At 41.9% G+C, this 123,188-nt stretch overlaps 2 protein-coding genes across 3 annotated transcripts; one reads left to right on the forward strand and one right to left on the reverse strand.

The window, feature by feature from the left end:
• Positions 1 to 21,754: 21,754 nt before the first annotated feature.
• On the reverse strand, positions 21,755 to 37,778 carry FDX1 (ferredoxin 1). The gene is made up of 4 exons (XM_082498039.1): positions 37,536 to 37,778; positions 31,615 to 31,739; positions 28,727 to 28,856; positions 21,755 to 24,284 (listed from the first exon to the last, which is right to left on the reverse strand). The coding sequence occupies exons 1-4, from the start codon at positions 37,700 to 37,702 to the stop codon at positions 24,170 to 24,172; spliced, it is 537 nt and encodes a 178-aa protein (XP_082354165.1). The 5' UTR covers positions 37,703 to 37,778; the 3' UTR covers positions 21,755 to 24,169.
• Positions 37,779 to 58,993: 21,215 nt separating this feature from the next.
• Positions 58,994 to 102,984, forward strand: RDX (radixin). Of its 2 annotated transcripts, XM_082480619.1 has the most exons (15): positions 58,994 to 59,134; positions 67,503 to 67,574; positions 78,578 to 78,661; positions 83,710 to 83,805; positions 85,985 to 86,259; positions 90,151 to 90,234; positions 90,714 to 90,860; positions 93,502 to 93,598; positions 94,246 to 94,409; positions 95,068 to 95,198; positions 97,332 to 97,492; positions 98,464 to 98,556; positions 99,382 to 99,624; positions 100,607 to 100,767; positions 102,751 to 102,983. In XM_082480619.1, the coding sequence occupies exons 2-15, from the start codon at positions 67,563 to 67,565 to the stop codon at positions 102,764 to 102,766; spliced, it is 1,764 nt and encodes a 587-aa protein (XP_082336745.1). In that variant the 5' UTR covers positions 58,994 to 59,134; positions 67,503 to 67,562; the 3' UTR covers positions 102,767 to 102,983. The 2 variants fall into 2 exon arrangements, with proteins under 2 accessions (XP_082336745.1, XP_082336746.1); XM_082480620.1 differs by having other exon boundaries at positions 100,607 to 102,984.
• Positions 102,985 to 123,188: the final 20,204 nt, after the last annotated feature.

Below are 123,188 nucleotides of genomic sequence, written 5' to 3' on the forward strand. Positions count from 1 at the left end.
ACGAGACCTAGAGGTTTTGGGCACCACTTTTGTTTTACAAATGTGTACAGTGCACTCTGTAAATGATTCTTCCTTGACGCTAGGTTTGCTCCAGGCCTTATTTTGTCTGGGCTTCATAGTGGCTTCACCACAAATGTCAGCACTTCCTCGAGGACAAGTACTCCGGTAGCTGTTTCCAGTTGCATTAAGTTCAATATTTCAGAATTTGGCCATTCAGTGACCCTACACAGGAGAGGTGTTTTCAATACAGAAATTATTTCTCTGCACTTGATTGTCTTGTCACAAACTATTTCTGTCAACCTGCTACAAAACTGCTCTCAGACGCAGCTGTAGTTGTGATGTGACCATTTAAGGCAAGGCTGTCCTCCTTCTCTTCCTCCTCTCCCACCTCCTCCTCCCAGGCAGGGACAGTTTCTGCAGGGTTCCCTGCTGCCCTGGGGGCCAGGACGGGCAGGGGGTGGCGGGTGGTCTGCAAGCTGGGTAGGGACAGGACAGGACCTGCTGCCCACATGCACAGCTGGGGCTGTACAGTCCCGGCTAAGGGTTCGGACAATGGGCCCCCTTGGTAAGGGCTGATGAAGCAGGAGCGACCTGTGGAGGGCACCTGCTGGTGGTTAAAGCCTGGCTGTGGGAACACGAGGACCCCTCAGGTATCAGAGGGCAATGCTGGGTGCAGGACCCGAGGAACCCACCTGTGCCAGGGGAGCTCCATCCTGCTCCCTGGGACCGTGGGAGGAGAGCAGTCAGCTCGTGGCTCCTGGGTGAACCCCACCGAGGTGACAGTGAGGCCACCCCCTTCCCAGGCTCACCAGGGTCAGCACCTGCCGGGGACAGGGACTCACGGGGGGCAAAGCATTTGGGGATGTTGGACAACTTCTTATGAGGTGTTTTAAGGGGGTTATGAGATGTTTAGGGGAAGGATCAAAGGCAGGGAAAGGGAGGGATCCAGGCGGACTGGGGACGAACCAATGTGAGAGAACAGAGGGAAAAGGGGATAAAAGGGGCTGGTTCTGGGTAACAGCTGGTGGGTCAGTACGTTCATCGGACTGAGCTCTGCACCTGATCACCACAGCCGGCCCTACAGTCTTACTAAATATTTTACAGCTCAATAAGACTAATTGTTTATTACTAATAATAATAGCAATTACTCTTATATGCTTTCCATCCTCTGTCTGTGTGGGCACACCCTCTATTCTGAGCCCGTATGAGAGACCACCAGCGACCTCCAAGCCAGACTGGTGGGCAGCAGCACGAGAGCCGAGCGCGGCACCGGGAGTGGGACCACAAACCTCAGGGGCCGGAGGGCACCGGTGCCAGTGCCTGGGGAAACCGGGGGCTGAGGCCGCTCTGGGGCAGACTGAGTAGCTGAACTCAGCTACTCGAGAGACCCATTTTCCATCTGTGAGTACATATTTCACTAGTGGACATCAATCTCGATCAGCCAGAGAGGAGCAGTACCTGCCGCCTGTGCTGTTCACGCGTGTGTGAGCGCTGTGTGTGCGTGTAGCTACCTTACAACATAGTCAGCAAACAGTTTTGAACAAGAAAGGTTTTCTTAAATGTCAAGTGCCCCATGGAGAGTTTGCAGAAAAGATGTGGTGTAAAATGTATCGAAAGCACTTAGGGCAGGAGAGGGATGATTCCCCCCAGATCCAGCTGGAGCCACCAAGGGGTCAGTTACCATTTGCTATGAGGATCAGCTCCTGTGGACCCCTGACCTCACAGCCGGCAATAGCAGCTTTGTTAATGCAAGCAGCCTAGTTAAAATGTTTTACCCGAACAAACCGTTTTTGTCTGAAACACCACTGAAAGCACCAAGATGACCTGTTCCCCTAGCAGATCTAGGGGCATGGCTTGATGTTGATGGTAGGAAGGAGGCAGGGCTGCGCTCAGGTGCTGCGTTGGCCCATCTGCTTGGGAAAAGGGATGTCTGACACCGCCGTCACACCTCCACAAGTGCCTTTGACTCAAGGAACCTGTGGTGACCAGGCAGCCAAGGAAGTCTATGCACCAAAGTCACCTTTTTGAGCAGGACTTGGTCTCCAGGGATGGTTGGCATTGAAAGATACTCTTTGTTGCTCGGGTCCATCTGAATACTCCCATGGCATTGCTACCCCTCTACTAAATATCCCAATACATGCAGAAATGGGCAGCATCTGAATGACGTCATACTTTTAATGCAGAGATAGTATGAGGAACCTGGAAGGTAAACTTCAGAAGAGTGATTGGGTTTGGGTTTCCCTTAAATGCGTAAATAGAACCAGAAAAGTCCAATAAGATTGTTTATGTGCTTAAATTCCTTACTGGGCTGGAACCCATGTGCCTATTTTCTAAATAAATTAGAAACCATACCAGATGTTTCTTCATTGCTGGAAAAATTGCTCCCTATCAAGTTTCTGTTTACAATTTTAATTTCTATTACAGAGATCTATCTATTATTTTATAAAGTAGAGACTTTTCGAAAATATTTTTTCATTGTGTAAGAACTAAGAAAAAATATTCAGTACTTACGTGTCCTGTCTAGATTGAAAAAAAAAAAAAAAAAGAGAAGAATTTGTCCAATAAATGTTTGGCAAAGCCAAAGTCTGAATTTTTTGCATTTTTTTACCTTGGGATATGAATTTACAATATACTTGTCTGAGGTGTGTAAATTCAACAGTGTAGTAATTGGTTTATTGCACAGAAACTGGAGGCTTTAACTTTGCCAAGAATTTTTACTGTGTAAATTCTTCACTTTTCTCACCTTCGTAAAGGCCATAAAAGCCACAACGCTGCAAACGGGTCTGTGTGAACAAAATCCCAGTCCTGCCTCACGGTCAGGAGACCCACACAACGTGGGTCCCATTGTAAAGTGGGTTGTTAGTCGAGGCCCATCTCTTCGAAGTATTTATAGCCTTAATACCGGCCCCATATGAATTTACTGAGCTTTCTGTTAGGAATGCGTAAGCTCATCTCATAAAGGGATAATTGCTCTCAAACCTGATTTTCTTCTTTGTCTGGTGCAGAATCAGGTCCTGAAACCTATTTTTTTCAAAATAAATTTATTTTATTGAGGTTTATTGCAATGGAGCTCCCAAACGCAGTGGATGACACCTCTCTGCTCTTCAGGCCTGGGTCCCCAGCTGGACTGTGAAAGACCTCCCAAGGAGGGACAGGGAAAGGACAGATCTCCGGAGCAGAACAAGGACACCCAAAGCCTGGATCCACATCCGGAACAAACATTGACCTGCTTCTCCATCCTTGAAGCATCCCAGAAGCCCATTCGCTGCTTGTTTGCAACAGAGAAACAGTTCAAAACCACCTTCTTCTGAATTGTTTTCTTAAAAAAAAGGAAATAATGTCACTGCAAGTGACAATTACTCCAGGACAGAGCATCAGACCAGGAGTCAGTACAGCGTTAGGCTGTATTCATGCCTCTGTCTGACCCTGTCTCAAGACCGGAGGTGCTCAATCCCCTTCCCTGGGGCTGTTTCCTGGCTGTACTTTAGATGTACAGTCCATGTAGGACATAAAGAGGAACTGGTCTATTCAGGATGTAAGGGGGAGACGGTCTACCCTACCCTGGTCTATCATCTCCACTTATCTTTAGACGCCTCAATTCAGCAGACATGGGCTCTCTCCAAGGAGCTTTAAGACCACTTTCTTCTCTCCATGCCTACAGAGGGAACACAAGCACTAGCTGTGGGAGGAATGATTCATTAGTCTCCCAAAATCATGAATAAAGAATATGCCCCATCCATGGGAGGGACCAGATCCCACCCTTGGAGGGAGAACCAGTCTCGTAGCATGTGGATCATCTACCTCATAGAAGAGAGTGTCCATCACACCTGGAGCCATCAGTTATTAGTGTCGTGAGCCACCAGTCCCTGATACTTCTTGTATTTCCAGTGACAAAATGGCTCTGATACCACGCTTGCCACTTTTGTTGGAAGAGCTCACAGCCCTTTTGTTGCTGGAAGCACCCTGCAGTTTTTGTTTCTACCAGTCTCTCGTTCTTTGATCTTCTACCCAGGTGACACCGGAATAAGCCAACTCCACAACACGTCTGAGACTGCCAGACCCAGTGAGTCGGGGTTTGGTTCCAGCAGTCGAGTCCATGGGGAGAAGGGCAGCCATTTTACCATGAATTACCATAGATCTGCAAGTCAAAGCAAAAATTAAAATTCTCACATCCTACAGGGATGTAATGAAAAGGGACTTTAGGAATGAAGCGCATTTAGGAGGCTCATTCCCAGGATGTAGAAACCCAACTCTTGCCATCTCCCGAGCATCACGTCCCTGCTGGACCCCAGCCAAGGTGTCTGAGTGCTTTCCTCACTCGGCGCTCGGAGGGCATTTGGGTGAACACCCGGCGAACCCAAAGTAACGGTTTGAGGCAGAGGCTGGATTACTTTGATTTATTTTCCTCTCAGAAAATGTGATTACAAACTAGGTCAGCCCAAATGTTATGGATTCAGCCTGTTCCCTTGCTGATGTTTGATTTCAGCTTTTTTTTAACGTGGGTGTTATTGATTACAAGGAACTGACAAAAACATGCACCGAAGATTTCTTCTTCTATCAGCTTAGCTGTTTCCAAAGAAAAAAAATTGCATAGAACGATCTTTTTAAACAGAAAAACAAGCCTTTCTTACAACAGTGACCTTATTCTTTGAAAGAAATAAATGGACGAAGCAACAGCAAAAAACAGCAAGCAAAAGTTTTGTGTTACAAGCTTGGAAACTCATGATTTTCAAGAATGCATTCATTTACCATGAGACTTAAACTAGAGATTTAGTGACATACTGCCATGTACCCAGTGTTTCGGCTGTTGGCCGGGGAATTTCCATCTTCAGCCCAGCCCCAACATCCCCTGTGGGGAGCCGTCCTTGAGAGTGGCCACCAGATCTGGGTGGTTCATTGCTCATGAACACACAGAAATACATAAAATACTGAAAAAAAATCATGCTTTTGACAAAATCGCTCGGAACAGGAACTCTTTCTGGGGGTGAGAAGGTAAGACCAAGGCTATCCTGCACACCCACTTGGTGATGGGACCATCCATGGAGGAAACCTTGGGGCTGGAGCTGGCAGCAGCTCTGCCTCCCTCCTCCCTCCTTGAGGGCAGCCAGTGGGGACCAGAGGAGAGGAGGACCAGCTGTGGTGGCCTTTACCTCCTTGCCCAGGTGACACCTACGCATTTCCATGTAGGTGAATTATTCAAAAAGCTTTTTGGGCCCACATCAGCTTTTGGCATCTTGAACCTGCTGGCAGCAGCGAGTTCACCGCCGAGCTTTGCCACATGACAAGGCCATTCTGGGGCAAACCTGCCACCCACGCTGAAGTGCTGACGAAGGGCTGGCTGACATCGCAACCATACTGCGCCAGGCCCAGGGCATCCGAAAAGCCCTGGGATCCAGATGTGGACAGGTCTGAACCTACGTACTGTAGGTCTTGGTCCTCCTCAAGAGGCCGGGTCACACACAGCCTGCTGCTTTTCCTGAAGCAATGGGGTTGACACTCGCTTCGAGCAATTGAATCTTCATGCTTTTCAATACAGCGTTTCTTCTTGGTTAGGGGTGTGGGGGAGAGGTTTTTATTTGCCTGAATATCAGCAAATGGACGCGTTTTGATGGTTACATTAAGCCTTATACCAAAATCAGTCCCAAAGGCCGCCATTTGTATCCCTTATTTATAGACTTACCATGTGCAATTGGTCTTAACGGGAGTCTGGGCACTCTGTGAAGACTGGTATGTGTATGAAAAGCTACATATACATATGCATATGTGAGCATTCATCTATGCGCACAGACGAGGAACATGCTCAGCATTGCTTATTGCTTTGTCTGCCGTTCAAAGGTTCGCTCAGACCCTCAGCAAGACCCGGAGGCTGCCGCCCTCCTCCCGCCGCCCCCGACACGTGCACACGCGCTCTCACAATTAGCAAACGGCACAACGAGCTGTGCGCTGTGGGGCGGTTGCCCAAATTGTTGCAGAGACACTGCTGGCTATGGAAAGGGGCATCAAAGAAAGCAGGCTGGGCTCTCAGACAGCACAAAAAAAAAAAAAAAAAAAAAAAAAAAGGACCGTATTCTTCAGATAATTTATTTGCAATGAATAATTCAGCTAGCTTTTGCTGTGAAGCTGAATTAAATACAGAGCATTAAGCGCACTGAGATCCCCAAATAAAGGGCACTATTCACTCCTAGCACAAAGGAATATTATTTACGATCGTTAATTAACGTCCACACAAAGCCACAGCCATTTCTTTAGGTTCTGAGACAGAGTAAGAGGAGGACGTGAGCACAGAACTGCTATAATTCCCCTTGGCTTTTCTCGCTGCCCGCAGACACGCACTGGCTGCAGGCTGAGCTCGGTTCAACGCAGTGTTTTTGGTAACACCGTCCCCGCGCAGGAGCGCAGGCAGGTCCCTCGCTCCAGCGGGGAGGGATGCACCAGGGCACCCACCGCCCTCTCGTCCCCTGTGGCCAGGCTGTGCCGGGGGTCCGGCCCCACGCCGGGCTCAGATGGTGACGGCCACAGGGCAGCGCCCAGACCTCCCAGTGCTGATGCCAAAACTGGTAGATGGTATAAACTGGCATTCCCTGAGCGTACGCAGCTCAAAGGATTCTGATTGCTCTGAATAAAACCTAAGGAGGCAGAGATGCATTTGCCTTTGGGAAATGGCCTGAATGCTCCATCTACCCAGGCAGCAAGAGCATTTTTTAGCATTTAATGAGCCTGTGCGCTAATTAGTTCTCTGAAGTCCCTCATTTGAAATACCAAGCTTTAGGAAAAACAGAAATGCAAATTCTTGGCAATATTGGCAATTATGATTACTGCTGCAGCAGTGACTAGAGAGCATCTCTTTGCAATCAAAAAGGGAGATAGGAGGTGTGTGTCGGGTGGTTACGGAGCTTTCTTCAGCAGTTAACCGTGCTCTTTGCAGGTGATGTTGTAGATCATGAACAAAACCAGAGGGACATTTTCGGCGAAAATATTTTCCTGTTGGAAGGCAAGGGTTTAAGTTATATTGAAACATTTCATAAATACACATCAATGTTTCTTAATTGTATCTAAAAAGTGCTGAAGCCCTGTTCCCTTTATCCATGAAAGTCCACATTTTCTTCTGACATTTTAGATAAAAAAAACAAAACGAAATTCTACATCAGATCTTGCTTCAATTTATGACATACTTTTAGAAAAGTCAAGAAAAAAGTCAGAAATGAAAGATCTCAAAAAAAAGTCAGAAATTAAAGATCTCAGGTTGAATTAAATGTTTCACTTAATTCCAAGTGATTTCCTTCAACTTCTCTGCTTGTTTAGAAAGCTCCAAGGCTTTGCAGCCTGAGTCCTCTGCCGAGGGGAGGATGTAGGGTGGCTCAGTGGGGAACAGAACCATCAGTGGTCACACAGTGCCAGTCCATCCTCAATCCAGAGAAACACCCCGACAAAGGCAGGACAGGGAGATGTGCCACTTTTAATTGAAGAAATACCTGGCCAGGATATAGTTCGAGAAAAAGGTCTGTCTCTCTGCCCCGAGTCCAAGATTGTCAGCTAGTCCTCCTGTGCCATGATCCAGCCCTGGATGTCCAACAGCCTCTCGTGGCTGAACGTCATCTTCCAGATGCCTCGTTATTACTCCCGTGTCATCAGGTCATCTTGAACTTAGATTTTCTTGTTGGTATTCACTTCAAGTTTTAGACCCCTAATTTCAGGTGTCTGCACATGCATCAGGCTTCCCAGCTCCCACTGCAGTCAGTACGGTCAGTAGAGCGTAGACAGCAACTTGGTCAATGACTAATGGCACAGAGAGTGGTTTGGCAGGTGAGATACGTTGCCCAAACATGGGCACTTGCTGCTATTCAAAATGTCCTAGGACAGTAAATGCAGCTGCACAGGGCCAGCAGATGCCACAGAGGAGGTGTAGCATCACTGAACCACTGGGACAGCATCTGGAGACCAGGCAGTGTCTGCTGTCTCCAACATGGCACTAGACACCTGCCCTTTGGCAGCCAGATCCTTCCCTGGTGCTTGCTTTAGGGGACGGGAGTTGCTTGCTGGCTTCCACTGATCATATTGACTGGTTCCCCAGCAGCTACTGTGGGACCTCAGGACTTAGCTCACATGTGGACACCTATGTATACGCCCCTAAACCCTGGTGGGCACCCAAAGAGCCCACATCTAGCCTGAATCACAGCCTGCCATCCCTTTTATCTCAGCATTGCCTGCAAAAGCATCTTCTCAGCTCCAACATCCAAACGGTCTGGAGATGCAGAGGTGAGCGGGGAAGGACAGACCCCCATGAAGCCCCTTCCAGTGCAGACAGCTAAGGGGTGTCTCATCTGCTGGTGACCACTCTCCAAACGCAGCTGTTTGTCCATGCCATGTTTCCCCTGCGTGCAGTAAGCATGCCGTGCTGCCTGGCATCAGGAGTCAGGATACAGGGTACCCATTGCCTCCTCCACCTCCTTTTATCCAGGTGACTCTCAGAGTAAGAAACTGAGAATAAGACATAAAAGCCAGACAAGAAGCCTTTTTTACGATAGATTTTTCTGAATTAAATCATACTGGTTTTCAAATTTCTATCTATGTTTGAATTGGGCAAAGTTTGAGCAGGGGAGGGAAAGGGTCCCAGCCAGGAGTGTGCACACAGGGCAGGAGAGCTCAGGGGAGCTTGATCAAGGAGACCTGCTCTGCTCCCACAACCATCATTCCTCTCCCTTTCAAGGATGTTACAGAGAACTTTTCACCACAACAGTGGCTTGGGCTTTATTAATTAATCCTGTCTAGTCAAATGAACTCTTCCTTCTTAATTAGGCCATTGAGGAAATGCTTCAACAATGACCATCTGTGCCCTCAGCAGCCAGTGACGCACCGAACAGCATCTAACGGGACAAGAAGAGTGAGCATCGCTGCATCAGAGAAATTAGCTCAGACAAGGTGAGGGAAGCAAGCTGATCTCGCAATGTTCTAAAGCACACAGGTCAGAGCTCTCCATTCAGCAGCTTCCTTTAGGAATAATTATGGCAGGAGTCATTCTCATTAACCATCAGGCACAGATAACCACAGCCCAGCTGGGGATGGGGAAAGAACTCTTCTCACACCGAGCACACCCATGTGCTGCACTCGTGGTTATCTCCTGAGGGGTTTTCAAGCCCCTCCATCGTTCCTGTGACGGCGTGGGCTCCCAGTAGGTTCCTGCTCCAGAGCAAGCAGTGTGCTGAGCACCGGGTCCCACCTCGACCCAGCGTGCTGGGCTGGGGGCACAGGGCACCCGTCTCAGCCACCCCAGACGTCCTGCAGACCTGTAGGACATCTCAGGAATGATGCCCCACACACCGATTTGTCAGCCGGCTCCAGGAAAAGCCGCCTTGCAGCTGAAGGAGCTGAACGACTGGATCCAGCCCACGTTTTTCTCTAAAGCTGTATTTACTTTAAAACAGTTCATTACACAGCTTTGGACTCCAGCATGACATGACAAAAGAACACTTCACCGTGCTGCGAGGGCTGTGCTCAGACATCAGTGAGGGGGAACTGGTGCTAACATGTGGCAGCAATAGGGACGTTTCCTCTTAGTGGTCCTTCTTGAGATGGTGCATGATTCTTCATTTCTATTTCAGAACTCCTTTGCTTAGATGTTGTTGAAGGGTGTCGGGAAAGACATTTCCATTACGAGCTGTACTCAACAGCTCCCCACCCAGGATTATGTGCTGTTTGGGGAAGGGGAAGGGGAGGAAGAGCTGGCACCATAGCTGGCGTGGTATGGCTGTGCCAGAGGAAACAGTCAGCAGCGAAGGTACAGCTGCTTAGTCCTCTGCCTGCTGGTCTTTGTAACCACCAAAAGCCTCGTTTTCTAAAAGAGGGTAATTCCAGGGAAAGTGTCAAACACTCCTATAACACACCCTTAACTAACTGCAGTGATCAAATTTATTTATGTTTCTCAAATCCTTTCCTCCAGAAAAAAAAAAAAAAAAACAAACGTGCTGGCTTCTGGCTGGAGAGAGCACCTCTGGCTTTGTCTCTCTCTGCCATAGTCTAATGAAAAATTTAACTGCCACTGTCTCAGCCCATCCCCTCATTAGGCCAAGAGCCCGTTTCACCCTCTCGGGGTTGCCGCGGGGACTCTATAACCCAAATTCTTTCTGTGCTGATTAACGCCTGGGGAAGCAGCTCAGAGGATCAGGGGCAGCAAGTGAGGAGAGTGGGCACCCCTTTCCCAGCTCTGCCGATTTTACGGGTGCCAGACTTTCTTAACCCCTCTCAATTTAAACTCGGGCTGATGCCAGTCAGCCACCATGTGTAGGACAGAGGTGATCTTCACCCATCTTCACCAGGTCTTTCCTAACATGACCCATTATCTGTGGGCACAGGACATTTCCAAAGGGGAAGAGACCTCACTGAGGGTGCTCGTGTGCAGGACAAGAGAATAGACCAGGGAGTAACGGCAGGAGCATCCATGCCTCAGTACAAGATGTGTGCGATAATTGGGAGGATACAAACTGCAACAGAAATGAGCCAAAGTTGCTGAAGGTACCTAGTTGGTGACCTAATGGGGACTGTGAGATAACGTGTGCATCTGTAATTTCCACATTTTTCAGACCATCTGGTCACGGAGAGGTCAGTTTCTTCCCAGCCACTCTGCACTCTTTTTACTGAAAATCCTGCCTAAGGAAGAGCTGCAGAGCAGGGGACTGCCGTCCACCACAGCCTCAGGGTCCTGGGGAAGAGATAGGACGTTCATGACTACCCAGGAACTGACCTTAATGACACAGGAGACTGCCAGTCCTCAGTGATTACTCACAACTCCATAATGATTACTCATTTTGTTGGGGACAATCACACAGGCAGTCCCAAAGAAGACCTAGTTATGGCCTTAATGTTTAAGCAGTAAACATGGAAAAATGCATCCATCAGAGAAAAAAAAAAAAAAAACAACAAACAAACAGGCTCATTGCAGGGAGTTTCCAAACCCAGCTGTTGCTTTCTTCTCACTGCAGAACCAGGTCATTTACATGCAGATTGGGTATCTACCTTATGCCTATTTGTGTATGAATTTTAGGCTACTAACTGAAGAAGGGGATGACCTACTGTCCTAAAGCCCAGGTGAAATTTCAGCCATCTGAAAATGACTGTGAGATTGTGCTCGGTTCTTCTACAGCTGAAGGATCATTCAGAGGTGTCTCCTCCCACCTCAAGCCGTTCTTGGTGAAACAAGTGCCTCCTCCTCCACTTCCCCAAAAAAAAGGAGCCTTGGCCACCGATTTAGTCCCACCACCTTGCTGTCTGAAAAGCAAATTGGTTACCCAGTGTGCAAGAGACCAATTCTCACACACTCAGGAGAGACATTGATTATTTACTCCAGAGCTGTGCGAGGCTGGGTGCTTGGTGGCTTTCCTCAAATCAAGCAGACCAAAAATCATCACCACGATACCTTTTATACACACAAATTACATAATCATACACTCCCAGTTGCAATGATTGGTTAGCGATTAGCATATAACTATGATATCTGATTAGCCATTTCTCGCACTATTGCACCTGCGCAGAGGAAGGGTCCTCACCTGGAAGAGGGTCTTCCTGACCTATGGGCAGGTATTTTGGTATTATAATTAAGGTAGTTCAGCTAGGGACATCTAAACTACTGCTTTCTTTGCCAAGTTGGCCATATACCTAAGAAAACTTAATTAAGTCTGTATGTCTTTGCTCTGGACCCTGATCCAGAAACACTTAAGATCAGTTTCTTTGATTTTCATCTTTTGGCTTTTAACTTAGCAACTGTTTATTGTTTTCCAAACTAGCTGAGCTTGCAAAAGCCATGGTTAATTTTAACTCAGCAATAAGTACCCAATAACTGATAGCAACCTGACTGCCAGGTGGATGGAGGTACATCAGAAGGTACCTCCAAGTACAACCAAGTGGTACCATGACACCAAGGCTCCCACACAGTCAGTGAGGGCTCCATTTCCAGAGTCTAATCCAGGCCACATGAAGTTAAGCCTCTACTGCTCTCTCTTCACCATACACTGAGTTCAGCTGCCTTCAGAGAGCAATTGAGACAAGCTACATTAGGTGCTACCCCTTCTAGATCATTGTGCAGGCAACCAACAGCAAAACACCTCCTTGGGATTCACTTCTACTCCTTAAGGAAAGTAGCTGACTTCTGTTAAAAAGGCGAGAGGCTTTTTCAGAGTTACAGGCAACCCCCTGGACTACAGTAAGCTTAGGTGAGAGAGAACCACCTCCTTTCCCCGGAGCAGAGCATCCCAGCGTTCACCCACTACCAACTTTAGGCACGAGGAAACTGAAGTTCAAGCAGGGAGACATCTCCTGAAGTAGGTCTTGTCACTTAGGACTAAAGAGGAGGCTAAGTGGTTCTCTAGGATTTAGGGAGAAATTAGGTGCCTTTAGGTGGAATTTAAATTAAATCCCATTTTAGCTGGGATTTAGAAGGACCAGCTCTAGCCATAGTTACTTCTGGTTTACTGTCTGAAGTGCACTGAAGGGTAGTCACTACCCCTCTAGATGTCTCCTAGGTGTAGTGGGGCAAAGTAGAAGGGTTTTTGAGCATTGCACATCCCAGAGGCTGCCTAAAGCCAGAGGCCCCTTTGGCAGAAGCACTGCAGCCCACCCCTTGGCAGCAACAGCCACCACCGACCGTGTAAAACCTGCTTTGAACTATCGAGATGGCTACTGCCTGTGTAGGTGCCTTTTAAACCCCTCGAGCTGCCTAGGGGTGATCTTCTCTCGGTCCTGTAGACGTGTGAGTGGGTGGGGGGAATTTCTCAGGGAGAAACCTGGCACGGAGCAAGGTCCAGGGTCATGTTCTCTCATGTTCGTCCTTTCTGGCCCCATACAGGAGCTCCATCATCCCACTGAGTTTCTGAGACAGGGAACAAGCTGTGATTTTTAAGAGTAATTGCCTGCAGGAGCCATTAATTCTATTTTTATCTTTGCCTGTAACAAAAGCTTTCTAATAATGTCCTCACTACTCATCAGCATTACCCACTAAATAAAATTAAATAACACAATTACTGTATTGCCCTTTTTACTCCCTGGTTGCTGCTTGATGTTTGCCCCCACAAATAAACGCCCCTTTTCTATTACCAACTCCATTGTATTTATACAGCCTCAGGACACCTTCCAAAGATCATTTCCTAAGAGAGAAAGAGTCTCTGTTGCGAAGGTGACTGTCCTAACCTGGAAAATGAGAAAGCAGCACACGCACGCTCACCTCACTAATAAATTGAAAATGCACGCTGTACAAAACAAGAGATTATGGGCCAATTTAGGTGGATCTTCAAATTCCATTTGAATGACAAAGATTAAGCAGACAGGATGTATTAAGGCACCTGGTTGCATAGTCGCTGACAAAGCTGGGATTAGTAAACATTTTGAGCATCGAGATCCATCAAATATAAGATGTAAAACCACCCTAAACCACATCCAGGCACAGCAAACCCCCAGGGTGCAGAAAAATCTGCTGTGCAGTACTGGGATGGACCTAAGCTGGCTATTATCCTTCGCTAATGACCTTCCAAAAAATAAAGAAAAAAGAAAGGGCTTCCACCAGAGGTTACAGAAAAAGAAATGAACAGTAAAGAAATGACCAGTAAAGGCTCCTTAGATCACCCTTCATCCTGCACCACCATTGCAGACTTTGCCAGACAGAAGGTGTTGGAGGGACGTATGTACCATATTTTACGTAGGTGAGGGCTGGCGGTGAGCCCCCGTGGTCACAGGGCTGGTGGTGAGTCCTCGCACCGTCCCTGAGCTGCAGCCCCCCGGGCCGGGCCGGGCAAGGCCGGGCAGCGCAGGCAGGGAGGGGTTACGCAGCCCTGCGAACAGAGGTGCACAATATCAAACTCTCTACACGCAGACAAGTAAACCAGCCCAAGATCCACAAATGGAGAGATCAGGAGTCAACCCTTCAGTGGTGGCAAACAGACGTAGCTGCAGTGATGCGGCCACAGGTGTGGGGTTTGCAACCTCTGAGGTCCAGCAGAGAAGTTCCTTGCCCACGATAAAGATGAAACACAGAAAAAATCCTTGGATGCAGAGCCAGCAGTGATTAAAAATGTCTCTAATCCTCCCACTCTAATTTCCTTAATTTCCCAAGACAAATGATAGCATCTGAGTATTTACATATTTCATGCAGACTGACAGGAAAACAAAGAGACCCATCTTCCCACCCAAGATCATAAGTTTTCTTCTCCTTCTGGGTATATCTTGAAAAATTTTGGATAATTACAACCTAGCCGAAAGATCGTACCCTGAATTAACTTTTCTTAGAACTACCTTTTTACCCGCAACCTCTCTGGCCCTCCAGGCACCTCCCACCCATTCCAATCTCATCACCAGAAGCAAGATACCCCTTGTCCAACAAACGCCAAATGAAGGCAGCTCTTTCCAAAGCATGTAGGAAACCAGCCGATACAGCTCCACTGTGCGTCCTCATGATAGAAACACCAAAAGCCATGGGTGATATCACGCACAACCAAAATGTTTTCACGGAAATTGTTTGGGTGAAAAGTAAATGACCATTAGTCACCAAAACTGACTAAATGGGAGAGCTGATAAAGACCCAGAAGTATCCAGCTACCCACGAGAGACGTGCTTTCACAGCACTCCATTTCTGCCTTTTGGCTTCCGATATCGGAAGCTTCCATGAGTACGGTCATTTTTTCGACTGGGTGGTCCAAGTATTATTTCTCCTTCTCAGCCGTGATCTCTGAAAAGGTTTTTCAGATTTTTTTCTTTTGCTAGGACACAAGTTTTGCCTCCTAAAGCTACATGTCCTCATGGTGGCCACTCAGGGTCAGGACACAAGCCACGGGGTCAGAACACTCAGGCCACACAAGGTAGGACACATTGGGCTCACAGATGTCACACCAGAAGCTTTACACTAACAATAACCCTTGAACAAACCCTTCAACTGAATCCTTGCTCCAGGGAACTATATTAAAAAAAAAACAGCAACAAGACCACTTTCACAGCCCAAAATACTTCAAGTTTACCAACCAAAAGTACTGACTATAGTTTAGGGCAAATTTTGGATTTCTTGGCATTTCTTTTCATCCTTATGAAAAAATGCTGTTGAGAAGCCACTTCCAGTCTGTGAGTACCAAGAAGTCCCCACGGTGGCTCATGCACTCAAGGGTGCTGGAGACACCATCCAACGTGTTGTTAAATCTCTGTTACCCTACAGACCTAGGGTTGTCTAGTGGCTGCCATTGCCACCTCCCATGGACTCGCAACCACTCTGCCCCGGCTCTCCAGGGTTCTCCAACGAACCCTTGGCCAGGAAGATTGGACCCACACCTCTACTTTTTTTTTTTTTTTTTTTTTTCTATTTACTTGTTTTAACTGTTGTTTTTTAATGGAAAAAAATGTTTTTTTTTTTCCTATACATCAAAATGATAAAATGCCACATGCAGGCAATACCCCTGGTGTCTTATTTGAGTAAAAAAAAAAAAAAGTTAATGACAACTGGTTTATGTACCAGCAATTATTTAACAGATTAAAGCAAAACATCCTCTGATGTTTCTTAGCTCGCTTGGAGATTTAATTTGAAAAATTCCAAAAACTAAGGGGTAAAATATGTCTGGTGTCTGTGAAAACACACCACATTTCATTACAATAAGCTTCCTCAAAATCTCTGGACAAGTTCTGCAATAAACTTATCAGATACACTAGAAATTTTAGGCAATAACCTCATCAGATACAGAAAGTTTATGCAGTTTCCTAATCAAGGCGATATCTGAAGGTCCCTTCCAACCCAAACCTCTCCAACCACATATCCTGGGTTTATACCCCTTTGTCCATCATTTTGGAAAACAATATAATGATAGAAAAGACCTTTCAGAGCCTGCGCTATAGAGAGACTTAAAGACAATTTCAGTAATTATCAGATTTGGAAAATGTTATGAACAAGCTTACCAGAATTAAATGGTGTCATGTGCAAACCAACATAACTGATTTTCTGCACATGCCTATTAGATGGACAGCTTTCACTGTATGAAGAGCATTACAAAAAGGAAAATATTCAAATTTCACACTTTTTTTCAAGAAAAAAAAAAAAGAATTGTGTTATATAGCAGTTTAGTTCTCATTTTCCATGAGAAAAGCGATAACTCTGAAAATACTGTAGCCTGAAATTCAGTTTGGAAGTCAAAAAGTTCCCAGCCAGGACCTCAAGAAGTTATCAGCAACAGAGATTTTTTTCAAAAGCATGAATATCAAGGCTACCAACTTAGAAAAAGAACACATTGACGTTACAGATGGCGCCAGAGCCATGGATAACCTGGGAGAGAATGGAGAAGGCACGCTCCAGATTGCTCCTGCTCCATCTCTTCAGAAGTAATGATAATTTTCTTTTTTTTTTTTTTAAGGAGGCTATCAGAATTAACAGCAAGAGAAGAGGGCACCGCGCATGGCAGAGGCGATGCACGAAGGACGCAGCGTTGTTCAGACATGAGGTTTCTCGGTAGTCACCAATTAAATTGCCTCTTGCTGTACTCTCAGTTGTCCATCGTATCTTCAGTGCTCCGCAGGAGGCGCTTTGGCGAAAGTCACACAGCAGAAACGTGACGTTTTCCGGCATTGCGTGGCTCTGAGAACACCTGTGCTTTGCAAACGCATTTCGGCTGCTCCTCTACGGTGCCGTGCACCGAGCCGTAACCTCAGCGTTACTCAAGCTCTGAGTTCCCCCCACGGCTCCCGGGGGTTGGAGATAGTCCTGTGCTGAAACACAAGGATGCGGCTCTGGATCTGGGAGATGCTCCTGCGCCCTTTCCCTCATCCCTCTGCCGGCTGCAGGAGGGGTTTTTTTTATTTCTGCCCGCAGTTCACCCCGTTGGGATGCCAGGCACTGCGGTTCCTTGGAAAGTAAGAGAAAGCTGAAGAATTTCGTGGTTATTGAAACAAGCAGGGTTTGCTTTTAATGCAAATATTGACTTGGGCGGTAAAAAGGAAATTTTTGCAGGATACCCAATGTCTCTCTGACAAAGGAACACAACTAAAAGGACATAAACTGAGCAGGAAAAAAAAAAAAAAACCCAACCAAAAAAAAAGCAGATGTACCCACCGAGCGAGTGGAAGCCGTGGGCTCTGAGGGAGGAGTGACGGAGGCGATGGAGCAGGAGGGAAACAGCCGATAAATTGGGGGCTCTCCAGCAGGACCAGCACAGGAAGTAAAAGAGGAGAAGTTTGGGAGCTCAGAGCACGCACCAGCGGGGCCTGGATAGGTGGTTTATTTTTATATCGAAATATTCAGTGTGCTCTGGAAGGAATATTGCTGATTTCACTTCTGAACTAGTACTGTGACTTGTATCACGTGTAATTTGTTTCAACATTTTCGCTAAACCAAAACATACCGGTCTGTTTATTTTGGAGCGGCGGGGAGCAAGCGTCGGGGCTCGGCTAAAAGCTCTTTTTCTTCCCTCACTGGATTTGGGTAACGTGTTTACAGCTTCAGACCTGCTGTCAGAGCAGCATCCACCCAACTTTGCTGCCAGGAACAAACTCATTAAACTCCATGGGTCTCCTTGCAGGCTTCAAGGTGAACAGGAGTTTTCAGCAAGAGGACCATCCTGTGTATTTTTTGAATGTGCTCCCGCTTTGAAGGAGCGTAAAAAGCCCCATCGTCCTGGTAAATAGCATCTCATCGCAGAAACCGTGAGCTGCTGACTGCCTCTGCCTGGCGCGATGGGGCAGGCGCCGGCGCAGTTGTACTCGCACCGACCATACCACGGCTCGAGCTCACTGCGGGCTCGGAGCTGAGATACATATTTTTTTTTTTTCGCTCGCTAGCAAAAAGATTGGGGGAAATTGTTTTGCCAGAGAGTAAGAATTTCTGGCACCTGACCCTCAGAGGAAGGTTAACGTTACAAAATTCCCGGGATCCAGAGCCATTTACAGAGGCGCTTCAGCTGGAAGGAAGCAGAGATGGATTAAATGTATTATTTATGGTGAAGGCAGTGCTTTACGGTGGACCAGAGGCAGCCCGGCACTGGGAGTCGACAGCGCTGATTAACCAGTTACATAAGCAGTGAAATACCATAACAAATACCCTGCGGTTACTCTGTACTTTTATTCTAAGAATTAACTCCCATTGCCCAGTAATTGGTTTCCCCCCTTCATTTCTGTGCTGTTGTAAAGGTCTCTGATGTCTTGTGCCTCCTTTGGGCATTTTTACCTCTGAAAATAAGTACTATAACAGGCCAATCAGAAGGGAAACGTTTCCCAACCTTCTTATCAAGAGGCAAATAGTTAATAAAATGCAATAGTGGTAGATGATAAAGATGGGCAATGAGGTCTTTAATTAAGACAATTTTTAATGTGAAGCTCACATGCAACGCTCGAACACAGGCTGTTTGTGTTGGAAATACAACATTTGTGGCAAACATCACTCAGGGGAGGGAGATCCCAGTCTCCTGAGCATCCCTGACAGGACCACACTCGCCCTCGGGGCAGCTTGGTTCTGCTTCCCCAGACCTTTGCCTCAGAGGCTCCTGTGCCGCCCTTCTCCTTGAAGGACAGCCCCAAAAGAGCAGGAAACATCAAGGCAAGGGACATCAATTGTTTTTTCTTCTCCATGCTGGGCCAGAGTGTGTTTTTCCTAATTTCTGACAATAATCCGATGGCTGTGATGATCATAACAACCCAATTAGGCCAAAAGACACAAAAAAAAAAAAAAAGCAAGTGCTGAAATTTGAAACAGAAACTCTCCCTCTCCCGCCATCCCCTGCTGTGCTCCCTCCTGACAGTCATCAAGTCCCCTGGAACTCAACCACAGCCTGAACGCGCCTCCCTGTCACTCTGCGCTACCATATGCCTTGTCTCTATGACACCATTTGTTTTCTTTTGCAGCTATTTTCATCTGTTGTTAAACATTCCTCCGAGATGAGACCTTCCACCTTCATCCCCAGCCAAAACCCATCGCTGGCTCCCTGGGTGGTATACGTCTGCCTCTCTCCCAGATCCAAGAGGCTGCAGCTGCATCACTGCGATCTTGCATCAACTCTCGCTCTCTTTCCCTTTCTGCCCTCCAGTCAGGGTTTTCGAGGAAGGCAATGCTCCTCTTCTTCCAAACCATCACCAGTAAAGCCTGTGAGCGCTAACCAGATCAAAAGCGAGGGCTGGTTTACCTCTGCAAAGCGGGGCTGCTACTTGAGGAAGGGTAAAATGAGAACAAGCCACTAACCCACCTCTGAAACCTGCTCAGATGCCCTTGGATGGAGTAAGAACACCCAACTTACCTGGACATTCGTTCGATCCAAAACTCGATTAAGGAGAGCCATTTTTGATCAAATGCAGCCCAGAGGGGAAACACCATCTATGGCCTGGGATTTCCTTCAGTGAGATAAGACAGACTTCTCCAAACACAGAGATTGCACCACACCTGCCAGCGGGAAGAAAACCGACCCAAACCGTAGCTGCAACCCGGGCACAGCTGCCACAGGCACCCACAGACTTCTCTGGAGTATCTGAAACGGTCACTTACTCCCCACCAGTACCCCATGTCATCACCACTTCTCATGTGTAACACATCCTCCGGTGCCTGCTGCAGTGCTGGAGAAACCATGAGCACAAGTGTCCCCTCATTGAATAGCATTAGGTTACGTGATTGACAGCTCATCGCCATGAACACAAAGGAGCAGAGGCACCATGACAGGTAGGGGAACCCCCATAACCTCACCAGAGCCTGCTGATCCCCTGATGGGGCTGCTCCCAAGGCTGTCACGGGGAGCCAGCAGCCCCATGATCAATGGCAGAGGTCCCCCATGAGCCTGCAGGGGCTCAGGGCAGATGGATGGCCATGTTCTCTGTCTGCATTGATGGCCACAGCTCATACACGTGTCCATGCATCTGCTTGTCCATGAGACCCCATGTTGGGCCTCGCTGCTGGCTGGGCACTGGTACCTGGAGCAGCAGCAGCCTGGCCTGATCCAGCAATAGCTCTTTTCGCCTGGAACACTGAACCTATATTTCTTTCACAGCTATAGACACCCTGGATGGCTGCACAGTAACCAGCTCCATCCAAAGCTGGAGCCGAGCCAGGCTTACGTGCTTGGCTGCTTTAACCTGCTGCACTGTTCCCAAGCCTGAATTTTAATCCCTACTAGCGCTATGCTGCAGGGATTCACCACCTGGTAAACCTGCACCAGCTCAGAGAATTTCAGACCATATCCTGTCTTGTAGCACAGACACGCTCTTAAAAGAGCCAGAAATGAGAAGGTGAAAGCTCTGCTGTACCTGAGCGGACATAAGTTGGACATAAGACTTGGTTGTACCAAATCCTTTTAATCCTTTCTCACCTCTAGTAGATACAAGAGATGCACTCTCCTGCTTGTTGGGGGAAGAAGGCATTGTGCTGTGGAAGGGGTTAGGCACAAGGGCAGTTACGCTGGCTGGACTGAGAGGATACCACTCGTGAAAGCGCACAAGCAGCATTAGATGGCACTCAAAATAACATTTCTGCTGCTGGGCTGCAGTTAAGAGAGCTTCCAGACCCATAGAGGGGGACACCAGAGATAATCCTCCATGTACAACAGGGCCATGGCATCAGATGAGGAGTTTGCCCCAGCTGCAAATGCCGAATCACTGCTGTCCAGAAATTGCTTTTAACAAGACTTTTTTAATGTGGACCAGTTCACATAAAAACCAAACCCAAACATTTAGCTTCATAAAAAAGGAAGAGGTGGCCAGGAGATTGGAAAGTAAATCTCAGGACTGCTTTCTATGCCTGTTATTTGAGGTATGGACCACGCTTCTTGCTGCTCTCCTGGCAGCACAACATGAAGAGAAAGAGCACCAAGGCGCTACAGCCCACAGCTGAACATAGACCCACACGGCCACCTGCAAAGACAACAGCCCCCCTCCACAATGCAGGAAATCCCCATTCCCATCACATCATTTGAGGAGAAATCATTGAGTCTCCTACAACAGGAGCAACATCTTTCCAACATTTTCTACTACCCAGTACCTCAGTGATTCAGCCTGAGCATCTCTTTTCCCCTAAGATTTACTTCCTTTTCCTCCCAAGGAATAAGCTTTTTTTTTTTTTTGGTCTACCCTATCTTTATATACCATGTTGTCCTCTATGAGGGCAAAACAATGTCAGCTTCTATAGAAACTTCTCCATACCCAGACCAGCGAGCAGAGGAAGCACTGCCACTTTCACTCCAGCTTTTTTGGACATAGCCTTTTCACATCCCCATCCAAGCAAGCCTGCACATCTGCCTTAAATCTTTAAGGAGCCTTGCAGCCAAAAGCTGTGAACTCCAGATTTAGGAGTTTTTCTGGCAGAAGTAACAAACAGCCCGGAGACTGTGCCTTTTCCTCTCCCCAGTGACAGCCTGCACTCCAGATGATGGAAACTTCCCCCAGCAGGACGAGATGTAGCAACGTAGGGAGCACGAGGCACATCCTTCCTTCCCCTTCAGACATCACACCAAACACTAACAAGAACAGCACTGAAAGTCAATTCTGATTTTCACCTCATTTTTGAGGGGAGAGGCAGAAGAGATCCACTCACTATGTTCTGACAGAGAAAAGAAATGCCTTTAGAAAATAAGTTACCTAGAGATCATTTTTTGGACAAGGAAGTAAACAAATATTTACGTAACTAGCTTTGATGCTTTAATTGTGCGTCATTGTACATTAATTCATACTTACACTTGAATGTGCATCACTAACTTAAGTTCCATTTTACACCCAGAGATACCTTCCATGACTTGGAGAAAGAGGAAAGAAAATTCAATACAGACAAGGTGTGTCAGAAAGTGGTATAAAAGATGATTTATTTGCAAATCATTTTGACAATAAGAAGACAAGTATATCTGAGCTGTGCATTTTGGGGATTACATGTCAGTTCCTTCGCCTTCTGAGATTTCCATTTGCATGCAACATGGGGTACTTCTAGAACTCAAAATGAACTTTGAAGTGTACTTCTTTGCCTCACTGTGCTAAATAATTCCTTCCACAGGCACACTATGGGAGAGTCAAAGTCTTTGTAATAAGAAGCTGTCACAGGAAATGCACAAGAAAACAACCTTGGCTTAGAAAGAAAACTGTCACAGGAGAGCTGTTTCACATTTGTTTAACACAGTGTCAAGTGTTCCAAGATTCCCACAAGAAGTGCCTGGTGCTGTAAGTAAAAAACAAAACACCAAAATCCAACAAACACCAACATCTACCCCCAAACCCCACATATGTACTGAAATCTCAGACTTTTTTCCTATGTAAGAATGCACAGTACATCTGGTTATGACCTGAGTTCCCTCTCTTGGAAGCTAAAGAGCTGTGTCTCATGTGAAAAACAAAATTTAATAATAATTACTGTATCTAACTGAACTTGGGACAAAGGCAATACAAACTGAGAACTGCTTTACCTTAGAGCCCAATTATGGGAAAGTAATCCCTAAATTATGGTTAGAGTCACAGCAGCAGAAGAAGAAGACAGCAGTATCTTTAGAACATTTCTGCAATTTATTTCCACTCTTCTCCCCGAGCTCACCCTCTGTGTCTTTCAAAAAGCCAGGAAATTTCAAGTCTGAAGTGATATTTTGAATTAGATGAGATAGGAAGTGTATTTTGAAAACCCTTTATGATTAAATTATCTGAGCAGACCACATTAAGCATACCTTGTTCTAGTGGAAAGTCCAAAGCGAACACCATGAAATAAAGAAATAGTTACTCAGAGAGAAAAATCAAGGCATCTGAACTAGATCTATTTTCAATAGAGTTTTAGAAAATATTTCTTTTTATAACAAGGAGGGACTTTTTTTCCCCCCTTTCCTGAAGCTCAAAGTAATCCCAATATTTGACACTGGAAAAATAATATTTTTTTCCTCTCCTATAAATATAATAATGCAAAATGTCTAGATGTCATTGTCACCAGTTCAAATAAAGCATTAATGAATGCATTAAATCATTCAAGTGTAAATAAACAGGCTATATACATAAAAATAAGCCCCCCAAATTAAAATAACCTTATAGTGGTAATAACTATTGTGTTAGTGACAGCCATTTAATTACTTAGGCAACAAAAACTGGAGAGAATAATAGAGTCTTCGAGACGTTATTTTATTTTGGTCTACTTCAGAAAGGCTAAAAGATCCAACTGAAAGCTCTTCATCATCAGCCAAATGCTCTCCCGCCATGGGGTTATCTCTACCCGTTCTGGGGAACCTAGTGCATCTTTATGGATTAAATACACTTGGTCATTTCACATCAACCATTATTGAAATGATCCTGGGAGCAAGGCGCAGAATCCAGGATTCTCCTCAAGCTGAATGCCCTAGCTAAAATCAGACTGCCTCCTGAACAAGCTCAAAACTGAAAAAGTAAGAAATAAAGATTTCAGAACAAATCTAATGTTGACAAATGTTGGCCTCTTCAATCCCAACTCAGACATTTTCAGATAACGGCAAGAATTTACAGTTACCTCCAGTGCATACGTGCTCCTATTAGACAGCTCCAAGGCTTTACTCTTCTAAGCCACGTGTATCCCCGTATTTGTGGTGTCGTCAAACATAAATACAGTTAAACTGAGGTTTATTGACTTCTATTTGGGCAACAGAGATGCACTGCGGCAATTAAGCTGCAGGTGCCAACATTCTGTACCAGCCCCTAGATTTCACGGTTGTAACAGTATTTTTGCAAGACAAAATTTGCCACATCTCATTAAGATTCCAAAGTTTGGAAAATCCCTACCCTGAAAGTCCACTATTTTCTAAGGAAGTATCGTATTCACTGAGAAAGCAAATTAGCTCTGAGCACGCCACCTGTAATGACAACACTTTAAGAAGACCCCATGCAGTTTTAGAAGTATGTTAGTGAACAAAATCCAGGTCTGAAACCTAGAAATGCTCAGGGTTTTTTAGGAGAAGTCCTGTAAAAGTGATCCAGTTTTCAAATGTCATTAAAGGTTTTGGCAGAATAACGTTATATGAAATCTGTAATACACTTGCTAACGTTTATAATCCAATATCAGTTATAAGAAGTATTATTGCATTTTAAGCATAAAAATATAGGAGGTTCTATAAAGAAAATTAAAATAGCATTACTCTAATATTGACAGTCATATAAAATAACTCACAATTATGTAAGTTTCCATATTTAATTACACATTTAAAAATAAGTTATAAAAATAATTAAGCTTTTTTTAAAACCCCTAAGATACTTTCTTTTAGGAGTTTTTACTCATATCTACTGATTGTCTAGCATCAGCAACAGCTTCTGGTACTCGAACAGTCATATCATCCATTGATTTCTTCAAGCAGATTTGGCAGCCTAAACGTGATCTGTAGAGAAATAAAACTTCTCGTTAGTTCTAGACAATCATATCTAACAGCATTTACCCCCTTATGTCCCTAACATTCAGCCATCCCAAACACATCATGACCAAGAAACAGCCACCCTTCTGCATGGTCTTAATCAAGACCAGCAGTGAACTGCGTGCATCAAGATATAAGTGGCAATAATCATGATTTACATTAAGTAACAGGAGTTCAGTACATTGGAAAGTTGTACACTGAGTACTTCCTACTTGCTGAGACAACACAGGGTGACTCTTTTCCATTTTCAATGGTTCGCTAGTAGTTCAGTCAAGTGCAGGGAATGACACTTGATCTCCAAAGGGACATTTGGCATCCCTGAAGATATGAAGGTAATGAATCTGAATGAAAACCTCAGAGAAAGCACAGCCTAACCCATCCAGGGTCTGAAGACAGCCCAATGTTTTCAAACTAAACAACTCAAGATTGGGTCATTAAGCCAGAAAGGTAAGAGTGAAGAGACAAGAAACACAGGAAAGAGGATAAAATATTCATGGCACCTGAAGAGATGCAATCCTTCATTTTTCTACCTATCATTCAGCTTGAAAAAGTCTTTTGTATGCAAGGAATCAAAATCAAAAGATTTAATACCACCACAAAATTCAGCAGACACCACAAGCCACTTTTATTGCTGGGATATCTTTAATTCAGTGTCCATGCCTTGGTACTTAAGTATAGAATACTCAAACATCAGCAAGGACAGGCAGTGCTCTGTAGCACCAGCTGAATAACAACTTAATCGGTACAGGAATGTAGCCAGAGATATTTTAAAAAAATGGTACTATATTAATATCTATACAGAACTCTTTCAAGCATGTAGTGATCACCTGTTGTTAAAGCTCCCAATTCAGACCTACACACGAATGACTGTACACATCAACTTCAAATTACTGGGATGTATTTATAAATACATATATTACCAGAAGATTTAATCTCATGAATACGCATATTCATAAGAATGGCTTTACAAATGAAATATCTTAGACAGATGTGATTTCTGATATTTATATGTAGCATCGCCTGTAAGGCTCAATTTTACTGAAGTGTCTGTTTTTCACTAAACACTAATGGTACCTGCATATGTACTCTGCAAGGTGGCAATGGATTCACTTCATGTGAAAAAAACATTGCCCTTTGTTTTGAGCCTGCTACACAGCAGTACAAAAAACCCTAGGCAGCACTAAAAACACTGTGAGAGAAAAGCTACCTTTTCCTATTCAAATTCTTCCACAGCATTTACAATTTTATAGATATTTAGCCAGATACCCCTACCCCTTAAAACTGAAGAAGCTTGGACACCCCTCCTCCCCCTCCAAAAAAAAAAGATGATTTAGTTAGTCAATCTCTGCATGAAAACTATTCCCCCTTTAACCACCTCTATAACCCTTCCCTTTATTTCCTTTCATTCTACTGCTTCAAAAAAAAAAAAAAAAAAAAAAAAGAAAAAACCACCATGAAACCAGGAAGTTGAAGTTGCACAGGTATAAAGATAAAAAAAAAAAAAAAAAAAAACACACAACACACACCAAACCTCAAGCAGACATTCCTGGAAAGACACTAGCTAGCTGACAGCCTATTTCAAGTATGTGAAGTTACTACTGTTCTAACCACCCCTCCATGTGCATTTACCTGCACTTTTTAATACCAAATTTCATTTCCTGCCGCTCAACAGCACAAGATCCTCACGCATGTCTTCACTGACAGCTTTTGATTTTACCACACTAAGTAACATAACCAATTACTTATCTTTTACAATGCCTTTGCTCTTAACCCATGGCAACTCAAAACTTCATAGAGAATTTCTGCACCTAAGTAAACTATGTGAACTGTAAGATCTTTCTTCATGCTCAGTGACTCATTTGAGGAGCTCCTGGATCTGTTACTTCCCTCTACAAGAGCTCTGTTGAATTCTTTCCTTACCATCCCATAGACACATGACATCCCATAGACATCATTCCATACTGATTCCAGTATGGAATCAGACTCACTGTTCTCCAGTTCCAATGAACTCATTTTAAAAGTTGGGTTGCTACCTTCCATTCCTTTGATGTGGAAGCAGTTTTAAACCAACTAATTAAGCCTTACAGACAGTAATTCAGAAATGTCATACTGAATTCCTGTAGAACTCCTGGGTGAATGCTACCTAGTCATTACCATTTGTTACTACTCATTTGCTGTAGTACCAATTCTATGGACACATCAGTTAGAGAGATACTTCAGGAAGCCCTCTGCAAAGAAACCTTTCAGTGCACAGACATCCCGTAACGCATCTAGAGACAACAATGCAAAAGAAAAATATAAAAATATAACATAAAAGCAAAGTTAAGTGCACCTTCTGCATCACCCATTGGGTCTTCATGCAGACGAGTTTCCTGCTTCTGATAGGTTAGAAACAACTATTTTTCTACTTTTTAGGAAGCTGTTTCTTGGCTTATTTTTTTTTCCTTCAGTATTCTTTTTAAACATTTAATTTGCTAGGATTAGCATCCCCCCATCTTACTACTTTAAATAATCTCTACTGTTCTGCAGTTATTCAAAACAATGTTGTTTCAACCTTTCTAATTAGTCTCTCATTTTAAAAAATATTAGATTTCATGGTAGCTGCTAGCTGAAACTTTCCCAAATCCTGAGAGTCATTGACAAGTCTAAGCATAAAAGCTTTTTCTTATGATAGAGCATAGTAGAGCATCTCCATTACAGAAGTTTATATCAGCACAGGAGACCAGGTAACCTATAGCAAGGATCAGTCACTTAAAGCTCTGTCTTCCAGAAAAGTCATCCTCTCACACATACGAAAGATCCCTGGCTACAATAACATCACATGATGTTAGGAAATCCTGACAGAAGTAACAACCATCTGTCTTCAGAGGGTCTAAAACTTAACTTGGTGTGAAGAACTTAGACAGAAAATAATAGAAATATTTAAATGGAGAGCTCTGGCTTTCTACTGTTTTTCAGTTCTTCAGTAAAAACTCCTTGCTTTAAACCTTTAATTAAAGAGATACTCAAAGAAAAGTTTTTTATTAGATCATTGGCCTCCAGAGCTATTTAGGAATTGGTTTGGCCCAGAACCTAAAAGTTACTCTTAGAAGAATTATGGCAGATGGTAAAAGTTACGTAAATTCATGCCAAATAGGCTTTGCGATGTTTTCTGGGAGACAGGAAAAAGGATAAAACAAAAGAAGCTGAAACAAGTTCCTCGTAGCTTGACTTCTTTGCCTTCACAACCTCCCAGAAAAGTTAAGATTTGGCTGAAGTGAGAAAAAGTGTGCTCTCATGCAGAAATGGCTAGTACAGGATTCCTATTACTGGTATAAGGAGATAAACGAGTTAATTCAGAGTACTTCTTTGCAGAGACATAAAACCCCCTATGATGTACAGGCCAGGTATAAAGCCCTCTGACATCACTGGAAAGATTCTCAAAAAGCAGTTCCATTGAAGCATAAAGGAAAGGATTTACAAAACCCTCTAAGACATAGCTGCCTACTGTTCACATGGATATGTTCTATACCGGCTATACGTACACCAGCAAGCAGTGCAGCCCACTAAGAATAGGTCTGTGATGAGGATGTGACACCCTAATTACAAGGCGTGTGATGGTGGGGAAAACGTAGAACAGAGGGTACTTTAAACTACCACCAGTCTAATCCTATGTACTGAAGTGCCCCTTAGCAGTTAGAGCACACTTTGGGATTAATTTCACCCAAAAGGGAATATGGTTTATGTGCCCCAAGAGAACTCTGACACGAGTCAAAGCATGACAAGTGTGGGGACACTGCCATATGACACTGTTTACCCTAAAGAAGGCTTGGGGGAGGATCTTATCAATGTACATAAATACCAGAGAGGTTGTGGAGTCTCCATCCTTGGAGATATTCAAAAGCCATCCGGACATGGTCCTGGGCATCAGCTCTAGGTGGCCCTGCTCGAGCAGGGGGTTGGACCAGATGACCTCAAGAGGTCCCCTCCAACCTCAACCCTTCTGTGATTCTGTGAAAAGAAGATCTGGCCGAAACTAAAATACTAACATAAACAGAGTCACACAATACATTAACTAGCTACAGACTAATGGAGACAAAAAAAAGAAGGGAAGGGAAACAAGAACAAGAAAATTCACATGTGAAAGCAGTGGCAAGTTTTTTGTTGAAGGAACTGGGTTTTTGGTCAGTATCTGAAAGTTCTGCAGACACCTCTGAAGAGCAAGTACTGGCAACTACCACTCTTCAAAAACAGCACTGACATCTTTTTAATATGATTTCAGATAAACAATACTTAAACTCGGCAGTCCCGTTTGTGTAACAGAATCCATTAAAAGCTGATTAAGGCATTCTAGGAATACTGGACTGCACCATCTGCAAACCCTTCTTTTCATTCTTTGATGTAGTGAAGTGTTTGTTACGTTGCCTTACGTTTCTGTGAGGCCATATGCCAGGTCCAGCATGTCCATCTCTTCATCAGTAATTGCATCTAGTTTCTCAAATATGTGGTCTTCAAAGATTAAATGACAAGTTGAACAGGCTAGCGTTCCTTCACATGCACCTAAAGAAAAATAAAGGTAACAGAAAATCCAATTTTCAAAGTAGAGCAGTACTTCAGAAGAAACCCTTCATATATAAGTGTTTGTCTCATACAAGGAATATCTCTGATGAGTAAAATTAATGTTTCATATATTCTCATATTCACGTATCTATTCTGCATTCAACTGTCAATAGTATTTCTACAGTTCCTACAACATTAAGATTTACTTGAATGCTGTAGTGAAAATACTTAACTAATTCCCCTTCTACCATTTAAAGAGAAAAATTTTTCACTGTAAGAATGCAAAAGCAGACACTGTTGTCAATCAACACTAAATTCATAATTATTATAATTATAAGTTATAATAATAATAATTTATTTTATTCATTTATGATCCTTTTATCCTTCTCTTTCCCGTGGTTTTGAGGTTTCCTCAAGCAGTTTAGCAGGAGACACCTGACATTCCTCAGAAGTATAGGAAGGAGGTATTCTGTACTTGGCATTTCTTCTCACTCAATAAAACACTAATTTACAGCAAAGGTAGTCGGGCTACAGAGAGATGGTTTGCTCTGTGTTAGAGGCCTATGTCTATTACTAGGCAATTCAGCCCAAGCCAAGGACTTAATTTGCTAGGGTTGAACAGAACAAGCATCAGCTACATCTACCTGCTAGAGGAATTAGGTAATCACAGGACAGTAAAAGTTTGAACACTAACAAATTTATCTCTGTTACTGTATGGGGTTGGCACAGAGTTCTCCACTTTGTTGAAAAAGAAACATACAACTTCAAGAGGAGGAGAAAGCTGAACTCTTCATATTCATGTGGAAAATGGGGTTGGGGTACACAAACCCCTACCTTTGATTTAAATTGATGGGAGAAGCAGGTAAGACATTAGCCCAGTTCCATTTATTTACTCATTTCCAGGGAAAGCAGAACCAAGAGTATTGTGACCACATCACCTCTGTACTCACATGGAAACAAAGCTGCACATATAACCACTGCTATGAAAAGAAACAGTGGGATTCATCATCAGACCACAAGAACCATACAGAAAGCACCGTGCTGTTACATGTTGTAATGGTATCAAGAGCACATGCTCAAAGTGAGTGTGACATCTTCTAGTATATACAAACACATGTGAAAAAGTAGATTTCAAATAAATTGCCAAAGAATGTAAAACTCTAAGTGTTTTAATGTAGGGGGAGGTGACTGGAGAAGGGAAAAAAAAACAACCACAAAACACAAACAACGCAAAACCCACTGACCAGACTGTTTGAACAGCGAAAGGTGTCTCTGCAACTGTAAAACTAGCAGCCACAAACAGAGTGCAGCTGAATCATTCAACAGTTTTGTAAGTCTTTATACAAAGATATTTCTATTATTATTACTGCACATGGGATGCCCTCTAGTGACAGAAGTAGGTAAGAGCCACATTTTTCATTTTTTCCCCTCTTTCTGAACAGAGAACATATGTTTTTATATTATTTACACTGCATTATTTCTCTGCCCTAGTATGATGTTTCATTGGCAAATTATGTTGAAATAGGCTAGCATATATTATAATTAAAGATTGTTACAGTACCTCCAACTTTTAGTTTGGCTTCAGTTTACTGACAGCATTTTCTTTTCCCCTTTTACGACAATGCTTTAACATGGCTGACATTTACACAAGCCGAGACAATATTTACTGTAGAATACAACCAGACTAGCCATAAGCCTATATGACACATTTAATAATGTGATACATAAAGCTAGTTATCCCAATGCATTACAGATTTTTAAAAGGCAATTCTACTTCCCCAGGTGTATGCAACTCTAGACATCAGGGATGCCTCAGACGCAAGTCTGAGATTTCAAGTCTTACCAAAGATTGTATTACTAGCAGTGAAATTTATTTGCATTTAAATAAAACACACCTCAGATTTCAAACTGTGCTACACTAGTCTTTTTTTCCTCTCAAATTGCTCCATGCTATTCATTCACCCATGAAAACTGTACTTCTGCTTACTGCTTTAGTTTGTACTATTAATTCTTAAGTTCATGTAAATACCTCTCCTGAGGTATTTAATTTCCATTACCAAATACTACTGCTTTGCACAGGCAGAATACTACAACTTCAAATGGAACCAACTACGGAAAGTGCAAAAGTTTGAAGGAATAGGGAGGTGTTATAAGTTCCTCCTTTTTTGATTTTAAAATAGAATTTGTACAGAGTTAGAATTTCACTAGGGCATTGCTCTCCTTTAGTCCTTCAGTAATAAACTTTTTGCTCCTCCCTGCTAACTGCCATGGATTTGGTTCAAATACGACAGCAATTTGTGCTACAAAAATTATAGTAAATTGAGACATTATGGCAATAGAGAAGCAACTAGACACTGTTAAAAATACACCAGTTTTGTGTTGCCTCCAGAAACTTTCAGCTCAGAAGAGTCTGCAGGTGGCATCTTCAGACTCCACCTTGACACCACTCTGTCCACATTTCTCTCCTTGAACAATCAAGCAAGGCTCACCCCAAATACTTTTTTTAGAACTTCACCCAAAATACTCTATGCACCTGCAGGAAAAAAAAATGGGGAGAAAATCCAAATAAAGTACAGCTAGGTTCTAAAAATAAATTCATAAATAAATATTCATTTACGGTTAGACTCAATGATCTTAAGGGTCTTGTCCAACCTAAATGATTCAATAAATAATCATGCTAGTTATAAATAATAATTCTATTCAATGAGCTGGTAATAGAACATAGTTTATAGACACAGTATTCAGCAGATCTACTTACCAAAACCATCTATATCTAGATTATTATCAACAACAACATCCAGCAGTGAATCCCCAGGTTTTCCTTTGGCTGTTAGTTTGTCACCATCACGATTTATGAAATGAACAGTTATTTTATCTTCTGAGCTGAAAAAGAAAAGTATAAAATGGAATTAAAGAAGAATCCTAGAATGTTTTAATCTTTGAAATTGATTGAATACTCCTACACCAGTAACCACTATCACCTCTAAGAATGCAGAAGGCTAATTCACTGGCTTTTAAAAGCTGTTACAGCTACAGGCATTTACTGCTGTACATTGAAGAAAGAGACATGAAAAATAAGGCAACTTGTGTTTGTGTTTTGTCACTAGAAGCTATGTAGGATCCTGATATTTTGCCTTTCACCAAAGAGAGCCAGAGCTATTTTATTTTAGGCAAAATATTTGTATTTTTATCAAAAGAGCTTATTTTAAATACTCCTCTTTGCACCTTTCCACAGACTCTTGCTTTGGATTTATGAAATTTTAATTGTTCTTATCATTATCATTTAAGCAAAATTTAAAGTTTTCCCATTTCTGCTTAGCATTTAAGGCATTTCACTTATCAGTTCCAAAATTTCTCATGTCCTCCCAAAAATGGAAATGCTTCAAAAATATTCTGCCTTTTTTGACCACAAATTCTCTTAGGATTTCACCTTGCAAATAGTAATTCTAGAGAAGTTCAAAGTTTTGACATTGGTTTCAAGGAAAGGTGGTTTTGTATTTTTCTGCTTTGCTTTTCAAAATTATGTTTATTTAAGAAAAAATTGTCTTGCAGGCTGCATAAAAATTTCTTAAGACTACAGCTTTTAACATGGAAAAAATAGAGCGGTATTGTGTTCCATATTATGTCATTTCACATGCAAATTAAAGGAAAGCTTTTAATATACTAACAAATAAAGTACAGTCTGTTTATTTTTAAACAGACTATTTTCTTTCCTATAGTAAGTGAGCAAAACGAGAAAAAACTTGTTGGATGGACAGTGAAGAAACCTGCCAAGAGATGAGAGATACAAATAGAACAACTGAAGTCTAATGCAAAAATCTATCTTTCAATGTGAAATCCATGTGTAACAACAGCATGCTTAATATTACCTTTAATCTTTTTAGTAACTGTGGGCCTCGAGTGATTTATCATATGGAAAGCATACAAGCTTGAAAAATCAAGTCACCCCCTGGAAAACTCTAACATGTAGAGCTGAACATTAAAGCAAAAATTTGAAAGTGACCATACTGAAACATCAGTAAACAGATTATTTTTCAAACTGGCTGTAAAAGAAAGTGTTTTTTTTAGCAATCCAAGTCCTAGCTTGTTTTGAAAAACAACAAATGTTTGTTGCTCTAGACTTAATACACTTGCCACAACTGTAAGCTCAGTTGGAAGCAGTACATGCCATGATTCATTCTGATGTCATGTTCAATTCTTGTCATACCATCCCTCAGTCCATTCTCCAGAAGGCAGCTACAAGCTGTTATTAACTATAAACTGATTCCAAAATGATAACCGATACTGAAGGACTGACCTTACTGGTCTGCAGAAGGCAACTGAAGCATGCACCATAATAAAATTCAGCAATTTTAAAGATACGTCTTTACAAAATGTAATTAATTTTGCACAATCACCTGTGATATCAAAGGACCACCTCCACCAAACCATTCTGTGGGGGTTTAAGCTACCACTCCACTCTTCGCTCCTCTGCTGTGCTAACACCTCCCACAGTACAACCAAGGAAACAAGCACCCACTTCTTAAGATATACTAGTACAAAATTCACCACCTTCACTGGTAGTTTAAGAATGATGGGTTTAGATTGCAGGTATAGATTCACATTGTGACAGCCAAAGGAAACCACTGACAATTTTAAACTGCTTCAAAAAGCCCTTTCCAAAGCTCACCAAAATACACTGTCAATTACTGAAACGTTTCTGTCAACATGACAAACACAACCCTGATAGGAGACACAGTGCAAGATGTAGTTGCATTTATGGGCACCCTCTGCCCAAAGCATAGACATGACAAGTACTAAATATTCATTCAATATCCAAAATGTACCCTTTCCTCTATTACAGGATGAGGTGATCAAAAGTAACATGGACCAAACAGCAAGACGTCTGGCCACCCATTAGATCACTAGAACCCTTGTGAAAGACAAGTCTCCCTCCCAGTTTGCAACACACACCTGAAACCATCTTCACCTGCAATCACACTTTAATCTGCAACTTTATGATGCAATAACACAATCTAAGCTTTATGATCAGCTTAAACCAATCTTTTTCTAATATTAAAGTGTGGGTTTGGGTGATCCCCACTCTTGATCGCTCAAGAGGTTGCCCAGAGAGGTTGTTGAGGCCCCATCCCTGGAGGCATTCGAGGCCAGGCTGGACATGGCCTTGGGCAACCTGGTCTAGTGGGAGGTGTCCCTGCCTATGGCAGGGGGGTTGGAACTTGATGATCTTCAAGGTCCTTTCCAACCTAAACCATTCTATGATTCTATGATTGCCCTGCCATCATCCTTACACCAGTATTACCACAAGTTAATTAATTTTGCTAATCTGGCTGAAAATCAACCATAAAAAACCAAAGTAGTCCCAGCTGAATCAGCAGAATCAACAGAAGTGCCACTGCCCAGAACAGAAATGAGGAAACAGGAGTTAGATCCCCTTTTCAGTAGTAACAGTCTTACATTATCTTCAGCCAGTTGTGGAACTGCACTGTGGCTGTGCATGCCTAACTGGTGCAGCATGAAGCAAGGGGTCAAAACAAAGCACCACTGCTAAGTCACTGACTTTTGTTTAAAATAGCTACAGTAATTAATCTTTTATACAGGACCTAATCCACCCTGGTTGATAACTGAAACTAGAATGTACTTATTTGTAATAAAGTTAGAGATAATCCTTCTTAAGTCTTCCAGTAGGGTCTGTTTTTCTGATATTGCCATCTTTAACACTCTTCGCATAGCCAAAATGTTTAATTTAAAAAAAAAAAAAAAAAAAATCACTGAGGCTTTATTGTGCATGAGTGGTGAAAATACTTCTTCAGAAGCGCGTGTACATAATAATCAGACAAGTCAGAAATTCAAAACACACTGTGCAGATCTTTTCAATGATTGGGAGATACCACTAAAAAATAATAATAAAAAAAAAAAATCACACCTGCATGAAACAATATTTAGGCTTTATAAATTTCAAGTAACATGGCTTTTGTGTATCCAGACATTGTTTCCATGAGGAAAAGAAAAGAAACAGACACCACCATACTGTGAACTAGTCACAGGCAATTAACATGAAACATGCCAGGTCTATGCAAGTATATACAGCCTCAGGATTATCAGGAAGAACAAAACATTTTGTGTAAACTGCATAAAGCATAAATATCCCAATTCCTGCTCAGATGAACCCTTTTCACCAGATGTAAAATACAATTAATTTCTTCATATGGTTGCCACAGTACTATCAGCTTTGTTACCAAGCTTCCCTAGGGTACCCTAAATTAAGCAGACTACACACGCACAGAAGAGCGCCAGAGAAATGTAAATGCTGCTCATTGTCCCTCTCATGCAAAAAAAAAAAAAAAAAAGTTAAGTACTGCAAAAATCCTGACAGCTACCTCTTCCCCCTTAAAAGAATTATCCTTTTGAATCTTCAGCTATTACTTCCAAGTTCAGAATCACATCTCATATTCCTCCACACAAAACAAAGATGTTTTGTAGCTTGGTGTTGCACATGGCAAGACCAACTCTATTATTTCCAGTTCCTTTATTAAAAGGTAATTCTAACAGCCCTACCTAATTGCCTAAAGAGTTGCATCAATGAAACTACTATACAGGCCTCAAAATGCAGAAGTTATAAATCTGAACTAATCTTTAAATCACATAGTAATTATGCTGTGCACCAAAAATATTCCACAGGTACTTAAATGGGTTTAAAACAATTCTGAAATAACTACTGTCCACCAGTAGTTAATTAAAAAGTAGTAATTAAAAAGGAGGATAACTGATAAAAATGCAGCAAGAGAAACAATGAAATGGAAATGAAAACATAACGCCCGACGCTTCACTAAAACCCCTGGGAACCTCTACTCACAAGAATCACCTCATCTGATGATTTAGATAGCTAGGTCTTCATCTTCTAGACACAAATACAGCTGATTTTACATATACAAACAGTGATGTATCTTTTTACTAGAATAACACTATATAAAGTTTAGGAACTGGGTGTCAAGTAGTATTATGTCCAGAAATGGTATAACTAGAGAAAATAACCTGTACAAAAATGAATAAAACACTACTATATGAAAGAAACAAGGATTTTCTTTTTCTCCCAACTCAGCCAAATTATCACACATAAACAATACATATGAAGTACTTGCTTGCATGAGCTTTTTTGCTGGTATGCTTGCGCAATGAATGTGAATAAATTCCAATCTGTGTTCAGTCTGTTTGTGAAATACCTGAGTAATTACAGGTTTTACATTACTATTAGGTAAGGAAATGTTTTCCCTTTTCAGTATTGTTTTTCCTCTCATTTTTAACCTGTTCAATAATTTTAATAACTTTTAAAAATTTGACAATACTTTACAAAGAGCTTTTGATTTTTTCAAATTAAAAACTGCTAATCAGGGATCTCAAAATGGTCAGGGGATCCACTCAGTGGAGTTTTATTTTTAAGACACTCAGCAGGGTCACTCAGAGAAGCAATCTAAACTAGCAACTAACTTTTTAGTCTAGAACTCCCATATGAGGTAATTTAGTTTGTCTCTACACATTTAAAGTATCTGCTGGAACAAACTAAAAGAGCCCCTACAGGACAGTTTCAAAGGAAATTATTGAAACAGCTTTGATGACAAGGGCACTACCCAACCCTCTGGAAACAGGCTAGGCTACATCCCTTATGTTGGGCGGCTGATTGCAGGTCCCATTCCCAGGCAAAGAAACCTCTCTGGCAACCAAATTAGGCTTTTAAAACTTCTGTATTTTACATACTGAACATTAACTGTAGGCTCTGACCTACCTTCAAATATACAAGCTAGAAGGCCGTGCATAAACACAGTCTTTGACTACATGTACTGTTGCAGATCTGTAGTTGTGGGCTGTGGGATATTAAGTGTCTACAGACATAATACATTTTGAAACACCTACTCATGCATACCAGTGAAGACAGGAGGGGTTCTGCACACTTAGATGCACAAGTGCTCTTCAGTAAAGAAAAACTATACCAAAGGCAGAAGAGATCTTCAGTATTGGGCTCTCTGATACATGCTGTACTTCTACCACAAACCTAGGCAAACTTTCACAAAAAAAAAAAAAAGCCAGCACTACATTGTACGAAAAAGCAACATTGATAAGGTCACAACCTTTCAGAAAACTAGTTTCAACATCAGGAACCCTAGTTTAAATTTCTATAACATTATAAGCTCTTCCAATGGGGTTTCAGATGACACAGGCCCTGTGCCTTAACAATGCCGGCGGGTCGGTGCGGCGCCTAACCCGGGCCGCCCCCTAGGCGCCCTCAGCCAGCAGCCCCCGGCACAGGCCCGCGGGACACTGCCCGCCCCGCCGACATCCCGGGGGGAGGCGGGCGGAAGGTTCCCCCACAGAGCGCTTCGGTGCCACCGCCACGGCAGCCGCAGGCCGGACGGCGAGAGCCGGAGCGCAACGCGGCCCTGAGAGGCCGAGGAGGGGGACGGGAGCGGGCCGGGACAGCGGGGCACCGCGGCGCGGCGAGCGACCGGGGAAAGGTCACGCAAGGCCGGGCCGGCCCGTGCCACAGGCAGCCGGTGGCCCCGGGTGCCCTCAGCGCCGAGGCCCAGGCAGCGGCCCGGCCCGCCCCAGCGCTGCCGCAGTGGGAAGGCAGCAGCCGCCGCCGTGAGGAGCCCGTTCGGCGCCTCACGGCTCCGACCCTCTTACCTGAGCACCGCCCGGGCAGAGAGGCTGAACAACCGGGCTGCTCTCAGGGCACCGGCGGCGCTACCGCAGCCCGGCCTCGTCCCGGCTGCCGGCGAGGCGGAGAAGAGCCAGCGGCGGGAGGAAGCGGCGGCGGCCCGGAGGAGCCGGGCCGGCCCCGGGGCGGCCATGGCGGCGGCAGGACGGGAGCGCGGGGCCTCCGCGCCGGTACCGGGGAAGGGGCAGGGGCAAAGTCCCACCGCTTACGCCTCTGGCGCACGCGCACTACGGCAATTCTCGCAACCGTCTACGTAGCGCACCTCCCGCCCCCTTTTGACGGCGATGAGAGGTGACCGCGCGCGGGGTTACGCAAAGTGCGCAGCGATGCGCGGAGGGAAGGGGCCGGTCTGTACGGAAAGGGCGCAGGGTGCGGCACGCGCCGGGGGCTGTTGGCGTGTTCCCGTCAGGTTCCTTCTTGGTGCCTCAGACCACGGCGTAGGCAGGTGAAAGCTCTCTGGATCCCAAATCCAAGCCCTAGCCCCAGTCTTCCCGGGAAGGTGGAGCCTGACATGTCCTTCCCGGTTGGGTCTGTGGGGGAATTCCTGTCACGGCTCAAGCCAAGGCGAGGGCTCAGTGCTCCCTGGGCCCCTGTGGGGACCCTGACACATGCTGTGGCCCTGGCACCCGGGAGTCATCACTACATCCCAAATGCCCCTTTGGGAGGACTGGCCTGTGAGGGACCGTGGCCTTTGGCTCCAGGCAGGGCAAGAAACATGGAGGCCACCAGCATCCTGGCTCGTATCAGCGATAGTGTGGTAAGCAGGACTAAGGAAGTGATTGTCCCCCCGTACTCGGCACTGGTGAGGCTGCACCTTGAACACTGTGTTCAGTTTTGGGACCCTCACTACAAGAAAGACATTGAGGCACTGGAGAGGGTCCAGAGGAGGGTAACGAAGCTGGTGAGGGGTTGAGAGAACAAGTCCTATGAGGAGCAGCTGAGGTAACTGGGGCTGTTTAATCTGAAGAGAAGTACTCTCAGGGGAGACCTTATCACTCTCTACAACTACCTGAAAGGAAGTTGTAGCCAGATGGGGATCGATCTCTTCTCCCAAGTAACAAGCAATTAGGACAAGAGGATATGGCTTCAAGTTGTGCCAGGGGATGTTTAGATTGTGTATTAGGAAAAATTTGTTCACAGAAAGGGTTATCAAACATTGGAACAGGCTGCCCAGGGAAGTGGTTGGATCACCATCCCTGGAGGTATTTAAAAGACAGGTAGATGTAGTGCTTAGAGACATAGTTTAGTAGTGGTGTTGGCAGTGTTAGGTTGATGGTTGGACTAGATGATCTTCAAGGTCCCTTCCAACCTAAACAGTTTTATCATTCTATGATTCTATGGCCCCAGGGAAGTGGACCTGGCAGCTCAGGGGTCTCAGCTGTCTCCCAGGCTGGCCAGGCCAGCCCACTGAGAAATTCCCAGTTCCTCATTACTATTTCTTATGACAGAAGATCAGTTGCTAAAACCCAGGCATCAGCAAAAGGACAACAGCGCTATCAGAGGTCTTAACAGGAGGTGAGCACTCATGCTGAATGGCTTAAATATCAGTATGTGCAATAGGATATTTTGAGATTTTCTGAGCAATTAGATATTGAACACATAGACTTAGTTTGGCTCTCTGCAATGTAGACATTGCTCTACAAGTTTTGATTAGAAGGTTATGTAGATCCCCTTCACCTTACCACACCCAGGCTGGAGAGCACTGAGTGAATGAGGAGGAAATGGAGCATTTACTTTGAAATAATTCATTCAAACAGGAGTGGAAATAAATGGGGAAAAGGAGGAAATGTTGTTTACTTCTGATGCACTTGAGGCAACTAAGATTATTCCTCATGCCTTATGATTTTAGGAGTGTGGTTTTGTTGTGTCAGAGTAAGATCAAAGAGATAATATTATACTATATAACTTAAACTGGTGTATTTTTCGTAAGGAGAAGGGAAGGTTGTGGTGGAAATGTCAAGAGCCTCCAAACTGTCTATCCATAAACCAAGTGACTTGAATGTGCCATTTTTCTCTGCTTCGGGTATATAGCTCCTACTTTCTAAGTTAGACTCAATGTCATTAGAGGGATTCCCTTTACCCATTACAAATATGGTCAGATTTTACATAGTCTGAATCTTGTCGTTTAAGCTTTATTTCAATTATTGCTAGTCAAGGTAGCTTTAATAGCACCTATGCTGTATGAATCCTGTTATACCAAATCTATTTCACATCATTGTCCTTTATAATCCAGTATTCTTTCCATAAAAACAAACTTACTGCTGTCCCCATCCAGATTTAGCATTGGATTTTGAAAGTGTTGCAATTACCTAGATGAACAGTGTATCTCTACGTTTCAGCTGACATGAGGTTGAGCATTTTTTCTAGGCAATTTCCTTAAAAACTGTACCTGTCACAGAGGCTGCAGTAACTTTACACAGGTTGCACTGTGTAATACAGGCAGAATAGCTTTCAGTTGTTCATTGATTACTAGCAAAATAATTGCATTTGTTCAAATATACTGTTTGTAAATATTTTTTAAATATAACTGAAATAAACGCACTCAATATGTTAATTACATAATATATTAATATAAATGCAGTTAATATATGTGAAAAATCATAGAGCAGTCACTGAAATAAATACTGAAATACGGCCAGATCCTCATCTAGTGTACTGGTATCCCCTCACCCAAGCTGAGATTTTTCATTAGGTTTTACTCTTGCAACACAAGAGAATGTGGCCACAAATAATACAGCAGTATTGTCGCTACAGCATAGGGTCATATATGCATACTCGTAAGGCAGTATATAGCTAAATGCATACAGCTTTACGTGGACTTATAATATTGTAAAGCCAAAAGAGCACATCAGATGATCTAGTCTGATTTTAACCAGAAGGCTGCTTGTCATAAATTAATGGTTAATGCAGGAAATAAGGCCCTCTGGACCTTCTAATGTAAACCTTTGCTGTCACATGCAACTCAAGTAAATAAATATAGAAGTATTTATCCGTTTCTTAAAGTGTTCTTGCTTGTATTAACTGCACTGAACAACAGTCCCAAAATTTCACTTTTTGGAAGGGTAGAAGGCCTAATTATTTATTAGTTTTAAAATAATTTATTGCATTAGTTTAATTCTCAGTATAGGATTATTTATACCAATTTGTCCTTGGCCAGTGCTGCCCATGAGTTTAAATCTATTTTGTTCTTTGTGATGTTCACCCATTATTTGTTGTACCCCCTCCAGTCCTTTTATTTTAGCCTCTGTTGTTACTAGTCTCCTTTCATAAAACAAGAAACTTACTATTTTCTTGATTATCCCACTGAGCCATTTGTGCATGTGTTAGTTTGAATTCACCCTTGTTAAACTAGGAGACTAGTTAGTACATTCACTTCAGGTCTTGTACAGTGTCTCTAATAGAAATGTGTGGCCCTAGTGCATCCTAGGCTTGTATTTGATTTTTTTTTTCATGTACACATTAAATTAGTAGCCTCAAATCTTTTTATGATCAGTTAATAACCCAGATGTCCCTTGTTGCTTCTCATTAATGAAGCTGTTGTCAACAGCAAGGGTTCTTGGTTCCCCCAAACTGAACACAGCTCTTTGAACTTTGCTTTGATCTACTTTCATATAGGATATTCATTCATACACCATTTTAATGAATCAGGCTATTTCCATTAACCAACTTTACCCCCGTGTTGGATGTGTTCCATAGCTCTGTTCCAGCCCTCAGACTGCCATGACACTCAGCACATTACCCCCTTACAGAAGTTCGGTTGGCAGAGTCCAAGGTCAGCTTCTTCACTGATAAGAGCAGTTGTGAAAAAAGCTAGTAGTGAGGGCCTGCGCTTCCTTTCCCTTGAGAGCCACTTTTAAGCTGACTCTTTGTGCTGGCCCTTGTCTGTGTCACAGTGTAGCGGTGCAGTAGCTCTGTTTGCACCGTGTCACGTCTCCTCCGCAAGTCTGTCCCTGACCTGGACTCGCTGACTTGGCATCCTGGCTTGGCCTCAGACCTGCCTTGTCACTGAAGCCCTGCTGGGTGACCACTGGACTGTGTCTGATCCTGACCACTGTCTCCCAACCAGTCTGGACCCTGGCTTGCCGCCGTGCATCCTTGCTTCTTGTTGGTGAGGTGACTGCTTTCACCTGCCTTGGAATTGCACTTAGCTCCTGGCACACCTTCCATTGCAGAACAGCCAACTCTTGCTGCTGCCTGACACCCCCCATCCCCAAACACAGAACCCTCCCAGTTCACTCATATTTTCTGTGCTTTTGGGTGGGTAAGTTTGAAGAAAATGGTGGAGCAAATTAGGTCAGGACACCTCAATGAAATAGGAGTAGCACAGTGAAATAAAAGAGAGTAAACTTACATGCAGTGTGTACCTAACATGTCTCTGAATCTCACCTTGGTTGTGTGCAAGTTTTTGTTGCTTGTCTCTATGACATGTTCATTCTAATGGTAAACACTTTGCGAGAGGCAAAGTACAAATGCATCTTTCTGATCTATTTGTATAGGTTCTTGAATGTTGGGGAACAGATGTAATGCAAACTTTTTTTTTGTAATTATGTCGTCCAATGCTTTACTATTTTTTAAGTTTATATTTGTAGGAGGCCAACAAACCACTAGATGGCAAACAATTTCAGCAAGATAATACACAGGTATTCACACTATCTTCTGTCCTCAGCTTCATCATTGTGGCCGTGGAGCGTAGTCCCATGGCAATTTATAGAAATCGGGTGAAGCTGATATGGTCCCGCTTCTCCCTGTCTCTCCCTCCCTTTTGCTGTTCTAGTGCCAGGTTCATTTCAGTTCCATCAGCCAGCCTACAGGTCTCCTGTGCAAAACGAAGATTTATTCTGGGAGAACAGCAGTCTCAGCTTGGATTGTTTTATGCTGCTGAGTAAGGTTACCACAAATTCTTCTATTTAGCATAAAATTCCAGGGTGTGGGATGATAAAAACATTGCATGTGTATACCAATGATCAGCAGATAATTTCTATAAGTTACTACAGGTGGTCTGCCTGAGTCCTGGTTTTCTACCTACAAGAGACATGGCATGAGTGCATATGTACAAAATGCAAATCCAGCTGTTTTGAAGAAATTTTTAAAATAACAAATCCATCAAGTAATCAGACTTCTGTATATGATTAGCTTTTCTGGTCATTATCAAAGTTCTGTGTGAACATGTGTTTTAACCTTGCTTTTCTTGGAAGCTGAATTGTGTCAAATTATCCCTTTCAGTTGAAATACTCAAGGAGATCCAGAGATCCATGGATCCATGGTCCATGTGGAGCTCTCCTTTTGTGATCGTCTCCTGTTAACCATCACGGGAACAGAACCATCTCATCCAAAGTTTCTTCTCTAAGGTAGTGTGATTTGTGATATCCTTAGATTCCCCACACCGTTTTTTGGTATGACTCTTTCAGTTCAGTCCTCTGGCTACAGTTTCTCTTTCATTACAAGAGTGCAACTAAGTCCTCACAAAGACAGGAGAGCAGTAGGCCACATTATTTCATCCTGGCAACCTTCATATGACTGGGGGCAGGAGTAGTCAAGTGAGCTGCTGACACAGACTATTTTCTACGTGTTTGTTCCTCCAAAGTATGGCATCTCTTCAACCTGATTTTTCTAATTCTGAAACCCTGTAAATCACCAAGGTCTTTCTGTCTACCTGCCCCTGACAGTTCAGTAACACAGACCCTGACCTAATTTTAAGCAATCAAACTTAAATAAAATTTAGTCATTGATCATATGAAGCTCCAAGCAGTCAGAAACCAGCAGAGATTCAGTCTGTAGCTGAGTGAATGGGACACACAGGCTAGGCACTTTGTTGTTACCTTCATCTGAGGAGCATAGGACTTGAGAGAGTGGTGAGGTCTGAAGTAACCCATGCTTGAAAGAAGACAGGAATGTGAAGGAGAGGTCATCCACCAATAAAGGATTAATGGTTAGGTAAAATGCTCATGAGGTGGTTGTTTTTATTTTGGGAATTAAAGTGCTTTGTAAGTCTTTCTGTAAAAGGCAGGTAATCTGAGTACCATCAAAGTGTGTGTGTAGCTGCCAAGCAATTCTGCAGCTAAAGGGAGATTTGGGAACTTTGACACTGTGTTGGTGAGGATCTGGTAACTACAGTGCAGCAGGGCAGGAGAGTGTTTTGTTTGCAATTGCCTTGTCTTTGCTGGCATCACTATAGTACTTGAAATACAGTGGGAAACAGATAGAAATGTCTGGAGTTTTGCCATTCAAAGAGGTGGAGCTCTGGAAATAGGCCAGAGCCCAGTGTTATCCATTCAGAGAGGAAAGCTGAGGAGGTGGGTCTGTCTTATGACAGGAAGGTGAATTACTGCCATGTAATTCTGCTAAACTGTAAATAATTACTTGCTTCAGAGCCATGGCTCTGTCATACGTAAGAGACTGCGAAATCTGTGAGAATTTACATCTCTGATTAGGGGATTTTAAAGTTAGTTGTCTCAAAGTTTTAATGCTCTTTAATAGAAAGATGCGTGAGTTTTTCCACAGGAAAACTTTTCTGACTCTTCTGAATTTCTGAAATTCTTCTACTGCATGTCATGCATAACATTTCATAGCAACAGCTCCTTCCTATGACAAGTTGAAAAAGTGCATGGACAGTTTAATGTGGAAATTTAAAAACAAAGCAGAATTTGTCATTGCTGAATTAGAGCCAGATTTCCATTGTGAATATTTGTCTCCGTCAATAGGGGGTCTTAAAGTGTGTTCAAGATACAGCTGTACAAGGTCATGAAAGGGAAATTCACCACAAACCCACCATTTCCAGCTCATGTCTGAAGTCCTTGATCTGCAAGTTGCTGGAAGCTGGGAAGGTATTCTTCATCTTTCTATAGCCCGCTAGGAAGGAATGCATTTACCTTTAGTGGTGGTATTGGTTTGTAATGAGCAACAGCACAATTACACATGAGAAAGTCTTTAATATAAGATTCTTGGAGAGAGTGTGATGCACAAAGGTGGTGTACTAAGGCAGGAGGTTTGTCTGTCCACCAGGAGGCATAGCAAGCTAGGGCTCCATCTTGCTCATAGCACTGAACACACTGCATGTACCAGCAGTGAAGGGAGGCAAAAGTTTTCATCAGATTTTTACATCTGGAAGTAGGAAATCGAGATATTTCTAGAATAAAAATGAGACTGTGGTTAACTGGCAAGAAGCTGAAGTAATAAAATGCATATATGTCAAAATGTTCTCTGGTCAAAGGGTCAAAGGCTATAATTTCAAATTTTGTTGCTGTTGTTCACAGTCATTGGAAGTCATAATTGATAAGACTGAAAATAAAAATGCTAATCAGTGCATAAAACAATACTGGGGCTCATGGGGCTCAGGTTCTTAAGGTATACATCAGCAGTTGTGTAAGAGGCCCAATTAGATACCTTCATGTACATGTGGCGAAGGACAAAGTTTTGATGCTGCAAACATTTGTGCACATGAATGATCATATCTGTTATATCTTGAAAATATAAAAGCGATTGCAAAACCAGCCAGAGGCTTACCAGTAAGTACTTGCACATTTGGGACTCCATGAGAATCCAGGTTGCAATAAGCTTATCAGTTATTCTTCTCCTACAACAGTGTAACTGGGGTTAGAAACAATGCTCCTTCCCTCTGACACCCTAGGAGCATGTATATCACATCAGAAATGTGGACAGTGGTGTTTTCAAAGATACTGAATTTTGCAGTTTTTAAAGGCTTTGATAAGCCTTCTTTTCTGTCATTTCAAAATCAGGTAATCAGCTAGGAATGGAAAATCTAAAACCAAGCAAACAAAAAGTTCTTTTCCCAGGCTTGAAGAGAAACCTGAATATAAGAGCACGGAAAGGAAATAAAGAGAACCCCAAACTATTGTTAAGGCCTCGTGAGGGTTTTGTTGGTTTGGGTTTTTTTTTTTTTTTTTTTTTTTTTTTTTAATGCCAGTCTCATGACTTTCTGGGAACTGATTTATTGAAAGCCTTGGTTTGGCAATTCTGTGCTTGGCTAGCTTGGGCTTGACCCAAGTCCCCTTTTTTCTTGGCAGCACTTAAAACAGTTGAGATGTAGCCTATGCTCCTTCGTAATCCAAGATTGCTGTGTGCAGTCAAGAACCCTTAAGCACAGAGAATGAACAAAGTGACCCAAAGCCGTGGGGCCTGGCTGGCGGAGCGGGCTGTGGGGCTGGGGTGAGGAGCCAAGGGCCAGCTTGGCCTCCCTGGGACCAGCTTCTATGTGGGTTTAGTGCAGCTGACACACTCCAACTGGAGTAGAAATTCTGTTTTACTTTTAAATTGTGCTAGTTTAGCTGGCAATAATCCAACTGCTGGAAACTCAGTTGCGTAGAGAGAACTCGTCTGATATTTCCAGTTCTTCAGCCTTTACACAAGCTGCTGCTGCGCACCAAACCAGACACAGTGTACGGCCATCTCCTGCAGCAGGTCACGTCCTGCTGGAACAGTGCAGCAGCAGCGCCAGGCATTTTCATGACCATTCAGCAATCTCAGCAATAAGGCAGCAATAAAACAATGCTTCCAATGTATTGCACTGGCTTTGCCTGTCGGCTCTTATTTCAAGGCAGGGCACTCTACTGGTGTATATATATCATATAGTGGGTTTCTCCTGCACGGCTCCTGGGGCTCTTAGCCAAACTGCTGGCATAAGGTTGGAGTTAGTAACCCATAGCAGTATCACTGTTGTTGCAAACTGCTGAGGTAGCACTCTACCCTGTTACTTTTTTATGCAATTCTGTTTCCTATATAGAAAAAAGTGTTACAGAATCATGCAGTTCTCAAGTCGTAAAACATGGCAAAAGCTTTGTTTTAAACTGGTGCCGCTGTGAAGTTAGCAGAATCCTGCTGCATTACACCAGCAGAGAGCTGGGCTAACTGTCATGATGTAGAGACCTGTGCAAAGACAAGTAAATGAATATCTAACTCCAGTGTTTATGCCCTATGTGATTAAGTACAATACTTCTTTTAGGAACCCCCTTAAGAGCAAAGGTCTTTTAAAGTTTCATTGTCACATCCTGGTCTCACTGACTTGCCTGCAGATATCAGGACTGGTGTTTGTTGCACTTAACAGCTTTTATCTGTAGACTGGTGTCTTACTAAGGTGGAAGAAACTTGCAATTTTCAGTTATATAATGAAGTAAATGCTTTTCCAGAAATTTTTGAGGAGTGTGTGCAGGAGGCGGGGGGGGGCTGTTTCCTGAGCCAGCATTGTTACAGTCATTGCAGACCTGCTTGTGTCTTTGCCATTTGCTAGCTGGGACATCCAATTAATTAGACTGAACTTGTTTCCTTTTGTATCTACCCATCCTGGGCTAGTAGTTCAGGGGGTGTGTATGAAAGACTGAAGTCCCTGGCACTGCAAGCATATGAATAGTTTTATTCAAAAGACTACTCTCACTGCACGAAAGACCAAGATGTCATCACACAACAGCTAAAGCGAAAATACTTTAATTTTTACATCTGTATTATTACAAAACGCTCAAATTTTACTGATGCAAAAATACTTTGATTCAAACACAAGGTCACAGAGTTCCATGCTTTTATTTGAGTGTATTATATTTTAATAGAAGTAAACATAAGTTAGCAGTTATAACAGCACCCCCCTATACACCAGAGCACAACCCGTGTCAAGGTATGTCTGTCCCTCATGCAGGTCAGCCTCTCAAGCAGCTCATGTGACACCTGCAGAAATGCTCACAGGCAGTGCGTGGGCAGCCTGTCTCTATACCAATGCAGCGTGGTGCCCAAAACTGAGCCATACTTACTGTGAACCAGCCTCCCAGGTGAAGTTGCTTGTGCTCAGATCCCTGTGCTCTAGCAGGTGGCTTGATGTTGCACAGCTGGGTCTATGCCTGACAGAGTGCCTCTATTCTAGAGGAAGGGTGTGGAGCGCCCCTCAAAGGGCAGCTGAGATACACCCACTCAGCCAAAATATGAAACCAGAATTACCCACATCCTTCTCTGCAGTATCAATATCTCAAGTGCATCTTCCCACAGGGGAAATCCTGTGTTCTCTTCCCAGTTTTTGGCTAGAGCTCTGACATCTTGTGTAAAGAAGTATAATGGTCCCAGCTTAATTTAGGGTAAACAGTATCTTGTAATCCATCTTTCCTTGATTTGCTGAATTGTTTATCTTTCTTGTTCCACAGATTTGTTAGTGGCTTTGCCTACTGTATGGGAAAAATACTAGTCCAGTGGTTTAGATTTCACCAAATCTGGAAAAATTTAGAACGCCAGTTCTGCAAACCAAAATGCACGTGAGCAGTTCTTCAACTAAAATCATCAGAACTACTAATAGGACTCATAGATTTTGAGAGACTAACTTTACTCTGTATTTTAACTTACTGCAATAGAATGTAGTGAGCCTTTGAGTAATAGATTATGTTAGGTACTACACGAATATTTTTGTAACTGATTTCTGAATATATTAAGATACAGATTAGCAGGTTGAGTATCTTAAACTGATGAAGAAAAATCTCTTCCAGGGATTTTGAAAATGTGGTGAGAAGCAAATGACATCTGGTTATACTAACATCTTGAAGAAGGTCTGAACCTTCTATATAGGGTTGCTCTGAAGGCTCTAGTCTTGATGAAGAAATTTCAGCAGCAGTTCTCATGTGGCAAGGTGAAGAACTGAACACAGAACGCACCTACATCTCTTTTTAGGTGACAATGCAGCTGCTGGGTTTACTCACAATATCTGGATTAAAAGCCCCTGTGCAGACTTCCGGCGCATCTTCATTTTGCTTGTAAAACCACCTTAAAATACAGCCTCCCTTGCTGTATTTTCCAGGATGTGGTGTTTCAGTGTTATCATAAAACTACTAATGAAAAACACATGTAAGCAAAAATGTTGTATTCTGCTCTGCTACCATTAGCAGTAGTAGTGTGGCTATGCTACTATTGAAAAATAAGCAGGTTACAGTAATAGCATACTGTATAGCATACTGTATAGCATACTGTGATACTGTGATACAGTAAGAGCTGGATTCTGTTCTTCCATACAGACTTGTATAGTGGAACTACTGCTACTAGATGTTGTACATGTGGGAGAATGAATATCAAAATTAGCCTTTGCAAATATAGTGAACTTTAAAGACTCTTGGGTGGAACTGTGACAGACCCTTCCACAGGAATGGTAGCGCTTCTGAGGATCTTAACAGTTGGCGACTGCATTTTAAGTTAGAAATTTAATTGGTAAGCAGAGCTATAAACAGAAATCTAACTCACCATTTTCATGGTGTGTTGCATTTGTGAACAAGGTTTTCTGAGCCCCAGTAGTTGTACAGTAACACCTGAAATGGGTCTCTGCATAAATTAATTTTCCAAAATACTAAGTTGCCTAGAAGAACTGACTTCCTACAGAAATGAAGGATTTTCTGAACACTTGTGTAACTTATTTCTTACATTCTCCTAAAAGGAACTAAAAATTGACCTTTCAGAAAGGGAGTTTGGAGCAATTACTTGTTCTTCAGTAGTCTCTTTGAAACTTTGCTTTACAGAATTAAACCTTAGAGATTCCTTCCACTGTTTTTCCTCAAGGCATGTATAGTTTGATCACTGACATGCTCTCTGTGGGCTAAACCTAGTTTTATTATACGAAAATGTTGAGCTCACTGGAGCGTATAACTTGCCATACTGTATTATGTTCATTTAGCTCAGTTGTATATCTCTAACTGTTGTCAATACCCAATGCTTCTGAGAAGACACAAAACCAAAACAAACCCAAACATATTTTTGACAGAATTGGGGTGATGGAGACTTCATCCAAAATACTAACTTGTTTAAACGTCACGTTTCAAGCTGTTTTTTTCTTTCAATACCTTTTAAATAAATAACAAGAGTATCTAGAAATACAGTACTTCAGGACAAGAGAATACACCCTCCCTCTTAGACTCTTGCTGTGTGTTTTGACTTCAATAACATTCTGGAGCAGTGAGTTTCACAGTCTATTTTGTTCTTTGATGAAAAGACAACACTCAATTTCAAATATATCAGTTGTCAGCTTCACAGTCTGCCTCCTCTTGTACTACAACACCAAGAAAATGAAAGCTTACGAACCACATTCTCTATTCTATTTTTATGTTTGCAAGTCTTTTGCTGGATCTTGACCCAGAATTTCTAGGGAATATTTACTAAAAAGTGACCTAAATAATGCTGTACTTCCCATTTACAAACAACAAATCAAATGGCTTAACAAAACAGAACTTAGAAAGGAGGAAAGTAAAGAAAGGGAATGAGACAGCAACTACATTTTTCCTAAAAGACAGTCGTTATAAATTAGAGTTGTCCTTTGATTTCTTAGGGCAGGTGACACTACTTACCTCCTTAGGTAGTACTTTATTCACTGGTACTTAGTGTCAAGTCCCATAAATCGACCACCTGCCTCAGTTTAGGCTGCTGCATACCTAAGTGTCACCGTGTCATTTAGATTAGTTGCTCCCAGTCACCCACTGTCCTTTCCTACTGACCATCCTGCTGGCTGTTCCTTTTTGTTAGTCACTCCTTAGTGATTTTGTGCTTTTTCCTAGGACGTCACATATAAAGACACAAATAATCCTCGTTGCCCCAGGAAGATTGTTTTTACAGAGCTTTCCATTCCCTTCCTGGGAGCTGCTGCATCCCCAGGCTGAAAGGGAGGTTTTAGCTGAGAATGACTACTAGCCCCAAGCACATTTACGCTGAGTTAGTTTGCCCAGGCTTGTCACACATTACTGTAATTACATCACTGTTTCAAATTTATACAATGCTTTTTCTCACTGGTTGACTTGTTAACAGAAATGCAATGAAGCATAAACTTCCAACTGAAGGTTTCAAGCCTGCCTGTTTCCATTCAGCTCCTTTTCTATCTACAAGATGCCAACGGAACACTCACCCCCTCTTGGTTTTCCATTCCTCTACAGTGCTCAGGAAAGGGCTGTTGTTTGGGGGTTTGGTTCTTTTTGTTTGTTTGTTTGTTTGTTTGTTTTCTCCTAAGCCTCAAGCTTGCATATTTGAATCTCCTCTTATTTATTTATTTCATTTCTTAGGCAAAAAGTTCTAATTCAATTAGATGCCTTTTTTCATGCCCCTTCAGCGTCTCCAAATGTCTTCTAATTCTGTAGTCTTTTAGGCTGCAACAATCAGAGCTATACACAGATTTCAGCTAAGGTTTTATGATCTGTACATATATGATTCTTAAACATTTTATTGATCATAGCCACATACTGTACTGTCTACGTATAGAAGATGATAAGCAATCAGCAGGGCAACCAGAGTAACCCTTCTTTTGATCTGTTAAGTAGCAGCAAGGAACATATTTTGTTTAAAAGAAGGAAAAACTAACCAAACCAGAGGTCTTAGCAGAATGAATGCTTCTTATCATCTAATTAAATTCCAAAGATTAACATCTCAGCTATAGAGATGCATGCAGCAGACAGATGTTCCAACTACTCTCAGAATTCATCAACTTCAGGATGTAAAAAAATTTTGAACTTTCCGATTGAAAAAGTAGTAACCAAATCTGCTGGTTTCAATGTAGGCTGCAAGTAGCTTTCAATGTCAAATGTTGAACTTAAAATGTGTTATCTACAGTCTAGTCTGAGCATTAGTTGAGGCCTGGGCTGCATCAAAATAAGTGTGGCCAGCAGGTCGAGGGAGGTGATTCTGCCCCTCTACTTCATTCTCGTGAGACACCACCTGGAGTACTGCATCCAGCTCTGGAGTCCCCAACAGAAGAAGGACATGGACCTGTTGAAATGAGTCCAGAGTAGGGCCATGAAGATGACCAGAGGGCTGGAGCACCTCTCCTGTGAAGACAGGCTGAGAGAGTTGGGGTTGTTCAGCCTGGAGAAGAGAAGGCTCCAGGGAGACCTTGTAGCAGCCTTCCAGTACCTAGAGGGGGCTGACAGGAAAGATGGGGAGGGACTCCTTGTCAGGGAGTGTAGTGATAGGATGAGGGGTAACAGTTTTAAACAGAAAGAGGGTGAATTTAGATTAGATATTAGGAAGAAATTCTTTACTGTCAGGGTGGTGAGACACTGGAACAGGTTGCCCAGAGAAGCTGTGGAGGCCCCATCCCTGGAAGTGTTCAAGGCCAGGTTGGATGGGACTTTGAGCAACCTAATCTAGTGGAAGGTGTCCCTGGCCACGTCAGGGGGGTTGGAACTAGATGATCTTTAAGGTCCCTTCCAACTCTAACCATTCTATGATTCTATGATATAGGAAAAAAGTGTTCATTCTTTAACAAGACAAATGACTTGGACTGGTACTTCTTCTGCCTTCATAGTGGACCTCAGTTTTATAACTGTTTTCAGCCCAGTTTTTTTCATCAAATTAGGTCCCTCTGCAATTTTACTCGATAACTTTAAAACCTATCAGCCAAATTAAATCAAATGCAACAAAGGTAGTGACCTTGGAAGAAATTAATATCATGTAAATAGCCATCAGGAAAGAAGAAAAAGACAACTGAGGTGTCCCCAGCTGGGAAGAATTGACTGAATGATCTCATAACTTCAGGTCAGCAGGGAATCCACACCAGGCAGAGCTCCCACGTTTGCCTCAGCCACAGGAAAGAATTACAGCTCCACCAAGTCAGTCAGTTATAGGGCTTTTCCAACCACATACAACCTCAGTCAATCTAGTTGCATGGAGCAACTTACCTATTTTGTAATTTTGACTTCAGTAGCATATGAAGTATCAAATCTGTCCTTATGTGCCATCCTTTCAGTCTCTGTTCACCGCCGAATTTCATGAATGATGTGTAATAGAAAATCATCAGCAGAATTCAGACCCTTAAGGGGATTAAGGCAAACTAATTTCCCATCTCAATTTAATCATATTTCATTGGTTTGGTACTCCTGTAATATTCTTGCCTACCTGGTTCTTCAACTGCCTTTGAGGTATCCTTAAGGATAGCCAAAGACTGTGTCTTTTAATATTTTTTCTAAGGGCAAATAAAATCTCTTAAATCTTTCAGACCTTCTTCATACACAGTGAAATGAAAAAAGAGCAGCCTTTAAAAATATAATTGGAGAAGTAGCACACTGAAGTTCGTAGCATCCTAGAATTATCTTGCCCTTTTCCCTTTCCTGCCTTATGTTTCTCTTTGCTGAACTTCAATGGAGGGTGATTTGTTCCAATAAGGTTCGATTGCAGCATAACAACTGCTGCACGAGCTGGTGCCCTCTTAAGGCTAAATTACCTTCCAGACTCAAAATTGCATCTTTGTAGGTGTGCTGATGATAAAGCCTTGAGATTTGTCTAGTTCTGCAAATGAAGTGCCTCGATACATTCCTCACTTGCTATGCTCCTGAGGTGAAAAAAAAATATGAATCTATGGGGGTACTCACTTCAGCAATAGAGCTGTAGCTGGTTGTAATGACACATGCTTTTGCTAAATCAGCTCAGCCTTTTTCTTCCTAAATTCCTTCAGAAGCCCAGAATGTCTGCGGATTTACCTTTTACTCAGTACTAGCAGATTAACTCTGAAATAAGCCAGTGATTTCAGTGGAGGCATTTAAAATAAAGAGAGGAGTTGTATTTAGCCTCTACTTTTTTACATAATGTTCATGCTGGGACTTTTTTGTTGTTGTTAATGTTTTTTTCAGCAGTTCCATGATTAGGGGCTACACAGGGTTTAGCTGAAAACAACTGGAAAACACAAAACTGAACAGTCTACTTCCATTTTCACTCTTTTTTTCTAAACATATATAAATATTCCAGGAAATTCCCCTCTTAAAAAAGGAGTCTTAGCCACTCTATTTGGAAAGAGTTGAGGGTTAAGGTGGAGTCCTATTTTGCAGTTTTGACATTTTGGTAGATTGAGGGAGATGACACAGTCTTGACAACATATTTGGGCTCAAAAGTTGTAACTCTCCTTCCACAGTCTTGCTTATTTCTGCTTATTAATAAGGAAGTAAATAAAGGCAGTAAAATTAGAAGGTGTCAGGACCTAAAAATACTTCAGTGACTCATTTCTAGTAAAAAGCTCTACTTTTTAACAGGATTTTCTTTATTCACAAAGTTGTATGACTCTATTTTTAATATGATTTTATTGAATCACAAAATTGTGTGGCTGTGTCTCAGAACAGTGTACAGGTGCCTCAGGAAAAAAAAAAAAACAAAACACCCCCAAACCAAAAGCATTTGCTTTGGCTCTAATACTTGTATATATTTTTCAAGCTTTCCAACATTTGCATCCAATTCTTTGGTAGCAATATTCCTTTTTTTCACCCACAGAAACAGTTCCATCAAAAAAGTTGTTGACTGGATTACTGCCTTTATCTCTGCCTAGTACCTTACCTCCCATTTTATTTCATTATAAATACTTAACATTATTTTGCTGAAGTGTATACCTCCATGATTATCAATGGCTTTGATTTCCAATGCTATGACCCAGCTGCAGCCACATTATAAGTAAAATAAACATTGTCCCTAAAAAAACAATGCTGTCACTGTGGAATGACTTGCACTTGTCATAATAATTATAACTATGAATGAGATAAAAAAATTAAGTGGCCAGAAGCAGGAACTGCAGCTAAGTGTCAGCTGTTAGATGACAACCTTACGTATCAGTGAAGGCATGTTTGGGTGACATGACACAAGAGCAGTGACATGAGCAGATATGTCCCATCCAGGAGACAGGAGATCAGACAGCTCGCCCCAACCTTAATTGCAAAGCAGCTTAATTTGTTAACTTGTCTCTTGTGCAATTGCCAACAGTTACAAAAACAAATCATAAAATGATAATGGCGGTTGAAATAATACATGGAATATAAGATGCAAATACTAATTCACTTAGAATGAATTAAGATCCACTGTTAAATAAACACACTCCTTTACAAGCGATTTGACTACTTCCAGTCTTGAGCAGAAAAGGTATTAAAATTTGGCCCTGAGATAGGCCAACGCTGCTATCTTTGCTGCAGTACCAGGGACTAAATAGCTAAAAGAAAAACAAAACTATGTAATTGGAAGAGGTCATCATGTGTGAGAAAGTGTCAGTGGTAAAGCCTTGGGCTTCTCAGGCTCTGGCCAACGTAACTTGTCTGCTTCTGGTGAGCACAGCCATCAAGAGCAGTGTTCTCCTTCAGTCTTTCACCAGCAGGAATTCAGTGGGCTACAGGACAAAACTTTTGCAACCAACCTTACAGATTTTTAACAGTGAAGGTGACTGCTGGCCAGCCAGTTTCAATGTCAACGTGAGAGGCTTAGCCTCTTCAGCTGGGTTATTACAACAAAAGGTAGAGCGGCCTGACACCAAGCCAGCTGCCAACACAGCAGTTCATCAGCAGATTACCCTGACCGCTGTTTTTCAGATGTTTTGATCAGGTTTTGGGGTCCTGGTTTACCCTTTGTTTCCTCCGTGTCCCTGAAGAGGAGGGAGAATCCCCCTTCCGCATAGCTTTTTGCACACTGGGGCTGTGCTCCCTCATCACAGCACTCATGCAGGGGAACATCCAGCTGAAGAGTCCTAGACCCGGACTCCCTGACGTCTTGGCCGGAGCTGAGGCTTGTGGAGGTGCTGCCAATTGCAGGATCACGGCACTGAAGGACACCTAAGTGAGCTTCACACAGCTGTGGTATTTCAGAAAGGAAAAGGACCAATCCCTCCAGAGTCATACCATATTTTGCCTTTTGAACTTGATCAAAGCTAAGACTATTTATATATGCACACAATAAAGGCAACTTGGAATGCTCAGTGTTGCTACTGGAACCCTTATATTTTTATTGAAATCTGTTATTTTAATAATGCATGAAAAATACTTTTTGGAATTAGATACATTTAATTTTAAATGACAGACAAATTTAACACCACATACAAAAACTATTACTTCAGACATTTATCGTAATTTCACCATTTAAAATATCTGTGAATTGGATTCATCTAATGACCACAAAATTCTTTCGATTCCTTTTGTTTCAAGCAAAGACTTTAAAATGCAATCTAACATACTTGTTGGAAAAAGAAATACGATTAACGTCCATTACGGTAACATATCCTATTATTGTTATTCAAATGCTAACATAAGTATAAACAATTTGGTTTGAGACCATACAATTAGTATTAGTAAAATTAGCCTGCAATAATTTTAGACACACGTCTGCTTCTGTAAACATACTAATAGATGAGAATGTGTGTGTTGAGTCATGTGCATAAATATTCCCAGACAGAGTGGCTAGCTTCCAGGCTTGTAGACTACGGCCAGGTATAACTTCTCCTGTTAGGGGCATGGTATGGACAGAACTACAACTCTATCCTAGCTGATGGCATAAATCTTAGTAGAACTAGAGGATAAAGTAAAGGTGTGTTGCATGACATTTAACATACCAAAAAATTCAGAAATTCTTCTTCTTTCCAAAATGCCTTGTCCAGTAAACACCCCTTGGATTGTACATTCAGCTTTAATAAAACTAGATTCTATCACACAACTGGGTCCTCACTGACTAATGCTTTATGCTGTTGCAGGTGCACTGAAGAAAAGAATTGGCCCAGAAATCTTTACTTTCAAAAGCAATTCTGTGATGGATTCCTCACATAGGGCAATGAAAGTTTAAAATCTGTTTTTTGAATGAAGAGCTGTATTTTGGCATTGCTGCTGGAATACAAACTTTTATATCTTGCAGTTACGGCATTCTTATCATGAACTTTATCTTTATAACCTACCTCTTAAAGAACTGTGTAATTTAAGTTGATATGGGTATCTGAAAGCTCTCTTTATTGCCTGTAGTTCTTTCTGTAGTTTCAGTTTCACGGCTAAAAAGAATACGATCTCTAACTACACTTTTGTTTTTACTACCCTGTTTTATCAGACAAACTGCAATTTTACACCTTGTTAAGGAAGCAAGGTGAGAAAAAAAACACATTATACTGTTGACAAGGAAGATAAGACTATTATTTACCTTGACATTTTTAAGCAATAATATTCTTCATGTAACAGGATAAGAGATAAAGCATATCCTACAGTGATAATGCAGAAATTGAAAGGAACTTTCTTCCACATGCTATCAACACTAGTAAAGAAATCATGCCCTAGTGCAATAACCCTATATTTGAGCCAGTTCACAATGGACTATTTTGCAAGAAAAGTGAGCCTCTAATTCAGTCACCTAAAGTAAGTACATTTTATCGGTGTGCTGCACTGAATCATAGACAGATTCTTTAGGTGACTGAATGAAACAGGGCTTGGGTTTCCAGGTTTGGCTTTGCGGTTTGTTGTTGGGTTTGTTTTTTTTTTTTTTTTTCATTTCTCTTGGATCTTACTCTGACCTGCAGGAAAAGACCGTCTGAACAGGGAAGAGTACATTGCATACTAATGGCAGCTGGTCACTAGAACTGTGTATCTGCAGAGGCTGCAAGACACTTCAGAAGTTTACAGTACTGCAAAATATTCTGTTTCAAGCCAGGATGTTCTTCCTGATGAAGAACAACAGAGAGAAGGAAGAATTAGCCACTGTCATTTCTTCCTTGGAGCAAAACGGCATAAACAAAGCTGGAATTGAAATTTTAGCCCATGGGGGGAAAGAGAACATACCCTTAATAGACTGAAATGTTCAGGTTCTGTGGTGATGACTGCGAGAGAAATGGCTGTTTGAAATACACAATAAAATGCATAAAATCATTAAACTCGTTAAGTGCATCTAGAAGCAGAAATTAAACTCAAGCTTATATAATTCAATTTAGTTTCACAATAGTTTGCATTATGTAGTCATCTAGTTTATTGGAATGTTCTTTAAATTGTGTCCAAACAATTAAAAAAAATAATTTAGTCAGTGAGGCTCCCACAGATTCTCTGGGAGATTATTTCGTGTTGTTTGGCAGGCTGCTCTCCTCTTCTTCCCCTTCTCCCCACCTCTGATTCATCCTAAAATGTTCTTCTTACTCTTTTTGAAGCAGCTTTAATTGAAAATTCCTCTTAGTTCTTCCCCCAACCTTCCCTTCTTTATCAGACAGCCGGAGGGCGAGGTGTATTAATAGCAGCTGCATGACTCAGAGTTGGTAGCTCAAGTGGATCCCTTTGCACTGAGCTTTGCTGTTTGGCCTCCCTGGCTACGTTGCCACCGAGCTCAGGGAGCACCCTCACTTTCTTGCAAACAAAAATAAACCGCTGAAGCACAGAGGGGGCTGGGACTGCCTCAACCTCTCTGTCCTTCAGGATTCTCCTTACTGCTGTTTTCTTCTCCACCCCCGCTGTATAGGAAAAAGTGAAAATATGTATATGGGAGAAAAAAAAAAGCGTGATCCCATGCGTGACTCTTTCCCTCACCTGAGTGATGAGAAAGGAGCGAGGGTCCCACCACTGCGATGAGGTGGAAGGAAGAGGGGAGCAGGGTCAGCGCTCTCCACTCGGACCGCATCCCGCGCTCGTTCCCTGAAGGCTCCCCTTCTCTCAACAGCCACCGCGGCTTCAGCCTTCCCACCCCCCGGACCACCACACCCCGAGCCCCGCTCCTGCCCGCGGCGTCCCCCCGCCCGGTGGCACCGCCAGCTCCCCGCCACCCTATCTGCCCAAACACCCGCGCTGCCGCCGCGCCCATCGCACCCACGGGGCCCCCCGAAACACACGCCTGCCTTAATCCTCCCCCCCCCCCCAGCCAAACGGGTGAGCGCGGTATTTCCTCGCGGGGCTTCGAAGGGAAAACACCCACGCTGCCAACTGCCCCCTCCCTGGCTCAGGCTTTACTGACATTTCCCGGCTGCCCACCTGCGCTAAGGGTACAGCTCTTTCTCCCCGTATTCTAACTCGCTCCTGCGAGCAAAGAGTTTTTACAGGACGGCTTTACCGCCGAGCGGCTACCCCAATCGCGGGCAGCGCCGGCCTCCGGTCATTTCCGCGGGACACTCACGTCTCCCGACCACCGGCTCGGTCCCAGCGCGCAGGACGCTCCCTCCAGGGGTCCGCAGCGCGCTGCCGGCTCTGGCGGGCCTCAGGGACACGGTGGGTGCCCGCCACCGTCCTCTCACGGGAGCTCCGTCCCTCACCCTCGCTGTCCCGCCATGGGAGCCCCGCTCCCTCACCCTCCGTGCCCCCCCCCCCTCAGCGGGACCGCCGCCGCCGCCGCCCCCTCACAGACGCAGCACCGCCGCCTCCCCACGGCCGCACACGGCTCCTTCCGCGTCCGTGGAGCCCCTCGCGCGCTGCCAGTCCCCCGCACCCCTCCGCCAGCGCTACGGGCACCGGCCTCGCGCCGCCCGACGCGCATGCCCGGCCGCGCCGCGCATGCCCAGTGTGGGCGCAGGAGCAACATCTGACAGTAGAGGGAGGGGGGGAAAATCTGAACGGCGGCGGCCGCCGCCATATTGCGGAGCTGTCAGCGGCCGCTGCGCTTGGCGCCTCGTCCCCGGCGGCGCCGCGAGCAGCACGGGGCGGCCCCGCAGCGCCTCCTGCCCCGCAGCGAGGGGGGAGCTGCGCGGCGGGGGCGGGCGGCCGGGGGGGGGGAGGGGAAGGGACGGGACACGACGACACCGCCCTACCCCACGAGGAGCGGAGAGCGCCGCGCCCAAGCGCCCTACCCCGGGGTCTTGTCCCCCCCTCCCCGCCTCCGCCCGACGCCGCGGAGCGCCCGCCCCGTTCGCGGGGGACCGGAACCCCAGGTGAGGTGCGGGACGCGGGGAAGCGGCCGCGCCGGCGCCGCGGGGCGCTTGAGGCGAGGGCAGCGCGGGCGGCTGTCAGCGGGCGCGGGGGCGGGGTCTTCCCTGCCGCGGTGCCCCCGCAGGGCAGCGCGGGGGGCGGCGGGCCGCGGCCGTGGGGGCCCGCTCCCCCGCCGCGCTGGCGGCGGCCTGAGGCGGGAGCCCGCCCGCAGCCGCCGGAGGGCGGGAAGCGGAGGGGGGGGGGGGGAGAGGTGGGCACCGGCGCGCAGCGGGGCGACTTGTTGCGGCGGCGGTGGCGGTGTTGCATCGCGCTGCTCCGGTCCGGGGCGCAGCGCCCACCGCCGCCTGGGGGAGGGGGATGTGGGGGGATGGGGGGGCTCCTCGCCGGGACCGCCGCCGCTGAGGGGGCGGCGGGAGGGCGGGCGCTTTGTTGGGGAAGCCCCGGGAGCGCGCCCTCGGCGTGCCCGTGCCGCGCAGCCCCCTCTGCATTATTCATGTCCCCCGGCGTCGTGGCTCCGGAGGTTACCGTAGACATGTGGCAGTCGGGTCGGGCAGCTGACTGTGGCGGTGTGGAAGAATAATAAGGAATTACTTCATAAACAAGTGCTGTGAAGCATCTGTTGCTGTCTATTGTTTTCAACAAATGGACGTTTTTAGAGCCCTTAAATACTGACCGACGTAATGGGCACAGTGGCCCTGAATGAGCCTTTGTGCATTGTTTTTTTTTTTGAATGGATTAATGTTTTGTACAAGTCGTGGGCATTTGTAATTAACCTTGCCGCTTAAAGTCTAGTGCAGATAAGGGGTTTTAGTTTCAGCTTTGTGGAATTCATTTCTCTTTTGTCAGTTTTCTTAATTGGAACGTGAAAAAATAACTTTTTGGACTTCATGCCAACACAACTAATCACATCAGTTGTAAGGTGCTATTAAGCTGTCTTTTCCAGTCTATGTAACACCCTAGACAAGTATTTCATGTTCCTCTTTCTGGTACAGGCTTTAAAAAAGATTCAGTTTTTTTTTAACTGAGTTATGGGAGCTGCAATTTTGAGTTTTAATTAATTCTGTCTTTGTGACTGGTTTGTGTCAGGCCTCAGACGTGTCTCTGTATCGTACTGTTTTGTTTTCATCCAAGATGCTTGTCATTGTGTTTATGTCACGGAAATGTTTTGAGGGTGCATCTGCCTGCACAGCACTTCACATATTCAGAAGACCGTAGAAATACCATTGTTGCTGTCAACTCTTATGTAGTGTATTGGCACAGTGCTGCTGGGCACTGTGTGTTGCAAGGGAAGATGTGGGGCTGGTATACAGTAACATTATGGCTACTATGCTGAGGTAGTTTTGTGATTGTTAAAGATAAGAGACAAGTAGTAACTTTATTGAATTGGAAGACTGGTCTCTATTGATCTATTGATTTAGCATAAGAGTGGCTGTGAGAAAAATAAACTGCAAGTCAGTGCAATGTTCCCAGATAAGCAACTTCCCAGCAAATGGCAACTGCAAGGCAGTGGCATGTTTCCAAGCTTTGTGCTGAAGTGGCACAGATCTTCCACCAGGTTGGGAGGCTAGAGAGCAAAAGTACAACAAACAGCTTTAGAAAACACACAGAAAATGACATGGTGTGACACGTCAGGAGCTGTCCAGAGAGTTTTCCTTGCATGCTGACTGAAAGAAACATGCTGACTGAAAGAAACAGCATAAGTGTGTTTGTAGAGGCAACAAATCGTCGACTATTTCTGCATTGAAGTAGAGAACATTGCAGGGCCTGATGGTAATAGAGCTGACAGAAAAAAAGTTAGTTCACAGAAAATTAGGTAACGCCATAAAGAGAGTGAGAATATGGATCCATCTACAAGGTGCAAAATTAGAGGGGTAAGAAGTGTAGAGGTTATGATATTAGAAGGCAGTTCTTGGTAAAGAAGGTTTCTTTAGCCACTGCTGGGATAAGTATATGGCCTTTCTTCAGCAGTCTTGCTCAGCTTTTTGAGGAGTGCTTCTGTTGGCAGAGGCAAAGAGGGAAGTTGTTTAAGTATTACCTCTTTCTATTGGATGCGTTAAATACATCAAAGCTGTCCTGTCACTTTGTGTTGCATTAGGAGTCTGTGGGAGTAGAGGAAAGGGAGGATTTTCAAGTCTGTAAATGTAAACAAAGCTTTATACAAACTTCTGAAGAGAGTCCTGATTGTAGAAAAGATACTGATCCATTAAAACAGTACTCGTGTCTTACATTCTCGGCGAGTTTACTCCAGAGCTGAAGGGGCCTAGGTAAACTCTTTCTTTTCAGTGTTGAAGGGCTGCATTTGTCGGCTGACTTTACCAGTAGACTAATTCTTAGCTGTGCTTTGAATTTAAAAACTTTTTTTTCCTTTCTGCTGTAGACATTTATTAATCACTCTGTGAAATTAAACCTTCAAGTCATGTAGTACGAGGAAAAACAAGTATTACAATGGCCCCAAAAGAGACTTAATAATCTCTACACTAGAACGTTCCGATTTAAGAACTCTAGTTAGTGTATATGGAGACTGATGTGAGTGGAGAGTTCATGTTCATAAGTTTCCTTCATTTATGAAACTAGTTCTAAGAGACTTAACAGCATTATTCAGAAAATACAATACCTGGTTTTGAAATGGGATATGCCCCGAATTTCAGTTATGTTGTAATTCTTTGCTAACTATATTTTTTGGATAAGGGTTTATTTCACTTTGAAACAACAGAGTACCTGCATCAGTCACACTTCTTAATTTCCATTTTTGCTTGTATATCAGATGTACATTCGCCATCCTGTCATTGCAGGGCTCTTCCAAACCTTAAAGTTATTTCAAATAGTGCAGTTGTGGATAATTTGAAGCTAAAATTTGAAGGTTACTAAACTTAATAAATATAAACTGTATGTAAATTCTATAGCACATCTGTAGCATACCAGTTTATTAACTGGTAAAACTGCAAGTATTACACAGATATTCTTTGGCTAGTCTGTGTTGCTTTTTGTTTAACTACTTGTGTTGGCAACTGCCAAGTTTTCATTTCTACTTCTGAAATTCTCAGGAACTCCAGTTTGGAAGAAACACTTCACTCTTCAGAATATATTTAATTATAAATGCATTTGATGCACAACAGTTGTACAGGTTATATTGCAATTATTTTTCAGAGAGACAGCAAGCCTATCTCAGTGATTTTGGGGAAGAGAGGATTGGGGGAAACAGTGGTTTTAAGAAGGTAAAGATACATTGCTTAAAAAATACTCTGTGTGATATCTAGCACTGGTCAAATCTCAATTATTATGTGTTAGTTATAGAATTTAGGTCTTTATTTTTCTTTTTTTCCTTTTTTTGTGAGATAGATGGCTTGTTTTGTTTCCCCTCTTGGTCTGCTTACATCACAGAGAATTGTGTAGACAACCTCTCTGTCTGTCTGAAAAAGATGTATGCAGTAGTGAAGTGTGTGGTGAATGAACTTCTTTATTGGACTGCAGCAAGTGTGTCATTAGGGAGCTGTTAGTGTAAAAGATGATTGCCCTGCAGGCATTCACAGGCTGCTTTGGAGCAGAGAGGCATTTTTGTAGAAAGCCGAGACCAGTTAGTCAGGTACAGTGGCCTCTAAGTTGCCTACTGCTGCCGCCCCAAAGACCTAAACCTTTTAGGTGTCACAAAAAATTGAATGGTATAGGACTTTGAAACAAAAAAGTATATTAATTTTAAGTAAGTTCCTGTAAATAAATGAGTTGGTTGTATTGCTGTGGCAAAAGCTTTGTGGTCCCTGCCATCTGTATATAGGAAAGTAGATGATGAACCTCTTGCTAGAGCTTAAGAATCACACTACTGAAGAGACTGCTTCTGAGAGAAGATCCTAAGCTGTCAGTTAGGGATCCTGCTTTTGAGGGCTGGTTCTCCGCCAGCCAGGCGTCCTGCTCAAGCCTTCTGCCTCCTATCCCATCCTCACCTGACCTCAGACCCATGGCTGTGTGTATGAATGTTTCTTTTGAAAACAGCTGCTGCATAAATTATTTGACAGAATTTTGGCATCAAGCATTTTATGCACCATCATTTTCTGAAGAAAGCTTTCTTTGTCATCTTTCAACAATTGCGTTGTTTTTTGGCTTCTGTGGAATAACTGGAAATATAGAATCATAGAATCATAGAATCAGTGAGGTTGGAAGGGACCTTTAAGATCATCAAGTCCAACCATTAACCTACCCTGATAAAAACACCACCACTCCTAAACCATGTCCCTAAGCAGCTCATCTACCCTTTTCTTAAACACCTCCAGGGATGGTGAATCCACCACCTCTCTGGGCAGCTTATTCCAATGTTTAATAACCCTTTCAGTGAAAAAATGCTTCCTAACATCTAATCTAAACCTGCCCTGACATAACTTGAACCCATTTCCTCTTGTCCTATCACTTGTCGCCAGGGAGAAGAGGTCAGCTCCCATCTCTCTAAAACCTCCTTTCAGGTAGTTGTAGAGGGTGATAAGGTCTCCCCTCAGCCTCCTCTTCTCCAGGCTAAACAACCCCAGATCCCTCAGTCGTTCCTCATAAGGTTTGTCCTCCAGACCCTTCACCAGCTTTGTAGCCCTTCTCTGGACACGCTCCAACACCTCAATGTCCTTCTTGTAGTGAGGGGCCCAAAATATGGATGATACTGATTTAAAAATCCTGACTGCTTTGTAGTGGAATGAATTGAAATCACAGTTCTCCATTTCAAGAGAATTCTTGAAGTTCTGCATGATTGTTTGTTTGTCGGTGATGTGGAGCCTACTGATATTTTCATGGTTTGGTCCAGAGTCCAGATTATTGCATATGCTGTGAAGGTCTCGAGGGCTGGAGTGTTGTAGCAGTAGGAACTCTGCAAAGTCACAACCCTGCTAATCCTGATTTGGAAGAGGTACCTTTGGGAACTGAAATGCCAAAGCGATGAGCCTTTATGTCACAAGCTGGTTTCAGAATGCAAGAAGCAACAGGGATATCATTCCCAGTCCCAGTTGGCTGTTTTATTTATTTATTTTTTCCTCTATTTGCGATGCCATTCACATGACTGTTAGGATAAAAGTAAGTGTATGTAATTAATTGTTTCAAAGATAAAAAATTAGTAAAACTGATATAGTTGCATCCACTAAATATAAATTTATTGGAGATGTGTAAGTAGCAGAAGTGAACTCCCACTCCAGTAATAATAGAAAGATGCACAATATTTTGTCTGGCAGTGATTTTTGGTTTCTTTTGGCCAAATATTTTCCTTATATTTGTTTTGTTAACGTTAGCTGGTGCCAATAATTGGGAAAGATAGGGTGTTATTTTTCTATTCACTGCTTACTCGATTTCAATTTTTGCACAATTTTAAGATTCTGAACTTATTTTTATATAGATGTAATACTTTGTTGCAATGCTTTTGTGTGAATATACTGTTTTGAAATTGCATAACATTATGAGTATGAAAACATATAGACGCAGGCTGTTTTTTGCATTATATATAAAATGGAAACAATGGTCTGTGAATTTAAGTTGTAGACCCTATGATGTGGGTTTAGATTTTTTTTTTTCTGTGTAATATGGCACAAGGTCATCATGATCTGAAGTAGAAACAAGTTCAGCATAATGGGGTCTAAACTTATTAAATTTATTTCCTTTTTTTAAAGGAAATAATAGATTAGGTTTTTTTTACTCTAGTAAAAGATATTACAGCAAACACTTCAACAACAAATACCTTGGCTATTATTTGTTGCACATAGATTATTTTTTTTTTCCTGTTGCTTGTGTACTGTGATAATTTATGAAGCCCTCAAGATCTGTGGGGCTGACAATGAGACTTCATTTTTATTGAGTTTTGCACAAGAGGATTCTTACTTTTAGCTGATAGCTTTGTTTTATTGCATGTGAACAATAAATGTTAATTCTGTAAACTCATTTAAATTACATGTCTACCAATTGTGATTTGATGACATAGAATTATCCTATAAAACTTTGTAGTCATGTTTCTGGTTTTAAAAATTACCTTAAGGTTTTAAAATATGTTTTCAAGGAAGTCATTTAGGGTTGGTTGATAGTAGTTTAACAAAATGTTTGGGTAAAAACCCAAAGCAAAAAGTTGGGACATATTTATGGAGGAATTTGCAATGATAAAACATATGAGGGTATGACAGTCATTTTAGGAAGTGAAAGACATGGTCTCTCTTAGAAGGACCTCAGAAAGTAATCAGTTGTTAACACGGATCTTGACCTTGTGCCATATGCTCTCATCTGTCTCCTGGAGACTGGACTTCCTTATCTGTCACCTTACCATAGCCCTTCTTTTCAATGGTAATATAACTATAAGCATATAAAAATAGTTGTGCTACTTTCTGTTCCTTTCCGTACTGTTGACTTGGCAGGCTTATAAAATGGTGGATGAGAATCTAATTTAGTTTTTGCATTGTTAATTAACTGAGTTTAACTCTAGGGCTTCAGTCTGTCTTCAGTTTTGCAACCAATGAGCCTCTACTGTCAAAAAGGTGAACACAGGGATTACTACAGCTCAGAATCCTGCTTACTGTTAGCAGATGTTAGAGCAAAGCTTGTTATGCTTTTTACTGCTCTTGATTTTTTCTTTTTTCTGAGGAGTACATTAGGGAAAGGGGGGAGAAGAGAGGGAAATCTCTTCTGTGAACTGGAAATGTGCTGTTGAATTTTATCAAAATCCAGTGTTGTGAGCACCCTTTTTTATTCCCCAACCCGCAAGCATTTTTGTTTAAAAGGGGAATGGGGGGTGGGAGGAAATTGCAGAAAAGTGTATTCATATTTTTCAAGAGTATATCGAACAACATATTAGAATCATAGTCTTACTGATACAGTCCAATACTTTAAAATATCTTCTGTAATTAAAAAAAAAAAAAATCTACTGGAATGTAATTGTCTTTATGCTAGGCAAACATAATATTACACCTTTATAGTTGTGTTACATTCATTATATCGTATATCAATTAATATAACTTAAAGACAGTGTTTTTCATTTTTCAGGATGATTTTTCATTAAACAAAATTTGCTCCATATCTGCATTGAACCATTAGATGTCTCTTTCTGTAATCTTAAGCCTTAACATTCATTTTTTTTCACCAGTCAACAGCATTGATGCTTCATCCTTTATCTCTCTTTTTCCAGTCCCTCTTTTCAAACATATCTCTCTAGATTAGAAGAAATAAAAATGAAATGCTAGCGCACCTTACATTGCTGTGCAAATGTTTCTGATATTTACTGCATTTTCTTATTGCCAAGAAGGGAAGGAAAAATAACTTCTCATGTAACTATATAAAACAATATATTTTCATTTTTCTTTGTGAATGAAAAATTATTTATACAAAAGTTTGCTTTTGATAAATTAATTAGTTTATAAACATTTTGGTTTTCTCATTTTTTTAAGAACTTCTGAATATCTTGTTCATCTGATGCAGTCATGGAGTTATGATACCGGAATCTTAGATTATTCTGAGTAGTATGTCACTTTCATTTTTCTTAGTATAAGTGTAATTCCAGTTAATATTTTTGAAGGTAATGCCATCTTTGGTACTCTTTGCAGTTCAGCAGTAGGACTGATTCATGGCAGCCATTACTTTAAAGTGTGCAAGAAGGTGACTAGCTGCTTATTCTGTCTGAGTTAGAATGAAATGAAAAGGAGGCTGGATGCTATCTACCAAAAACATTACAAGCATTTTTTTTTTGAGGCATAAAAACTTTTTTGGAATAGAACATAATAGGGAATACTTTCATTACAACATAGACATAACTTAGAGCCTTTCTACTTAAAAAAATTAAATAAAATAATCTATTTTAACCAGAACAGATTTTCTTCCTTTTTTTTACTGTGATGGTGTACTTGCATTTCTCTTCGTTTGGGGAAAAATAACCGTATAATTTCTTCACAGAGAGAAACAGATGCTTTTATAGACATAAAATACAATTTTGATGCTTTAAAATTAGGTTAGGTTTTTTCCTTTGTTTTCATGATGTTTTAAGTGTGACTAGAGTTGACAGATTAAATGGCAGCTTTGGAGTCCCTTGTACAAATTTTGCTTCCTTGTAAATAACGTTAAAAGTTTTTAATACTAGATGATGTCTAATATAAAAAGTTTTTATAATTATTTGTAGAACTTGAGGAACTGATGTCTCCTTATTCTAACATTAATATTCTCCAAAAAACTAGAAAGGAGGTTACTATTTAGAGACCTGTGGATTCTGATACTGGCTAATGTAGTTGCTTTTTATGTCATCTACTGAAAAGTATATTTTGTACGTGTAGAGCACTTGTTTACCTGCTTTGGAATTGATACTATTTGCTGTGATGTACATGAACTCTGTTTTGATTGATTTAAAACCAACACTTTTAATTTTGTTTTTGACAGAAGGGGACAAAGAGCTTGTAGAAGACTTAAGTGAACAAGAGACTAAAGAAAACAAGAAAAATGCCGAAACCAGTAAGTAGCTGTTTTCTTGCTCATCTAAAATCTAATAGGGTTTTCATGTTTTAGAGTGGCGATCTTATAACAGCTCTAGTTGTTTTGACTCTGCCCTTTCTAGATTTCATAAGTTCTGATAATGTACAATTGGAGTTGAAATAGTTTAATAAAAACATGTGTGGAAAGATCAAACAAGCTCAGTAGTGCAAGTTGCATGGAGCACACTTGGAGATGGGGGCAGTACTTACAAACCGCAATGAACTTAGAGCCCATTTGGCTGGCAGGAAGAATGACTTTTCAGGAATCGTTGACTTTGAGATGAGATGACATACAGTGGTTAATGGAGGCATAATTGGAGCCTGACACAATGTCTGTGAGAATTGGTGGAAGGATTTGCTGCAGGATTTGGCAGGGGAGGACAGAACATGTGTAAAGTGTCTGTGACAGCAACAGCACTAAGTTAGGTGGTAGTTTTACCATGGTAGAGGGTATAGCCTGGAAGGTAAGTGTTGAAGAGAGGAAATAAGCCATGTCTGTGGTCTCCTATTCATCTTATTTCAGCTGAGATAAGGGTTCATCCACTTTATAACCAGGGGAAAAAAATCTCCAACTTCTGTTTCAATAATAGTTCCAGAATTCTTTGAGGAGGTAATTATTCAGCACTTTGATTCTTTTGCTGTTGATGTAATATTGGTTGCTTAGGATTTCATCTCCCGTGTGTTAAACAACTTTTGATTGTCTCTTCCTCTTGTATCCAGTGAGCAAAGCATTCAGAAAGGGAACCGAATAGTCAGGGGAGACTATTTCTATTCAACTCAGTTGGTTTATGTAATAGCCTTCAGGCTTTCTTTGTTTACTGATATTTCATTGAGGTAGTAGGTTGGGAGGAGGGCAGTTCTATTTCTAAGAATACATACATCTGTGTGCATGTGTGTACACATACATACCTACCTATATATAGATATATAGAAGTTTTTTGCTATTAATCAGAAATTACAAGTGTAAATAGTCTGTATTGCATGCCAGTGTTTGGAACTGGTACAGCTTAGTCAATAATGCGAGAGTGGGACTGTCCAAGGGCTAGATGTCCTGTTCTGAGCTTTGCTGTTGGTCTGCTGATCAACTGGCCATACCATCTTATTTCTGTAATTTCTTCTTTTCCCCTCTGTGGACTGGGGGCAATATCTTGGCCCCAGTTGTATCCTGCCCCCTTCTTACAGAAAGTTGCACTATTAAGGGCAGGGAAGCGTGTTAGCAGCATACTGTTTTCTGACCTTTTTGAGTCCTAGCTGTGATAATTGAGTAGTGCCTTTGATAGAGCTTCTCAACTGGAAAACAGTATTTTAAGAATAAGGCAGAAAGTCACTGTGGGCTCACGTGGTTCGTGAGGCCCCCAACTCCATGAAGCTACAGAGCAATGAAGTCACAGAAGTGATGACTAGAAAAAAAAGACAGCCTGAGTGAGGTTACTTCTTTTAAAATTCTGTGATTGGAACCATGAAATTTAGGCAGGCAGTGTTCCCTCTATTTTAAGGACCTTAGAAAATCGTAGGAAATACAATTTTAGGGTTATTCACAAGAAAAGCCATATCCTTAGAAGTGAGATTGCAGAGGCGTTGGAAGAGTGCACAATCCACCCCAGGAATGGAAATTAGCTACCAGATCTTAGGAAAGAAGCTGTACTCGTGCCACAAATGAGATAATTATTTTTTTTCTTTTATGAGGGGCTCTATATAAAGAGTTCTCATATGTTGGGATGTTCTCGTGTGTCTCCTGATGATGGAGGTGCATGTGAGATCTTAGAAGGAAGCCAATTGAAAGGAGCCATTAAGAAATGAAATTAAATTGATTACACTTCTTGAAAAATGTTTTATGGATTTCTTTCTGTAAACTACAGGTTCCTGTAATTATAATTGGTAACCAGTGAATAAAAAAGTAGCACACGTGCCAAAGATTAAGTAATTTTACTTCTGAAAATCAGACCTCAGATTTTGATTTTGCTCTGGCTGCTTCTTAAATGGTAGATCGTTTTGGAGCTTCCCCCCCCCCCCCCCCCCCCCGCTCCCTCCCTCTTCTTTGGAGACTGTAAGAGCTTAGTCATTGGTTATGTTCAATGAATTCGACATTGTTATTTGAAGAGTCTTGCTGTTCTGCTAGGGTTTGATAGTACTGGACTGTAGAAGGACTCTTGCTCTGGATATTCACTATAGCTCTTACCAGTTGTCTTTAAAAACAATCCACAATAACCAAATGTACTTCTAGTCCAGAAACTATTTGTGCTTCAAATTTGTGCTTCTTTATTTTTTCTTCAAATTTATGCTTCTTTATTTTTGATAGCTGTTGCAATAAGACTGTCAGTGTTCTGTAATTTTGTTACCGGAGGTCTTTTAACCTGAAAGCATGAAATAATCATGGATAAGGACTAAGAAAATCAAGTGAATGTAACTGGTGAGAATTTTGACAGAGTTATTTTATAGCTCTCTTCGTTGTATTACTGTGACGTATTTAGGTATATTTTTTTCTAGATTCTTCTGTAATGATCCAGTTGATAGTTTTCAGAAAATCTGGTCATTTTGTAAATATGTGAACCTGTGCAGTACAACTATAAGTAAATGCTCTCTATGTTTTTGGATTTACTTTTTTTGTTATGCATAACAAATAATTCTGCTATAGATTAATTTAAACGAAATCAGTAAACACCAAATCACAGAAGAAACAGTGGAATAGATTTTGGTTTCACTTCCTTGCTTTCACATTGAGAAGTTATTTAGTATTCCAGACAAAATTAACTAAATGAAGACCAGTAAAGGGTCTTGGCATAGTTGAATTTTAAAGCAAAGATTTTCGATTTTTCATGGAAGTCTCAGTCTGAAATAAGGTTCATGCCCCTGTGAATGATCTTCTTATACGTGGTGGTAAAAGGTCATTGTTATTATGTGTTTGGGATTTTCTGTCTTAGAGGCTACTAGCTTGAGTGAAAAGGCTGTTTTGAAACGGTAAAAGTGACTTGACTTTAATATATTGTCCTGAGATATTAAGGTAATATGTGTCTGAAAAATTCACGTTGGTGAAATATTTTCTTGTTTGATTGCTTCAGGAGAAAAGTCTGTTTGTTTACTTTGTTACAAACACAAAGTGGCTTTCCATTCTTTTAAGCTGTTCACTCAGCGTATCCTCTATTTTTAAAACAAAATAGTTCTGAGACTTAATATTCTCAGTTCTGTTTAGCAGTGCAAAATTAAGTTTCATTTAGCTTCTGTTGTGATCCATCTAAAAAAAAAAATTGGTGATTTCTTTGTTTAATTAGGTCTTTGCTGCTGTAATCAAAATTGGAGCTGTTAATAGGGCTGTTTTCAGTGTGCTTAGTTCTCTGCTTACTGAAGAATGGAATATTTGTTGAATCTTATTTTCAGTGCTTTCTTCCTAAAAGAACAGATGCAAAATGTTTCTCAGCTGTATGCCATTCTCCCAGATCTTCACCAAAAATAGAAACATAGAAACTAAAATTAGGCATCGTTAGTTACATAACTGTTAATCATTTCATAGGCTAAGAAGATTAGGTTTAATTGACTGAAATATTAGTTGCATTTATGGGGTGTAAGAGGAGTTAAAATTATCAGCTTTTTTTTCTGGTATTTTGCAGTGTTTTTGTTCAAGACTGCAAGGTGTGAAAGAGAAACCATCACACTGGGTAGATGTCGAAGTTACTAAGATTAAAATAGAAATCTTTTTTTAAACTTCAACATTTTAAAATATTGTGTATTCAGAAGAAGTAGATATCGGATTCTGGAATAATATGCTTAAAATTTGAATTCATATTTACAAGATCAAGTTATATTCTGTAGAGCGGTTGAATTGAAATTGTGTATAAATTAGTTTTTGACTAGGGTGGTTGTTTTACAGGAAAATCTCTGAGATGTGTAGTGCCGTATTTGAGTTATGGTTTGAATATATGATTTATTTCGGCAGCATAAACAGACAACTGATGTCAGTTTGGAGGACTGCTTTCTTTTGATTTGTCTATTAGTAAACTCTGTTTGCCATTATTCTGTAGCCTTCTGTTCCTAATGCTGTTTAATCCTTACCTTTTTACCTTATCTTCATTAATTTTTCTCTTGCATCTCTTCCTTTGTCTGCTTTGAGGTTGATATGGAGAGTGTGCTGTGTATATTTGTACAGTGTGTAAATCAGTGGGACCAATATATTGCTACTCCTTAACACATATAATGTAATATGCAAACTTGATGTAGTAATTGGCTGAACTAGTGTGAAGAAACTCTTGGAATAAACCTTTTTTGTTATTTGCAATTTTCTTATAAATAAGAATTGGACTGTTTTCTGTGGCTTTTACATGTGACTAATTCATATTGCATTTATGAAAAAAGGCAAAACCACTGGAAACCTCTTTCATGTAATTTTAAATTGATTTCTTACTAAATATTGATACTTACTCAGTTTTGGGCTTTCCGATGAAAGCTGAAGTGCCGAGACCAATATCTGTGAATGCTGGCTGAAGTACAGTAATAGGACATATTAGACTACTAAGCTAACAGTCAGGTTTTGTGCATATTCTATGGAGTGTGACTACATTTGAGGAGGGGTCCAAAGGTTAATCACGGAGTTTCAGAGTTGGAATGGACCTCCTGAGATCATCTAGTCCAACTCCCCTGCCAAAGCAGGATTGCCCAGAGCACATTACTCAGGACTGCATCCAGGCGGGTCTTGAAAATCTCCAGAGAAGGGGACTCCACACCCTCCCTGGGCAGCCTGTGCCAGTGCTCTGTCACCCTCACCGTAAAGAAGTGTTTCTGTGTATTTGAACGGAACTTCCTGTGTTCTAACTTGTGCCCATTGCCCCTTGTCCTGTCACTGGGAACCATTGAAAAGAGCCTGGCTCCATCCTCCTTCAATGTGGTGACTGTGTAATATCCCGCCAAATTGTGGAAGGTTGAAGTTATATAATACCAAGAAGTGTAGAAATATTTTTTTTCCAAGTCCTTAAAGCAGTGAAAGAATACAATAAAAAGATATTTCCCATATGAAATGCACGTGGGTATTTAATGTTGCAGGTATGCTCATTGACTATACTGTTTATTGGTTTGGATAAATTGTTTCATAGAAAAATTGCTTTAGATTGTTTTTTATAAATACTATTTTATGAGCTGTGGCAAATAACTCATAACCCATTAGCAACATTTGTTATCAAAACATCAGTTGCTCCCTTCACAAAGAATAACCAACATGTATGTGGGTGTTCTTCCCTTTCCCTTGACCACGTTTAATCATTCTGAAGCAAGTCTGGTAAAATACAGATAAACTCAGGCTGCCAGTTCTGATGCCAAGGACCTGGACAAGCTTGAGAAGTGGGCCCATGTGAACCTCATGAAGTTCAACAAGGCCAGGTGCAGGGTCCTGCACCTGGGTCAGGCCAGTCCCAAGCAGAAATAGAGGCTGGGCAGAGAATGGTTTGAGAGCAGCCCTCCTGAGAAGGACTTGGGCGTACTGGTGAATGAAAAGCTGGACATCAGCCGGCAATGTGTGCTCACAGCCCAGAAGGCCAACCGTATCCTGCGCTGCATCAAAACAAGCATGTCCAAGGGAGGTGATTCTGCCCCTCTACTCTGCTGTGGTGAGACTCCACCTGGAGTACTGTGTCCAGCTCAGGGGCCCTCAGCACAGGAAAAACATGGACCTGTTGGAGGGGGTCCAAAGGAGGGTCACAAAAATGGTCAGAGGGGTGGAACACTTCTCCTGTGAAGACAGGCTGAGAGAGTTGGGGTTGTTCAGCCTGGAGAAGAGAAGGCTCTGGGGAGACCTTATTGCTGTCTTTCAGTACTGAAAGGGTGCCTATGGGAAAGATGGGGAGGGACTCTTTATCAGGGAGTGCAGCGATAGGACGAGGGGTGATAGCTTTAAACTAAAGGGCTGAGGCCAATGGTATGAAGTTCAACAAGGCCAAGTGCTGGGTGCTGCACTTGTGTCACAACAACCCCATGCAGCGCTACAGGCTTGGGGAAGAGTGGCTGGAAAGCTGCCCGGCCTAAAAGGACCTGGGGCTGTTGGTCGACAGCCAGCTGAATATGAGCCGGCAGTGTGCCCAGGTGGCCAAGAAGGCCAACAGCATCCTAGCCGGTATCAGAAATAGTGTGGTGAGCACGACTGGGGAAGTGATTGTCCCCTGTACTTGGCACTGGTGAGGGCCCACCTCAAGTACTGTGTTCAGTTTTAGACCCCTCACTACAAGAAAGACATTGAAGTGCTGGAGCGTGTCCAGAGGAGGGCAACAAAGCTGGTGAAGGGTCTAGAGAACAAGTCCTATGAGGAGCAGCTGAAGCAACTGGAGTTGTTTAGCCTGGAGAAGAGGAGGCTGAGGGGAGACCTTATTGCTCTCTACAACTACCTGAAAGGAGGTTGCAGAGAGGTGGGGATTGATCTCTTCTCCCAAGTAGCAAGTGATAGGACAAAAGGAAATGGGTCAAGTTACACCAAGGTAGGTTTAGGTTGGATGTTAAGAAAAAGTTCTTCATAGAAAGGCTTATCAAACGTTGGAACAGACTGCCCAGGGAAGTGATGGACTTGCCATCCCTGGAGGTATTTAAAAGACAGGTAGATGTGGTGCTTAAGGAAGTGGTTTAGTGGTGGTTTTGGCAGTGTGTTAGGTTGATGGTTGGACTTGATGATCTTAAAGGTCCCTTCCAACGTAGGTGATTCTTTGATTCTATAGGACAGTAGATTTAGACTAAATCTAAAGAAGAAATTTTTTACCATGAGGGTGGTGAAATACTGGCACAGTTGCCCAGAGAGGTGGTAGATGTTCATGCCTGGAAACATTCCAGGTCAGGTTGGATGGGGCTCTGAGCAACCTGATCTAGTTAAAGATGTCCCTGTTCATTGCAGGGCAGTTGGACTAGATGACCTTTAAAGTTCCCTTCCAATCCAAACTATTCTGTTTCTGTAAGGTGAAGAAAAACTGTCTCAATGCAAGGGTTTAAAGCATTATTATTTGGTAAAAGTTTATTACAAATAGATTAAAAAATGTGTATATGTACCCAGATATTGAGACGAAGCTGTTTTGTCACAAATAAGGAAGAACTATACTTTTTGTAGCAATTTTTTCCAAATGTTTGGTGATACTTTTATGGTGAAAGGTTTCTGTCCCTGGCCACTTGTTTATATTGTTTAGTATGGGCAAATAAGCCAAGCTAAATAAGTCACTTTAAAAGCTGTGAGGTAGGTGTTGGTATCCTAAACAGAGATTTGGTGCCCTAAAATAAAAGTTTGCAGTAGCATTTTCCTAAAGTCCAGTGGACTTTTTTCTGTGCTATGTTAAACTTCACTGTGTTTTTTATACTCTCTTACAGCAGCTTTGTTTATATAATGCACCGTTAAAGGTAGCAAGCTGAAGAAAACTCCATGCTAAGCATTTTCTTCCTCTCAGAACTTTTACGAAAATTTAAAATAACTCATTAACTTGCTCTTTTATCTTTTCCATTATGGCCTTTTAAATACAGGCTGTTCAGGCATGACGTTGCCTGATCTCTGGAGGAGCAGGGGAGGATCTCTCACCCCATGCACCTTGCCTGAGGATTCACGGACTCTAAGTTACCCAGTTCCTAAGCCTACAGTAGCACTTTGAAGTATTTCCTGGACATGATCACCATGATATTTTAGTATTTAATATTTGTATAGAGATCTCTAGGTCAATAATAAGTGATATAAATTGTGGCACCGAAAAAATATTTGCATATAGCTATTTTTTTAACTAAAAAAAAAAAAAAGGATGTTTGCTCAGGCATACTCTTATGAATTGCAGAACGACCTAGAGAGTTTCTTGATTAGTTTACCAGAGTAAGATTCTTAGGAGGCATCTACTCAGAGTTCAGTCAAAATTACATATGGATGTACCAAATGAGACTTGTTGCATCTCTTGCTCTGAGCCTGTGTGCAGGAGAATGGGATTTGCCTTGTGATTGAGCAACTGAAGTAATTGGCTAAGTCATGCCTGGTGCTTTGTCATCTTTTCTAGTTTCTGCAGTTTGAAGGAAGATGTGTAAATCTGGCAAGAGCAAGATTGAAAAGCAGTCATTAAGTGGGTCTTGTGGTATGAGTAGTGGTAGCCTTCCAACACTTGCTACAGGAAACCTTCATACGTTTTCTTGTCACCATTGCAAGAGCTCCTTCCTGTTTTTGTATTCATGTGGTAAAGTCGGTTCAGAGCAATCATGTTGAGATTAGTGTCTGTCTTCATAATTTGTGGTTCAGATAATTTCCCCCTGTCACCAATGTCACATGAGGAGTGTTGCTTCAAAGTAGCTGCATACCCAACAGCAGATTACACGAGTGGCTGTCCATCGCTGAATTTACTATGCCTTCTTTCTCTGCCTCTGTTTTCTCAATTCCCTGCCTTATTTATAACATGGGAATTTCCCCTGTGGCTGTTCAATGTAATTGATTAGCTTTATTTTACAGACAACGCGAATGACACCAGAGGGTTGATTTTTGTTGAGAGCGTGCCGTGTGATCGAGGTTTGGATTAGATAAGTAAACCTTCTGGGCTCAGTCTTAGGTTTTGCCAAAAGTAACCTTCTCATTTTCCATGCCCAGAAATAACTGAAGCTGTGAAACAGTGTTGTAAGGTTGTAAAAGCTCAGTGTTTGTATGCCAAAAATCTAAGTCAGTCCAAATGTCTTCAGGAGGAAAACAGTCAAGTGTAGTGTTACTTTTGTAAGTCTGTTCTTAAATAACTCGTGTCATAAAAGGTAACATTTTAATATTGCTTTCATATAATTTGCAATTTTCTTAGTAGAACTGAAAGTGTAAATATTATTTAGCAGTTGGGTGATCTGTTAATCAGAAGTTCAAAGAAAAAGAAAATTGCTGAAGACTTAAGCAGTTACTGTAATGTATATAAGTGAGCAGGTACTCCTAATCTGTTTGTATCTACTGCAGATGTAGCAGCTGTGTACTGGTACAGCACTCAGCTTTTATTTGAGGCAGTAATACACAGAAGCGAACAGAATCTACAGGCTGTGTTGAGTTTGCCTCTGTATTACATCTATTATTTTACTGTTTGGGTATTTTAGTTCTTGAATTTGTAGAAGATGACATTCATTATTAGGATATTTATGTAAGAAGTTTCTGCTGCAACTCTTAAGAAGTCTGCTGCATTTAGTTGAACTTGCTGCACTTTCTAGATCTTCTGTGACGCTTCTGGTTTTGGCAATGGTGCCGTTACATAACAGAGTGCTTTGGCATTTAATAAAGTTACATTTTAGCCTTATCCTTTGTAACGTGCTTACTTATAGCTGTCATAAAATAGGCTTCATTTTTAAAATTGAGAAACTGCTTTAAAAAAATTAACTTCTTGTAATTAAGGGGCAACTGCCCGCACTTAAACCAGTGCAACTGGCAGGGAGTTAGACCTACCATTTAAAATGGGTTGTTCTGTTAGAGAATAAGAAATATTTTTTTCCTCTCGAAATGGGCAGAGTGAGAGAATCTACAGAAAACACGTCTTTTCCCTCCTTCTGTCACACACCCTCTAATTTTTTTGGCAATAAAAGTTTACTATCTTTTACTCCAAAGCCTTCAACTCTTGTTCTTTATCAGTGTTTGCACACAAAAAAAAGTTTGCTAACCTCCTCCTATCTTCCTTGTTTGCAGGTCTATAACCTAGAGGTCCTCAGACTCCTGCTACTCTTGTCTTGTGTATCCAGCTTATGCCCAAAGTTGTTTACCTTGACACTAAAGAAAGGAGTGAACAAGTTTAATCTGTTGCACGGGGACAAAATTCTATCCAGTTCTCTTTTATGCGCCTTAGATCTGCCTTCTGTCTTCCGTCTTGTGGAGACTTTTCCAGACTCTCACTTCTCAAAGTATTCCACCTGGTGGCAAAATTGGGGAAATAGTTAATGGAAATGGTTTACACAGGCATAGATCAAGTAGCATAAGAACCTGTAATACAAGTCCTAATTTATTCCTGTTCCATATTTTATAGTAGAGGGAGAAAAATTAGAAGGTATCTGTGGGCCTCAAAGAAGTTTCGTGTTTCTGGTTTTTGTATTTATAGCAAAATAGATTTGACCTTTAACGCTTTATGTCCTATTCAATAAAGATAAATAAAATGTGATACTTTGGTAATAGGAATGGAGGAGCATTCTAACAGTGAGAAGACAGCACTGTGCATTTAGTACTTTGTTCTGTTTCATGAAAATTCTTACTTCTGTGTGTACCAGTTGAAGAGAAATTGGAACAGGCTGTTGTACTTCCAAGTAAGGTAGGCATCCAGATATCTTCTGGAATATTTGACTGCTTGTTTGAGAACAAATAAAAACAGGGAATTTCAGGTGTCATCTGGAAAACATTCTTCTATTTCAGTAGAAGGAAGAAGTTCATTGAACAGCAGTGGTTTTTCAGTCTTGCAGTAAGGGAATTGAATGGGTTCGATATTAAGGGGAGCTTATTTCTATAGTTCTTCCTTCCATTGATGAAAAATCTGCTATTAGTCTCTCCTGAGGTGTACAAGCTCTAGGCTTATACATTTTAAAACCACCGAACCTCTTAATTTTAGAAATGGCAGGGCAGGATGCTACTTGTCTTTTTATATTGCCAAGTATAAATACCTTAAAATGATATGTATATGGTAGGAACTTTTTCTTTTGCACACATTTGGGAAGTCTGCTGAAAGATAGTACCCAGTAGCTGAATGTTCCCATATTCTTTGAATGTTCAGTAGTCACATCAGCTATCCCATTAAATTGATTTTGAACTTTGTTCCCTGGTTTGACCTTCAAACCTAGTGTTAAATATTATCCTGAATATGCTTGTATAATAAATAAAAGATGAGATTTTTTGCAGATTGAAATTTTCCATTTTTATATCTGCTGTGTTCTGTATATATGCAAGGCCATTAAAATTGTAGAATTTACTTACCATACATTGTTTCTTACAGGCTAAGCACAGTATATAGAAGCATTACACTGTTACAGTATGATTTAAATATTACTTTTTTTTTTCTGTAGATCAATGTCAGAGTAACCACAATGGATGCAGAGTTGGAATTTGCCATCCAGCCCAATACGACAGGCAAGCAGCTCTTTGATCAGGTAACTTATATGTATCTCTGTGTATGTATGTATACAAACACATAAAACTATTGTGGGTATTAAGGCATAATTTGAGAAAGCAGAAGTGTTCTCATGTATAGATTATGTTTTTCCTTACATTATCGAAGCTATACTCTGTTTGAACTTCCTTGTTACTTCTCATGGAATGTATTCAATTTAAAGACAATTCTGTGTAAATAGGTTAACAGTGAAGCTTCAGTTGAATCATGTATAAAACTGCTTTGAAATCAATGGTACTTTTTATGTCTAATCATCATAGTTTCAACTGCAATATAATTGTTAGAATTACACGTATGAGAAATTTATATAGCCTTCACTATTTAAGAATGAATGTAATGATGAAAGTTCATTAAAGAAAGCTAATGTCTTATTTTTTTTCCCAAGAACGGAAGCTGTAGATACTTTTTCACTTCCCAAATGTTAGAAAAGTAATGTTGTCCTAGGACCCAGTTTGAAATTTAAGTTAAAAAAAAAAAAAAAAAAAAAAACACAAAAACCCAACAAAGAAACCAAAAGACTAAGTGGAAAAGTGAAAATTATGGCTTTAATGTGCTTATGGATTGCAGACCCATCAGAACTACACATGCTCACTTCATAGTGTCTCTGTCCTGCACCAGTCAAACAGGCTAAATGAATGACTTCTTAAAAAGGGTTGTTCTCACATTCATTTCATGTGATGTTAGCCAGCAGAATCTTGAAACAATTTTTTTATCTAGGTTGTGTAGCATTCTAAAAAATGTTAAGAATAGAAGCTTGTCAATGTGTTGTTTTATTTTTCTTCAAGAAACCAATAAATATGTTATATTGTCTCGATCCAAGATGTGTGCATTTAGTTAAAAATGCAGAAATATTTGAAATTACTCTTCAAAAACAGTTTAACCATATCAACAATTGTGTCTAGTAGAACTGTTGTTTTTGTCCACTCCACTATAGATGCTTAAAGTATGTAATGATGGGTATTAAGAGAAAGTAACACATTGAAAGAGTTCTTTAAGAACTCTTAAACTTTTTAATTGACCTTGAAGAGTTGATTAAATGTCTTAGTGTATAAGTTGAAAAGAGGAGAATGTTTATTGTTTTGTAACACTGAGCTTTTTCTTTTAGATGAACAAAATTTCATTTGCAATTTTTGTTTGAAGTGACTGTCTGACTCTTAACACTTCTACACCCTGCCCCTTTCGCTAACATCAGTAGTAGTATGTCTTCAGCCTCTACATAGGAATAGACTTCATGACCCTTACAAAGAGTTTGTGAAGAAAGGGGCTGTCCCGCTTTTTGTCCAACCACACCACCATCAAATAAAAAGTATGGTATTCTGTGGCACAGAAGCCTCAAGCTGTTACTTGTCTTTTGCCAACCTTTGCTATCTTCTGCCATGCAGTACTGGGTGGGGTGACATTCTGTTGTGTAACGTCTTGTGCCCAGGTAATCAGGTTCATCCAAACTGGGGCATTCACAAGCCTGGAAAAAAGATACAGCTCTGAATTCTTTTTCATGCTGTCTTCAACTTTTTTCCTTAATTCACTGTGTGGTGTTTGACATCTCACCATCTTACAATCAACTTCTGGAAGTGTAAATTGAAAAATTGTTGGGTCAAGCAAAATCAACCTGCACAGTTATGTGTGAGGAGAAAAGCATTTTTGGTCTGATCTTAAATTCATATGAGTTCCACAGAGTAACATCAAGAGCTGAACTGTACTGCAAAACCAGCATGAAATTTTCAGACAAAAGTTATGCTTTCTCTCTACAGAAAGAGAATTGAATAGCATTGTTATTGAGAGGATTGGTCTTCAAAGTTTATGCAGAAATGGTGGTGGACATGACAGTAGACTTGTTGGTTATTGCTTGCAGAAAATAACCTGTCCATGAATTTTGCTGTTTTCTAGTGCTCCTCTATGTTTTTGGTGAACAACTTGTCCTTTTTTTCAGTCAATGGTTCTTTTAAGCTTTTAATTGGTATTTTCTAGAGTTGTTGATTTGTTTCCCATTTCCATGTGTGTGTTTTCATCATCTTCATCTGCTACCAGATGAGAATTCAGCATTTGACGTCTGTGCCGTTCTCTTTTCTCTTCCATTGCGAAACTCAGTAAAGTTCTTACTGCAAAAAACCATCTTTTTTAATTACTCATGTTTCAGAAGGTGTCTTAACATATTTATCACTAGTCCTTCTGTCTGTCCTGTCAGTTGTCAGAATGGGCAAGAGGGGATCTATCCTCCTTTAGTCAACCAATTTAGCATCTCTAAGTTTCCGAGGACAGAAAGAACCCTGTGGTGGGTATGTTTCCACACACTGGTGGTAATGGTGGGGGTTGTTTTGTTTTGCTGTTTTCAATAAGTTGTTAACACTGACCATCAGTACCTCTGCTTTACTGTAGTTGCCATTCAGAAAGAATGGGAGGGTTGCTTCCTTTATTTCAAGTTACACCCCACTGTCCTTTCCAGATATCTTAGAAACCTCCCTTACAATCTTTCGGAAGCTGACCCAATGAAATTCTTGCTAAGTTTTCTTTATGCATATGTTTTGATTTGCCAAAACATGTCTATTGCTCTGGTTTCTTTTATTCTCCAAGAAGTTTTTATTGCCTATTAATAGTCAAGTTGTAGGATGGGATGGTGAATAAATCTGTTCTACAGATGTGATGAAGACTTGCCTGAAACTACTTAATGAATCTTTTGAGTCAGAATCAAACTCTTAAGTTTCTCATTCTGCTCTTATTTTTTCCAGTCATGCTACTGCAGTGCATAAGTGCTTATATTATCTTGGTACAAAGTTTCAGAAAATTTTTTTCCTCTTCCCTTTGAGCTGAGAGGCAATGATAGATGATGCTCTTTGCTTATTCGTGGATCTGAAGTAAAACAGACTAATGTGTAAGCTGGTTTTAGTGTTGTTTTGCAGGCATGTGTAACTCTGTTGCAGGAGACAACTTGTCTGTATTTAAATAATGTGCAATGTGCACCTCAGTTGAAGGGCAGGAGTTAGCAGGTGGGAGCAAAATGTGTTGACGTGAGCATAAGCACTTGTCTCCTTACAGGCAGAGCTGTTGAGCATCTGCAGTTCTTACTGACTTCTGGAGCTCAGAGAGCTGATCAGGTACAAAGGCTCAACTTTGACAGCTGGAAAGTAAAGAGCGTTCTCAGAGTCATCTGATAAAGCGATAAGTAGTTCAACCAGTGTCATATAGGGGATCTGTGCCAAAAGAGGCCGTAGGTCTGAAATGTCTGAGTTGGGACACCGTTTTTAATGCTACTCAGGACCATATTAGTAACATAATCTTGTTCATAGCATTTCTTATGTTCTGAAGTAAATGATGTAGGAATTAACTGCTCACTACAGGAATCGGGTTGGATCCATGAACATTGTCCGTTCTGTGCTTTGGAGCTTGAAGATGAAAGGGTAGAAGAGGGGAAAAAAGGTGCACTTGAATGATTGTTAAGTAATAATACAAATATGCAAGGCATCAGAAGTAAGTTTGCACAGCTATCTTGTGACATTTTCTAATTTTCAAAATCTTAATTTTGCAACCCGATAGTACTACTTTAAAATGGAGGAGGATCTGTGTGTAAAATTCTATTTACTTCACATGCATCTGAATGCTTCCATAAAACAGCCTTCAGTAAACCAGCTTGCCAGCATGGTCCAACCTGAGAACATATGTAAGTACCGCCATACTGGGTGTTTTGGAGCCAGTTTACAGTTATTTAATAATCTTTGCTGGACCTTTCTGATTAATTGCTTATTGAGTCCACATGTACTTCTACTAGGCAAAAGATTTGTAAGGTAGTTCAACAGTTCCGTTATACTATGTGTAGTAAAATACTTCTTTTTATATGCTTTGAACCTGCTATCTAATGATTTCTGTTGATTCTCTTAATTCTTACATTGTAATGAATAATTGTTCTCTATTTTCCTTCTACATGCCCTGCAAGTTTTATAGACGTATATCATATTTTTCCTTTCCTCATTTTTCTGTCAGTAGCCTTAGTTCTTGTCTTAGCTGTGCAGAAAATGTTCCATGTCATTGATCATTCTTTTCAACGTTTCTGAAATGTTTCCAGTGCTGCAGCATCCTTTTTAAGTTGATGTGACCAGTCCATATGTAGTACTAGAGATTTGGGAATACTGTAGACGTGTATAGTAATATAACAGCTTTGTTGCATTTTTCCTTTACAACAAGAACTTTGCTCACATAATTAAAATGGTTGTCTTTTATGTACAGTATTTTGTTTTTATTAAATATTATCTTTTATTGAGGTTCATCTTCCTTTTTACTGTTCATTCACAGATCTTTATGGAAGGTTTTCTGCAGATGATTTTGTCACATCAGTTTCATCCTTTTTTGCAGATGACCTATGAAGTCCTGGGGGACTTCCCTAGTGGTTTCACTACAAGTCTGTTGTGAAAACAGTTTGCTTATTTTTTTCTTTCTTTTTAACTAGTATATCCATAAAAAGACCTTCCCTCTCTTCAAGGACAGTTTTGCTTCTTTGGTAGCCTTTGGTGATGGAGCTGATCAGAAATCTTATGTGAAATCTGTGTATGGTTTATCAGCTAGATCATTCTTATCCCTTTTATCATTAGCTCTTAGAAGATGTCAAAAATATTTGAAGGGGGTGATTCACCCTTATTACCTTGTACTTGTCGATAAGTGTTATTCTTTATTATAATTTCGCCAGTTGTCTTCTGTTGAAATGGACTGACTTCTCTGTGGGTCTGCAGATTACTTCCTAGACATGCTTTGAAATATTGGGGTTCTGTTTGCTACCTTGTACTCCTTAGGTGCTGAGTTTGACTCATGCAGTAAGCTGCACACTCCAGTTGGTAGTTTGGCAACACGATGTTTGAGTTTATTTAGAACACTGAGGTGAATGCTTCTCTGAACCTGAGGTTTTGCTACTATTTTTTTGTTGTTGTTGTTCATTTGAAACTTGGTTATATTTCAGTTTGAGATGGTTTCTGTAGCTTAATTACCATTAAAAAAAAATCCTGTTGTAGTGATTACTGATGCTCATGGATCATTTATCTTTAGGTGGTGAAAACTGTTGGTCTTCGTGAAGTCTGGTTTTTTGGGCTGCAGTATGTGGACAGCAAGGGCTACTCAACTTGGCTGAAGCTAAATAAAAAGGTAACAACAATTCTCTAATGTTTAGGCAAGTGTACAGTTTGAAGTATACTTTTCTAAGGCTTGCTGTTTTAAAGTTGTAGGTGACGTATAGCTGGCTTCAAATTTAGTTGAAAAGTTGCTTTTCATTTGTTTTAAATAGCAAAAATACTGTGTTAAGTTTGCTTAGTTATAAAGGAATATGCAAAGCTGCATCAACATTTATTTGAGGAGACACAGTTTGATGTATTTCCAGTACCATGGTGATGCACAAATTAGGAAAATAAATTCATGCGATTGTCCCATTTTTATGTAGCAATAAATGTTTTACAGTTGGGGGTGTGTGTGAAGTATTTGAGCTTCAGGAATTTGCACGTATACAGCTATTGATCTTTAAACAAGGCACCGATAATAGGCTCCTAAACTTGTCTTTAGGTATGTAATAGGTAGGTTGCAGGGTTCTTTTTGTTTTGTTTTTCCACAACAGCACAGAGCACCTTTTATCTCCCAGCTGTTGGGAACAGCGTCATTTTACTTTAAGTTCTATTTATGAATTTGAATGGTCACTTTTTGTTTTAATATTGGCTGTCAGGTTATTAATGTCACTGTTTAGAATAAAGAGGTTTTTTGAGTTCAACTGAATCATGAATACCTTTTTTATCTTCAGTATTAGGAGGTAAATTGGGAAGTTTTTAGGAGCAAGTCTTACTGTCTGCATTTATATAATCTTTACTCTCTTCTGTGGTAAATCCAGTGAGTTAAACCTGGTAACCAGCAAAGCTGTCTCCTAGAGTTTGATACGTGTCTTGTTTCATATGTAATAAACTGTTACAAATATTTTGTTAGCCCTAATGACTTGTCTCCAGTGGTTGGAGACTACAGGATTTGGTGCATCATTTGCAAAAAATACAGAAGACAGCTCTGTGAAAGTCTTTAGCAAGTCGAGTTGCTGGTACAGTTCAGGAGCAGCGAGGGTGTGCTGATTTTCTTTAACTTAGACTAAGGCAGTTATCTATCTTTTTTTTTTAAAAAAAAAAAAAGCTTGTAACATTTGATTCTTAAATGCATCATCATAAACTGGCTCTGACTTGTAAGTTGCTATTTATATACTTGCCTTAAATACAGATGAGATATGATAAATTACAGAATAGATGTGCAAATAAGGTTTTATTATGCAAGAGCACAACTAATTGTTCACTGGTGAGATTAAAGTGAAATACTGTGTATGTAAATCAGAAGCAGATGGCCAATAATGAAAAGTGAGCAAAACTTTTAAAATTGACATCTGAAATGTTGAATGTAGTACTTATGATGCCTTAGTTATGTGATTCAATGGTTGCATTATATTTACAGTTTTTGATACTTCCTACAAGTCAAGCAAACAGATGTATAATATCATGTATAGTGAAGAAGTTCTAGAGGGACTATCAATGCACATAAAACTAAATGTGTAATAAAATGCTTAAGGAATTGTCATGTACAAGATTTATTTTATTATGAATGTACCTTTTAACAATCACTGTGTTATTTGATGTTAAAATTAGTTTAATTTTGGATGTTTTTGCTTTAGTCATAATCAGTGCTGAAAGCTGAGTCCAAATGAAATGGAAAATTCTACATAAAAATGAGTTTTTGTTGAAATTTCAAGTAGACACTTAAGATGACCACATCTGATACCTTCACAGAAATCATGATTATAGGGTTTATCCATTCTAGAAAAATAATGTAATTAATGTTTTTTGCAGAGGAGCAAAGCATATGTATTTAGTTCAGTAGTTCAAAGACTTTTAAAAGACTCCAACTTTACACTTACATTGAAGAAACATGCTGTCGTTCTTGCTAAAGAAACCTTGTTAGAGCCTAATTTGTTACTTCTGCAATTCATCCTTGGATATAGTTTTGATTTTTTAATGTGTATTACAACTTCTATTTTTCCAGATCTTTATTGTCATAAATACAAATTCACACAAGCCTACAAAAAACCTCTTAAACAGCTTTTGAGTATTTCAAAATTGTCTGATTTATCCAAATTGGTGTGCTTGGTTTGGTGCCATGTGAACCTTTAGTGAATTCCACAATAGGCTTGTCAGAAAACACCAGGTTTCAGTGTAGAGGAGCTAAAGAATTTATTACTACTGATTTAATTGTATTTAATATACAATTTAGTGCTCTTTTTATTTCTTTCTTTATTCCTCTCCCTCAGGTAACCCAGCAAGATGTAAGGAAAGAAAATCCCTTGCAGTTTAAGTTCAGGGCCAAGTTTTTTCCAGAGGACGTATCTGAAGAATTAATTCAGGAAATAACTCAGAGACTTTTCTTCCTGCAAGTCAAAGAAGCAATCTTAAATGATGAAATATATTGCCCACCAGAAACTGCAGTTCTTCTGGCTTCTTATGCTGTCCAGTCCAAGTATGGAGATTACACTAAGGAGATACATAAGCTAGGCTACCTAGCCAATGACAGACTTCTCCCTCAGCGGTGAGTGAGACTACATGTGATTTTGCATTATCTGCTGCATCTGAACTTGATTACAGCATGTTTTTTTGTAATTAAAATATTAAGTGATAATATGCATTTAATGGTAGCTTTCTTAAGAGTGCCTGTTTTGCTAGTAAAATCTAGAGATCCTAATTTAGACTCTACATAACAAAGAAGCGTCACAACCATGGGTTTCTTGAAACCTATTTCCTGTCCCATCCACAACCATCTGCCCAGACTTAGCTGAACAAATTTCCAAAGTACTGCAAAATGATTTAATATTCCCGGAGGCTTGCTTCTGCTAAATTAGAATATAGAAGTCACTAAGGTTCCTTTGATACTTACTCCTTTTCTTCAGTTCTTGATGTTTTTCTACACTTAAATGATAATAATTTCCTGAAAATAATTACACAGTGTATTGCACATAAAATGTATTGCAGAAGAATGCTAGCCTGGACAGAAAATTTAGAAACTAAATTGTTGCCATTGCTGTTGAGTATAAATTCTTTTGTATCACTCACTCATCTAATTGCTTAGGAAAAGTATGCACCAAGATTATAGTTCTGTTTCTTTAGGCAACTGAAACCATGCTCCTGGCATGTTTTGGCAGCTAGAGAAGTGTTGCAACACAAGTGTGCAAAGTTTTCTAGTGTAGATGAATCCATAGTGATGTGTGATGGACAAATGTGTGCTTACTAAATATATAACATTAATGTGTTTTCAAAGAAATGAGACCCATGGAATAATTTGAGATTTCTTTAGAAGTCATATGCTCTGTCTCTTTGGTTTGAAAAGTAAAAGTGGAAACTCACTTCTTAGTGTAACTAAGCTTGAGAATTTTCTAGCAAGCAAAAAAGCGTTTCAAAAGGGTTGTGGTGAAGTATTGAAAGAAATATTCCTGAAAATGTTTCAGATTTTTAAAAATCCTGGCTATGAGTTGGGTTTGGGCTGTTTACTTTGTTCTTGTGACTGTGAAGTCTGTACCTCTTTCTGGAAAAATAACCTTTGTTGGGAAGGCGGGGAGATGTAGAACCAGTAAAATTGTCATTACTGAGTATGTTGGTTCACAAATCTTGGGATTTGTTCAGTTACGATGACAGCCTGTGAACAGTGAAGTGCTTGTGTATGACATAAATTCAAATACTTAAGATGCTCCTTTTCGGTAGGCAAATGTTCACATGATTTCCCAGCGTATGCTTTCAACCAGTCGTGTGCCAGTCTGCACTGAGTGAGCACATAGCTTTTGTATTAATTTGAACACAATTATTCCTCTTCTGCCTCCTGTCACCAGGAGACCTGCCAGAAAACTAACAAGTACGTCATAAAAGTACTTCAGAACAACATACGATATAATGTCAAAAATATTTACTTGTTTCCCAAAGTAGACTAGCTTTGCAAAATTTTGCTCAAAAAGGTGAGAAAAGTTTTGCAGTTAATTATACATTCTTAATGTTCATGTGTCAAAACTACTGCATATTTTTTGGCTCAAAACTATGAGCTGGGTAGCAATAAGGCATCAAGTCCTTGCTGAGTTATTCTGTTGCTATACTCCTTGTGTATCTGCCAGTGATGTTTCATCAGTAGCATGTGAAGAGAGAATGGAGAGGGCCAAATGATGAGATGGTTATCTCCAAAGATATTGCCAGCTTTGTTGAGGATGTCATAGAAACATAGAATCATTTGAGGTTGGAAGGGAAGCTCTGAAGACCATCTAGTCCAATCCCCTTTACTCACGTAGAGAGGTGGTCAATGCCCCATGCCGGTCAGTGTTTAAGAGGCATCTTGGGCAATGCCCTTAACTTACTTTAAATTTTGGTCAGCCCTGAAGTGGTCAGGCAGTTGGACTAGATGATTATTGTAGGTCCCTTCCAACTGGAATATTCTGTTCTGTTCTATTCTAATTACAGCAGGTTGCTCAAGGTCTTTTCCAGTTGCGTTTTGAATATTTCCAAGGATGGACACTGTGCAACCTCTCTGGGCAACCTGTTACGGTGTTTGACCACCTTTGCAATAAAGAAATAAAATAAAAAATTGTGTTCAAGCATATTTCAGTTGTGCCCATTGCCTCATGTCTTTCAACTCAAATTCATTTAAAAAAGAGGAAAGTGCAAAGCATTTCCATAGAAGGAGAAATTTAACTTAATTTGGAAAGCCCAAGAAAGCACAAGTCACCATGTGGGTGACCAAGTGCTGGCACAGGTTGCCTGGAGAGCTTGTGGAGTCCCTCCCTCCTTAGAGATATTAAAATGTCTAGACATGGTCCTGGGCTACTGGCTGTAGGTGACCCTGCTTGAGCAGAGGGGAGGACAAGATGACCTCCAGAGGTTACTTCCAACCTCATCATTCTGTGAAGAAGAGCTTGGGAGCAGGGCTTTTATTTTCAGATGGGCCCTTGTGTGACATAATCCCGGGATAGTGTATCCTGGTTTGTCCTTTATTTTTTTGATTGTTATCTTTATATTATACTATGAAAGCTTTTGAACATTTTGTGAATATCTGCTGGAGGAGTAGAAGAAATAACAGTGGAAAGCAGCTCACAATGTAAATATCATAATGTAAAAATCAGGCTTGGTTTAATTACAGAACTTCTTTAATAAATTAACATTGTCCTAGAAGACTTGGAATTAATTTTTTTATGTAATAGAAACTTGTAAATGACTGCCAGGATGCTTTTAGATTATTACAGCCAAAGCAGGCTGTTGTACTTTATGCGTTCTGTTACAGGCTTCTGTAAGTATTACATTTAGGGCTTATACTTATATTCAAGGCTAAAGACGAGAAAATAAACAAACAAAAAGGATGTCTTCTCATTGCATGTTCTTGTATCGTTGAGCTATGAACGCATCAGCTTTGTGCAGGTGCAAAAACTAGAACTGCCTCAGTTTTGAGGAGGAAACGGGGATACACACTAAGCAAATCAAAATGTGATATGGATACCAGTGAAAAATGCACATCAGTAGATACGGGGCATAGTAGCAAATCAAGTGAACAGAGATCCTGTCTGAAGAAGCAGAACAGAAGAAACACTGCATGAGTATGTTCTGCATCACTCAGTCTCTTCTTTATTGTACTTTGCTAAAAATGTAGGGGAAAAGTAGTAAATCCTTACTTTCCTGAGTAAAGAAACAGGAAGGAAAACAACTGTTCTGACTTCTTTAGTGACATTATCTTGCAGTTCCTTTTTATTTTTTTTTTAAATTGTCCTTTTAAATAATTTCTCTAGGAATGCTTGAATGCTAGGCGCATGGAATAAAAGCATAATAAAGTTATCATACGCATTTGGTTTCTTAGTGCAGTACTACATTGAAAGTTCTAGTAGGTCCAAATATAATTCCATCACTGCAGCTGGCTGTAGATAAACATCAAATAGTTTTCTGAAACTGCTTCACTAGTGATTTTAATTGTTGAAAAACACACAAACAAAAAAAAATCCCCTCCCAACCCCCAAGAAACTAATCTGCTGACTTATCTTAATGTGTTACTTTGTCTTTCAAGTGACAGCAGAAAGAAAGCTTGAGTGTACCTGTGTATACCTAGAGATTAACTTTCAGCATTGTTGTATGAGGATTTTATAGGTCTGTATTTTCAGGAGTTCCAAACATTACATTTTATGACTTTACTGAAAGTTGAGATATGCCATGGTATTATTTTTGTAGTACAAAGAGTATAGAATGCCATGAAAAAAGAAGTGATTTCACACTATTTTAAAAGTGTTTTTGTTGAAATACAAAGTTTCTGTGTCAGGGTTAAAAAGATGAGTATATAGGAAGTCATGTTTAAGTTTATTCAATTGAAGCATATGTTATGCTGCGTAACCCAACTTATTTTTATAACTTTAAGAGGTTAAATAGGTTGTCAGTGTCATTTAATAGCAACAACTTCTGTTCACAGTGTGTTAGAACAGCACAAACTGACAAAAGAACAGTGGGAAGAAAGAATACAGAACTGGCATGAAGAGCACAGGGGAATGTTAAGGTAATTACGTTTAAAAAAAATAAAATGTTCCAAGACCTTTAAGGTTTTTTTATTACTGTTAAGATTATTTTGGGAAGTGGCATGTTTGTTTGGAAACTGCTTGCTTTTATTCCGACCAGGGTAGGCATTTATCAAAAACTTTCATGAAAGCTTCAGTGAGGGCTGAATTTCCAATAAGGTTACTGGCTTACCTACATGATAAGGTTGTCAACTGCCTTTGTCCACAGTTGCCTGCCTCTAAAATAGATTTAGTATTTGCTTAGCTCATGGGGTGAAAAGACAAAGTGCGATGACTGGACTGTACTTGGGTATTAGGGTGTAGAGCTCTATAAGTATCTGAGTCAATGTACTCATGAATTTCAAAGAGATTTAATTCCTAACTGAATTTTACACTAATTAGTTATTCTGCAGTTCCCTTATTCTTACAATGTACTTTTGATTTGTCTATGCTATGCCATTTTTTTTTCTTCTTTCATCAGGGAAGATTCTATGATGGAATACCTTAAGATAGCACAAGACTTGGAAATGTATGGAGTCAACTATTTTGAAATAAAGAATAAAAAAGGAACTGAATTGTGGCTTGGAGTTGATGCTTTGGGTCTAAATATTTATGAGCATGATGATAAGTAAGTGGCTAATACTTATTTTGCAGTTCTGTTCTAGGAGATCCCATGTGAGATTATACGAAAACCATCTTATTGTGTGTTCACTAACATCTGGCAAAACAGGTTCTTAAAGACCACTTAATCTATGTAAAAGACAGAAAAAGAGAGATAGATGTTAACTGCCAGAATATTTGAATTTTAAAGCTTAAATGGGAATGCAAAAGAAGGGAAAGGAAGATCAGTTCAGTGGCAACTTTAATTTATGTTGCTTAATATGGATGTATGATAGCTAGACCATCTTTATATGTTTTTTCCTGTACTTTTCACTCCCTCAAGACTACTTGAGTCATGATGAAAAGGACATTGAAAAGCTGAGCAACATATTTAATGAGAAACATTTTGTTAAGAGCAGCAACTAGGATTGTAGCTGTTAGAGCATGAAAAACTTTGGTATCTAAAAGTGAGACCTTTAGACATCAAAGAAAATAGAAGATCTTGTGTCTTGATAAAGAGATCAAATATTTGTCCTACTTGAAGAGGAATAAAGCTCAAATGTACCAAATTTGAAGAATCTGAAAACAGAACAGCAGACTTATTCTTTTATTTCTTTCCAAACACTTGCTAGTAGTATCTGATGTCAATGGTCCTTTCACAGTGATTTGAAGTTAAACATGGTGTTTCAAATGGCAGATAACAGCTGTCAGCTGAACTGAAACTTAAGGCTCTTCGATGCATATACTCTGTAACAAAATTCTGTAAGCCTTAATTGCCATTAGATGGCAATATAACTCCCGAACGAAGGAAATATTCAGAAAATGTTCAGATCAGATTATTGAATGATCGACCAATTTTTGATATTCTTTAACACCTGACAGTTAGCAATCAAATACTTAAACATTTTCTAATGCTTGTAATTAAGATAATATGAATTGAAAAAACTTTCTGTGCTCATGGAGAAAAATATTTACAGTTATGCAGTTGGTGCATAGCATTGTAGTGGTTTCTGAACTGAATTTATTCTACTTAAGATGCAAGGGAAATTTAACTTGAACTTGGGAATGTAAGAACATCTGTCTTACATGTGAGTTAAATTTAAGTACGACGTTGCTGAAGGCTAACCTAATTTCTGTCTTTGAAATATCAGATTTTTCTCAAATAGTTATTCTAATATATTCAATATAAAATTGTCAATAGCTTATAGAGTATCAGTACATGATTGTGATGTTTAGCATCTGTTTAATGCTAGTAGAATAAGTCACAAATTGAAAGTCTTTCTTTTACAGTGCCATGTAATTTATTCGTTATGTAGTTTATTCATTTAATGGAATAATGTGTAAAGAAAAAAAAAAGTCTGGATGAGGGGAAAGTCGTGGATGTCATCTACCTTGACTTTAGCAAGGCTTTTGACACTGTCTTCCATGACATCCTCATTAGGAAGCTGAGGAAGTATGGGCTAGATGAGGTGACAGTGAGGTGGATTGAGAGTTGGCTGTGTGACAGAACTCAGAGGGTTGTGATCAGCGGCACAGAGTCTAGTTGGAGGCCTGTAACCAGTGGTGTCCCCCAGGGGTCAATACTCGGTCCAATTTTGTTTAATATATTCATTAATGACCTGGATGAGGGGACAGAGTGTATCCTCAGCAAGTTTGCTGATGATACCAAACTGGGTGGGGTGGCTGACACTCCAGAGGGCCGTGCTGCCATCCAGCGTGACCTGGACAGGCTGGAGAGCTGGGCAGAGAAGAACCTAATGAGGTTCAACAAAAGCAAGTGCAAGGTCCTGCACCTGGGGAGGAAGAATGCTAGGCACCAGTACAGGTTAGGGGCAGACCTGCTGGGAAGTAGCTCGGAGGAGAAGGATCTGGGGGTTGTGGTAGACAGTAAATTATCCATGACCCAGCAATGTGCCCTTGTCGCCAAAAAGGCCAATGGAATCCTGGGCTGCATAGGGAGGAGTGTGGCCAGTAGGTCGAGGGAGGTCATTCTCCCCCTCTACTCTGCACTGGTGAGGCCACAACTGGAATACTGTGTCCAGTTTTGGGCTCCCCAGTTGAAGAGGGACAGGGAACTGCTGGAGCGAGTCCAGCGAAGGGCAACTAAGATGATTAAGGGATCGGAGCATCTCCCTTATGAGGAAAGGCTGAGAGAGCTGGGACTCTTTAGCCTGGAGAAGAGAAGGCTGAGGGGAGACCTTATTATGGCATACAAGTATCTAAAGGGTGGGTTGAAGGAGGATGGAGCCAGGCTCTTTTCAATGGTTCCCAGTGACAGGAGGAGGGGCAATGGGCACAAGTTAGAACACAGGAAGTTCCGTTCAAATACGTGGAAAAACTTCTTTACGGTGAGGGTGACAGAGCACTGGCACAGGCTGCCCAGGGAGGGTGTGGAGTCCCCTTCTCTGGAGATTTTCAAGACCCGCCTGGATGCAGTCCTGAGTAATGTGCTGTAGGCAATCCTGCTTTGGCAGAGGAGTTGGACTAGATGATCTCTAGAGGTCCCTTCCAACTCTGATAATTCTGTGATTCTGTGAAATATGCTTGAACTGTTGTTACATTTTGTAAATGTAACTGTGATAGTGAAAATGGTGCGGAGTTAAGACTTAGTGGACATAAATAAAATGCACACCCTTGCTGCTTCTAATGAGAACTTTTTCTCTTTGAAGGCTGACACCCAAGATTGGTTTTCCCTGGAGTGAAATAAGAAACATCTCTTTTAACGACAAAAAATTTGTCATAAAGCCAATTGACAAAAAGGCCCCTGTAAGTAGTGTGTACAATAGTATGCCTTTGTATATGAAGAGATTCAAGCCTGCAGGGACTTGCTCTGGCATTATGGCATGAGTAAATATTTTGTGACATTTATTATTCTTATTGGTAAAATAGTCAGTAATCAAGATGAAATTTTGATTTTTTGAAGTATGGTATGTTTTTCTCTCTTTTCATTCTGGTTGATACTTTTAAGATTTTGTCTGTTTGTTTGTTTTAATTCAACTAATACTTTGTGATGTATTCAAAAGCCACAGTGTAAGATGATAAATTCTCTGGCCCCTCACCCCTGTTGTTTTTTTTTTTTTTTTTATTAGAGCAGCACATTTCATGAGACTTTCTAGGTCAAAACTCTTCAGAAGTAGAGTGGAGATTAGTCTCACTTTTTTAGAAGTTTAAATAAATGATTTTGTGTAAACTAACTAACCCACGTGGAGGAGTCCATGTATAACTTTTAATTTATCCTGTTACTTTCTGACAGTAACTAAATTTATAGATTATGGTGTTGAATTGCTCAGAGGATGAATGTCAAAATACTTGAAAGTTTTTAAATTTAACAAATGCAAGCATGCAGTAATGCTTTGAGTCTTGTCACATCTTTATTTTTAGATTAATGGATATGCTGCATTTATTTTTGCTAGGATTTTGTTTTTTATGCACCCCGTCTGAGAATTAACAAGCGAATTTTGGCACTGTGTATGGGAAATCATGAATTGTACATGAGGAGGAGGAAACCTGATACAATTGAAGTGCAACAGATGAAGGCCCAAGCTAGAGAAGAGAAACATCAGAAACAATTGGAAAGGTAATTAACAAACTTCCATGAAACAGGAAAAAATTCTTCTAACCTCTTAAGAAAACTAAGTCATAGAATATCAGACATCTTAGCATTCTAGAAAAGAGAGCTGCTTTTCTTTCTGTAGTATGTAAGCAGGTTTGTGGATTGGCATGGCTCACCTGTCTTAATAGAAAGCCGTATCTTTTTTTGAGCTTTCAGCATAGTAATAGTAGCTGTACTGTTGTTTCTCATTATGTTTCTGTGAAACAGTCTTAACTCTCTGTTGCTTGATCCTTAGGGACTTTTATACTCTACAGGTGAACCTTTAAAGCAAGTTGAGTGAAGAATGTCATGGCTTACCTTTGTATATTTAAAAAAAATACCGTTGCCATTTCTAGCCCAGATGAAACATCATCTATGTCTAAAATGCAGGTATAATTGTGGATTTACCTAGTTGAACCATAACAAAGGTTGCTAGTCAGTTCTGGTCATAAATTGTTTTTCTGTACGGTATTTTGAAACAGAAACTTGGTTCTTCTTGCATTGTAAACTGAATTTGAAATAGGTAAAACTACGTGCTTCTCTGCTAGCTGAGTTAACTAAAAAATAGCCTACCAGCATCTTTAGAGTAGAATTTGATCTGTTTGAGGTTAAAAAAAAAACACCTTTTACTATTTTTTTTCAGGGCACAATTAGAAAATGAGAAGAAGAAAAGGGAGATAGCAGAAAAGGAGAAGGAAAGAATAGAGCGAGAAAAGGAAGAATTAATGGAACGCTTAAGACAAATTGAGGAACAAACAATGAAAGCTCAGAAAGGTGAGCTCTGACTGGTCCTGGATTTCTTATATCTGATGCTAATGTTTAGTTCAGTTGGGTAGTTCAGTTCCACAGTTCTCTTGGTATGTGTGGTTTGTTTGGTTTTTTTTTTTTAATTTTTTTAAAAATTTATTTTACTAATAATAACAAAAAGAATTTAGTGGTGTATTACTTAAGAGAGAATATTTTTCAATGTTAAGAGCTAAAAGATGGTGTGCGTGCATATGTGTATATATTTGTAATATAAAACCAGTACCTAAAATAGCAAAAATTTCAATTTTCTTTAATAAAAAGGAAATTAATGTGTGCACAGTTCAACTCAGAGTTATAAAATGCTTGAAGTGCTGAAAACCTGGAGATGGAGAGAGCAGGGAAATTGGGAAAAATCAAAAGTGCTTCCTCTAGGATTTTATTGAATTTATCTTTCCATTTGGAAATTTCTTGTTCCTTCATTTTCTTATTCCCTTGTAAGATTAGAGAATTTTAAAATTAAAATCTTGTTAGATTTTAGTGGATAAATGTAGTTTCACCTATCACAGTTCTGTAAAGTCCCTGCCTCTGCTACTTCCCAGTCCCTCCTCTCCATGTCATTTTTTTTGCTTTAGGTTTGGTTCACATTCATAAAAGTTTTGTTCCTCTCTTCTGTTCATAACTGTTGGCTTCAGGCACGACAGAGAGAATCACTGACTAAATCTACACAAATAAATTACATATGCCTGGCATTGTTCTCCAGCTTTGCCTGTGCATTTTTCAGTTTTTCAATGCAGAACAGGTTGGATGTATCCAGGCAGGCAACACACGAACTGTGCCTTGGAATTGTTTAAGGGAGAGCTATTTAGCCCAGGACAAAACAGTGTCGGGGTGATTCTAAAGGTTTAACAATGTATATTGTCTTGTAAGCAATATAGCCTAATTTCTGATGCAATACATAATGTTCATGTGGTGTTGGTCTTTTTAGCCTTCCATTCACATATGGAAAAGTGTTTATATAAATGGTGTTTGCATTCTGTTGTTGACTTGGTCGTTAAGTGTTCTCCATCTTCATGGTGAGATTTTGTTTGAGTGGTGTTTTTAGAAAAATAAATGAAATGCATAAATATTTAACTATTGCATTTATACAACTCCACATACTTCTAATGCTGTTGATTTAATTTTATAACTGAAGTTGTAGGGCTGGGAAACCAACTGAAGAATATTGATTACACGAGACCTACTTAAAACTACAAGTGCAAAGATTAAGCATGTGTCAGCATACCTGGGGAGATGCCTTGTCAGTATTAAAGCATGTGGTGAAGAGCAAATGGATCGTTCCAATAACTGAACAATTGTTTAGGTTCTCTGGTGAAGGAATCTATGGCAGCTATGTCTAGACAAAAACATAGTGGAGAAATTCTCATTAGAATCAGCAAGGAACTTCATAAAGCCTTTTTTTGTAGTAACTTTATTTTGCACATCAGAGGACTGTATTTTGGCTGTGCAAATCTTACCTTCCAGTACTGGTAGATTATTACTTCTTCCTATTTCACTCAGAGTTGTTCCCTTTAGATAGCAGTATTTTGTGAACCAGGCAGCTAGGCAACTATTATCCCTCCCTCGATTTAAAATTTTGCTGTTTGTATCTTTCTGGCTCTGTTCTACAGACAATTTTTCCGACCCTTCCAATAGGTCTTAGGTCACTTTGCTGGAGGCCTAAATTGTCTGTAGCAATTAAGGAATCTTTGTCAGGCATTTCAATAGAGTAGAAGAGTTTTTGTTTTTTTACTGTCGGAGTATGATTTAATGTATTGAAAATCTCCTCGGTAGTAAGAGAAAGGGTATATGTGCATGTATACGTACATGTATTTGGGTGTTTAGTTTTGTCAGTGAGGTGATAATTTTCTGAAATGCTGGACTGTCAGGTGAGATGAAGTATATCCACAGTATGTTGTAAAGAGCCGGGGGAGAAAAAAAATCAGACGTGGAGCATAGCTTCAGGTAACATGCTCAATGGCTCTTCTTAGCTTGAGGCAGCCTTGTAAATCTTTGTCAGCTTTCTAGGTTACTTTATTTTGAGCATGTTACAGCTGTTATCTGTGTTACATGTGAGGAAGAGCTGGGCGGTGATATGTTGTCTGCAAACTTTCCTTTTGGCAGAGCTAGAGGAACAGACTAGAAGAGCTCTAGAACTGGATCAAGAGCGAAAGCGTGCAAAAGAGGAAGCAGAGCGCCTGGAAAAAGAGCGTCGAGCAGCTGAAGAAGCTAAAGCTGCTCTAGCCAAGCAGGCAGCTGATCAAATGAAGAACCAGGAGCAGCTAGTAAGAAGCTTTTAACCCTGTTTTGAAACAAATTGAAAAAGACAGTTGAAAATGTAGCCTTTATTCTTGGTTATATCTATTTTGTCAAATGGACAAGTATGTTGAAACACAGATAAAAGTATGTGAAATGTTGTTACAGATCGTTGTGGGAACTTTTTTAGAAAGCTACATTAGATTTGCCACTTCTTGCAAGAAAAAAAACTCAAACTTTGGAGCTGTAGGAAATTAGATGATGAAGTAGGCATTTCAGACTCACAACACTCACTACATTCTCTTTCTAATAGTGTCAGGCTTATCCAGCTGAGAACAAGAGTAGCTTCCTTCTGCAGTCCACTGGGAAGCCTGTTCTCTGAGGCAGGTCTGTTCTGAAGCTTGATGGTGGTGGTGGGGAGTTGGTGACACTGTGGTTTGGGGGTTTTTTTGTTTGTGTTTTTTTTGTGTTTTTTTTTTTTCCCCCCATTTCCAGCTTTTACAGTATCTTCTCACATTCTGTACTAGGCTACTTCTAATTAAAGATTTGCGCATAATAACTGAGAGGCACGAAAATAGTAGAAGAAATGATTTCTCAACTTTTGATCTTCTGTAAACTTAGCACACAATTCTGAAGGCAAGATTTAGCTTAATAGTACTGAGATTATGATCCAGAATCATAATCTTATTGGTGGAACCATTAAAGTTGTATTAAAATGAAACAATCCCAAATGCTAATTTGTAACTGCAGCTTGCTCTTTCCCAGCAAGCTTTGTAAGTGCAGAAGGTAATTTATTATTTTTTTTCTGGTTTTACTTCCATCAGGCGAGAGTACTGATTCATTCCTTCTGTCATGTATGCTTAAAATTTCTATTCATAGTGGAGAAGTGATGGACGGTAACTAACTCTTTTCAAGTCGGATCACAGCAAAGGCTCTGGTTTCTTCCATTGCAGAGCCAAAATGATACCAAATTAAAACTTCATTTTTTTGTTTGTTTCAGGCAGCAGAACTTGCTGAATTCACTGCCAAGATTGCACTTCTAGAGGAGGCCAAGAAAAAGAAAGAAGAGGAAGCCTCAGAATGGCAGCACAAAGTAATGAGCTCATGATGTGTGAAGTCAGAACTTCAAAGAAACTAAGGGAGATGAGTGCGGAAATCCCACTGGAAGTCCATGGGGTTGAATCTCTCTCTTTCTCTTAGGCTGCAGTGAAGCTTTTCTTAAAGGTTTTTCTTCTCCAGTCTACTAAATCCAGCCAGTACTTCTATTTAACTCATTTCTTAATATTAAATAGGCACAGAGGGGGTGAAATTCTCATCACTAAGGTATGGTCAAAGATTTGAAATGGCTTCATTGTGTATGATGGTGAAATAGGTTGAAACTTCGTGTTGGGAAAAAAAAAAAAAAACACGTCAGGAGGGAGGTGTATAAAATTATGAGTGGTGGTAAAAAGATGAACCAGAACAATAACAAAGGCACATCAAATGTAACTGCGCAACAGTTTAAAGCAAAATAGTATTTCTTCACAAATTATGTGATTAGCTACTATGGGATGTGAATACTAATTGTGTGCACAGGTTCAAAAAGCGATTGATTCTTACAAGTTCTGGTTGAATATGAAATTCAAAGACATCACCTTTGATTGAGGAAGTCCCTGAACCTCAAATTTCAGGAGGCTGGGAAGGTTGGAAAACAATCAGTATGACTGCCCTATTCTCTCAGTCTTCTCTTGTCTACTGCTGGAAAAAGCAGTTGATTTTGAGTCCTATCTTCTGTACGCTGTATTCCTATTAGACAATTTTCAGTGCGCAAGCTAGTCATGTTGTTTATAAAGGACAGTTTCTCAACTCTTTATTTTTCTTTTTCTGACTATTCATAAACAATTTTAAAAGATGCTGAGTACTGTTTACTTATATTTAGGCTTTTGCAGCCCAAGAGGACTTGGAAAAGACCAAAGAAGAACTGAAATCTGTGATGTCTGCTCCTCCTCCACCTCCTCCCCCACCAGTTATTCCTCCAACAGAGAATGAACACGATGAACATGATGAGAACAATGCTGAAGCCAGTGCAGAATTGTCTTCTGATGGTGTCATGAATCACAGGAGTGAGGAAGAACGGGTAACGGAAACACAGAAAAATGAACGTGTTAAGAAGCAGCTCCAGGTAATGAAGATTCATGGTTGTATCAACATAATTCAGGCTTTGGGTTTTCATTCTTTATTTGTCAGAAATCTTATTGAAATTACAGTGTGCCAAGGAAACAGCTTTTTTTATCCTTTACTATGCTTATTACTAATTTACCAACTAATATCATTCATAGTGTTCTAGAAGTGGAATAGATAAAAGATTGGATGTGAGATTGTGCTCTATAGCTTAAAAGTATTAGTATGTTGTCACATTGGCCAGTAAATATTTCTAATAATTATATAATGTCCAGGACACCAAGTGTTAAAACATAATGCTTTCCTTTCTGGAAATTTACTGGAATTTATTAAGTGGTATGAACAGATGCTTGCTTAGTAGTATTTGTGTTTATTTTCTATTCATAGATGTTGTAAATGCAAAAACTGAATTATGCCCATTTTGAATTAATCTTATTTCCCTGAAATGGAGCATTTCCTCCCAGACTAGTCTTACCCCTCAAACCATAATCTATGTTAGTGGTAACCCTTTGCCTTATTATGAGATGTCTATTTGGGAAGGAAATAAAAGAAATGGAATGCTGCTTCTTTTCCTGGCAGCAAAATCTTAGTAGCATGTATGTCCTTTCTGCTTGGCCAATCACAGTACAGGATCAGGGAGATAAACAAGAGCTGTCTTTAGTCAAGCAGAAATTGAAAAATGAGGTCATTCTGCTGCTTTATACTGCTGTTCCCATTCTTCTTGGATGTTATGGTTGAGGCCTTTGTTGTTGTTGTTGTTTGGTGCCCACATTTATGTAAGGAAAGAATCCTGCGCTCTCCTTCTCTTTCCCTCCGCAGTCTTTCTGATAGACCTCACAACTTCAGTTACTGAACAACACAAGCGTTTCATAGGTTGGCATTCAAGAAATCCTTATCCCAGTTGCAGGATAACAATTATCAGAAATTCCAGAATCATTAAAAGATTAGTCAAGGCACTTAAATACAAATATTTTGTTCAACAGGCTTTAAGTTCTGAGTTGGCTCAAGCCAGAGATGAAACCAAGAAAACACAAAATGATGTCCTTCATGCTGAGAATGTTAAAGCAGGCCGTGATAAGTACAAGACTCTTCGACAAATCCGACAAGGCAATACAAAGCAGCGTATCGATGAGTTTGAAGCAATGTGAGAGCTGTTTTATTGCATATATGTTCCTCGTAAAGCTGAACCACCAACAGAGAAAAAAAGCAGGCCTTTGCAGATTTGATGGATTGCACCCCACTTTGCCAAAGCACTTAACCAGTTTGACTACAGTGGCTAGAAGACAAATTTAGGGGAAGCTATTGAACAGTAAGGCAGTCTGTCATCCTTAGCTTTTTGGAGGGGGGAGGGTGTGGAGAATGATAGCAGTTTTTTCCCCATCATGTTTTCAGTTTCATTGTTTCATATTTTTTTCTTTGGAAACTCATGTGAAGTATAGAATGACTGACAAGTGTATGTATTGCTTAAACATTAAGAAATAGAAAGACGAATGGAACTGAGCCTAAACTGGATAGGTACTATTTCAGTATGAAGTTTGAAATTACGTTTTTCAATGTAGCTACACCATTAACAGTTTGATATTGCTGACTTTCAGTTTCGTTCTTTTTCTCCCAAGTGAAATTCTTTGGTGTTTCAGGTCCTGTCATCATTGATGGTTTTCTTTGCCTGCCTGTTCACAAAGGTCTGGATGGCAGGTGGTAGTTCCAGGAAATGTTTTTAAATGGAACACTACCTGTGGGCAGCACATGGCTGCTGATAGGCTTGAATAAGTATTGCTTTTCCTAGGTGATTCTTCTAGATGCGCAAAATGTTCTAATGCAGCAAAGGGAAAAAAGAAACCCACAAAGCTTCATGTGCTATTTGCTTGTAATTATTTTATTTGCAGTAGGGAGTCCTGGACCTTTCTGGCAAGGGAGCATATGAAAACATCAGTCCCAGGGAGGGGACAGTATCCTACCTCACTACTATATACATGATGACCGGTCCTTCAAACACCATAAAAAAACTGTTTAAATTGACTATCACTACACAGTGATCTCATAGAACACTAGGAGCCCTTACTCCTAGGATTTTGTTTTACTTTAAGATGGATCTATAGTACTAAATACTGTCTAACTGCCTTTGGTTGAGTTTAAATTGTAAAAGCATCTTCTGTGTTTTAAAGCTGTAACCTGTCACTGGTATATTATCTCCTGGGAGGGGTGTAGAATGTGTGTGTTAGTTTGCTTTGGGATTTCCAAATACAAAATGAAAGTTCCCAAAATTGGAATAAAAGTGTTTGTAGCTTCAGTTTTCAGTGAAGCTAGTATTTTAATTGTCATATCTGATGTCAGATCACTGTTATTAAGTCCTTTCCCCCTTGAAAAGGAGACTTGCTTTTTTGAAAAATTTGCTTAGAAATTGAACTTTAGAAATAACTTCACAGTTGATGTGGACTGCAGTTACTCCTTCTGTTATAGTAGCCTAGTAAATATCTACAGTGGAAGAACCCTGCTTTCTCTGAGGATGGTTCAGCTCTTTTCTGTTTGATATTATGCACTCATAAATTTACACTTATCTATTAAAATTTGCCATTTTATTAAACATTTTTTTTCATGCACAATAGGTTTAAATTTCTTATGAACAGTCCAACTAAGTTTGGGTTTTTTTTATTATTTTGCGGAGTTAAAGGTTGGCTATGTGGGGTGACATCATGAAAATAAAAATAAAGATACATTAATATATTTTTGGTTTGCTGGGCTAAACATATCTGGTTGACCTTGAAGACTGATGTGCAGATGGTGTGCACATGCTTCAAAATGCTGCTTGGTGGAAGCTGGTGTTTCTACTTGCAGTGCACTGTAAGAACAGGTTTTGTTTCACAGGCTTCATACACTGAAGCTTAAGCAAATTTCTGAAGTATTGGAACAGTTCACCGTAGCAGGTGAAATACTGTGCTTCCAGTGAGTTTTCATTTTTCCCTGGAAAGTGCGCACTAACACTGATACATCAGTTTCAGTGTTGCGAAAAAATACCAGTAAAGTTTGCTGTTCATAAATCTACAATATATAGACTAGGGCTAAATGGATTAGATCCATTTATAAAGCTGTGTGATTTTTTTTTTTTTTTTTTTTTCTAAACAACCAGGAACAACCATTTGTAATATGGATTTTCACAATGAACAAAGTGGTAATAGCTGCTGTCACCAGCAGTTGGGAACACTTACTGGTGCGGAAATACTAAGAATACATTTAATGATTACTTGGTGAAGTAATTTTCCACATGCTTTTTCCTTTAGCATCATGTTTTGTGTTGTACAATTAAGCTACAATTACATCTACTATTTTGGATAACATTCGTTGGTTAACAATAAAGAGATACAGTTAATTTCTGAGGTCCATTGTTGTTATTTAACGTACTTTTTTTGTGACAGCTTTGCTAAATGCACTGTAATAGCCTTTTTCCAGAGCAGTGTACAAATTCTGATCATCTTTTGTTTCACACTCTGGTCAAGATGAAATTTAAAAAAAATTATTTCAAATTGTATCCCTAGAGAATGGTACTCTGCTTAAGAAATTACCACATACAGTTGGGAGGAAGCACTGGTGATTGTCAATTCAAAACAGGATGTGAATCATCAGAGCTAATTGACTTTCTTGAGAACAGAGGGTAATTTTGCCACATAAGAGTTCTGTGGGTAATGTAAGAACTTTCAATCACTGCCTACATATTGCTTAGCCCCAGGTTAAGTGAAATTTAGTTTAATAGGTCAATGTCTTAAGCATTGAGAAACGTTGATGTGGTTTTTGATACTGCACATCATAGTGGACAGTGCTGTCAAATATATTCATGGCCTTATGCTTTAGATAGTGGCAAGTTTATGGGCTTTTTCACCTGTGTGAGACACTTGGAGATGGAAAGAATGGTCCCATGTAAATAGGTATACAAATTAATCGGCTGAGCAGCACTCACATAAATTAGACCTCCTCTCAGGTGACAGACATTCCATTCTATCTTGTATTTGTTTGGTCTTGCACTTAATACAAGCACATGACCCTTTTTGTTACTCCGCATGGTACAATTGCTATGATGAATTGAAATGTGTGTACTTGATACTTTTTACTGTGTGTATTTCTAGTTTTATACTTCTCTCTTCTTGGAGTCCCTCCTGCTGAAGCGTTAGATTTGAGATTTCTCATTTGTTAGAGAGCTGCTGCATGAGTGTCACAGAATCACAGAATGGTAGAGGTTGGAAGGGACCCTTGGAGATCATCTAGTCCAACCCCCCTGCTAAAGCAGGTTCACCTGGAGCAGGTTGCACAGGATTACGTCCGGGCAGGTTTTGAATATCTCCAGAGAAGGAGACTCCACAGCCTCTCTGGGCAGCCTGTGCCAGTGCTGTGCCACCCTCAAAGTAAAGAAGTTTTTCCTCATGTTCAGAGGGAACTTTCTGTGCTCCAGTTTGTGCCTGTTGCCCCTTGTCCTGTCGCCGAGCACCACTGAAAAGCATGTGGCCCCATCCTCCTGACACCAACCCTTTAGATATTGATAAGATCCTCTCTGTCTTCTCCAGGCTAAACAGACCCAGGTTTCTCAGCCTGTCCTCATAATAGATGCTCCAGTCCCCTGATCATCTTTGTAGCCCTCAGCTGGACTCTCTCCAGCAGTTCCCTGTGTGTCTTGAACTGGGGAGCCCACAGCTGGACACGGTACACCAGATGTGGCCTCACCAGGGCAGAGTAGAGGGGGAGGATCACCTCCCTCAATGTGCTGGCCACACTTTTTAATGCCCCCCAGGATGCCATTGGCCTTCTTGGCCACCAGGGCACATTGCTGGCTCCTGGTCAACTTGTCCACCAGGACTCCCAGGTCCCTCTCTGCAGAGCTGCTTTCCAGCAGGTCAACCCCTAACCTGTACCAGTGCATGGGGTTATTCCTCCCTAGGTGCAGGACCCTACGCTTGCCCTGGAAACTTCATTAGGTTCCTCTCCGCCCAACTCTCCAGCTTGTCCAGGTCTCACTGAACGGTGGCACAGCCTTCTGGTGCGTCAGCCACTCCTCCCTAAAGCTTACCTATGAGGATGTTATGGGAGACAGTGTCAAAAGCCTTGCTGAAGTCGAGGCAGATAACATCCACCGCTCTCCTCTCATCCACCCAGCCAGTCATGCCATTGTAGAAGGCTATCGGATTGGTCAAGCATGATTTCCCCTTGGTGAATCCATGCTGACTACTCCCAATAACCTTCTTTTCCTCCACGTGCTTAGAGATGACATCCAAAATGAGCTGGTGTGCAACTTCAGAATATTGTCCTTGAAAGGGGAGGTAAGTGCTTTGAAAGGGTTGTTTGTTTTTTTCTTTTTTTTTAAATATGAGCTTGAGGTGGAGAGAAAAGGATTCAAAACAGTGCCAGTATTTACAGGCCAGACTCATGCCATCACCCAGAATGCCTCAGTGTGAAATATTGTCTTCTGGAAGTAGTCCCCTCTGCACATCTAAACCTACGTTTTCTGTTGGTTGTACTCTTTGAGTGTATGTTTCTTGTATACTGTTTATTTTGTCCAAAAAGGAACAAAAGTCAGGTCTGCCTATTTAAACCTAGTTTGAAAGCATCATTGTGCTTTTGCGTCTTCTTAAGACATGTTTCTAGGCCTGTTCAGGTAACCTGCTTAAGCACCTCAGAGGAGAACAGAGATTTGTTCTAAACAAAATATCTTAAACTTCTGAGGAGAAAGTAGCTCAAGTATATTTTCTCAAAATTTTAAAAGAAAAACTAGAGATTAAAATGATTAGTTAAAACTTTTGCTTTCGAAAAGGAATTTTTCTGCAAGCATTTTCCATGTCTGTTCACATGTGGATCATCTACAAAGTCTTGTTCTCCCCAAGCCATCAGATTGGTTTCAAGAATTGGGGATTTCAGCAAAGATGATGTATCCCCGTGGGACGAGGTGGTTGATGCTAGTGTTCATAAAGGTACTTTCCGGGTAAAAATATCAACGTAAGAATTGAAAGCTTCCTTACAGAAGAGCAAAGTTCACTTATTAATAGAAGTTGTCTCATCCGCATAATGTAATGTATCTCGGCTGGGTGATAAGATTTTCCTTGAAAATGCGATAAATGTCAAGGGATTGGTGTACAGACTGTGGAGATTTCTGTGACCCCCCCTCAGGGCATATTCTCTTGTTGGTGCAGAGAGATGGGGAGTACCTGCCTGCCGTGCTGGCTGGGTGGCTGGGAGATGGCTCTGGCTGGCCACCATGGGCACCTGCCAGGCGGCGTGTCCCTCTGCTCCGCTCCTGAGCAGGCCACCCAGCCCCTCTCCTCCCCAGCCAACTGGTCTGCAAACATGGGATTTTTAAGCCACTGGTCCTTTTCCCGGTTTTAGGACCCAGCCAGCGGCAAGGGGCAGCTCAGGGCTGGAAGGGATGGCGTAATGGGGAAGAGTAGTGGTAAAGGACTACAAGGAAAAAAACCCAACAAACAAGACCTTGTGGTGAGCCAAAATCCTTAACTGGCCCATTTATTCACTTGTGTTGAGGGCTCCTTTTCAGTGTCCTATTGCAGCATCCATAAATTCACTATGTGTAACCAATAACGTACTTAGCAAATTCAATAGCCAATTTGTTGGAGGGAGCTGCACTTGTCATCTCACTGAGCCGAGCCCACATCTGTAGGCACAGGACAGTTATCTGGTTTTGTTTTGATTCATGGAGTCTGTCACTTGTGTTCGCTTTACTCTTTGCAGATTCTGAGTTGATGAATTGCTCCTTTGGAGTGCAGTTAGGAAAAACTTTCACTTCTTTGGCTTTTTCTCCCTTCGCTGCGCAGAGATTGCCAACATCAAATGTATATGTTTCATTTAATGTGACTGAAGTGGACTCGCCAAAGCCCAAAATACCTTCCCCCAAAACTCCAACCCCAAACCATCAAATTTCTTCGTAAGAAGAGACCACAGGATTTGCAGCAGTGCCTGCAGCATGCAGGGAGAGAGAGATTATGCCCACAGAGCTCATAGTTTAGGGAAAGACAAAGTTAGCAAAGGGAAACGGAGCATTTGGAATCGCTGGGATTCCATTAGGTGTTTACATTGGCTTTTGTAAATAATGCGTGGGCGTGTTTCCGTTCCCAGCCGTGGGCTTTGGGCAGCAGAAGCAGCGAGGGGAGATGGAAGTGCACGTCAAAGGAGATGGCCTGGGCCGTGCAAATATTCCCGATGCACGTGTGCCTAAGAGTTAATGTTCCCTGTGCTCTGCGTGCGTGGATCAGGAGAAAAGAGATCAAACTCAGAAGTAGGACAGTTGCGTTTCTTTTTTTGTTGTTGTTTTTGCTTGTTTGGTTTTTTCTTTTGTTTGCTTTTAAACTACCTTATTTACATGAGTGGAGTTGCCGTTATCTGAATATTTAGCTGAAGGCTTTTAGAAAGCCCTCTGCCCAGCGCTAAAAAGGTCTTGGGGTTCTTAAAGCCACGTGTCCCCAGGCTGGCCCCTGTGTTACAGCCTGCTGAATTTCAGCAGAAGACATCCTCTGCAGTCTGGGAATTTTGCCTTGGAGCGTTTCTGCCTCGACAAGACGGGGCGCTGTGTACCTGCAGGGTTCTAGCGGCCCCGCCATGGGTTCCAGCGAGGCGAGATGCGTGCGTACCCCTGTGAAACAGTCACCCCGTGACAGGCTCCCTGGGCACACACGTGGAACTCTGCGGGATCTCATATCAAGTCTACAGCTCCCTGCGGCCTCAGCTTTCATGCCTCTTAATCACCCTTGATTTCTTCATTAGACTTGATGCAGTACTTCTTAATCTATAACTTCTACGAAACTGAGCTTCTAGTAAATGGTTGACTGCTCCGTCGAATGTTTTCTTGAAATACATTATACTGATGAGCTGAAATAGTCCAGCTTTACTTTTATTTAAGCAGCGCTTCTGATTAATTAATAATCTCTGTGAATATGGTAATTGCAGTCGTATTGCCAGAGAGAGATTCATTTGCATCGGGGCTGAAGCTGAAAACCTTTCTGCCAAGTGTGCGTCCATCTTCAGCAGAGTAGGTTGAGAACGTGTCGGTAACACCCCGCGTACACAGCCCGGCCGATCCTGCCGCCGGCGCCTTTACTGCTGGGAACAAATCCATTTACGTTTGCGTGAGCAGGTTCAGAGTTTAGGGTCTGGGGACGAACAGGTTGTTCACACGTCAGAAAAATTTCCGAAGATGATAAGAAATCTTCCTATCCTTAAGCAGCACTTCTGCTGTAACGTTTCCTGTCCTTGTGAGTTTTTCTTCCCGTGAATTCACATTTTGACTTCTTGGATCTCTTCTCTTGCAGTGTTTCGGGCACGAGTCTTGCTGCTCAGTGTCAGTCGTTCTTCTCTGTCCCATTTGAAAACACAGCTCTTCTCTTCTTTTGCATTTGGGGTCTTGCAGTGTCGCTTTCGTCGAAGCCAGCTAACTCATCATATTTAAATTTAGAACTAGAATCATAGAATCACAGAATTGTCTAGGTTGGAAGAGACCCTTGGGATCATCGAGTCCAACCATCTACCCTACTCTACAAAGTTCTCCCCTACACCATATCCCCCAACACCACATCTAAACGTCTCTTAAACACATCCAGGGATGGTGACTCAACCACCTCCCTGGGCAGTCTATTCCAATGCCCGACCACTCTTTCTGTGAAAAATTCTTTCCTAACGGTCAGTCTAAACCTACCCTGTTGGAGCTTGAAGCCATTCCCTCCTGTTCTGTCACTAATTACCTGTGAGAAGAGACCAGCACAAACCTCTCTACAGTGTCCTTTCAAATAGTTGTAGAGAGTGATGAGGTCTCCTCTCAGCCTCCTCCTCCTCAAACTAAACAGTCCCAGCTCCTTCATATGATTTTGCTATTATTACAACTATTATTGCTACTTCTTGGAATAATCTTTGGATTGATTCTGGCTACACGTTCTCTTATCAGGCCTGCATAGTATTTGCCACCTTATAGAAGAAATAACTGTATTGCCTACTTAGTCATTGCTGGTGGCATTCTGGAGAGCGGAAAATGGCAGAAAACATGTTAATGCATGCGGGAAACAGGGGAGGTTCTGAATCTCAATGTTTATCACCCGTGAGGTTCAGCTTTGAGCCTCGCCGCGGTCACGTGCGGGAGAGAAAGGCTGTGCTTTGGTTGGGCCGCGTCTCCGGCGGGACTACGCAGGGGAAAGCACTGGAACGCGCTGGTTGTGCCCCCTCTCGCCGCGGGGCAGTCGGGCACAACTGCACGCTGCTGTGGGTTTCCCGCTCTGCACATCGGTTGGCCTGGATGTAAAAATACTAAAACGACAAAAAGCCACAAAGCAGTCGGCTTTTTCCTGCAGACTCTTATTGAAAGGAGTTACGGTTACAGTCCTGCCTGGCTTCGAACCTCGTCCGCGGGTCGCCCTGGTTAAAAGCTGAACCCCTCTACGGCAAAAGCGCAGATATCTTTGAGGCGTTCGGTATCCAGCGGCTCTTCAGCCCATCCTGACTTGAAGAAGCAGTGGCAGATGTCAGGGGGGGTGTGGGGGTGTGTGGAAGATCTCTTACCTGTCTCCATTCATTTTTATATGGGGCCATGAAAACAAATTCTGGAGAACGTTCTTTCTAGCGGCGGCTGCTGTACGCTTTGGGTGGCCCTTTTCATACGTGTTTCTCCCTCTCTTTGAACCAGTCCTCACTTCTCGCAGTGCTTTACTGCTCTTGGGGTTTGTTTTATCTTTTTTTTTTCTTGTCCTTGCCAGTGTGTCATGCCGTTCATTTCACCTGAAGAACAGATTTCAGTTTAGGTTTAATGAAAGGTTTAATGCAATTAAATAAATCCTTTCAGGATGAGAATGCAAATTAAGATGAGGAAGGAAGATGTTGCATAATTATTGCGGGGGAAAAAAAGTTTAAGCCTTAAGCCTTACCGAAAGAAATGCGTTGCATTAGCTGACTGCTGAGACTATGGGGCAAGAACAAGAGGCAGCCCCGTACGGCAAGGTAGACTTTTTCTCAAGTTAGATTTATGGTAGCAAAGTACTTTTTGGCATAATTCACCAGGCCTTTCATTTATTTGTTTATTGACGTTTGCTGGATTCTTTAGAGAGCACTGGAGAAGAGAATACCATAAATTTCTTTCTTCGGTCATATTTCCTTTAATTACTTCTGTTGTGGCTTATTCTATCAATTTAAGAGTAAAAATGCCTTTTTCCTCCCCAGTGATTTTGTAAAATTGTGTTTTGCCTGTGACACTGCAACTAGCTTTGCAATCCGGAGCTGAACGGATGAAACTATTTTCTAAGGGAAAGGTAGTATCATTTGCTTGGCGTTTAACTGAGCTTGATAAATTTATACATATATATACACCGATACGTAAAAAATATGTATATATAGCATGGTTAAACCGGAGATTTCTAATACAGTCTGTGGCATCAGGGCCTGTAAGGGCTGTATTAACGTGAAGTACACAAGTTGCTACTTGTTTTTGTATAAACTTAGATCCTGAATGGTTTTAGGAGCCAAGCTTTTTAAAGCTAACAAAGTTTAAAAAATTGTGTAAAAAAAAAAAAAAAATACTTCAGCATGCAGAGCGAGTATGGTTCGGTTTTGTCCTTGATATCAAAATCGCATGTGTTGACCTGCCTGTTTGTTTTCATCCTCCCGCAAAAGCCAGTTCTTTCTGGGGATCTCTCGGTACCGGGAAACGTTTCACTGGTTTCAGTGGTGCCTTCCCAGTCTGCAGGTTTCTCCCCCCGGCCCTGGCCAGGAACTGCTGTCAGACTTTCAAAACACCGGAGTGGTTTTAGTACTTCTCGGTCTTAACCACACGTCTTATGTGCTTCTGCTCAAGCCCCGGCGGTTCCCGCTGACTTCCTGGGCCAGAAAACGATTTGTGTGGGGAACCGGCTGCGGGATAACATTTGACGTGACGTTTGTACACGTTACCTGCTGTAGCTGCACTCGTAAACGTAGAGAAAGCGCTACTGAGGGCTTCTTGCTTTCGAATAGCGACTCATTCAAAGAGAATCTGGTAATTAAATGTTTCCCGATTCCTTTTGAATAAAATTCTGATTTATTAACGCTTACAGCTCAAGTGTTTCTCTAAAACGATCAGAATGAGAGGTTCGCGCTATAGGAAGGCCAAATTTAAAGTCCTGATTATGCTTGGTCTATTCATAATATAATATAATAAATTTAAGGAGGTCACTCCATAAAAGGGAAGTATTTTTCAAGCCACTTCAACAATGAATTTTCATAAAAATCAACATGGAAAATATAGATTTTTGAAATGTATCTTCACTCAAGTAAATTTTGACTCATTCTAAAGATTTCCACCAGAGAACTTTAAACTATAGGAGAGAAACAAATCTGGGAGAGATTCTTTATGCCGTCCTCACCTCTTCTTCGAAAGGCTCACGCAAGGCAACAAACCGAATAAAGTGAACCCCAGAGCTCGTACAGCCATCGGCACGTGTGCTGTGCGAAAAAGAAGAGGTGTCTGAAATCATATGGGCCGTGATTGAATGTTCTACAAACATGTCCCATATTTGGTGTATTTATGCACAAGGCATCTGATCTCAGCCGCCGTTGGGAGCAGTTTTAACACAGTCCTACCTGCGCCGCACTCCACTGTGCTTTGTGTCAGCTGCATTAGGTTCTTTATAATGCCAAAAATTGCCATCAAAACTGTACTGGTATGTGCAAGAATTTGGCGTAGAAGAATAGTTAGAGTTGGACCTGCTCTTCAGGCTGAAAGTCAACAAAGATGGGTTCCGGGTGGCCTTGGGGACCTTGGCCACAAGAACCACGCGTTTCTTAAATCATTCTTTCCAGGTGCTCCCTCATTCTTCTGACGTCTGAGAAATAAAAATCAGTCGGAAATTATATTCAGAGTATCTACAGGGAGTGAAGCATGGCTCTTACGATGTTGCTGTGTATTTCTATTTATTGCTTTTGTTTAGTATCCTTTTGCTAAATCTGCTTGATCTCTCTGTGTCTTTTTGTGCAGGTTACAAAAGTACGATCTCTTGCAGCCCTTAGGATAGGAACAAGGTAAAGATCAGCAGAAGACCTGGGGTCTGCCAAGGCCTGCTCTTGCGCTTCTGTAAATCTCGACAGTTTACAGCACTTTAAATTAGGTGCTGCCTGGTCCGTGAAGAGTTTTCTGGAAGGACCAGGAAGTGCCGTTACGACATTTCATTAATGTTTGGTTCTCTCATGGTCTCTCTCCAAATCTTTCCTTTGTTGTCTTTTCCCAGGAGAAAATTAGCTTTTTGAAGTATTTAAGCTGTTGTTCTTCCCAGAAAAAAAAAAAAAAAAAAAAAACCAAAACAACAAAACAAACCAGGAAATAATGCTACTGTGTTAATCTTTAACATGTAATGGGACGTGTCAGAGTGAACGGTGATGTGACCCTTCAGAGTGCTCGGGGGTCTTGTAGGCTTTGCCCACACAATGATGTCTTGTGGGAAGCCTGACTCTATATCCACCCTGGGTGAACTGAAACAAGAGTAGATACTTTCCAAGTTTTATTGCTTTTCTACACGATTTCTAATAGCCTTGATGAGACATGAATAGCGTCAGATAATTTTCTAATGTAAAACTCCCGATTTAATATGTCTGTACATACGTTTCCAGTGTAAGCACCCGTTGCTACTTGCCTTTTTGTACGCTATTAGGATGTGCATACTGTGTATACGTAACTGCCTTGAATTGTGCGCCCTGCACAAAAGCCTGAATAAATGGGGTTCAATGTTCATCCAAAGAATCACTATTCATTTGATGACCAGTGTTGCTTGTTGCTAGGCTGTACCTTTTTTTTTTTTTTTTTTTTTTTTCCCATTTCTCTGAGAAGTTTAATACATTTTGTGGCACCGATCCACAGTGGAGTTTCCAGGTACATATCTTGTGCTGTGATCAGATAAGCCAAGGGAGGATGGATCGCTCTTGAAGGAAAAGGTGGGAGCTGGTAACGGAGTGGATGGACATCTGGATTATTCCCAAATTCAGCTAGCATCATAAAATTCATCATAGAACGGTTAGAGTTGGAAGGGACCTTAAAGATCATCTAGTTCCAACCCCCCTGCCATGGCCAGGGACACCGCCCCCTAGACCAAGTTGCTCAAAGCCCCATCCAGCCTGGCCTTCAACACCTCCAGGGATGGGGCATCCACCCACAGCTTCTCTGGGCAGCCTGTTCCAGTGTATCATCACCCTCACAGTGAAAAATTACTTCCTAATATCTTTTCTACATCTCCCCTCTTCCAGTTTGAAGCCATTACCCCTCGTCCTATCGCTATGTGCCCTGGGAGTATACCAAATCTTGGAAACCTTTGTGCTCCTCTCCCTGCCTTCCTGCACCACGGCCTCCTGCATTGGGAACCGTGCAGGTAGATCCATCAGAGGACTTACATCTGAAACAGGGGCTGTCAAAGCCTTACAGCATGTGTCTGAAACCATTAGCTGATAACCGCCCAGTGAGGGAACTGCCTCATGCTCTGCAAGCCTCCCGTTGAACCGGGACGCTGCCCCGGCGCTCGCTGATCTGCCTCCTGTAGGCAGCCCCTGCCGCCAGCGCGGCTGGTGGAGGGAGCTCTCTGCCCTGGCAGGGTTTGGGGACATGTCCCCCACCCCTCAGGACTGCAGGTGGGCAGGGCGGGCTGTGGGTCACCACCAGCCTCCTGCTGAAAGCCTTGGAGAGCCGGGGGGCTGCGCAGAAGGAAGCCTTCCCCCCACCTCTAACTGGTGGTGGGTTACGCCAGGGCACCACCAGTCGAAGCAAGACCCTGGCTCAGCTCTTGGAGGGCAATGTTTGGGTTCAGAACCCCGAGAGGAACATAAAATCCAGCGCTGTGGGATTTCGGGGGATACTTTGCACGTCTAGGCCGGCACCAGCGCCGTGGGACCGGCTTGCCCAGCGCTCGGGTGATTCTTTTAAAAATCGTTTCTGCAGCGGCTCTCGCCCTGTGTGACCCATCTGGGGGGGTTAGAGATGCTCTCGGTGCACAGGGGAACCAAGGCAGGGTGGCCTCTGGGAATTTTATCTTTATCCAGATTTTAAGGTGTTTCTGCAATAGCTGCAACTTGACACTGCCCTCTCCAAGACGGCGTTTACTTCAGGCTTCGAACGGTAAAAGGTAATAAAACCCTTTCGTGCAGATACATCTGCAGTACAGCAGCAAAGTGTTCCCAAAGCTTTTATTTATTGTTGTGCTGCTTTTGCTGATGTCTGCCTGCGATGCTTTTTGGCTTCTGTTGTCAGTGTTGAAGTTCTCCGGTGGATGTCCCGCAGGGGGGGAATTGCGCAAGATGAAGGGCGATGGACCTCAGCGGCTACAGTTAAAAATAGAAACCTGCGGGAAAAGGATTTTGACGTAAAGAAAGCTTTGGGCTCTTTCTCACTGCTGATCATACCTTTGTTCAAAATGCAGCTGCTCTGACGCAGCTGTAACAGATCGGATCGGCTGCTCGTTAGCTGGAACGTGCAGGTTCACTCTGCGAAGGGGTGGCAGGTCCCCGCCGGCTGCTTCTGGAGGACCCAACCCGGGGACATCGTCTCCTCTCGTGGTTTGGGCCGGACCAGCCACCGAGGTGAGTGACAGATGCTCTCCCCCATCTCTCCCTTCAAGGACAGGAGGGAGAGAGAGGAGACTTGTGAGTTTAGCAGGAACAAAACTCCTTCAATGAAAAAATTAATAATAAAATAATAAAAAGAAAATAATGAAATATGTACAAAACCGTATCAAGCTCCCAGGATGATGATCACATCCACGGCAGCAGCTGCTCTGTGTGAGCTTTAATGGCTGAAAATTGTCACGATCTTCCACGCAGGGTGACAAACATGGGAAGACCACAGGAGGTTTCCCAGTCACCCCGGGGGAGGTGGGATTTTGCCCTGGTGAGGAGGATGTTGTTGTTGAAACAGCAGATTGGTGTTTACCTGTGGGTAAAGCTCTGTCTGAACTATTGCTGTAGCAGAGTTGTATGATGAAAGATGCTGTCCTGCGGGGAAGGAAAGCATGAAGGGCTGGAGCACCTCTCCTGTGAAGACAGGCTGAGAGAGTTGGGGTTGTTCAGCCTGGAGAAGAGAAGGCTCCAGGGAGACCTTATTGCGGCCTTCCAGTACCTACAGGGGGCCTACAGGGCAGATGGGGAGGGACACTTTACAAAGGGCATGTAGTGACAGGACGAAGGGTAATGGCTTCAAACTGGAAAAGGGGAGATTTTGATTAGATATTAGGAAGAAATTTTTCACTATGCGGGTGGTGAGACACTGGAACTGAGAAACTATGGAGGCCCCATCCCTGGAGGTGTTCAAGGCCAGGCTGGATGGGGCTTTGAGCAACCTGGTCTAGGGGGAGGTGTCCCTGGCCATGGCAGGGGGGTTGGAACTCAATGATCTTTAAGGTCTCTTTCAACTCTAACCATTGTAGGATTCTATGAGGAACTCAACCACGCCTGCAAATACCCGACATGAAAGAGCAGCGCCTGGTCTGTATGGCGGAAAGGAACTTGATCACCGCTTGCAAGTGGTGTTTTCCTTCCTTGTCACCCTCACCTTTTGCCTCCGTGCGATTTCCACGCTTGGTGGCTGGCCAGCAGCTTTGCTGGTCCTTGCGGAAGTTCATCGCGGGTCTCTCCTCTGATTTCACCAGTGTTCTGAGTATTTGTGGCCACAGCAGGGCCAGGGGTACAGGCAGTGGCTGGGGCGCAGGCCGCCTTGCTGCCCCCCCCAGCAGAGGGCAATATCCTAAACCTACATACATTTGGGTTTTTCTTCCCCCTCTTTTTTGTCATGGCTTGACTGAAGTTCTGCTGTTGCTTTTGCTTTCCACGGTTGATGTGCGCTGGCACGTCAGCGAACGAAAGCCTGCGCGCCTCCCCAGCCCCGGCAGCCTCCTCCGGCAGCGCTCGCTGGCCCTCAGCGGGGGGGTGGTAGCCCACTCAATTAGTTTTAAATGTCAAAAGAAAGGGGTGGGGTGAACAAGCTCGATTTCATTAAAAGCCTGATCCAGGTTCAGCAGAGGGTAGCAGCCCCATTTCCTGGCAGCACGTGGCACCCCAACACTTTCCATTTTTATCGTGCTGACATTTTCCCTTCTCTGAAATAATGCTATGGAGGCAGCCCGGGGCCAACCGCGAGCAGCTCCGCTGCCTCCTGCCTGCGCGGAGTTTCAGCACAAATTCAATCGCTTTGTCGCAGAAGGGGCCGAGGGAAACTCATTTCATCTTGTATAACAATAAATCAATAAGGAAACACAACATCATCCCTCTCTGCAGTGACTGGAGCACCTGCCTCTCCTCGGCCGTGGTGACCGTGACCGAGACCAGGGCAGAGCCTCAGCCTGCGAACGTGGGGACAGGTTAGGGCTGAGGGCCGCCGTGGGCTGCACCACTCCAAAAAAGCATTTAACTGGGGCCCAGTCCCAGCAGGTTGGTGGTTATGGCCACTCTGCAAATACGTGGCTCATCCCAGAGCCACCGAGAGCCGCTGGAGCAGCGAGAGGCGCTGCTGTGGGCTGTGAGACGGCTGCAGCGGGGGAGCAGGTAGGAAAACACACCGCCCGAGAAGGGCAGTGTTGCTACTGAATTCAGTTCTTTTTTTTTTTCCCCAAAGAAAAAAAAAAAAAAAGAGCATTTCTATTCCTGACACTGGCAAAATGTAAATGAAATCATGGTTTGTGCGTGGCTGAAAGCTTTGTCCAGGTGGATGCAACCCGAATTCCTTCTCCCCGCCTCCTGAGCATCCCTGGCGAGAGCCCAGTGCAGTGTCCCCTGTTCCAGGGGTGGCGCTTCCCAAGGGGTGGCATGTCGGGTCACCCCCGCCACCACCGCAGCTCCGGTTCCAGGGTGCCATCGGGGAGCTCGGTAAGGCGAGCCTGGCCGGCGTAAGGGACCTGCCTGGCAAACGCCTATCGCCAGCTCCTTATCCCCCCACGCTCCTCTTGCTTACACTTCACCCACCTCATGTAAATTAATAGCGGTGTTTAATTTCCATCGTACCTGCCTGCTGTTCTTGGCAAGTTCAGCTGGAGGGGCCGGGGGGGGGGGGGGGGGGAGCGGGGAGAAGAAGAAAAAAGCCTAACCCTTTCTACGGAGGCCATTAAACGGAGAGACACCGGGAACATCTGCACACCTGCCACAGGGTGCTCACCGTCACCCCTGCTCCTCAACCCACTCCCCGATCCTGCCCTGTGGGACTCCAGTGAGGACTGGTCTCCTGGGTCTCCTACAAGCCGGTGTTAGGCAGGTCCTCCTCAGCCTGGAACTTTTCCCAAGTTCTCCTTGGAGAGGCTTGTGGGGTCAGATACATCCCCAGGGATGGGCAGAGAGATGCAGGGTGGAGGATGTTTCAATAATTTTCAACGCGTTGCTGCTTCTGCCATGCTGGGGGTGTCAGGAGCGGGTCCCGGGGCTGCTGAACACAGGTCCTCTGTCATCATGCTGAAGAGCAGGATGAGGGTGGCATTGCATGAGTGCACTCCTACTGTGCCCGGTTCCTTGCCAGCTCTTCTCTACAGTCACAGCAAACCTTGGGAGCAAAGAAGACAGTTCGTACACTGGAGCAGAAAATCCCTCATACATTTCTTCAGTGCAGAATGAGCTCAAAGATCCTGCGAGGCCGGAGGACACGGTGCAGAGGACACTGCCCGGAGCAGCCAAAGTGACACTTTGTCCTGCTTGGAAATGGCCTCGCAAGGAGCAGCCCTGTGTGGTTGTACAACAGCCTCCCTTGCAGCTCCTCTGGACAAGGTCATGCAGATTGTGTAGTTCGGGTGTCAGCTCCGGGATGACTGACAGAGCCTCTTCAGCTCCAACGCAACAACACTTCAACCTGCATCAGGAGCTGCTGTGATCCCCGTCAGGCTCACATGGGCTCTCGCGAAAGCCATCACAAGGGAAATTTGTAACCTGGTAACAGGTTCTCCAAGCCTCCCTTGCCTGATGCAGACAAGCAGAGCCTCACGGGACTTAAAGGCTCGACTGAACTGGAGAAACTCACTTTCCCTGATCAGCCCAAGGGAGAAATCAGAGCTACGGGGGAGAGGATTTGGGCAGTGGCGTGACCAGCATCCAAAGAGACCACACCAGGTTACACAAGCACTGGCAGCTCAGCTACTTGAGCGAAAAAAAAAAGGCTGGATTTGGCATTCTTGAAGAAAACTCATAAAATTAAACCCAACCCATGTTAGCAAACCACCTCTGAAGAAAGCAGCACATCCAGGGACGTGCCAAATCACACTCACGGCTCTGAATTATCCAGTACGTGGGTTTCCTGAAAAAACAACGAATAAACACAACTCTGGTAGTGGCTGTGAGGTCTCACTGAAGAGAGGAGTTAGAGCTGGGGCCGCTGACGTTTAAAGCGATCCATTGGTCAAGATCAGCTGCAGCACTTCTGCTGCGCTTCCCTCGGTGTTTAACACCGCCGCTGATGAACACTCTGTGTAACAAACTGGGTGGATCTTTACTGCGGTGTGCTGCAGTGGGCTGAATGCAGCAGCTCAGCCATAAACATAAGCGGCGAGTTCAGCAATTAAGCGTTTTTTAGGGCACTTGTGGCTGAAAGCTGGCTGGAAGCTGCGCTCTGGGGGTGCTTGGCCCCCCAACAGAAGACCAGGATCCCCCACCAGGTACCATCCCACAGCCCAAGAGCTGGAGCATCCTACAGTTGAGAGTCAAGCGGGGAGGTGAGCAGCGCAACCAGGGAAGCGGCAGCTATTTTTTAGAAAATAAATAACTTCAGCGTGCTAAACGGCCTCGTGACAGAAAAATTATAACCTGTTCATTAGATCTTGTACTGGGGCTCAAGCGCCGGATGTGCTCCAGGCCCCGTTACCTCTTGCTCTTTGCAGGGACAACAAGCCCCACCTCCTGCTCCTCAGCTCTCCGCGTTTCCAGCTCGCAGCTTTGGAGCAGCTCAGCTTCAACGTTATCTCCCGCCTGCAGTTTGCTTCTGCATCTGAAATGGGTGAAATGGGTTTTTCCTCTTCTCTTACCCTGAGCAACGCCTTCAAGGGAACTGTGACTTGCAGGAAAACCAACTCGGCTTCTCCTTAACTCCTCTGGGTGGGGGCTGCAGGTCAAGCAGAGCAGGACAGGGCCCTCAGACATGGGTGGGGGGGGTCTTCCGACAGCTCTGCTTAACCTGACAAAGACAGCAGAAGTAATTCGCACCTCTGAGGCCATAAACCGAGTCCTTCCTTTACTCATGCTTTGGGTGATGGAGCCTCTGCCCTCCAAAATGGCATTTTCTTGCCGGGTGAATAATATGATACTATTTTAAAAAGTGTAAGGGGAAGTGTGCAGAGGATGTTATTTAATTTCCTCGTCTACTGCAAATAAAAGATTTCTGGATGTATCACGCGGCAACACAAGGCAAATGCTTTAGAGAGCGCCTGTAGGCAGCTGGCCAAACCCAGAAGCAGCTCAGCGGCCGAGGAAACCTCCCCGCAGGTCATCGCTCCAGCTCTTCCCGCTGGGGACGTGATCGTCCACCCCGAGCCCTCCCTCTGATTGTGTACGCACTCTTCGCTCAAGCCCCAAGCTTTGATTTACTGCAAAGCAGCTCCGACAATTCAAACAGCACTTCAGAAAAACAAAAAACCGATGTATTTCGGTGCAGCGAGCGCGAAGGCTCCATTGGGCTGAAGGCGATGGGAGCAGCTGGGCCAGCGATGCCCCGGCACAGCCCAGCCTGGTTTGGGACAACACGGCAGCAGGGGGGCTGGGAGGGCAGCAGCACATCAGAAAAACGCAATGCAAGCACAAAACGGGATGTTAGAGACCGGGCAGCCTCGCACCAGAGCTGGCAAAGGACCCACCACCTGAAGCCCAGCCGGGTTATCAGCGGTGGCACGGGCAGCACAGGTAGGTCCCGGGATGGGACCACCTCGTCCCACGAGCCGGGGAAGCGCTTCCCACCCCTTGCGTTACGCGCACGCAGCTCCCTATCGCTCCTCCGCTCCGCTGCCAATGTGATCCGTCACGGTTCATGCACGCCATGATGAGCTTTGCAATCAGCATCCCCGGAGGTACATGGCTGTGATATTTCCACCCAGCGGCTGCGGAGGGACCTTTACGTTTCACTCCGGTGCCTCCGTTTGCCCTGAAAGGAGGCGCAGTCGTCTCATACGCTCAGGCCGGACACAGTAAAACAGCAGATGTTCACAGCTGTGCAAAACATTTGCATTAAGCAAATTACCAGTGGTCGCAACTGATGAAGGGCAACGCTACTGTGTTTGCTGGGGTTTATTTTTCAGGCCAACTGCGCACGCCATTTGTATTCGCATCGCCCCGCGTTGCTCCTCGTTGCAGGGCTGGCAGGCTGCTCCTGCACCCGCGCGCCGCGCCGGGCTGGCGAGGGAAGGAAAAGGGGTCCCAGCAAGTTCGGCGTGTTGGCCCTAGCCCGGCAGTGCAACTTGGCAAAAAAAACCAAAACCAATTCAACAGTTCCATGTATTCTGGATGGTCGTTTTATCACCGCTTATAGCAGCTCCTGCTTTCTCTTTGCATTCATCAAATAATTATTCTAAATTCTATTCTATTCTGAATTCTATTCTAAATTCTATTCTAAATTCTATTCTATTCCCCCCGCAATATCCTGAGCTAGGCTGCTAATAATTACCCAAAGAAAGATGAATAGATATGTAGCAGTACTTGAAAGGAGACCAAGGCCACTGCCACAAAGTCTCCATCCAAATTCTGCTACTACGTGACTGACATCTCTATTTAACCCCCGAGTTTTAGTCTTTTCAGTAAGCAAAATGAGGGGAAAGCACCTATTAAATATGAATTACTGCATTAAAAATGAATGGATAATCTATAATTTTTTTTCTATTTGAAACTATCTGTTTAACATTACTTAGAGTAAGCAGTTGTGTTGTGCAGATAGGAACAGAAAGCTGCTATAACTCACTGCTAACTTCTGTGCTGCTCTTGAGATTATTATTATTATTTTTATGAAACAAAACCAGCCCATCAATGAGGAAAATGAATCTTTATTTTTTTTTCTCTAAAAGCAGAATGCATGTACATGGGGTTTTTGGTATGGTTTAGAAGGTGGTTTTAAGATGTGAATAGTCACATCACAGAAATAATACAGAACAACCAGTGAAGGAATGAAGAGCCAGTTTGACAATTGCTTTTTCAAGTAGTCCAAACATTATTTTTAACTAATGTTTTTGCTGGAGCGGACTTCAGGACAATATTAAAATCTCACCTACTCAACACAAGTACAGAGATAATGAGGGGAAAAAGAACTACAAAACACAATTATTGCTGCTGTATCTGCATTTCTGTTTCCTTGCAGGATGTTCTGTAATACGCTGGTAAAACAGTTTTAAAAGATCAGTTTCATTAAGAATGTCATTCAGATAAATAAAAAGTAACGAACCAGCCAACCTAACCTGGTAAATTAGACTTCATCTGAAAACCAAAAGAAAAAGTTGGGTTTACAAAAAGCGGAGAGGTTTCGTTTTACAAGATGAAGAGTAGATTGCTACAGCTTCGAAACACTGAGGATGGATGTGCTTACACATCTCAGCATACTTGGTTTGTAGGTGTTCCCAATGACCACAAAGTCCAACCCTGGCCGAACGACCTGCCGGCACCAGTGAGATCTCACCTCCTTCTGGGAGCAGGCGGTTCCCCAGCTGTGCTCCAGCTGTGCTCCTCAAGGCCCCCAGTCCTCCTGAACTTACACGCGTGCCAGTTTTACTCGGGTCTTCTCTAACGCCACTAAAACTGGCCCATGCGAGTACTTGTGCTTGAGTTGGGCATACACGTAAGTGCTCAGGAGACTGCGCTCTCAAACGGCCGTTAAGTCTAAGAGAGGGGACGAGAACTATTGCGATCATTCAGGTTAAAGGGCAGACAGACAGAGTAATAAAACCTTCAAGCACAAGTTATGACAACGCTTTAAGACCTGAAAATGGAAGCTGGAAAATTATTTAAAGCATATTCGTAACTATGAACAACCCAGCGTATTTGACAGTGCCTGTATAAACATCTGCTGCGTACTACACACGTACCGGTGCATGACCTCGGTAACGATGATTCACATGCAAACAGACATTTCACGTGTGATAAGCTGACTAGCCCACCAGCTTCTGATGAAACCTCAAGATCTGTGAAATGTATTCTAGAACATCTGAAGATGAAGTCTGAACATCTCTCGTGTTACCAAGCAAAAGGTTAGCTGGGACAATCATTTAACACAGACGATTTTAGGATTAGTTACACGGTTAGTCTAAACAATGAGCACATACATATTTAATCTGAACAAAATTCTTAAACTACGCTTCTCTAAAATTTACAAAGTATATAAAACGCACGATTTGACATTTATAAAACCTCAGCCCTTTTATAAAAAAAAAAAAAAAAACAAGGCCATAGAGTTTTAAGTTTAAATCTATTGTTTTTTCTTCTCAGCAGTTTTAGTTCCTATGATAAATAAAAAATATAAACAGCACTCCACCACGGCCTTATAATGCAAGGAATAAATTAGCAAAAGTCACACTGTAAATCAAAATAAATAATTTCTAAATTATTTTTATTTAAAAAAATGGTCTCTTTAATTGCACAGTATTTTAAATTTTCAGTAGCAATGCAAACTCAGTTGGGTATTTTTCTAAATGCTCCGGACAGTATGAAAGCATTGTCTCTCATTTTTCAAGCCTTACACATCGAAAATACCTTAGTCAAACCATCAACTGGTAAAACTGATAAGCGTTTTGGTAGTCTCTTACTGCAGCAAGCTGCTGCGGTAACTCTCACCCAAGGCATTTAGTCCTCTGGCGCTCACCTTGCTGGGGCGAACGCCCCCCAGCTTTCCATTCCAAGTGAGGTACTCTGGTTTACACCGGTAGTTTGGATATTTTCAGAAAAGCGTTCACCATTAGCTACAACTTTCACAGCAGAAGATCGTCAACAGCTCAACAACAGTCCACGTACTCCAAGGCTGCAAAAGTCCCCTGCAAGGGCTTCACCAGACGGGCACACCTTCTTTTTGGGGTGTCGCACCAACACATCGGGCTTTTGGCTCTCCCCAGAGCTACTCTGCAGTGGAGGACCGAGCTACAATCCAAACATACCAAAGAAAATAGGACACCTGAAAAGATATGATCTTACCTCAGACTATTAGCAGTCATCTTAAACCCACTAGCCAAGTAGATGTGTACGTGTATATATGTATATACGCACACACACACTTTTTTTTTTTTAAAAAAAAGAGAACACAGTAGATAATACTGTCATTACCTGGGCATATTTAGCTCAAAGTTAGGTATCCACGGGACATATGTAAAAACTCTAAATATTGACAACTCGTTGTATACAAAACAGTTGTGGGCAGATACTTAACGTAAATGTGCATTCAAAATACTGTGTATCTATATAGTATTACTGATGTAGCTATAATAGCTTAGGATTGTATCTAAAAATATGAAGTTTCTGATAAGTATCAAACCAACTCTCAAGCACTGAAGACGAAGGAAAGTGCTGCCCTCTTCTTAGTGGTGGGACAGGCCCAACTTGGAGGCATTTATCCTTCACTGCAATTCTAGCACTCAATGGGGGCAAAGACAGTATCACTGA

Source organism: Vanellus vanellus (genome assembly GCF_965231255.1).
Source record: "Vanellus vanellus genome assembly, chromosome: 1".
Taxonomy (NCBI): domain Eukaryota; kingdom Metazoa; phylum Chordata; class Aves; order Charadriiformes; family Charadriidae; genus Vanellus; species Vanellus vanellus.

What these genes read in the sequence shown, in the direction of transcription:
- FDX1 (XM_082498039.1), bottom strand. Translation starts at nt 37,702, where the DNA reads ATGGCCGCCCCGGGGCCGGCCCGGCTCCTCCGGGCCGCCGCCGCTTCC. An exon ending in TCTGCCCGGGCGGTGCTCAG is followed by an intron (nt 31,740 to 37,535) that starts GTAAGAGGGTCG and finishes TTTCTTTTTCAG; the next exon opens with CTCAGAAGATAAAATAACTG. An exon ending in TCTAGATATAGATGGTTTTG is followed by an intron (nt 28,857 to 31,614) that starts GTAAGTAGATCT and finishes ATTTTTCTTTAG; the next exon opens with GTGCATGTGAAGGAACGCTA.
- RDX (XM_082480619.1), top strand. An exon ending in GGCTGAAGCTAAATAAAAAG is followed by an intron (nt 83,806 to 85,984) that starts GTAACAACAATT and finishes CCTCTCCCTCAG; the next exon opens with GTAACCCAGCAAGATGTAAG. An exon ending in ATTTATGAGCATGATGATAA is followed by an intron (nt 90,861 to 93,501) that starts GTAAGTGGCTAA and finishes TTCTCTTTGAAG; the next exon opens with GCTGACACCCAAGATTGGTT.